The sequence below is a fragment of the Schistocerca piceifrons genome, chromosome X, assembly GCF_021461385.2.
Source record: "Schistocerca piceifrons isolate TAMUIC-IGC-003096 chromosome X, iqSchPice1.1, whole genome shotgun sequence".
Lineage (NCBI taxonomy): Eukaryota > Metazoa > Arthropoda > Insecta > Orthoptera > Acrididae > Schistocerca > Schistocerca piceifrons.
In genome coordinates, this window is record NC_060149.1 from 716,868,357 (window position 1) to 716,990,834 (window position 122,478).

Genomic DNA, 122,478 nt, shown 5'->3' on the forward strand with positions numbered 1-122,478 from the left:
AAAAAAACCTAAAGGACACAAAAACGAATGTCATATACGAAACAAACCCAAACGACACCTCCCCTGCCCTACCCAAAAAATAGAAAATAAATACCCACTGCCATCCACTCCTATGTAATTTAAAAGCCAAGATCTATACATTTTCGCTGTTACCTTCATGAACCGCTGAGAGATACAGGAATTCTGAGGAGAACCCTTACTCCAGCAGTACGCATCAGGATGAGCCTGCAGAACAAAACAGCCGTTTTATCCCTCCCTATAACAGATTTCACGTCCCCTCAATATCCCTCAATACCTTGTGTGCAGGCCCCAGTCTCATAGTCTTTAAATTCAAGCCTGGTCTTTGGTCTTATGTCAAAGCGGTAGGTGGATCAGAACAAAATGTCCAGGCACTCTGTGACCAAAATGGTACTGAAACACAGGATGACACACTAAAGGCCGAAATACTAAACGTCATTTTCCAAAGATGTTTCATAGAGGAAGACAGCACTGTAGTTCCTTCTCTAGATTGTCGCACAGATGACAAAATGGTAGAGATCGAAACAGATGACAGAGGTATAGAAAAACAATTAAAATCTCTCAAAAGAGGAAAGGCGGCGGGACCTGATGGGATACCAGTTGGATTTTACACAGAGTACGCGAAGGAACTTGGCCCCTTCTTGCAGCGGTGTACCGTAGGTCTCTAGAAGAGCGTAGCGTTCCAAAGGACTGGAAAAGGGCACAGGTCATCCCCGTTTTCAAGAAGGGACGTCGAACAGATATGCAGAACTGTAGACCTAAATCTCTAACATCGATCAGTTGTAGAATTTTGGAACACATATTACGTTCGAGTATAATGACTTTTCTGGAGACTAGAAATCTACTCTGTAGGAATCAGTAAAAGACGATCGTGTGAAAACCACTCGCGCTATTCGTCCACGAGACTCAGGGGGCCATAGACACGGGTTCCCAGGTAGACGTCGTGTTTCTTGACTTCCGCAAGGCGTTCGGTACAGTTCCCTACAGTCGTTTAATGAACAAAGTAAGAGCATATGGACTATCAGACCAATTGTTTGATTGGATTGAAGAGTTCCTAGGTAACAGAACGCAGCATGTCATTCTCAATGAAGAGAAGTTCCGAAGTAAGAGTGATTTCAGGTGTGCCGCAGGGGAGTGTCGTAGGACCGTTCCTATTCACAATATATATAAATGACCTTGTGGATAACATCGGAAGTTCACTGAGGCTTTTTGCGCATGATGCTGTAGTATATCGAGAGGTTGTAACAATGGAAAATTGTACTGAAATGCAGGAGGATCTGCAACGAATTGGCGCATGGTGCAGGGAATGGCAATTGAATCTCAATGTAGAGAAGCTACAACATAGCAGGTCAGTAACTGGAAGCAGTTAATTCCATAAATTATCTGGGAGTAGGCATTAGGAGTTCAAATGGCTCTGAGCACTATGGGACTTAACTTCTGAGATCGTCAGTCCGCTAGAACTTAGAACTACTTAAACCTAACTAACCTAAGGACATCACACACATCCATGCTCGAGGCAGTATTCGAACCTGCGACCGTTGCGGTCGCGCTGGTCCAGACTGTAGCGCTTAGAACCGCTCGGCCACATCGGCCGGCGGCATTAGGAGTGAATTAAAATGGAATGATCATATAAAGTTGATCGTCGATAAAGCAGATGCCAGACTGAGATTCATTGGAAGAATCCTAAGGAAATGCAATCCGAAAACAAAGGAAGTAGGTTACAGTACACTTGTTCGCCCACTGCTTGAATATTGCTCACCGATGTGGGATCCGTACGAGGAGGGGTTGATAGAGGAAATAGAGAAGATCCAACGGAGAGCAGCGCGCTTCGTTACAGGATCATTTAGTAATCGCGAAAGCGTTACGGAGATGATAGATAAACTCCAGTGGAAGACTCTACAGGAGCGACGCTCAGTAGCTCGGTACGGGCTTTTGTTGAAGTTTCGAGAACATACCTTTACCGAGGAGTCAAGCAGTATATTGCTTCCTCCTACGTATATCTCGCGAAGAGACCATGAGGATAAAATCAGACAAATTGGAGCCCACACAGGGGCATACCGTCAATCTTTCTTTCCACGAAAAATACGAGACTGCAATAGAAGGGAGAACCGATAGAGGTACTCAAAGTACCCTCCGCCACACACCGTCAGGTGGCTTGCGGAGTGTGGATGTAGATGAAGATGTAGAAGTCGTTGTAACCTTTTCTGTGCAAACCCCTCCCCCTCCCCCCCCCCCCCCCTAACCATTAAGAAGCGAACCCATCTGACCTTTCCGTGTCGATTCTGATCAGCGGTGTGTCTGAAATGTTTTTCTCGTCCACCTATAAGAAAACGGCATGATAGGCCAAACTGAATGGGGGGCAGCAACCGGTATGGCGCCTGCCGAGCCCGAGGGTGATTGTCGCAGGGCGCCACTCTTTTGCACCAAATACAGCGGGAGGCTATAGGCACTTTTGGGTCAAATTTCTAACTTCTGCGTCGCAATGGGCGAAAATTACGGGGTTTCAAAAATGTGACCCTCTAATTATGTTGTGCAGTGTATATATGATTTAGAGTTTCACGTAAATTGTAATCACTGTTTCCTCTAGTTACGAGAACAACCAAAGATAATTTTTAATATCCTGACGAATAGAAGCTGCAGCTCATTAACAAATGACGTCATCTATCACGTCACTGCTTAAAGCCGACGTGTGATACCGAATGCCAAAGTTGACCTATGACTTGTTCCATCTACTTCCGAAGTGAATGTCACTTACTGAGATGTCTGGCCCGGGAGTAGCTTCGGGCCACCTTGTAAAACGATCCAGTACTGTAGCTAGATAGCGGTGACCATCAGATTAGCAAAACAGCCCTACTATGACCACATGTATGTGTGAAAATCTTGCCCTCTGTGTTAGAAAATGCGCAATTGTTGAGAAGGCATATCAGCCAACTTCACTGCGGTGGCGATTGAAACAGCCCATTTGTGCAAACATTGCTCGACTTTATGCAATGCCGCTTCACTCGGTGAAGGCCAGGGTACCTTCCCACTGCTGGTTGTATGCTTACCTGAGTGCAGTGCAGTAAGCGGTTTTCGCTGACTTTCCAACCCTGGAATGTGTCGCCGCAGTTATTTAACACTCCCAACAATCTGTGCAATCCTCTGCAGTTTGTCGGCAAAGGTGTGTCTTTCATTGCTGCCAAACGTCAAGGAAGCAGTGACAGGCTAGCTGGTGAGACTACATACCTCAAAAACTGGACCTCTTGTTTGTCAAAAAACACTCACTGCAGTATTAATGAAAATACCATATAACTATAGACGCTGAAAAAGCTGCCGCAGGTGAATCACATGCTCCTCAACTGTAGGTGAAAATATGATATCATCCATGTAACACAACAGGAAAGGCAACCCACACGACACTTCATGCATAAAATGCTGCCATGCCCGTGCGGCGTTTCTCAGTCCAAAACGCATACATTTATACTGGAAATCCCAAAAGGCATAATTACAGCAATTTTCTGAACACTCTCTGACACTACGAGAATTTGCAAAAATGACTTTGCACAATAGACCACACTAAACATATGAACATTAACGATGACACAGTTAAGGGGGGGAGGGGGGGCGGGATTAGCCGAGCGGTCTTAGGCGCTGCAGTCATGGACTGTCTCAAGAGCAAGTTTTGAAATTCTGATTGCAAGCTGAGATATGGGGCAAAGAGCTTGGTATTTTGCATGAATTTAAAATTGCACTTGTGGAATTATAATTAAAAAATTATGAAAATTCTCCTATTTGACCTATTCCAGAAACCTCATGAGAGAAGCTTACAACATATAAAGAGATGAAACAGAGAAATTTTTGTAGAAATCTCTCGAATATTTTTTGAGAAAAAGGGACATACATTATTTTTGAAAATAAAACTTCAAATTTCATTAAAAAAGTTGAATATATATAATCAAAGGATTTTATAGATAAATGTGTTACTTTCATGTAAAGCGTGGTACAAAATTTCATTACCATATCTCCAAAACTGTGGATTTGGTGCATTTTTGAAATAGTGTGTGTTTTTCATCAACGTAAGGTACAGGGTAACTATCGGGACTCGTGTGGACCTTGAGTGCCCTGTAATCCCTATATAATCGCTAGAAGCCTTCTCTTTTACACACCTTGTGTAGTGGGGATGTCCAACGACTATCTGGTTTAGTCACAATACCTGCTTTCAACAGCTCTTCGAACCCCGCTTGCGCTGCTGGGAGCTTGTGAGAGGGAAGCCTACCCAGATGGGCTGCGACGGGTTGGTCAGATGTTGTGCAGATACGGTGCAGTGTCGAGTGGCGACACTTTCCGTCAGTGGCGGCCGGATGGGTGAACGCTGGAAATTATTGAAGTATGCGGCCCAAACCGTTTCCGTCATTTTCACTACTGGCCATTAAAATTGCTACACCACGAAGATGACGTACTACAGACGCGAAATTTAACCGACAGGAAGAAGATGCTGTGATATGCAAATGATAAGATTTTCAGAGCATTCACACAAGGTTGGCGCCGGTGGCGACACCTACAACGTGCTGACATGACGAAACTTTCCAACCGATTTCTCATACACAAACAGCACTTGACCGGCGTTGGCTCGTGAAACATTGTTGTCATGCCTCGTGTAAGGAGGAGAAATGCGTACCATCACGTTTCCGACTTTGATAAAGGTCGGATTTAGCCTATCGCGATTGCGGTTTGTCGTATCGCGACATTGCTGCTCGCGTTGGTCGAGATCCAAAGACTGTTAGCAGAATATGGAATAGGTGAGTTCAGGACGGTAATACGGAACGCCGTGCTGGATCCCTACGGCCTCGTATCACTAGCAGTCGAGATGACAGGCATCTTATCCGCATGGCTGTAACGGATCGTGCAGCCACGTCTCGATCCCTGAGTCAACAGATGGGGACGTTTGCAAGACAACAACCATCTGCACCAACAGTTCGACGACGTTTGCAGCAGCATGGACTATCAGCTCGGAGACCATGGCTGCGGTTACCCTTGATGTTGCATCACAGGCAGGAGCGCCTGCGATTGTGTACTCAACGACGAACCTGGGTGCACGAATGGCAAAACGTCATTTTTTCGGATGAATCCAGGTTCTGTTTACAGCATCATGATGGTCGCATCCGTGTTTGGCGACATCGCGGTGAACGCACATTGGAAGCGTGTATTCGTCATCGTCATACTGGCGTATCACCCGGCGTGATGGCATGGGGTGCCATTGGTTACACGTCTCGGCCACCTCTTGTTCGCATTGACGGCACTTTGAACAGTGGACGTTACATTCTATATGTGTTACGACCCGTGGCTCTACCCTTCATTCGATCCCTGCGAAACCCTACATTTCAGCAGGATAATGCACGACCGCATGTTGCAGGTCCTGTACGGGCGTTTCTGGATACAGAAAATGTTCGACTGCTGCCCTGGCCAGCACATTCTCCAGATCTCTACCAACTCAAAACGTCTGATCAATGGTAGGCGAGCAACTGGCTCGTCACAATACGCCAGTCACTATTCTTGATGAACTGTGGTATCGTTTTGAAGCTGCATGGGCAGCTGTGCCTGTACACGCCATCCAAGCTCTGTCTGACTCAATGCCTAGGCATATCAAGGCCGTTATTACGGCCAGAGGTGGTTGTTCTGGGTACTGATTTCTCAGGATGTATGCACCCAAATTGCGTGAAAATGTAATCACATGTCAGTTCTAGTATAATACATTTGTCCAATGAATACCCGTTTATCATGTGCATTTCTTCTTGGTGTAGCAATTTTAACTGCCAGTAGCGTACTTTATTAACTGTTTCTGTCGGCCAGAAAACTTTCGGATCGGCGGTTAGCATCATGTGAGACATACCTGGGTGGTTCCACACTGTTGTACGCGCACAATGGACTCTTCATTTAGCAGCATAGATGAGACGGTCGACAGATTGTCACTGCGGCTCACCGTGTTTAAACGACAGTTGACTAAATCCGGCGATAGATGAAAATGAGACAAAAAATCCGCACCGAGTATAGGGTCGGCGACACTGGCGACAATAATACCCAAGTAGGCTCAAACTGAAGATCCAAATACAATGCTATTCTCGGTTCACCATAACTTTCAATGCACGAATCGCTTACTGCCCTAAATATATGCTGTGTCGGTGTGGCAGGTACAACACTCAACCATTTGCGGTAAACACTTATTTCAGACCTTCAATCTACAACGAAATTTTTACCGGAGCTGCGATCCTACACGGTGTCACGCCGACAGCGAAGCGTTTGCACGCTGCCTTTTATCGTTCAGTTGCGAACGCACACATTGTTGATGTCGAACGTTGGTGTCCTCTAATGTCCATCTACGGCATTTGGGTAACAGCAGCGAGTGGTGCAATGGCGAATCCCATCTCCAAAACCCCTGTGATACCAGGACCATTGCTGGCCGGAGTGGCCGTGCGGTTCTAGGCACTACAGTCTGGAACCGAGCGACCGCTACGGTCGCAGGTTCGAATCCTGCCTCGGGCATGGATGTGTGTGATATCCTTAGGTTAGTTAGGTTTAATTAGTTCTAAGTTCTAGGCGACTGATGACCTCAAAAGGTAAGTCGCATAGTGCTCAGAGCATTTGAACCATTTGAACCAGGACCATTGATAGTAGTGATACCAGATCTACGCCGATCATTTTTCCAGCGCCCTGTCCGCTGATCAGGAGTACGCTTAGAGCGCGTCGGAATTTGTGCTCCTGTGCCGATAGCTTCAAGTTCAGGCACGCAATTTGGTCTTCTAACTGCTCCACTCTTTGCTCCTGCACTGGCGCATCTGCTCTCGTCAGACGCGTTTCGGTACTTTTTTTAAGTGGCGGCGCTTGCTGCTTCAACGCTCTTTCCGCGACCGTTGGCAGTCTTACTCTCAATTTAGTTGTTCGCTACTGCATCAGCGTTCTCTGCCAACATCTGAAACGACAGATCTCGACGTGATGCCACGACTGTGTGAGTACGAACAGGTAACTTACGAAGCCATAACACGCATAGCAACTGTTCAAGCACCGTATCATGGCCAGCTAAAGCGCGTGAAGTTCGCAACATTTGAGATGGAGAGATGTTGTCTAACTGCTCGTCGTTACAAGCTTTCCGTAGCTGAAGCTCTGGTTGACAATGTATAGCGTCGTACGAGCGCCTCCTTTAGTAACATACGAGGTCTGTCTAAGAAATTCCGGAACGTTCGTAATTTCCTGCCAATGGCGTGCTGGAGCGAAATGCTGTTAGTATCCCAGCACACGCCTTTGTTTAATGTGTAACTGCCGGAAGTTTCATTGTTATATGTCTGGTCGTCTTTGTTCAGTGCTGTATTGAATAGAACGTTGTGTCCCACAGTTTGCGAATTTCGATATGGCAAAGTTAGAGGAGCAACGAATTTTTTCATGTGCATACAGAGGCGTCCTTCTTCAGGAGTCACAGACTGAAAAATGAAACGAAGGGAGAGGACAGAATGTAGTAGGTGTTATGAGATGCTTCGGTCAAAAACAAAAATCGCTGCCAACAAAAATACTGATCCCATACCTCTTGGCAGCATAGTTTTATTCACTGGCTCTACCTACAGATCAAATAAAAATCCAAAAACTCCAAGTGAATTTAAAGAGGGGGGGGGTGCAGAAACCGTACCTCCCCCCCCCCCTCCCCTCAGAATTTGAAGTGGGAGGGCGACTGCCCCTACATCTACATCTACATCTGTATGGATGCTCTGCAAATCACTTTAAGTGCCTGGCAGAGAGTTCATCAAACCACCTTCACAATTCTCTATTATTCCAATTTCGTATAGCGCGCGGAAAGAATGAACACCTGTATCTTTCCGTACGAGCTCTGATTTCCCTTATTTTATCATGGTGATCGTTTCTTCCTATGTAGGTCGGTGTCGACAAAATATTTTCGTATTCGGAGGAGAAAATTGGCGATTGGAAGTTCGTGAGAAGATTCCGTCGCAACGAAAAACGTCTTTGTTTTAATTATGTCCACCCCAAATCCTGTACCATTTCAGTGACACTCTCTCCCATATTTCGGGATAATACAAAATGTGCTGCCCTTCTTTGAACTTTTTCGATGTACTCCGTCAATTCTATCTGGTAAGGATCCCATACCGCGCAGCAGTATTCTGAAAGAGGACGGACAAGCGTAGTGTAGGCAGTCTCCTTAGTAGATCTATTACATGTTCTAAGTGTCCTGCCAATAAAACGCAGTCTTTGGTTAGCCTTCCCCACAACATTTTCTGTGTGTTCCTTCCAATTTAAGTTGTTCGTAATTGTAATTTCTAGGTATTTAGTTGAATTTACCGGCTTTAGATTTGAGCGATTTATCGTGTAACCGAAGTTTAACGGATTCCTTTTAACATTCATATGGATGACCTCACACTTTTCGTAATTTAGGGTCAACTGCCAGTTTTCGCAACATTCAGATATCTTTCTAAATCATTTTGCAATTTGTTTTGATCTTCTGATGACTTAATTAGTCGATAAATGACAGCATCATCTGCAAACAACCTCAGACGGCTGCTCAGATTGTCTCCCAAATCGTTTATATAGATAAGGAACAACAAAGGGCCTATAACATTACCTTGGGGAACGCCAGAAATCACTTCTATTTCACTCGATGACTTTCCGTCAGTTACTACGAACTGTGACCTCTCTGACATGAAATCACGAATCCAGTCAAATAACTGAGACGATATTCCATAAGTACGCAATTTCGCTACAAACCGCTTGTGTGGTACAGTGTCAAAAGACTTCCGGAAATCCAGAAATATGGAATCAATCTGAAATCCCTTCTCAATAGCTCTCAACACTTCATGTGAATAAAGAGCTAGTTGTGTTTCACAAGAACGATGTTTTCTAAATTCATGTTGACTGTGTGTCAATAGACCCCTACTGACCCCCCCCCCCCGTTTCCCCCGGTTGATACGCTGTTGCTGGTGATGACACGTGGATCTACGGTTATGATGTTGGACCAAGGTTCAGTCTTCACAGTTGGGTCGGGAAAGGTTCTCCGAGACAAAAAAAAAGCTCGTCAGGTCAGATCATAAGACAAAACCATGCTAGGAGTTTTCTTTGACTTTGAAAGGTTAGTTTATCATGAAGTAGTGCAACAGTGACAAACTGTTAATCGATGTTACTATCGGGACGTGTTGCGACGCCTGCGAAAAAATGTGAAAAGGAAATGGCCTGAAATGTGGCGAGACGATTTATGGCTCTTGCATCACGACAACGCACCCGCACATTCATCCCTGTTGACTCGTGACTATTGCAAAATGGTTCAAATGGCGTTGAGCACATTGGGGCTTAACATCGGAGGTTCAAATGGTTCAAATGGCTCTGAGCACTATGCGACATAACTTCTGAGGTCATCAGCCGCCTAGAACTTAGAACTAATTAAACTTAACTAACCTAAGGACATCACACACATCCATGCCCGAGGCAGGATTCGAACCTGCGACCATAGCAGTCGCGCCGTTCCGGACTGAAGCGCCTAGAACCGCTCGGTCACCGCTGCCGGCGACTATTGCATAAAAAACAAAATCACTGCGCTGCCTCATCGTTCGTACTCTCGAGACCTGGTCCCTGCGAACTTGTTTTATATCCACAGTTGAATACCCGTTGAAAGGACGAAGAAAACGACAGACGAGATAAAAGAAAATTCGCAGAAGGCACTACATGCAATCCAGCAAGTGGCGTACCAAGTGGGAAGTGGAAACGGCGTTGGGATTCGTTGTATCGATTGTGGAGGAGAGGATTTCGAAGGGGACCACGCACAATAAGTAAAAGATAAGCGTAGAAAAATCCTGTGGACAAAGTACTGCTATTTTTTGAACAGACCTCGTATAGCAACGTTGCGTCTTCTAACACTGCTCCTTCTAAAAGTGCAGCCGCGATTATGTGCTCGTCGTCGTCGTTGTTCCGCTCTCAGTGTTGTTGAAAGATGCATTCTATGTGCGTGAACCACGTCGGTGGGCTATTAGACCAGAATAGCGTAAGTTTGACATGACCAAAACGTCTAGCCGATTTATGTTGGTTTGTGCAGTAACAGTAGAAGAAATGTCACTTAACAGTAGAAGAAATGTTTTCGTTGATTACTTTATAGATAATGCTGGCAAAGTACCGTGGCAAGGCAAATGTATCCAAGTCTGGTCGGTAACAATTGTAGCGAACACTGAGTCAAATTATTCCCGAACTTGAAAGACTATTCAGGTTATTTCTATATTAAAATGTGTGCAATTACGAATTTTGAGGTTGCGACACAATAATGCATTGGTTACACTGAACCGGATGAAGTTAACAGAATTTATTTTAAACCGTTGTTGTTAGCTGAAGAATTGTTCATTCAGAGCTAGGAAGCAAAGTAGTTCTGCTTAACGCTATTTTAAGCTTCAAATGGCCACATTCGGGCAAAAACGCCACCTTTAGAACTCAAACAGAATTTTGTCTCCTCAATCGGTTTCGCAGCAAAAAACTTTACACACACTTGAAACCATGCCATTTTCTTCTTGATCCTATCACGACACTCCTTGCGAGACATGTTCCATATTTTAGAGTATTTTTTTCATCGTTTCAGTGAACAATTTCACGCCCAAACCGTCTGCATCCATGCTGCTTGGATTGCGAACACGTGTGCACTGACCCAACCACATATAAAGGGTGCTGGCGATCCGCTGTGATGCAGCAGTGGGTTGGGGAGCATAATTCACTCGCCCATATTAAATCGCTCGCGTGCATCGAGCTTTAAGCAGTTCGAGTGCGAGTGGTATGAAAGAAGCTATTTTGTATAGGACGATTTTAGATTCAGCTGCTGTCACCAGCAGAAAACGAGTATGTAATGCAGTAAGTGAAAGACTTTCCATTTTTCAGTAGCATTTATTTTCAATGCGTGTATATAGTCTTCCAATGATATTACAATGTAGCGTGCGCCCTGCGCAAACATCACTGAAATTCGTAATTCCCGCCAAAGTTCTGTTCGTGTCGTGAATGCGGAGCTGTGTTTGTAAGTTTGGGACAAGAAGGCAGTCACGTTTGACGGTGGGTATATTTATTTTTGTAAGTTTATGCTGTATACTAACATTGTTGCGGTACAAAAAAAGTATAGCATGGCACCCTGCCTAAATATGAGACATACCCTGAAGTGTTCCACATTTGACTTCAGAAAAGGTTATGTGACTTATGGCAAAATTCAGCTTCTAATCCTGATCCTGCTAAAGCCACTTCACATATCGGTACGTTCATAAGACCTGAACGCACGAAGGTTTGTCACAAAGTAATGCCCCTTATTTATTACCTCGTAAAATACTGGAAACTGTGTAAGGAATATAGTCCAACACTGTGGTAAGAAATCCGCTTCCTCTGCACTCGACGACATGGTTCGTCTACAGGTGGCAGCACGAAGCATTGGTATTTGAGGAAAGGACGCAACTGATGATCGCTAACGACAAGGTGCTGTGATAGAATACTTGAAGGCCGAAAGTGAAATACATATTCAGATCCGTGCAAATCTGAAGACTACATTTTCGCATGTTGTGCAAAATTTTCTCACAATTGGACTCTGGGTTATGTTGCAGTAGGGAAGTGCCATTGGCTGAGTTGAAGGGCAATTCAATGCTCTGGTAAGTGCCACACATCCAGGTGCGGTATGTGAGGAAAAAAAAAAAAAAAAAAAAAATAGAAATGCTGGACCAGGAATAATGTCTAGGTCCAAAAGCTCAGGGAAAAGATTTAAGAAAAGTAGCCACAGTCATATACAAACAGAGAGAGAGAGAGAGAGAGAGAGAGAGATAATTACTTTGTTGCAAGTGAACAATTGCAATATTAGAAATAAAATCATAATTTAGAGAATTTTTTTAATATTGAGAATGTATCTGAACATTCAAGAAGAATGGAGTAACCTTCTAAAGAAGGCAGGTGCGGACAGGTGTGAATATTACCACCACCAGTTTATTAGGACTGTTTCATGTTTGGAAAATGTTAACAAGAATTTTTTACAGAAGACTGGTGAGACTGATAGAACTGAACACCAGGAAAGATCAGTTTGGATTCCAAAGAAATCTAGGAACATATGAGAAGATTTCATTGCTTGAAAAAGACAAATTCACATTTGTAGTATTTCTAGATTTAGAGAACTGTTGACTGCAATTCCTTCTTCGAAATTATGAAGGTAGCAGTGTTAAAGATTGGAAGCAAAAGTTTATCCACAGAAACCAGACTGCAGTTATAGCAGTTGAGGGACATGAAGGTGGAGCAGTATCATACTAGTAGTTAAGAAGGAAGTAAGACAAGTTTATAGATCATCCCTCATGTTAGTCAATCTGTTGCTGTGATTATGCCATAAAGGAAATCATACAGAATTTGAAAAGGAATTAGTTCATGGAAAAGAAAAAAATCTTTGAGTTTTGTTGATAACATAATCCTGTTAGAAGATGGCAAATCACTTTGAAGATTAGTTGAATGGAATGGATAATGTTTTGAAAATTTGTTATGAAATGAACATCAGCAGAAGTAAAACAAGGATAATGGCCTGTAGTCAGATAAAATCAGGCAGTGCTTAGGGGATTAAATTAGGAAATGAGCTAGTGAAAGTAATAGGCAAGTTTTGCCATTTCACAGAAAAGTAGTGTTGATAGCAGAAGTAAGGGGGATGTACAATGCATACTGACAACGGCAAGAAAAGTATTTCTGAAAAAGAGTAATATTTTAACTTGTAATAGACTGGTAATTTTAGTATAATGAAGTGCTTAATAAAAGAATGTTTTGTGTGTAGCCTTTTACAGAAGTGAATTGTGGTTGGTAAACTGTACTGATGAGAAGCAGCTAGAAGCTTTAGAAATGTGGTCCTACAAGGGAATGCTGAAGATTGGATGGGTAGATCAGATAACTAATGGATAGGTACTGATTTGAATCAGTGAGAAAAGAAATTTGTGACTCAACTTGATGGAAAAAAGGAATCGGGTGATAGGTCATGTCCTGAGGCATCAAGGAATAGGGAAATATAGGGTGGGGGGGGGGGGGGGAGTAAAATTTGTAGAGGAAGATAAGGCTGAAGTCAACAGGTTCAGATGCATTAAGGTTGCAGTGGTTAGGTAGAGAGAAGAGGCTTGCACAGGATGGGCTATCATGGAGAGCTCCACCAAACCTCTCATCAGACTGAACATTGGTTGGCAGAAAAAGGAGCAGACATTTGTGTTCCTTGAAAGTATTATAGGGCAGAGAAAGAATGATGGTGCTGGAATTTTTGTTAAACAGGGAGTGAACATGTCAAAAATTGGCTGTTTCACTACAATACATTATTCAGAGCAAGATGGAGAACTTTATTGTGTAAGACTGTTAGACAATAACATAATAGTCAGTTTGTATAGGTCTCCAGTGGTGATGTAAATGCATTTCTTGATTCAGTTGACTAGAGGTGCTATATGTGGTACTTCCAGTGTTGAAATGCCAAAGATAAATGAGCAGATCATAAGTACTATTTTGAACATTTTAAGATCCTTAAATTTATGTTGTACAAACAATGATGCCTGTATTAATAATGTTATTAACCTCTCACTGTTATTTTTAAAAAAAGGATGTCCCTACAATTCCTGTAACAGATGTACCATATGACACAGTTAATCCAGGAAGACAGGAAGATTAATAGCCTGTTCTTGTATAACGTGGGGATTATACCATGCCCAGTACACACAGTTATGGCAGTTGATGGTTCCATTCAGTTTAAATGTCACCTCATCATACCAAACAGTGACATCATTCAGCTGTTCATTATTGCATATTTGTTCACAAAATTTGAGGTGCCTATCTGGATAATCCTCATTCGTGGTATGAAGCAACCTGCAAATGTACAGTTTCCACTTTGCTTGCTTTAAAATGCAGTGAACACTTGATTTTGTTACACCTGATTCATGTACAATTTACTATATTGACTTCATTGAGGATGTTGTGGAAACTTGTACCATTGCATCCACTCCTCTTTCATCTCAAATTTGTCACATAATTTCATTATTCTTACATGTGATGACAGTGCAGTATCAAACTCAGCTCACTTGTTTCATGTTTTCAGTTTTCCAGTAACACTTTAAAATCTACTTTCTTTGCTCCAAGAACAAGTTACTAGTCCCTTGTTATGTATGTGTAGTATTGGTAACTGAAAATAAAAGAAAAACAAATTAATGACTTCACTCACTAGTTCATGAGAGCACCATATAATTACAATTGTATCAGTTTTTCATTAATACCTCCTCAGTTATTAAAGTCCAAACAGTGTAAACCCCTTTGTGGGACACCTTGTACATATTCACCTATTATATTATTTACTTTATCAGTGGTGACACACTCTTAAGAAATTTGAAATTTTGCTATGCTGTAACTGTCTACTACATTATTCTGTACTTTATGAAGTATGGCAGTACCTTTTAAGATTTTTGGAATATTTAACAATTTTCCTGTGATGCCCTTACATACATTATTTGATTTCAAGTGATTGCTACAATTGCTAACCCCGCAACATCATGTTCCACATGCTGGACAAAAATCACATACCTTATTATGACCTTTATTGATGACAGAGCCTGTCTCATATCGGAATGATCAATGGCACTAAAGTACCATGAGTCTTGGTTCCTGATCCAAAGAAAAAGTGTTCAGTCCTGCTGGACTTTTTTGGAGAAGGGATGAACATACAGTTTGGTGGATATTGTCATCCTTCTGAAGAAACTAAAGATATTTCTACACCAAGTTCACTCTTAAAAATCTCTGATGTTTTCATATGAATGTACAAGACTATGCACGAGTGTGCAAAGCACTGCTGACGTTTCAAAACTTAGATGGGAATGCCACTAAAAGTAGGTTATCACAGTCAAGATTTTGAAGATAAGAAACTGAAAAAAATTCCATATACAGACATAACTGGGGAACAGATGCGGAACTTCTATGTGCCATTGACCGAATATCGATGAAGATTGTTGAAATGGACAGAGACCATATTGAAAACTAAACAGTTATTCAGTTCACAAAGGTTGTGACGATATGATGTGTAAATGTCTCTTTGTTTACTTGTGAATTAAACTCTTTCTGTCCCTACATCTAGGAGTGATGCCCAGACAGTGGTATAATTTTAACCCTCCTCTACTACAGTGGTTTCAGATCACACATATACTACTGTAGGGTTGGATCTGACCAAGGAGGGGGGGGGGGATAAGTAAAGAAGTGTTTGTACTTTATCGATGTAAGCGGGTCAATGGTTTCCCCACGACTGATGAGGAGGTGCCCTTGGATGACAGCATGGAGTGTCCTCTAGGTTAGCCGTGGCATGAAATATAACATTGAACTGGGCCACATACGACTTACCATAATAGAGGAGGGTTAAGTTTCCTTACCAAGGGCAGCAGCTGCTACAAAGGGTGGACCCATGGTGGATAGTGAAACATTCTTCACTGTTTTCTGTTTTTATGCTACAGTGATAACTTGAGAAAATACTCATCTATTTACTTTTTCTGTCAAAATGAAGCATTTTTCAAAGGCAAAAGTTCTTTTTCATCTGAACAGCCTTGTCATTTGAGAGACCCTTATGGCCTATGTATGGCACATAAACTAATTAAGACACACTTACTACTGTTTTCTGAGCTTAAGTAGCACGTTATGCTAAAGCATTTCATGTTGTATCAGAAAATTAAATATTTAGGAAATGTCCTGTCAACAGTGTCTTACTATCTCTAATGGGTACCTTATTCTTGTCGTTTTTATTTGTCTGCAGAGCTTAGGATTGCTCCACTATCATTGATATAGGTGCAAGAGATACTGTCTCATCAGCTTTTCTGTATTCACTTTTACTACAGTATTTCGATAACTTATTTTTCTAATTTTTGTCCTTTAACCAATAAAGACCTAGGATTCTGTAACTTGATTCCTGTGGAACAGATACTGGTGTATCATAGTTACAGTGGGACAGGATATCCACCGTTATGGACAGTATGGTGGCTTGTGGAGTATGTAGATGTAGATGTATTTAAGAAACTGTGAGATGAGTTTTTCCCAATTCTTCACTTAGTGACAAGCAGAACCACCCCCAGCCAGTCCTCTACTACCTCTACGACTGCCTTTCTTTAGGTGAGATTCAAAATTTTATCTCTTGAGAAACACCAGTAACAACATTCCTTTTTGTACCGTAATCAGATCTTTTCCAGAACACAGTAAAGTGATGGTTTGTTGTAAGGCTCAATGTCCTTCTTTAAACTGTCATCACCCTTTTGACTGGCTTGATCCTATCCTCCATCTGTTCTTATCTTGTATCAATCTTTTCAGTCTGTACAAGTATTACAGGCAGTGCTGTACTGAGGGGTCGGTGAGCTAGGCCCTCGCCAAGGGTGAAGCCACAGAGAAGATGCAAAAACTAACCAAAAAACTGAAAAGAAAGACAATTCAAGAATTTTCCAGGAAAGGTATGAGAGTTCTCCTACCACTTGTGTTCCTCTCTTTTGTATTCTAAGATCCACAGTGTCAAGAGTGTGCCAGAAATACCACATTTCAGGTACTATCTCTCACCGTGGACAACACAGTGGTTGACCACCTTCACTTAATGGCCAAGAGCAGCAGCATTTGCATAGAGTTGTCACTGGTAACAGACATGTAACACTGTGTGAAGTAACTACAGAAATCAATGGGGGATGTATGACAAACATATCTGTTAGGACCATGTGGTGGAATTTGGCATTAGTGGGCTGTAGCAGCAGATGACCAATGCAAGTGCCTTTGCTCAGAGCAAGAGATTGCCTGCCCTGCCTTTCCTGGGCTTGTGACCATATTGGTTGGGCCCTAGACGACTGGAAAACTGTGGCCTGGTCAGATGAGTACCAATTACAGTTGGTAAGAACTGATAGTAGAGTTCAAGTGTGGCACAGACCTCAGTTGTCAACAAGGCACTGTTGGTGCCATAATGCTGTGGGCTGTGTTTACATGTAAAGGGCTGGGTCCTGTGGTCCAACTGAACCAACTATTGACTTGAAATGGTCATGTTCAGCTACTTGGAGAACATTTGCAGCCATCATGAACTTCATGTTTCCAAACAATATGGAATCATGGATGACAGTGTGCCATGTCACCTGGCCACATTCTGTACGATATGAGCAAATGATTTGGCCACCCAGATCACCTGATGTGAATCCCTTTGAACATTTATGGAACATAATCAAGAGATCAGTTCATGCACAAAATCCTGCACTGGCAACACTTTCACAGTTATGTATGCCTGTAGAGGTATCATGGCTTAATATTTCTGCAGGGGACTTCCAATGACTTGTTGAGTCCATGCCATGTTGAGCTGCTGCACTACTCCAGGAAAAAGGAGGTCCCACATGATATTAGGAGGTATCCCATGACTTTTGTCACAGTGTATTTCCTGTCGGTTTTTTCCTGTGGACAACATTTCATTGCCATTAAACACTGAGCTGCAGAAACTCTATCTTAATTCTGTATCAATATTCAATGTCAGTGTGGCCCTTTTATTGATGAAAGGTTTTGTTGCTGCAAAAATGTCCTCCTGTAGTCTGCCACATTTCTTATTTTACGAATTGTGCTTTCTAATATCATTTCACTTTTTTAAAATTATACAGGGTGGCTCATATTTTTTGACTATGAAGGTTGCCAGTGCAATCCACACTAAACCATAAACTAAAAGTGTCATTACAACTTATTGCCAGGAACACTCAGAAACAGAAGGAGACAGTCATAAAGTTATTGCATTCTTCATACTCATAGATTACATTTCACACTTACAGGATGTTCAAAGCACCTGCAGGAGGTACTCAAAGTGCCCATGATTGTATTCAGAACACAGCTTTGCCCTTCTACACCATAACTCGGAGCACGTTGGAAAATCTGTGGTGTACCCTGAACCGTATTTCCAGCCATCACCATTGCATTCCACAGATGTTGTTTTGTATTGTGCCATTGGGAGAACACAAACTTATTTATGTCCCCCCACAACTGAAAGTCACAATGTATGAGATCAGAAGATCATGGCAGCCATACAACAGGTCTGTGACATCCAGTTCGTCTTCCTTCATAATTTTCATTCCAATAGTGACTGACAACGTGCTGATGATGTGCAGGGACTTTGTCATGAAGCAGACACATGTTCTATCATGTTGCAGCAGAACATCCTCCAGTGGATTAGGAAGAATGATCTGAAGAAACTGCAAGTAGTTGACACCTTGTAGTCATCTAGGTAGTTGAAATAGTCTAAGTAGGATATCACCAGTGATTCCTGTCTAAAAACGATGATGAAAAACTGATGCTAGGTACAGACATCCAAGATGGCATGTGGATTTTCTTCAACCTAAACATGGTAATTGTGTTGACTGAAAATGCAATTTCTGGTAATTCTTGCTTTGTCATTGCCAATTCTCTGCTGAGAAATTGTTGATATGTGGTGTGTTAGTTCAGCAGTGAATCACTGAATATTCTACAGCATTGTAAATCAGAATCGGGGTTCAGCTTCTGTAGTGGTTGCACGTGGGAGGGATACAGTAACTGTTCATATACTGTTTTCACACAGACTACTGTGACAGTTGATGATGGGCAGCTGATCTCCAAGTATACTATTTGGTGTGTATTCCACAAAATGCAGAATTGCCTCCTCTACTGCAACTGTCCTATGAAGTCACAGAGTACTGGCATTGAGCATCACTGATGTATAGCAACCTGTTTCCCTGAGACAATGAATTAGTGACACAAATGTTCAGGAACTGGGATGTCATCTCCCAGGAAAACATAGAGCATACAGGCAGCAGCAGCAGAATTCTGATGTTCCTGAACCATAACTGTCAAATCATAATTTCCGTACTAACTGACTGAATGCTTGTAGTGCACACGAGCATGCTGCAGTGATTTGCCTTGCATTAGTGCATACAGTACTGACAATGTTCCCATATCACATAGTGTGTGTCTGACAATAAGTTATAATGCCAGTATTAGTTTTTTTGTGTGATTCCACTAGTTTCTTTTGTAGTCAATGATTATGGTTCACCATCTGTGTGTGTTCCTCAACTTTCATTTCTCACAGATCACTAATCTGCTTTCTTCTTTATGCTTAGCACAATTTTTGTAGCCTGCTGATTCCAATGTAAATTTATTTTAAGATTCACTTACTTTTGGCCAGAAAGCTATACCTCTGCAAACCTTAGTACTGGTATCTGTTTGTCCTGGTGTTTTATTCCTGTTTGGGAATTCCTTTAAATTTCATTAATCCTTCTTTGTAGTAAAGCAGTCACCAGTCTGAAGATTGCTTTGAATGCCACAGTGCTTTTCTAGGCACAATCCTGTTGAAGGTGGTTTGCCGTTGCGACCTTTAAACAGACTTACCTAGCCAATTATAGGGGAAGCTACAGTTTAACATGGATTTCAAACTATGGTGCAACTTAGCATTTCTCACATCAACAAACATTGCCAGAAGTGATAAGTGACAGATAAATATCTTAGGATTGACTGGGGATCGAACATGATACCTGTGGGTTTGTAGTTTGGTGCTCACCAAGCTACTCTACTTCTTTTTTATCAGGGTAATTTTGTCTTAAATCATACAAAATGTGTCAATTCATGATCATGAATTTCTCTGGAAAAAATTTGTGTTAGACTTCTGAATCATATATGTTAAGAAATAAAATATTTTCATTTTATCTTGGTTTTTGTAAATGGTACTGTCCTTTAAAAAATGTATATTTTGTAAATAACACTTAAAACAGCAGAGAACTAAAAAATATATAACTAATAAACCAAAGGAACTGGAGACCTGGCAGGTGTTTTGCTGTAAAGCACTGTCTTTATATGTTGAAATTTAGTTGACATGCACACACTTATGGGCTTTCTTTTAAGTTACAAATTTAGGAAGAAAATGCAAAAAATTTAATTTTTTTCTACTTAAAATATTTTTTCTAGTATGGAAAGTCACAGCGTACTAACTTCCTTGTTGTATTACCATATACAGCTGATATAATTATAAAAAATATCTTCTCTGCTCTAGCTATCTTTATTATGTAAATATTTATTACTAAAAATTTAAAGAATCACATTTTTATGAATTATTTACTCGAAAACTTATGAAAACTGCACAATATATAACTTGGTTAATAAGTTAGTAGTTGGAAGAGCGCCACTGCTGCAATTGGATTACGTGTCTCTGGTAGTTAAGGAATTCTCTGTGCTAATAAAGTACTTTGTCAGGGAACCTGCAGCAGCAGCCGATACTCCCATGTAAATCTGTCTGTGGTGTGTTCAGTTCTTCGTAGTTTCCAAGCCCCCCCTCCCCCTCCCTGCCCCCCTCCTTGCATCTCTGTTAGACTTAATTTTCACAGGATGAATAATTGTGATTTCCAGATTTGCATCTTAACTCCATGAAATTCTGAAGTTTCTTGGTTTTCTTTCTGTATTACCACTCATTGGTGAAGACTAAATTTCACTATGTAATTACAGAAAACCTGTGCCTGTCTTGTCATGTAAAGTAACAGAACTATGAGCCCAATAATAGTCAAATAATAGTCACCTAGTCACCACCTAAATGAAACATCAGCAGTCAAAGATGGTTACATTGTACCTTATATTCAACAGTTAATTTCAAAACACAAATGATATTGGTGCACCATTTCAAGCTATGGGACAAGTAACAGAGTTGGAGTTTCTGCAACACAAAAATATACCGGTTTTGGTAGGGTCATGCCGATAAGATGGCTGAATTTTGGAAAAGAATATCATATTCTGACTCACTTATTTGCAAAGTTAAATCTGCACGTTTGCACACTTTCTTGTAACTATTATATCGTGGAGAGGAAGCTGGTTAACATGTCTGTTTTCTAACAACCAATGAAGAACGACAAGCTGTCGTGGTTGTCCAGCTTGTTGCTCAATACCTGGATCTGAGAACTGCTGCTAGAAGCTAAAAAAATTCAGGTTAGAGAATTTGATAAGATTCTAAATAGTGACAAATGTGGTGAAAATCAATTAAAAGTACAATGTCTAAAACTGAACACCACATGAACACAGCAGACAGGATTCAAAATACAATATTGACCTAAAGAAGATCATCAAAAGCAATAATACAGATAAAAATAATCGAGAATAACTGTTGATAAAAGCCATTATAAAACAAGAAGATGTATACATTTAAAAAGGGGCCATATACTGTGGCTGGGTAAACAACAAGAATGGGTGACCCAACTACTCTGTAATATGCCAAAATCTTCCTCCTAATATTTTGGGAAGGTGCGGGCAGTCATTTAAAATAGTGCGCAGGCCCTGTGGAAGACACATACTAGCCCACTGATCACAAAATAAAACACACACAAATAAAATATGGTGAATAGACACACGTCTTCCACTCATTTGACACACCGGTGGGTTCTCCTGTTATAGGAAAAAATCATGTGTCAATGGTTAATGTCCCACTATTCACTACATGAAGACTACTTTTGCTGGCCTTGGCTGAATGGAGGCAAGCCACGGTCACATTGTGGATTTCACTGATCACAGCTTATTGCCCCTCACTTCCATCCATTGACCCTGCCACCATCAAGTGGCCCTCCTGGCCACGTATGTAGTGACTGCTCACAAAGGCAATGAATAAGTGAAAGCAGGAGAGCTGGCAGTTATATCAGCAATTTCATTCCCCCAAATTCCTACATGCCTTGGTGTGCTGGTACCCTGCTTTTGCCAAAGAAGGCGAGTGGACTGTCTGCGCTGAGCACATCTGCCCAGTGGCAAGAGGGGCAGTTTTGGGAATCAGAGCAGGTGAGGAATTTCTTGTGATGAGGTCATCCCATCCACTCTAATGTTCTCTGTGTAGGAAACACTTCTGTGTAGTGGACAGAAAATTTCTTTTCAAGTCCTGTCCTGAGGACATGTTTGAAGAACACGACTGGGCAGTCAGTAAAGCCGCTGCTTCGGCCCATCAGCATAAACACAAATAAGATCTCATTGTCAGTTATAGATCTTGTAAAATTTATATTTAAATATGTAATTTGTGGTACAGACCTTCCTGTCGTCCCCCCCCCCCCCCCAATTAGTTCCAAAATTACACTGAGACACTTTAATAGCCAAAGGGATTCTTTTACCCCAGTTCTGGCTTTGGATCTTCATTCCATCAACCTGAAGAACCTCAAGGTTCTCTTCCTCACACAAATCCCAAATGACTTCATGTCTGCAAACAGTTGTCAAATAAATGTTCCAGTGGTTGTCAGACACTGGAAACAGATTATGGCAATTTTGGAGCAGACAAGGACCTATATGCTTTGCTGCACCACAAGCAGAAGCTGTCGTGTGAACAGTTGGGGCTCACCAGCTTCAGGACACATGCTAGTAATTGGACTTGATATAAGCCACAATTTACGAGCTAATTCTCTCAGGGTGCATTGCATCAACTATTTTGAGGTACAGATGTCTTCTGATCCATAAATCTAGCATCCACATTGTACTTGAGTTTGCACAAAGGTTTAATAGACTTGGAGCATGGTGTGTTTGGCCTTCTCCCCAAGGCCTATGATGTATTTTTCACAACTCCACATTTTTGACTGTGCAGCCATTTTCAGGTGTCTTGTGGGTTACAGACAACAATTATGTTGATCATACACTGTTAAAATGCAGTTGGGGCTGGACTTTAAAATTAACTACATGGTATCAAGTGTTTTAGAATGAATGACCAACATAAATTTTGACAGTAACTCAAATTTGTCCATTTGACGCGTTATGCTTGACACTTGAGAATGGCTACACAGCCACAAAACTGGAAAGACTAAACAGGAGGATATTCAAGTCCACATTATAACAGCCTTTGTGGCAGATTATTTCATTATATAAATTTATTTTGCCTGTGGACCCTGTTACAACAAAAATATTTAAAAAATTACAATATGATGTTGCCTTATTAGTATCTAAAAATTATTTCTGGTAGAAAGGACCATTTGCTTTCTCTGAAAACTGTCTTGAGCAACTTGTTCCACAACTTGTATGCACTGAAAATATTTTAGACATTGTAGATCCAAACAGGTCTGACCTTATTTACTGTGTCAGTACAGAGACAGGGATTAGTGATCGAGGTATCATAGCTGTGATGGTTACTAAAGTTAATAAATCCCTCGAGAAGGCTAACAGATTTTTCACACAGGAAACAGCAGATAAAATGTTGTTAGCATCCTGTTTAGACAATGAATTGACATAATTTAGTTTCAGTATGACAGCTATAGAGGCATTATTGACAAAGCTACAAAGCTTAAACTAACTATAAATCATGAGAGGTATGTGTGGTTTAATAACAAAATTTGGAAAATGCTGAGAAAACTGAGAATGTTGCACCCTCAGTTCAAAAAAGATTGCTGAAATGTTTATGTTCGAAAGTTAGAAGAAATTTGTGTGTCTGTAAAAACATCAATGTGCCAAATGAGCAACAACTTTCACTGTCATACTTTAGCAAAAGATTTTGCAGAGAATCCTGGAAAATTCATGGTCTACATAAAATCTCTAACTGAGGTCACTCGTGGGCCAGTCTAGTGTGGCAGTAGAAGACAGCAGAAGGAAAGCCTGAAGTTTTGAATTTTGCATTTAAAAAATTATTCAAACAGAGGAGACATATCATCATTCAACTGCCATACAAGCTCCCATATGCAGCACATAGAAATAGGCATCCCTAGCATTGAGAAGCAATTGAAAGAGTTGAAAAAATAGTAGTTGCCAGGTCTGGATGAATCCTAATTTGGTTTTACGTAGAGTACACTTCAGCATTGGCCTCTTACCTGACTTGCATTTATCCTCCTGTGTATAAGATGGGTAAAACACAGACATAAAAAAATTATGGACCAGTATCCTTAATGTCAGTTTGCTGCAGAATTCTTCAGAATAAATATGAGGGTTGAATGAAGAGTAATGCTTCCACCTTCGTTAATTGGGTTTGGATGGGAATATTTTAATAAATCAAATGCAGAAATAATTCTTAGAATGTTATCTTTAATTACCAATATTCACTTTTCCACATAATCACCAGCCAATTGGATACATTTCTGCCAACGATGAACAAGTTTTCTGAAGCCAGATTGTCTTCCATTATCGGAAACAGATGGAAGTCAGACAGTGCTAAATCTGGACTGTATGGCAGATGCTGTACAGTGGTGAAATTCAGTCCCTAAAGTTCTGCTGTGGTGGCACGTGAAGTGTGTGGTTTGGCATTGTCATGCTGCAGGAAAACATTTCCCTTTTCCTTTCAGATCCTTGTTAGCTATCATTTCAGAGTTTGCAGCATTGTGATGTGACACACTGAATTTATTGTTGTTCCATGATCGAGAAAATCAACATGGATAACACCATCTGTGTCCCAGAACACTGTGACCATGATTTTTCCAGCTGAGGGCTGTGTCTTGAATTTATTTTCCTGGTGTGAGTCTTTGTGTCAATATTCCATAGACTGACATTTTGTCTCTGGGTTGTAATGATGTACCCCCATTTCGTCTCGTCACAATTGAATGGAAAAAGGCGTCACCTTCATTCTCGTAACGCGAGAGGAGTTCCTGGTAAATTTCAAGTCTGTGCACTTTCATTTCAGGAGTCAGCATCCAGGGTACCCATAGTGCACAAATCTTCCAATAGCCAAGGAAAACAATAATGTGACCCACACGTTCTTGTGAAATGCCAATTGTGCTTGCAATTTATCTCTGAGTGAGACGACGATCGTCCTGAATCAATCTGTCAACATTTTGCTTGTGAAACTCAGGAGTTGCTGTCACAGGACATCCAACTCTTTGTTTGCCATGCAGGTCAGATGTTCCCGCCTCAACATCTTTAAACTTACTCGCCCAGTGACGCACAGTACTCACATCAACACAATCACCATAAACTGCTATCATTTTATGATGAATCTCCTTCGGGGTGACACCTTCTGCTGTCAAGAATTCAATGACTGCACATTGCTTAAATCACATTGACCAACTGTCTCTGCAGGGTTCCATTCTTTACACTATAACAACACAAATGTTAAATGCTAAGGCTTCCTGCCATATGGAGCTGTAGAGAAGAGGCTACGGAACAATCCATTACCTGCCGCATACCCATGTTCCCAACTGTTGAAGAGTTACGAAGGTGGAGGTGATACTTTTCAGTCAGCCCTCGTATAATAAATTTCCTTGAGACAGAAAAGATTCTGTTCAAAAACCAGCACGGATTTGGAAAGCGTCACTCATACAAAACTCAGCTTGTCCTTTTACCTCATGGTATCCTGCGAACCATAGATGAAGGACAACAGGCAGTTTCCATATTCTTAACGTTCAGGAAAGCATTTGACACAGTGCCCCATGGAAGTGTATAGGACTGCTCTTGTTCTTTATGTACATAAACGATCTGACATGTAGGATAAGAAGCAATCTGTGATTGTTTGTTCATGATACCGTAGTGTACTGGAAAGTGGCGACTGTAGGAGGATACAGGATGATGTGGACAGTTTCTATTTGGTGTGATATATGGCAGCTTGCTCTAAACATGGAAAATGTAACTTAATGTAGATGTGTAGGGGAAACAATTCTGTAATATTAGAATGCAGCATTAGTGGTGTGCTGCTTGACAGTCATATTATATAAACATCTATGCCTAACATTGAAAAGTCGTATGAAATGGAAGGAGCACATAAGTTCAGTTGTAGGGAAGACAAATGGTTGACTTCAGTTTATTGCGAGAACTCTACGAAAATATAGCTCGTATCTAAAGGAGACTATGTGCAGAACATTTATGTGACCCTTTCTTGATTAATGTCCAAATGTTTGGAATCACCACCAAGTCAGATTAAAGGAAGATGAAGCAGTTCAGAGGCATGCTGCTAGATTTGTTACTGGTAGGTTTGATCAACATGACAGCATTACAGAAATGCTCCGTGAACTCAGATGGTAATCCCTGGAGGGAAAAAGACGTTCCTTTTGCAAAACACTATTGAGAAAGTTTAGAGAACCAGCATTTGCAACAGACTGCATTGCGATTCTAACACCACCAATGCATATCTCACATAAGGACTGCAAAGACAAAATAAAAGAAGTATACAGAGAGGTTTTCGTCCCTTACTTCATTTGTGAGTGCAACAGGGAAGGGAATGAGTACCAGGGGTACAGTGTACCTCCACAATGCACCACATGGTGGCTTGTGGATGGGGAGATTTACACAAAAATCCCAATTGTGGAACTACAGCAGAATGTTATGGATCCAAGCAATATAGGCTTTATCCAGATCAAGGAATACACTTACAAGCTTTGTTTGCATGGGGTAGCTTGTTGAATTGTCAGTTACAGCTGAGCAAGGTGACTGACAGTGGAGTGGTAACCTATAAACCCACACATAAATTGACTTACTAGTAACTGGGTTTCAAGAATCCACAGTAGGCATCATGTGCTCCTAACCATTTCTAGCGAGACAGGTGCTACAGTAACTGCCTGAGTAAGTACAGTCCTGTCCTTGTTTTAATAGTGGTAGTACAATGGCTTCATTCCACGAATCAGAAAACATTCGTGTCAACCATATTTCAGTAAAAAGCTGAGGGAGGATTTCCGTCAACCACTGATTTAACTGTTTTAACATACTTTATCAGGTCGGGTCAGAAGCAGTGTAACAAGCTACAGATAACTGGCAGTTTGAGTTATTTACACTGGCAAGGAAACATTTTTTAGACCTGGCACAGAGATGGCATTAATGTCAATTAAATTTTGTTTTTTGTTATGTTGGTACTAGCATAATAATGCAAGATGAAAGTAAACTTGATCTTTCACATAGTTCTGTTTATATGGATTTTTGAAGCAGTCATCGTGTCTCTTTACTTATTCATATAAATAAATGGGAACAGCGCAGTCAGTTTCTTGTTTTGTTTTGTAGAGTTTGTCACAAAGGAAAATTCACTCAAATTCAAGAAATAGGTAGCAATATTCAAATATGACTATAATTCTCTAGAAGATGATTCACATGTAGTATATCCCAAAAATGGAATCACAGGTAAAATCATCATAAATGTGCACTGTACAGCATTAGACAGTATGCAAATAAAAGTGTATAAAATATTTAATGCCATAGGAATATGAAAAAAAGGAATGCAATCCAGTTCACATTAATTAATTACAGGAGTGCTTTTTGTGACAAAGATACCACATTTTTCGAACACTGAGCAAACCCAAACACAGAAATGGATTTCTCAACCATCTTTGAAACATTGTAAAAACAATACAACTGACGCTGTGTACAGATTTGTGAATGTACATAAGGCTCGGTCCACTAGTTGGTACTACAAATGAAACAGCAACGGCCACAATGTGTATATGCGGGTGTCTTTCATGGAGGTGGCTTCATCTTTTCAAATTAATGCAGTATTTTTTGGAAGGCAAAAGAATTGTCCTAATTTTTATGTTGCAAAAACATAAAGCAATAAATGGTGAAAAACTGCATGTTACAGCAGAATTATGCAGGGCTGATCGTAATATGTTATTGGATTCTGTTTCGGAAGTGAATGCAGTAACAGAGAAATTATTTCAAAGCTCAATGATCATGTCAAGAAGCCCATTCTTCCACCAAATGGACTACAAATTGTAACCACTGTTGGGAACTGAAGCAAGCCAATGACAAACCAAGTTCAGTTGAAATGTTGAATTTTGGGAGAATATTTCAAGCATCCAGATTTTGTTACTCCATTTTTGAGCATTTGAAGCCTTTTCAGTACATACTGAATGACAGAAAGATGTTGGCAGTTAGATTTTGTAGAAGGGTGTGTTTACGTGAAGAATCAGGAGGAAGAGATAAAGATTTGCTTTAAAGGCATTAGCATGAAAGAAGAGACAGGAGTTGTGATTATGCAGTTTCCAGGTAAAGATGACATGAAACTGTGGGATGATGTGAATGAATGAAGCTGCTGCAGATATTCAAGTGAAATTAGATAAACTAACCAAACTTGCCAAGCTCAAAATAAAGGGTTGAACCATTTATTGCACTTCCACCAAGATGTATTTTCTTCCTAGCCTGTACTGACGACAGGATGTGTTTAAAGATTAAAAATAAAATGTCATGAAGCATTTTATGTGAAATCTTATGATGTACCATCAGCCGAGAAGCCTGCTTTTGACAAAGAGTTTCAAAGAATGCTAGATATGGCAATTATTGAGTGATCAGTGTGCGAGTATGGCCATTTCATGCATTCAGGAATGAAGCAAAATGGAACTGTGAGAATTTTATTAGATGCCATAGCAATCGCCAGGATCATTCTTCTGCAAAGTAATCAACCCATTAATTTAGAGGAGCTACTACAGTGATTTAATAGTGTCATGTATTTGAGCTGTTTAGATCTCACAAGCGATTACTGGCAACTTTTATTGCACCCGAAAAGCTGAAAATACAGAGATTTTTGTATAACGGGCCGAGCTATTAATTTAAGAGAAACCCATTTGGTTTGACTGTATCATTTGCCATTTTTATGAGAGCACTTGATCAGGTATTAGAGCCAGAACTACTTAAGTCTTTTACAATGTACGTTGATGATATTTTAATTGCTCCAGCATTGTGGGAGGGCATCTTGACAGAATATATTGTGTTCTCAATGTGTGTAAGAGAACTGGAATCACTGTCAACTTGGCAAAGTCCAAGTTTGGAAAAAAACAAATACGATTTCTCGGACATGTGATTGCACAAAAAGGAATTATTCTCACCCACAGATGGTGAATACAGTATCAACACAATAAAAAATTTGGAAGTGTATGCAGAATTTGTTGGATTCTACCATCGCTTCTTTGCTGGACTTTCTTCGTCGCAACGAGCTTTATTTCCTACATTTGAGATCTTTCAATGTGTGCGCAGTGTATATTACTAAGGTCTTTCAAAAAGAAACAAGTCAGAGGCTGTAAAATGAAAAACCTCTGTACGGATCACAATGCTATTGCCTACAGAAGAAGATGCGGTGCCTATAAGAACGCTGAGGCCCAAAACTTGCCCCTAGAGGGACATGGGTACACAGCCATGTGACATCAGAATGAGCATGTGCACCCATCAACCATCCACTGCACTCAGTCAAGCTGTAAACAGAGAAATGGAGGCTTCAAAAGAAGAGCAAAGGTATGTAGTGCATTTCCTGACAGTGGAAGGAGTGTGTGAAACAGAAATTCATCAAAGAATGTCACAGGTGTACAAAGAGCACTACCCATCCACTGCAGGAGTCAAGGAATGGCACAAGTAGTTCAAGGAAGGTGGGGACGTCATTGGCCGATGACACAATCTGGACCACCACCATCACATTACCCGTACCATTGCCCAGCATGTGGATGCCCTCAGTATTGAAGACCAGTGAGTTACAGTCGCAGACATTGCCCCAGAGTTCCGATTGGTCATTGGAATTGCAACGAACATTCAGTGCTCTTCGTACACTTACGCCATTCTTTGACGAATTTCCGTTCCTCCCACTCCTTCCCCTGTGAAGAAACACACAACACCCTGTTGGTCTGCTTTTGGGGCCCCTATTTCACTATCTTCAGCATTACTGAGTGCAGTGTACGGTCAGCACGTGCACATGCTCACTCTGTCATCACATGGGTGTGCACCCATGTCCCTCTAGTGGTGAGGTGGTCTCAGCACTCTTATTGGGACCAAACCTTCTTCTGTGAAGCAGTGGCATTTTGATCTGTTCAGTAGTTTTTATTTTACAGTCTCCAGCTCATTTCTTTTTGTTTGACCCTAATGTGTTCATTTCCATGTGAATAGTCTGGCTGGGGTAGCTTCATAAAATATAAAAAAATAAAAGTGTTGTGACATATAGGCCACGGGTAATCAACCTTTTTTTTTACCTGTCCGCTTTTGTATCTGTGTTGCTAGTAAAATTTTCTAGCAGCTGATCGGTTCCACAGTACCATAATGGTGATTTTTAAAGAAGGAAAGTAACTTTGCCTTATAAAATTTATAAAGCAGAGCCACAGCAAGTTAAAATATGTAATAATTACTTACCAAATACATTGTCAAGACTTTATGAAAGCCTAATGAAAAGCTTTTAAAATCCCTGTTGCCTAATGAAAGCTGGAACACCACTAGTGGGTGGCAGTGCCAAGACTGACTACCACTCTTCTTGTATAAGAATGTGTGCCAAGAGTTAAGATTAGTGATAGCCTTGTGGCAGGTGTGCACCACATGTGTGTTTCATTTATATGTATCGAATATTGTCTACACCTGTCAGCTTTAAGGTATACTTATGTTCTGTGGTTGACTCATCACTACCTCCTGCACTCAAAGAGCCTCACTTATATGTTGCTGGAGTGCAAGCATCGGGACGGCCGCAGGCCATCCCCACTGCCTGCACAGCAAGAGTACTCCTGCATTTACGCCTCACCCGAAGTTGTTTACATCCATGATGCCATGCTGTTGCCAGAGCACAGTTCAAAGGTGCTACCAAATACCCTCTGTACCTCGAGAATGGGCACATATCACAGTGCTACACCAGCCCCCTGCTGCTTTGCACCTTCTTACCCTCAATGATCACTGGAGTTTTTGTGGTGATGTGTGAGTTACACCCAAAATATCTGTGGTTCACTAAAAGCAGAACTCAGTGTGATTAGTGTTTTCTCAGTGTGTTGAACAAGTGCTCTATATAAAGTTGTAAATTGTAAAATATTTTGTAGGCTTTTACTCCTTGTGTGTGTTTTTTTCCCCTATTTCATGTGAACAAGTACTTTTAATGTGAGATAATTTTAGGATGTTTATGCTAATATTGTTCAAACGATACATTTTTTTAATACTTGTAGAAAAGTTCGCAGATCCTACATGATTATTTTTCAGTTTTCATACATTTAATCAGGTTACAGAGAATTTTTCTGTTTGTATGATCACAATTATTTAGACTTGCACCTAAGATTAAGTGTTTTGATAGTCTATTAGGGTATGTTTACAATCTTTTGTGAGATTACAATTATAGTATATCTATTGTAAACAGTTTCAAACAGCCCATTTTTCATAGGATGTACTCAAGTTCGCAGTTAACCGTGTCCTTACCATTGATAACAAGTTAAGGACGTACTCAAGTTCGCAGTTAATGTTGTCCTTACCATTGATAACAAGTTAATCATTTTCTTTATGCTACAGTAAAGTGCTGTGCTAAGTTTTGGCAGTTCTTTTCATCTACATTTTACTCTATCCTTCAGTAATTTTATTATTTGGTAATTGTTATTATTGCTGTCGTTATTAGTACGCAAGATTTGGTTGTGGATAAGGCTTTGCTGACATTCTATGATGCAGTGCTGTTAATACTGGACACATTCACCCTTACACAATGGTAGATTATGCTTAGGTACATTACGAACATACTGCAGTGCTTACTGCTAGTATTGGACACATCCATCCATACACTAAAATTGACTGACACTCATGAAAAGGACTGATGCAAATGATAATTTTTCCACAATCCACCACAAAAGAAGTATTTCTGTAAATGCCACAGCGAATACTGTCACTTGCTCGCTTGGATTGAATAAACCTACATTAGGCAAGCAACATACACTGGTGCGTAAAACTTAAGGGTGAAAGTAGCCTTAACTGCTACTGTGTAGCAGAGAAGTTAATTGAAGGAAATAGCAATGAAACAAACAGAAATGACACTTTTATTCAAAGACAATAATTACACTGAAGTTACTGCAAGTCATGTGGTCCCCTGTACATTGCAAAATATGTAAATATGTGGTTCTTAACAGAGTATGTGTTCACCATGGATGGCAGTGCATGCTCTGCAGTGTGCTCCCATGCTGGCCACAGGGTTGGTAAGGAGTTCTTGTGGTAGGGCGTTTCAATTCTGCACCAGCACAGTTCACACCTGTGAGATTGTCATCAGTACATGTGGAAGTGCTGCATTACATCTCCCCAACGTAACCCACATGTGCTTGATGGGATTTGAGGCTAGGCACTAACTGAGACGCGTATAGTGCATGTGGCATGGCACAGTGCACGTTTTTGTAACTTCACAGCATCAAATGGGACCGTGCAAATTGTGTCACAACATGACAGGGACGAGACATGTGCCTGCGCCAGATCTCACAGCATTGTGGTTGTGGCACAGTTTCTCGCACCACGCCTCACACGAGCATCACAGGAGGGGTGATGCGGGGAGTGGGAAGGCAGTCCTGTCATATTCTCACTTCGGCATAGCGCATATGGGCAGTGGAATTACTGCCCGTCTGAAAAATCAGCCTTACAGTATACTGAGTTTTTGAGTAGTGTTATGTTCTTCGCCATTTAAGCGCTCCGTATCTTTCCGTTAGTTCAGAATAGTTTTCAGTTACATTTATCTGTATACTTTTTTGTTTTGTTTATTCTTTTGTCAAGAACAATGCACAGTTCAATAACTGGTGAGCCATTAACCACCGGAAGTATATCTTCTGCCTCCACAATATTTTCAGATCGTAAGAAGGGACAGAAGGTTTATCGTGAGGGTAGTAAATAAGGAAGTAAGGACTATTATAAAATCATGTGATCAAGAAGCAAGGCAGGAAAGTAGAACAAGGTTATTTACTTGCTGCCTATTACGCTGACGTATCCTAGGGACTGTTACAAAAAGACATAATTTCCATAGGTATGACCCCTTTGTGCTCCTGGTAAAAAATGTCCGAGATATGAAGTACATAAGTTTCACTATCATTATGTGGATATGAGTCTAATAAGAGACATTACACCACGTAAATGTGGACATCACATTTCCACTGCAAGCTAGAAACAGTCGACAAGCCCCCACAGGCTACACAAATGAAGCAGTGGTCAGTATTATTCCACAAGTATGAGTATCCTGAAAGTGTGTGGTGATTTGATGTATTTATTTTGTTGAAATATATTGCTGACAAAGGCAGATCTACTTTCATGACAATGTTTTTCTAACGACGCGAACTCTTCTTCTCACAAAGCACACTTGGCTAGCTTCCCCATTCCTGCTACACGCATTATTCTCAGCTGCTGATGATACACTGACCATTGTGTTGTGCCATGTATCAATCATTTACTTTTATCAACAACTACTATTTTATTCGCGAATCATGCATTGTTAGTTTGGCGAGGCATAGGTGAGTAACCAGCATCAGGCATGTCGGTGTACGCTTGTCATTACTTTAATACTGCTCAGATGAAGAAAAGGAATAAAACCCTTTGGTAAGGTTCCATTCCAGTTGCTCAGTGTTAAAAATACAATGGGTTATGGGATTCAACCAAAATTCCAACCGAATTGGCGATTTATTTTTGTGTGAATTGTTAACCTTTTCTCATTCAAAGCAGCATCACAATTTACGAGTAACGGACACGTTTCTCTTATTGACAGGTTTGAGAGTACTTCTTTTACCAAAACACACTATAATTTGCACAAACTCATCTTTGCAGCAGCTATTGTGACAGGATTCTGAAACAGAGTGTCTCATTAAACAAGTAATTGGCGACCAGAGTGCCCAATAGCTTATGAAAAACATCATTGTGTCAGTTTGTGGTAACGTAAGAGAAGAAATATCATGTTTATTTTCAGACTAGGAAACTCTCGTCTCACTAGCTGTCGATAACTCTTAAAGAATTACAGTCACTGGAATGAAAAAAATAAAATAGAAATTACAACTTCTGATATATCATCATAGGTAAAAAAGTTCAGTGTCTTTATGAACTGGCAGAGTACTCTCTTCCTTGTGTGCCATTATTAGCCAAAATCTCAAGCAGTTTAGGAGATACGAGGAATGTAAGATTATTTCATTCCCATGGGAGTGAGGTCGGGAGTGAATGCGCTACATAGGATCCATTTTCTTGATATCGGAGGCAGATAGAGACCTCCTCCCAAATCTAAACAAAAATTCAATATGGTAGCTAAATTTCATACACAGCAACATATGGTGTAATACGCACTGAATGCAAAATCATAGCAACCCCAGTTTTTCATTGCAAACTTTTTGAGTTTTATATGAAGACAGTAACTGTTCTCGAAAGAACAGATACTGTTGATGACCGTGCAGCTTTTCCCTGGAACACATTTTCAGCTGTCCACATCGAAGTATATCAACAACACCTGTCGGCAGCTGAGGGTTTCAGGTAATCATCATTTATTCCAGGGAAAAGCTGCATGGTCATCAACAGTATCTGTTCTTTCGAGAACAGTTACTGTCTTCATATATATAGTTAAAGGCTACCCAGCCATTGACCTTCGTCTGTGCGAATGTGCACAGGTTGCCCAAACTCTTACAGGGATCGCCAAAGCGTGCGCAAGTAATGAGTGGATGGGCAAATGTCAATAAGGTACATTACATATGTAGAATTGTGGACAGTTGGGAATGTGAGTCTCACGGGGAGCGTGCAAGGGATAAGTCCCTGCAGTTGCGCTATTCATCTGTGTCCTCGGTGGCTCAGATGGATATAGCGTCTGCATGTAAGCAGGAGATCCCGGGTTCGAGTCCCGGTCGGGGCACACATTTTCAGCTGTCCAGATCGAAGTATATCAACAACACCTGTCGGCAGCTGAGGGTTTCAGGTAGTCATCATTTTTTGAGTTTTGCATCGTATCTTGCTAAAATGTGTATATCACAATAAGCATGACCATGACCATTAGTGAGATGATGGGCACATCGCCACGAAGCTAACATATAACGCTACAAGTAAGGCAAAAATCAAATATTTTCAGTGAATAGTTTCTGTAAAATCATTTGAGAAAGATAACAGGGTGCACGCGCTTTGGTTGTGTCAGCGCAGTGTCGCCAATCGGCACGTGCGTGTGTGTGTCGCAATATGCGTTGGACCAGTGTGACATGCGGAACGTGCGCGGCACACTGTAGTGTCGTGTCACATCACACATGCTATACGCGTCTCAATTTGCGCTTAGCCTTAGTCAGAGGAACGGGCAGGCCAGTCCATTTGCCGAATATCCTCAGGTTCCAAGAGCCCCTTCAATTGTTTTGTTCAATGCGCCATGCACTGTTGTCCATAAAAAAGAAGTTAGGCTTAAATGCAACCCCGAGAAGATATGCATCGGGAAGTAGTACAGTATCACAATAACAATGACAAATGAGTGTACCATGTTCAAGGATTTGGAGGTCAGTACACCCCTCCAACATTATGCCTCCCTACACCGTACCACCTAGACCATCAAAATGATCATGTTTGACAATGCTGGATGTACCTTCACACGGTGAGAGGGGGAACATGTAATTCACCGAGGAGCATTGTCAAACACCATCATTTTTGAGGTCCAGGTGTTATGGTGTGGGGAAGCGTTACATTGCATGTGAGTGCTGTCTTTCAAATCTTTGAAGATGGGACGCTCACCATTCAACAGTATTGTGATGCTGTACTCCTTCCTGATGTGCATCTTTTTAGGGGTGCATTTGGCCTTGACTTCATTTTTATGGATGAAAGTGCATGACCACATCAAATAGCAGCTCTTGAAAAGGGAGGATATTTGGTGAATAGGCTGGCCTGCCCTTTTCACTGACTTATTTCCCACAGAGCATGTATGGGATGCATTGGGGAGACCTATTGCTGCACATCCACATGTACTAGTGACCATCCAGCAATTGTCAACCGTGCTGGTGGAGGAATGGAACTTGTTACCAACCTTACGTTTAGCATGGAAGCATGCTACAGAGCATGCATTGCTGTGTATGGTCATCAAACACCCTCTTATCAACCAATGTTCTACCTTTTGTAATATCCAGGGGACCATAATAAATCATCATTTCACTTCCTCTCATTACGCATTTCTTTCAGTTACTTTCATTACATACTGGAGCAGTTCTTTCTATGTATAGTTCATGTTTCATTGAGTTATGTTAGTTGGGAATGATATCGTCTGAAAGTAATTTGCATCCTAAATTTTGCACACCAGTGTATTATAGAAATGCCACAATGTTAATGTTAACTGAACTTTATTAAAATTTTGTTATCTTTCTTGGACAGTTTGGGAGTTTTCGATCATGGCATTGTTTGGACTTTGGTGCCTTGGATTTTTCATTCACATGAGGAAGCTAAGGACAAAAATTTTAAGAATTCTGTGTATGATGCCATTCTAGCATCTCAACCCATGTAAGAACAAATACAGCCTCTGTGAAGCGCAACACAGTACATGGCTAAGTATCTCTGGGCTCAACGAGTTTTATGGTTCTCTGTTTTTGAGTACATGATGCAGTGGTAATTTAAAAGGAGTCTATAATTGTGGTTGGGCACACACACTTGGTCGGGGAAAAAAAAAAAAAAAAAAAAGGGGGGGGGGGGGCCAAGTAGTGTTCTGAATTTGATATGTCACATGTTGGAAGGAATATTGAACAGTAGTTTGCGAGTAGCAAATGTCCTGCAAGAATGAAGCATTCATGGAAATGGAAGTTTTGTTAAAATCGAGTGACATGATTTTGTTTACTATAATTCAATAAAACCTCTCAACAAAGGACATAATTAACAAACAGTAGCCTCTCCATCCATTGTGCTTAACCCTCGGGTGGGCGCACCTGTGTATAAAGTGCACCACCCAAAAATAAAATTATTTTGCACGGTTCCATTGTTGTTTCATAACTGCAAACCCATACCTATTCCTTCATTATGTACCTCAGGTAACACAGCGATAAATTGTGTTGTCATACGTCCAAGTGAGCAGCAGTAATATAAAATACAAAGTGAGCTAGGTGAGAAAAAAATTTACGATCCGTGCAAAAAAAAAAAAAAAAAATAACCCAATTATGAACTAGCAACATAATCCCACATTGAGGCAGTTGTCTACTAGGTAATTGGTGATTGAATAAGCAACTGGCTGGGATCTGATGCAACTACACTGCTTAATGCTGCTGTCCTTGGCAACAGAGTGTTATAGTGAAAATTTATTTAATTATTGTTTAATAAAACAGTGGTTTAGCTAATATTATGCAAGCTTATTTTCTCATTGTTTAAATAAAGTAAGATTAAACTGTGATTTTGATCATACATGACTTACCTTGGTAACATAAAGAAAGCTATTCTGTACATGTGTACAAAGTGCACCGCACACCTGCTTGTGTTATGAAAAATGGCACGCCCACTCGAGGCTTAATAATGAAATTCACATCAACAAGCATCAAATAATACTAATAATGAAACATTCCATTATCAACCATGAGATGAATAATTACCATCAAATTGAGCAGTGAAGAGGAACCTTACAGCTGCTATCACGATTCATTACTGCTTATGTTCCTTCATTTGTGCCCTGATCATTATTCTCTCCAGGAACATTCAATAGGCCATTAACACTTCGAAGACCAGCCACTTTTGTTCAAAGTGTTACTGGCACATATGTAATTAATATGTCTTAAAGAGTAATACACACTAAAAAAAGACCAAGCTTCAAGATTTATTTTTCATATTTACTTCAGTTATTTGATACATCAAAAATTTAAAATGATGGTGACAAAGTATAATTATCCTTCCAAAAAAGTGCAAGATCTTTCGCTTACAAAATTTCTTGGTCACTCAACAAATGCGACCTATTTGTAGCAGAAATACAGCAAACTGTGAAACCTAATGAGTCACACATGAAATTATGTCAATGCAATTACATATTGCCTTGTCAACCATTCACTAATATTTCTTTCGAAATGATCCTAGAAACTGACAACAGTATGCAGTGCCTGTCAAAGGACATGTAGTGAGACATCCGTACAGTGTTCTCATATGAAATGCATCCACTTGAACTCAGCGTTGTGGCTCGAATTATGCAAGGACTTGGTTGCCAAAGTGTTAACACGTGATGCTTGTCTTGTGCATAACCTCTCCACTTCCAGCTGCTCCAACTGCCACTGTTCACCACTTGACTGTGAAATGGTGTAGATTAGAGTCCCAGTTGTGTCTTACAGTGCATTGTATCAGCTCTCAGTGATTCCTGATGATGTCTCCTTCTCCGACACAGCTGCCTACCATTGTGTAAACCTGCTCAGGCTGAACAGCCATTCAAGCACACGTTTTGTGGAGGAACCACCACCAGAATTAGAAATAATTTTTCACAGTAGGCAGTTTACACGTTTGTAAAACATATGTTGTCTCATAATTGTTTGTATCTCCTCTACCAATCTTGAGACTTTGTGTATTATTTCATGTGTTGAGAGTGATGTGATTTATTCTAATAGTAATTAAATTCATTATTCACAGCTTGCATGGATAATGGTAGCAATATACCCTTCAGATATGTAAATAATTTAAGGTGTGCAGGTAACAACTCACTCTATAGCTTTGAAAAAGGATTTAGCTTTACTTCTTAAATTATTTCCATTCCACCAAGCCTGACCGTCTCTCTCTCTCTCTCTCTCTCTCTCTCTCTCTCTCTCTCTCTCTCTCTCTAACACACACACACACACACACACACACACACACACACACACACACACACACACAGAGAGAGAGAGAGAGAGAGAGAGAGAGTTGTGGATCTGGTACTACATATAATTTTGAGTTGTCACCAGTAGTACAGCAACTATTGCTATTGTTGCCAATGCAGAACTGTCTGTATAGATATTGTGTATGTTAACCAAATTCCATTATCTCTGTTGGTCCATCATGGCCAGGGGTCCTACTCTACATCTTTCCATCATTTTGCTGATCAGTTCAGTACGCGAGTGCACCGAACGGTCTCGTTTTTGAAACAGAGCCCCAACATTATTCAGTAAGCATTTCAAAAGCAATGCCGAATGGTCCTAGTGAACCGAAATGCCATTTATCCTTGCACCAACCAATGAAAAGCAATCTGCCTCAGATCCGCGCATGCACATAGCAGCACAAACTCGAAGTGGCCAGCAGCTGACACAGGCGTGCCATTCTTCACAGTACCAAAAAGTGTGGTTAGAGTATGTAATACTGTTCAAATTTCGCTGACCACAGGCTTCCACGAATACAGGATAACTACAGAATATTGACCATGTTCTGGAAACTGTCATAAATGTCACATTATGTCATTTTATTGTCATTCACATCAACGTCTGTTTTGGCTTTTACGTTTCGGAATATGAGTTAGGAATGGAGTGTAGTACCACAATGTTCAAATACATCTGTAGAAACACACAAAAAATGTCATTTTTTTCTGTTTTTCATTGTTCCTTAGTTGCCTCAAAATTCATAGAGGTATGTTCTGTCTATGCAACTAATTGAAGGCAGTTTGTTTATTGCCATACACGTTTTGCTTCCTTTATTCGTGATGATGCTTCACAAATAAAAGAAGCGAAACGTGTATGGAAATAAACTACCTTCAATTAGTTGCATAGACAGAACACATCTCCACGAACCCAAAAAATTGTTTAAGAGAGTGTCAACGAATAAGAAGATGCACAGAATGTGGTTGTAGCTCGCCTCCTACAGAACCAAATGATGAAGTAGCGTACTTCCCTAAATGACACATCAACGATTTGGTTCACAAAAACAAAATTTAAAAAATCGCCTTTTCGAGAGTGTGTGGCGAGTGCAGCTATAGAAGTTTGTTGTAGTTTATAACATGCATCTGATGAATCAAAATGTTTCATATATGGTGGTATAGTCTGAAAATACTGTGGTGGGAACTTTCATCTCTGTCTACTGTTGTTAAGGATTCGATCGCAGATAAATACTTGTGACAAGCTAGAGTATAAAGATGATTACTGCTAGTTTCATTCACAGTAATTTACTTTGTGCTCTTAGATTCCTGTCTGGCCACATTCTCGAAAATCGCTACGTATTCTGAAGGAAAAAAAGAAAAAAGGTGAATTATTTGTGACAAGTAGTAGCATAAATGTCACTGTCAGTTGTTTCACACACAGTAATTTCATTTCTTAAACGTTTGGAAGTCACGAAATGGGGGATACTAGTTAAAGAGAAAGCATGCTCATACGTGTAAATTGCAACGAATATTTCAGAAAAATGCTTAACTTTGATGATTAATGAAGTCTGAGAAGGTGTTGCAAACACGTAGAGCAAAAAAAATTTTCACATGCATTAGTATACGAACCTACGCCCTGTGCCACGGCAGTTCACGTCTTACCAACTTCGCTACTATGACTCGCATACTGTCGGCGCTTCATGTTATGTAATTCCATTCAAGAGAAATTCAGGTTGACTTCATTGTAGAATGATGTGGGCATAAGCTGTAAATGCAGAAAATTTTGGAAGGTTTCCTCTATCAGACTTCACAAAATTCCTTTGCATTGTTACTTAAAAGTTTTAAACGTGTTTTGAAAGTTAACAAGTAAACCATTTGCAGAAAAGGGTACGCGAAGTCACTTGTAATTTCAGCTAACACTCATGTAATATACGTAAGCAGATCCGATGTCTTGATATTTAATGATCTTTAAACTCTTAATTGCATAAAAGTAACAGGTATTTTGAGAGGATATTGACCGAAAACTTTTTCTTTTTGACACTGTAATCATTCACAGTAACAATGTAACCTAACCATATTTCTAACAAAGGAAATAGTCTTCTCAACTCACTTTCCAACCAGACTCATGCTGTGGTGATTCTTTAGTAACACAATCACTAAATCCAATGCTAATGCCGCTGAATGTCTTTAAAATAACAAATTATAGGTGTAAATAAACCACAAAACTGAACAACAGGGCCATACCAAAATCTTAAACCTCTCGGTACAGTTATGTTGAAAAATCGGTGGGAGGACCATTAGGTAACAACTCTCAGAAGCTTACTGAATAGGAAATTCGAATAAAAAACGGAAAATGACGCCTCTACCGAGAGTAATCTACTGCACCAATCGGTATGAACAATATAGAATAGGGCCCCAGGCCCCATATACTTTTATCCATATAAGCGGACTTATCGTATAGTGCCATAAAAAGATGCTGTAACATCTTCGTATAAGCATTTGTAAAACAATCTGAATTCACAATACCCATTGTTTTATGGAGCTATTCAATACGTTCGTTTATTTGGATAAAAGTGGATAGGGCCTGAAGATAGCAAAATGAATTGCTGAAACTGGTTGCTTTCAGAATAAAATAAAATATCTTAAAGTATACAGCTGTTGGTGAAGTTTATTGAGATTGAAAATTCCATTATAGTGCCCAAAATCCAACAGTTTCATGTATGATGTTCTCGGTGGACAATACAAATCAGATCAGTAGTATATATCTGACTAATGCCTGGGAGATTTATGCTCCGTCTACTCCTCGAGCTATCTTTCTTAGACACTTAGCAAGGTGATTATTTTCATTTTCAGAGCTCCTAAGAGCTGTAGTAGCAGCAGCAGCAGAGTTAGCTTTATTTCAAAAATAGGTTCCATGAACCTTGCTTGACTTTCAAAGTAGTCCAGCAGCTAACAAACTGAACAACCCATTCTCCTTCACAACTAGGACATCACTGCTTGTATAAGCACATACATCAAACAACCCAAATTCCAATACATAAGTTTTGTTCATTGTCACATTGGAAACAGTCAAAAAAATTTTCACATATAAAGAACATTTCAAATTAACACTGATCACCACCCATCTTCACTCCTTAGACTAACAACACCATCATTAAACTGGATCATGTATAAATTCAACTTGGTATTTTAACCAAAAAAACATAATTTTCCTTAATTTGTATAACAATTGCTATATTACAATGCACATATTATAAATTAACATGATCTATATATAAAAAATACTGTAAATATTTTGACTCTATAACCTATTTAATAAAGCTTCTTCCAATGATTAAACAAATAATTTCAAACTCAATAAATATAAATTTTTCACAATTTTGCTAAATATCTCCATAAATCTTCAAAATGTAAATTTAACTTAATCAAATTTAAGTAATAAATAGCATTTACAGATTTATAGTTTTTTACATGCAAATTTCAGTTAGTCCCAGTCATCATCATTGTAATCTGCACTTCCCGATGCCGCATCAGGTATTGCTTCTGGAGGTGGGATCATTGCAGAAACCCTACTCATCACACCTGCAGCTGGGGAATCTGTTTTTGCTCCAGATATTCCCTAAACAAAAAACATACATTCAAGATTAAATTCATAAGACAATGGCAACAACAAGAACCCCTCGTTGCTTCTTCTTCAAACAGTTTACATAAATGACCTTTAATTTTTTTTTTTTTTTTTGGAAACTTAATAGAAGAGTGAGTGAACTGTCAAAAAATTCTCAAAAACATCGCTGAAATCAAGCTAATTTTTTTCATTTATGACAGTGTGGAATTGGCTAGGATAGAGGTAATCCAGTATTTATATTCTGTTTTGATAAAACCACTTTCTCTTCTACTGTTCATTTTTATGCCAATGATTGTCAGCTGGTAAAATATCAATGACTAGACACTGTAGCATACTATATGACACAAACTTTCATGTAGTCATCTCTGTGAATTCTATAGTTGTTCTGTAGATATGCTTGGCACCATGAGCATATACATTATCTGACTACGCAATGCAGTTTGGTTAGAAGTATTAATTTCCAAACTTTTTTCCATTGTGGCGCATCACTTCATTTTTCTTTTTTCACATTATTTCTTGTTTTAATTTGTTTGACCTTTGGCTATATTTCTTAACAGTAAACACAGCAACTAGGATCATTACACTGGACTTTGTATTTCATCACTAGTGAGACACTTCCCAAGCACCTAGCAACACACGATGTATCTGTGGACATCTCAATAAAGTGGCAATTTTATCAATGCAGATACTTTTCAAGAATCAAGATTTGTGGCACTGTTCCCAGTGTACCAAGAACCATTGGAACCACTTTCACCAGTTTATACCAGCATAATTCTGCTGTAGTTTGATTTTTCACGTCCTTGTATCTGCTAAGTTTTCCAGTTGTTTCTCGTCGATTCTTCATTCACCTCGGATGGGAATGTCAATAACCCAGCCTTTCTTTTTCTCCACAATTTTGATCAATGGCATACTGTGTTCCAGCATTCTGTCTGTCTGTCTGTCTGTCTCAAGTCCCACAGTAGTTTTGCATGTTTGTTATTGACAACTGTTTCTGGCTTATTGTTCCACCAATTCTTTGCCATTGGCAGATGGTAATTTTGGCAGAATTTCAAGCGGATCATTTGTGCCGCAGCATAGTTCTGCTTGTAATCAGTCTGAGCAGTTTTTTGCAACAGCTCAAGCTGTGGTCATTTCCTCAGCCTCTTTGGAGAGGCTGCACTTTTGGTCTTCTGCTTATTTCTCAATTCTGGCTTTGATAGGATGACTTCTGATGGCTTGTTCTTGAATAGCAAAAACCAGTACTTCAGTTTCCTTCTTTAAGGTTCTGTTAGTCTGCCAGTAACATGTCTTTTCATTATCTGTTTTGCCTTTGATCTTCTCCAAATGCTACCCACACAATACTTCATTGTGCAAGCTGTGAGCCTAGTACTGTTTCAGTTTTCAAATACTGATTTTATTTTTATTTTTTATTTTTATTTTATTTTTATTTTTTTGTACTTTAACAAGTTTTCTGTCATTGACTTCATTCAGAAGCAGTTCTTGGCTATCTTTGGTGCATTGGCATGAATTTTCAGGGGAAAAATGCGATTTAAAAATCATGATACACAATATTTAGTTTATTACTCAAGACATTGTATCTTTTATTTTGTTATCTTATACTTACACCTATGTTTAGCCCTTTGACAGTTATTATTCTCTGCCTAACACTATTTGGAGTAACAATGTCGTGCAAATAAGTTATACTACAATATTGTTACATTCCATCCTGGATTTTCCATTGTTTGAAGTTATACTATTTCATTCACAGTATTGAGTTTGGACTTTCACTTTATGCACATTGTCATTTTGTTAAAACAATAATTCCTACTCCAAAAAGAAATTGGTTCACTTTTCTAAAGTTAATGAATAGAAAACTCTAGAAAAACACTGTGTAATGTCATGACTAATTACTGAAATTAAAATCAGTTCAGTAGAAAATAATGTTTAACATGATTGGTTGTACCAAGTAATACAACATCAGCATTTACTCTTTGTAAATGGTTGTAATTAAAATAATTAAGCACCAATTTGCATATTATAATATTCATTGTTAAAGGTTCTCGTAATGTGGAATTTGACACTCAGTCTCTACATTTTGCAAAAGATTTGTTGTTTAAAAAATGTCTTTGTGCTCTGCTGACCTCTGTATCACATGTGAAATGTTATATATTAACCTTTTTTCACTGTAATTAACATATAACGTAAATTATAATAATGCTTAAGGCTGTTGACATTGTTACAATACACTGCCTCACAAAAACAGTGTAACTGGTCCTTGATATACTGGCTTTGGCACGAAGTTGACATCTGAGCTGGTCTCTGACATTTTCTGGTGGGGACAGATGTAGGGATCTTGCATAGGAATACCTCAACATCACACAGACAGTTCACCGAGACACATTCCGTGTGTAATGGGTCCTGCGCTGTTGAGAAGTGGCACCAAGTAAGTTACTCTCGCACGAGAGGTAACACGTGAGGATGCGGAATATCTGCGGCGTTATGCACTGCTTGGCCGTCAGACTTTCTTGAATCACTACCAGCCGTGACCTGAGTCATACCTGATGGACCCCCAACACCACCATCTACATACATACTCTGCAAGCCACTGTATGATGTGTGGCAGATGGTACGCTGTACAACTATCAGTCATTACCTTTCCTGTTCCATTTACAAACAGAGCAAGGGAAGAAAGACAGACTGTATGCCTCCATATGAGCTGTAATCTCTCTAATCTTATCTTCACGTTCCTTAAGGGAAATGTCCACTGGCGGCAATAGAATCATTCTGCAGTCAGCCTCGAATACAGGTTTTCTAAATTTTCTCAACAGCACTCTGTGACAAGAACATTGTCTTCCCTCCAGCAATTCCTGTTCGAGCTCCCAAAGCATCTTTGTAACATTTGCGTGGTGTTCGAATCTACCTGTAACAAGTCTGGCAGCCTGCCTCTGAATTGCTTAGATGTCTTCCTTCAATCCAACCTGGTGTAGATCCCAAACACTAACAGTATTCAACAATGGATCGCACTAATGTCCAATATGTGGTCTCCTTTACAAATGAATCACACTTTCCTAAGATTCTCCCGATAAACCAAAGTCAACACCTTGCCTTCCCTACTACAATCCCTACAGGCTCATTCCATTTCATATTGCTTTGCAACATTATGCCTAGATATTTAATCGACATGAATGTGTCGAGCAGCATACTACCAATGCTGCACTCTAACATTATGGTTTTTGTCCCCCCTACTCATCTGCATTAACTTACATTTTTCTACAGATACCTTCCCATAAACCTCAGCATCATCAGTAAAACAGCCACAGACTACTGCTTACCCTGTCTGCCAGATCATTTATGTATACAGAAAATAACAGCAGTCCTACAACATTTCTCTGGGTCATTCCTGACAATACCCTTGTCTCCAGTGAACACTTGCCATCAAGGGCAATATACTGGGTTCTGCTACTTAAGAAGTCTTTGAGCCACTCACATACCTGGGAACCCATTCTTTATGCTTGTACCTTCATTAACCGCCAGCAGTGTGGCACTATGTCAAATGCTTTACAAAAATCTAAGACTATGGAATCCGCCTGTTGCCCTTCATCCATGGTTCGCCAGATCTTGTGTGAGAAAAGGGCAAACAGTTTCGCGCAAGCAATGCTTTCTAAAACCTTGTGGACAGTAGCTTTTCCCTCTCAAGGAAATTTAATATATTAGAACTGAGAATATGTTAAAGGATTCTGCAGCAAACCTATGTAAAGGTATTGGTCTACAATTTTGCAGGTCTGTTCTTTTGCCCTTATTATATATGTTAGTCACCTGCACTTTTTCCCTGTTACTTGGCACACTGCACTTGGTGATAGATTCACAATAAATGCAAGCTAAGTAAGGGACCAGTGCTGTAGAGTACTCTTTGTAAAACCAAACTGGGATTCCACCAGGACCTGATGACTCATTTGCTTTCAACTTTCAGTTATTTCTCTATACCAGTGACGGTTATTCTCCATATAGGAGTCTGTGTGATGGTCAAATGCAGACTGTTTGTATGATTTCTTAAATGAAAAAATTTAAAACTTACTGCCACACCAGACTAGTCAACAAATGACTGGACGAAAACCTTACTCCCACTTAGCAATTTTTCATAGGACCAGAATTTTCTCGGGTTCTCGGCAAGATTTACTGCTAAGGTATGATGGTGGTGGTCATAAGCTTCACGCATTGATCTTTTTACAGACTTACAGACTTCTATCAACCTCTGCCTGTCATTTGCGAGTTTCCCTTTGAATTGAGAGTGAAACAGCATTTTCTCCCTCAGCATTTTTCGAATTTTGTTGTTAAACCACAGTGGATCTTTTCCGTTCTTAATCCACTTACTCGGCACATACTTCTCCAGTGTATGATTTATGATCTATTTAAACTTTGGCCATAATTCCTGTACGTACATTGTACTGGAATTAAATGATGTCAATTCACTGCCTAATTGATATGTTAACAACAGTCTGTCTACCTTTCTAGCAGAAATACTCTCCTAGCCTTCTTGATTGATGTATTACCTTTAGTAACCAATGTCACTATGATGACATCATGGTCACTAGTCCCTTTACCTATACTGACACCAATTAGGTCAGGTCTGTTTGTAGCTACATAAGTCTGAAGTATTTACATTGCGTGTGGGCTGTTGAACTGGCTGCTCATGATAGCTTTCGGAAAACTGTGTTGAAAATAACTTTGCAAGACTTGTCTATCTGTATCCCCTGCAATGAACCCATAGACGTCCCAGTCTATACTTGGTAGGCTAAAGTCACCTCCAACTAAAGCCTGCGTCACCACCTAGGATGGCCCTTCTGTGCATAGAGGAGGGGGGATAAGAACTGTGCATACGTGGCAGCAGAAAGTGGGCAAACAAGCTCACGTTGTCGAACTGTGCTGCTGCGGACAACAGTCAGGCTTGTTTGCCTACGGTACATTGTGTAACGTATATACATTGTATATATTACATGTTCAACTCTATGAAGGGAATAATAAATATTAAAACAAATTTCCATCAATTGTCATGAGAGAAATATTAATTAATCTTTTGACGATGTTGCGTCCACTGTTCCACAGATTTACTCTGCGTGACGTCAGGAGGCAAGAACAGCTGACACAGCTTTGTGAAGATGTGAAGTAGAATTGCTCTCAAAATGACAATTGTCTAATGACAAGGTCATTGAAACTGCTTGCAATAATTATCATTTATTGCAATTTTAACTGCATTGCAAGTAAAAATTTAATACACAACAAAATTATCTTCAAGAACAATCCGAAATCATTTTTTTTGCTTGACAACTGCTTCTTCTCAATAGAACTTTTAAAAATGTGTAGGTGTGTGTGTGCGGATGTGTTTAACTATAGTTACGTGTAATCACTGCATGTAAAAAAGAATTAGCGGTAGAAAAACTAATGTAAAATACTATCATAAAAATGGTCAGTAAGTTGTCATATTTTTCGCTGGTAATGGGCATTATGAGTGTAAACAAACGTTCGACATTACAGTGACAGACAGTATTTATGATCCATTGAACAAGCAAACAATTAACCAACAGCTGCGAATAACACAAGAGAATGCTGACTGATAACATCGAAAACCACCGATATCTCGACAAGTAACGGTTACGGTCATTTTAGAGCCTTATCCAGTTCATACCTCGAAAATGACAGAGGTTTACATGTGGAAATATCGGACTTCTGATGAATTTATCCAGCTGCATTCTCGTTTGTTGTTAGAGCATACAGCATGGTGGGAGAAACTTAACTCCTCCTTGGGCAATATGTTGAACATTATAGTCTGCATAATTAAAAAGATACGAAGTCTTAATCAAAAAGGCTAGGAAGTTCTCATTATTATGTATGCAACTGATATGTCGACAAACACATTTTTTAAACCACAAATCTTTAAAACTAAGAAATATTATTACTTTGTTCCAAAGTCTACATCGTAACACCGTCACTTCTATTGGAGGATTTCCGGACAATCTGATTGTAAACTTACGATGATAGGTTCAAGGCTTATATCCATCATCACTGTCAAGTTTCTTCTTTCTGAAGCTTTTCAGCATGGCGCACAGACTGTGCCCACGCTACAGTTGGTATGTTGTCTGTTGCCTCATGCACAAGCAATTCAGTATATGTTATCTTGAATGTTTGGTTTATTTCTCCCACATAGCCTTAAAACTCTTTGTCCATATTAATTCTATGGGACTACGCTGGCAGTGACGTGGGTAAATGCAAAACTGTGTGACCCCCATTCACATATAAAGAACTGAAGTTTTTACATTCTGTCACATGACTTGTATAAATTAACGAGCTGCAGGATATTGGTATGAGTCTGGACTGCACTGTGCTTAATATTTTTATCTTCAAGCCGTGGAAAATATCTCATTTTCTAGTGTTTGTACTTTGTGTTTTCTCTGTAATAGTTGAATTATAACTGGCAATGACCAACTTCAAAGCAAGGTAGCAAGGTGTGACAAGAATTGTGAATCACCTCACAAAATTGACAGTGTTCATTTCTGAATGGTAGTCACTGTTTTTCTTACATGTAAACACAAGAGTATATTCAGAAACGAAAGCAGAACAAGAGTCAGCATGCAGAATAATTATCCGAGAACTTATTCCTATGAGAACTTTAAAACCGTCAGTACCATCACTCATTTCCCAGCAGATCTTCCTGGAATGATTCTACTGACCCATGTTTCATCAAGGTAATACACTCTTGAACCATCTCCTCCTCCTGTATCATTAATCTTTATATAGGATATGGTTCGTGTTGCACCTATGCCATCTCTTTGAACTAAAAACTATATAGGATATAGTTCGTGCTGCACCTATGCCATCTCTTTGAACTAAAAACTCTCTTCTCTACATATCTGGAACCAATGTCTTTTAATATTCTTTACATTGACGAAGTGCTTACCACTGAAGCCTGCTTAACTGTAACACATTTTTGTGATGTCGAGCATTCATCATTCACATGGAGTGCTTTAAAACATCGTTTTTAAAACTATCCATTTATGTTCCAGGTTCCTTGTGATTTTTATGCTTTTCAGGCGATATGAAACCAATTTTTTCTACGGTTGCTACAGCTTTGACACTTTCGTTTACAGTTCTCTTGCTGACACCACATGGTTCAGGAGTCTGTTCTTAAGTTTTCAAATATTGACAGTAGGAGACCTGCTTTCAAATTCACGTTTGAAAAGTTATAAATGTGGTAAATAATCCCCTTCGCCTACTTGTGAAGCACTTCACATTTATTGCCGCCACCTGGCTTTCTTTTTAATTGCACTTAAACATTTACAGATACACATACACAGCTATATTGCTGCAAGGGAAAAAAAGGAAACAAAAACAAAATTACAGTTGAATGAATAATTCAGTTATCATGTAGTACAGCAACAGTGCAACATGTAGAAGTGAGATTCTCATTCTCTGGCTGTAACTCTCCGCTAGCCGCTCGGAAAGAGAATGAATATTATTGGCTGCCAGTGGCTAGTGGAGGGGGATGTGCAGAACTGCTGAAAATTGGGCCACCTTCTTACATGACGCGAACAATAATATTGCATTATCTGGGTATTTCTGCACTACTGACGGTAGACTCTCTGTCAACGATTCCAAAATCATCAGAGCGGTATTGGGGCCCATTAAAACCATCCAGCAATTAACTTGATTTCATCTAGACCTGTTACACGCTACCAGATAACTTCACTGACATACTTGGATTCAACCTCAGTAGAGAGAATATTTTTGTCAACTCCAACGAACATACCCACTACTATGGCATCTAATCTGTCTTTGAGATATATATTCTTTGAGTCGATAAATATCTCAGGGCTTTCTGCCTCAGGTTTCAGCCAGCTTTCTGTTCGTAGAATAATCTGACCATGAGATGTTCTCTGGAGGGCACTAAATCTGGGTGATATGAATAATTTGACAATTTACTGATTACATTTTGACAGCCAAAGTGCCTGTGCCCTGAACACTGTCTGCTTTCACTATCTGTGGGTTGTTTGGAGAGAGTTCATCAGGGAATGTCAACCTACTGCCTACGTTAGCTTTGGCAGCTGGTTTCTGAATTTGATGCTTCAAAATGGAGTGCAAGATTTTGTTACAATGCAGATCAGACGAATTTAAATAAAATGAGGACATAATACATTTTTCACAGAATTCAACTTTTCATTTAAAAAATTACCAACCATGACTTGCATGTTAGAAATCAACATATTCCAAAGATAGAACCTGGGCAATTTTTATTAATCAAATATGGAAAAAAACAATTCTCGACAACAGCTTACACTAGAGAAGCATAAATTATGTGCTAATAATAGCAATGTTAATTGCCACAGGATTTTTGCAGAACTTTAAGCAAACAATATATAAAAATTGAAAAAAAGATATAAATAATTTTATCCTCACGAGATTATTAAGAACTGGAATGTTACACTGTCAAATTATCCAGCTCATTTTGTGTCCAACACACGATGCCTACAGTGTATCTGATGATAGGTATGGCCCTGGTATAAATTGCCTTGATGGTATTGCTGCTATTCAGTTTGCTTTTCAAAATTTTTCTGACCCTTTCGGTGTACTCTTTTCTGATCAGATGTTTTACATGCACCTACTTAATGATGCACAACTTCAAAATGCCTAGGTATTTGTAGACTTCTGGCTGGTTCCACTTCACAGTTTGCCTATTTGGTATTTTGATGTCTTCACTTTCTGAGATTTTGCCCTAATGTAATGTCAGTGTGGTGCACTTATCTAAGGTGAGTTCCTTGCTAATGTCACTGCTGAAGATTCTAATTGTATTTGTCACCACTGGATTTCAGTTTCATATTTTCTACAGACCTTCAGGTCTTCCATGTACAGTACATGGGATAATTTCTTACTGTTTGACAGCCCAGGTTTCTTTACTGTAAGACAGTTGACAGTGGGATCAAGGCGATGATAAACAGCAGTAGAGCCAACAAGCCCACTGAAAACTGTCTAGTTCGCAACTTTCATTTCTGACAAATAGTTCTGTCTTCCAGTGCTGCATTAATTTTTCTGCGAACTCCTGTGTTTTTTGAAGACCCTGATGTTATCCAGGCACTTCCCAATCCCAATAATTATTATTATTATTACTTCTTTCTTGTCTCAGACATTATGTCTGGTTAAAAATGGAAGATGACGCGGACCTTGATCAAGCGTGACTTCCTTTTAACTGTACGGTATATGTTACATTGCATTTAGGAACTTTCGGGTAATTGAACAAGTGTCAATAATTACAGATTTCTGTAGTTGTATATATAAGTTTGGATGTAGCTGCATTGCATTGATGTACTGGTGGATATTGTGTGGTATGACTCCTGTAGTTGATAGTATAATTGGTATAATGTCAACTTTATCCTGATGCCACATGTCCTTGGCTTCCTCAGCCAGTTGGATGTATTTTTCAATTTTTTCTCCTGTTTTCTTTTGTATATTTGTTGTAGTGGGTATGGATATTTTGATTAGTTGTGTTAATTTCTTCTTTTTATTGGTGAGTATGATGTCAGGTTTGTTATGTGGTGTTGTTTTATCTGTTAGAATGGTTCTGTTCCAGTATAATTTGTATTCATCGTTCTCCAGTACATTTTGTGGTGCATACTTGTATGTGGGAACATGTTGTTTTATAAGTTTATGTTGTAAGGCAAGCTGTTGATGTATTATTTTTGCTACATTGTCATGTCTTCTGGGGTATTCTGTATTTGCTAGTATTGTACATCCACTTGTGATGTGATCTACTGTTTCTATTTGCTGTTTGCAAAGTCTGCATTTATCTGTTGTGGTATTGGGGTCTTTAATAATATGCTTGCTGTCATATCTGGTGTATATTGTTTGATCCTGTATTGCAATCATGAATCCTTCCGTCTCACTGTACATATTGCCTTTTCTTAGCCATGTGTTGGATGCGTCTTGATCGATGTGTGGCTGTGTTAGATGATACTGGTGCTTGCCATGTAGTGTTTTCTTTTTCCAATTTACTTTCTTCGTATCTGTTGATGTTATGTGATCTAAAGGGTTGTAGAAGTGGTTATGAAATTGCAGTGGTGTAGCCGATGTATTTATATGAGTGATTGCTTTGTGTATTTTGCTAGTTTCTGCTCGTGCTATAAAGAATTTTCTTGAATTGTCTACCTGTCCATAATGTAGGTTTTTTATGTCGATAACTCCCCTTCCTCCTTCCTTTCTGCTTAATGTGAATCTTTCAGTTGCTGAATGTATGTGATGTATTCTATATTTGTGGCATTGTGATCGTGTAAGTGTATTGAGTGCTTCTAGGTCTGTGTTACTCCATTTCACTACTCCAAATGAGTAGGTCAATATTGGTATAGCATAAGTATTTATAGCTTTTGTCTTGTTTCTTGCTGTCAATTCTGTTTTCAGTATTTTTGTTAGTCTTTGTCTATATTTTTCTTTTAGTTCTTCTTTAATATTTGTATTATCTATTCCTATTTTTTGTCTGTATCCTAGATATTTATAGGCATCTGTTTTTTCCATCGCTTCTATGGAGTCACTGTGGTTATTCAATATGTAATCTTCTTGTTTAGTGTGTTTTCCCTTGACTATGCTATTTTTCTTACATTTGTCTGTTCCAAAAGCCATATTTATATCATTGCTGAATACTTCTGTTATCTTTAGTAATTGGTTGAGTTGTTGATTGGTTGCTGCCAGTAGTTTTAGATCATCCATGTATAGCAAATGTGTGATTTTGTGTGGGTATGTTCCAATAATATTGTATCCATAATTTGTATTATTTAGCATGTTGGATAGTGGGTTCAGAGCAAGGCAGAACCAGAAAGGACTTAATGAGTCTCCTTGGTATATTCCACGCTTAATCTGTATTGGCTGTGATGTGATATTATTTGAATTTGTTTGGATATTAAGTGTGGTTTACCAATTTTTCATTACTATGTTTAGGAACTGTATCAATTTAGGATCTACTTTGTATATTTCCAATATTTGTAGTAACCATGAGTGGGGTACACTATCAAAAGCTTTTTGGTAATCAATGTATGCATAGTGTAGCGACCTTTGTTTAGTTTTAGCTTGATATGTCACCTCTGCATCTATTATCAGTTGCTCTTTACATCCTCATGCTCCTTTGCAACAGCCTTTTTGTTCTTCATTTATAATTTTGTTCTGTGTTGTATGTGTCATTAATTTCTGTGTAATGACTGAAGTTAATATTTTGTATATTGTTGGTAGGAATGTTATGGGGCAATATTTAGCTGGGTTTTCTGTGTCTGCTTGATCTTTAGGTTTCAGATAAGTTATTCCATGTGTAAGTGTATCAGGGAATGTGTATGGGTCTGCAATGTAACTGTTAAATAATTTAGTTAGATGTGAATGTGTTGAGGTGAACTTCTTTAGACAGAAATTTGCTATTTTATCTTTTCCAGGGGCTTTCCAATTGTGAGTAGAATTAATTGCTTGGGTGACTTCATGTTGCAAAATTATCACTTCAGGCATTTGTGGTATCATCTTGTACGTATCTGTTTCTGCTTGTATCCACCGTGCATGCCTGTTATGTTGTACCGGGTTTGACCATATGTTGCTCCAGAAGTGTTCCATGTCTGTTATGTTTGGTGGATTGTCTATTTTAATGTGTGTGTTATCTATTGTCTGGTAAAATTTCTTTTGGTTTGTGTTGAATGTTTGGTTTTGTTTCCTTCTATTTTCACTTTTTTTGTATCTTCTAAGTTGTTTGGCCAATGCTTGTAATTTCTGCTTCTTTTCATCTAATTGCTCTATCACTTCTCGTTGTGAGATTTTACCTAACCTTTTTCGTTTTTTTTCTGACATTTCATTTCTTATAAATTGTGTTAGCTATCCGATGTCTTTTCTCAGTTTTTCTATTCTGATCTGTAGCCTGTGTTGCCATGCTGGTTTTGTGGGTTTCTTCTGTGTGTTGGTTGGTTCTGATCTCTGCCTAGTGTGTATACTTAGTGTAGTGAGTGCTCCTATATAAACCAGTAGTTGTAACTCTTCCATAGTTGTGTTTTCATTTATTTTGTTGTGTATGATTGTGTTGATAGTTTTTATTGTTGTTTCGACTTGTGGGTTATTTGGCGGTCTATGCAAGAATGGTCTAATGTCTGTATTTGTGACTTTGTATTCTATATATGTCAGCTGAAATTTTTCTTCTATATCTAACATGTGTGTCACTTCGTGTTCTTATTATTATTATTATTATTATTATTATTATTATTATTATTATTATTATTATTATTATTATTTACAGCCATTCCAATTAGAAACGGTTTCCTTATTATGTTATGTAAATTTTATTTTTATTAAATCAATTCAACTTTGGATTCTTGGTGAAACCTTGTATAGTATATTAACTAAATGAAACACTTTTTTAATGTTGTTTCACAAATTTTATTATTACTGAACGACCTAGGTTTCAAGTTATATGCCCATTTTCTAGTACACAACTGATCCCAAAAATGGGAACAAAACAAAGATAAACATGTCAACTTCTTAATATATTGATAATTGACTTAAACTAGAAAAATTATCTGTGTTAACAATTTTGATGCAGTTACATATGTATTATTTTTTTTTTAAATCCATTAAGCAGCATATACAAAAACTATGGATAAACATATGAATGTCATCTATGTGTGGGAATGTTCCACTAGGCATCTCCAGAAGTTCTTGGAAAAGGTGAATCAGTGACATACTACATAAGCATCAGTATGTAGCTACAGGATTCCACTGTTAATTTCCTAGACATCAACTTAAAAATAGAAAATAGCAGCCATAAATTCAATATTTACTAGAAAGACTTCTTTACTGACACATTCATGCCAGCTTCCTTTCAACATACAACATGCAGCATTCCACCACATTATTCACTGTATCCTTTCAACCACCATGTCCCAAGAAGACTATGGACAAGAACCAAATACAATAAAAATAATAATTTTGAATCCAACATTATTGGCAAAATTCTCAATTAAAAAAATGAAGAAGTGAAAAAGATCCCTACTGCACCCAGTGAACAATGTAGAGAGACTGAAAAGGAAATAGTGTAGTTTACCTTTTATAGGTAAAATTTCAAAAAGGATATGCAACATTTTGAAGACAAAGGGTTTCTTTTTGTTTTTCTCTGTTTCACAGACATTAGGCAGAAATGTCTTCAGTTCAAAAAATAAATAACCAGCCATCATAAAAAATGTGGTTTAATATCCCCAGCAGCAGACATTGTGATGGAGGCAGATGAGCTGGCATGAGTAGAGCAGCAGAGTAGTAGTCCAGAAGCCTATTACGCAGGTCCCTTGTGTCGCATATTATGGGCAGACACCCTGATGCAAGTGTTTACTTGTGGGCGGCAGTAAGCGGAGCGCGCCAGTGCTCATGCTGAGCTCAACTACCACAGACCTCAGCTTGTACTTCATGCCAAGCGATGGTGTCCTGTGCTTAGTTGTTAGCCAGTAATATGCAAAGTTAATGCCATGCATGTGTATACATGGCTTCTAATAGATTGACTCCCATTGTTTCTTTCCTCTTTTCCCTAATTGGGTTCTGTTTCCCGGTTGCTATCGAGTCACTGTCAGCCAGTGAGTAAACTTGCTAACAGTGTAGACTAGCAGTACTGTTACACCTGTGCGAACACTAAAGTGGTGATGAAGGACATCCTTACTCATGTGACTCTTTTCTTCTCTCTCCCTCCCCCTCCCCCCTTTTCATAGTGTTAATTTTGGACTACAATGGGTTTGGCATTTCTGCAATGCTTGCAAAACAGTCATGCCTACAGAAGAACAAGGAGCAGCAACAGCAGCAGTGGCGGTGGCTGCAGCAAAAGGAGCAGATGCAGATGCTGATCAACCACAATGCGGACTTGCTCCATGCCCCTGCCTTTACCAGCAGGTTCCCACTGGGCAGTTTCTCTGTCCCCAATGCTGTTTGCTGGTTTCAATGAGTCTACAGAAAGGTGGGAGAATCACCTGCACCAGTTCTTGCTGCGCTACCAGGTAAGGAGTATCATCAATCCAGTTGACCGCCTTGTTGTTGTCCAGCAGTGCAGGTTCACACGGAGTTATCGACTGAGAAACTCACCTTTGACAAGTTTTGTCAGTTGCTCAAGCAGTATTTCAGTCATCAAACCCATGTGGTGGCGGCACGGTGGCAGTTTAACCAAGACTGCAAGAAGCTCGGCAATTGTATGCAGCCTGGATTGCTGATTTTCAGGGCCTCTCAGCCAAGTGTCATTTTGAGTGCCCCAAATGTGCTACCTCTTATCAGACTCCCTAATTTGGGACATGATTAATCATTTAGCTCCTGATCACAAGGTTCAGACTTGGGCATGGCTACGTCTGATCCGTCTTTAACTAAAGTTGCCCAAATTGCAAAACCGCATGAGCTTATGGCGGCAGCAAGCGACATCCTTTCTGATAATTGCAGGTGTCTCAATTAGGTTAGCATGGTAAACAGCCCCTGGTGTCCTGCAAGATATCCTTGGCGGCCAAGCCTCCCACCAAGTCACTGTGTTGTCACCTTTGATGGTTCCGGTGCAGCGGCATCGTTAGGCTGCCCATCTTCACTCACATCAAGCTCAGTGGGATCAAGTCACTCGCAGTGTTGTAATTCCTGCCCAGTGCGGATTTTCGGTCCTCAGTGTCATTATTCTTTTGGGCGAGCCAGCGGTCCTGCCCAGATTGTCATTTGTTACCTGTTCGGCATTCCATTGTGCATAACAATAGCATGTGGTGAGTTCAACCTAATTCAATCATCCGAATTCAAAGAATGTCGGGTTTTATGCACAATTTGCAAGTTATCATTTGTGTTCAATTTGGGCAAGCCCTTCTCTTCTTTTTAAGGCGCTGTAAGTGTCAGACTTCTTCATTTTAAAGATCACTCTATTGGACACTGATAATTTGTAAACATCCCATAGTGTTTTATTTGGTTTCTGTACCAGGTGGTCTGACATTTTATCTGTAACTATTATATTGATATCACCTGAAAAATAATTTTTCTCTGTGTATAATTGTGTTTGTTGAGTCATTGATTGTATTAAAACAGCATGGGTACTAATACACTAAGCTCAGGAACTACTCTGTCGGTATATTTGGGACTTTAGATGCAGACTCTTATATTTAAACACACTATGCTTCCCACATACAATCTGAGATCTCAGCAGCTATCCACGTAACTCCCAATGCCTTCAGCTTTGTAAATATGTAATAAGATGTGGTCAACCATGTCAGCAGCCTCAAACAGACCTACAATTATACCAACTGCATAAGCAACCTTGTCTATAGCCTAAAGTACAATTTGTTTGCATCCAAATTTCTGAAATCAAATTCTCCTTTACCAATTTTTTTCAAATTTAATTCATTAGCCTCACTTACAACCTAATTTTATTATTTTTGTGTATGGTGACAGCTTGGAAATTGTGCTGTAATTTTCTGTTTCTTTGGCTTCACTTTTTTGTGCATTCTTGTACAATTTAGATAGCTGACTGAAAGTGCTCTTTTTTACATCTATCAAAGGAAGTTTTCCTGATTTATCCTTTTGACATTACAGTACAGAAAAAAAAGATTATTTACGAAGTAATTTCTACTTTCTCGGGAGTACTTTAATGTATTCTGCTCCTCAATATGTTACTGTTTTTCTTTTGAGACAGTAATATCCTCACATCATACTTTACCATAAGCTATTTGACATCCACTGCTTGGGCAAGACCTCCACCAGACTTCTCAATGCATTAAGGCCTTCAGCTATACATGTAAATGAACAAAACTTAGCTAGAAAAAAAGAAAAAAATCTCTAACATTGAAGTAAATACAAACCTTTCTTCGCATTGCTAATTTTGCATGCAGGTCTGCCATGAAATCGCCACCACCACCAACATCAGGCAGCTTGCTGCCAGCACCACCACTGCTGCTCACACCAGTCTGCTTCTCTTCCTACAAAAAAACTCAGTGTCATCGTTTCTAGAAAACAGTTCACAAGATCTCACATCAACATTAGTATTTTTTATTGGCAAGGAGGATTAACACATTTCTTTCACAGTGAACACAAAAGTTCCACTTCCTTGAAAATAAACTAACATGAAATTATTTATTGTTGACACGGAGATAGTAGAGCCATGATTATGAATCAGAGATTTAAAAGAGAATGACACACATTAATTTACTACCAGGACCAATCTTAATTATTGTACTTGTCTGTCTGTAAAACAAATCAAAAATGAAAATAGATGAACTTAAAACAAAAAAAAAAACAAACATTAAGTTCCCTGGGAACTGCAACAATTGTTTTTTTGTTCTAGAATTCATGCTATGAGATGAAATTCAGGTAATTATGAAGGGAAAGTGTTCCAAAATAACTGCATGACTGACTCACGTGAATTTTGGTCAGATATCAACAACAATAATCATGTAGCAGGACTGGAAATTAAAAAACGTCCTGACGAAGTTAACTGAGAACTGCTATTTTTGTGTGTATCCCATTGCTCACTGAAATACAAGCATATTAGTGTGTGGACCCCTCCAGACACAGTATCTGATATCACATAATTCTTGCATCATTGTTGTGATTTAATAGACAGTATCTTTTTGGATCATCATCTCTTGTAATACAGTGGGACAGTTCAGAATTCAATGGCGGGGGTGAGCTATGTGAAGGTAGTTGCTGTCACAGTTTCAGTACAGCAGCAGCAGCATCACAACTGGGGTTTTAGTGTGTGTACCTCTGATGGTATACAAAAAGAAAGAAGACACTGGGAACATTTTACTGTTGTTCATACACCACCACTGTGGGCCGTACATTGGGAACATTTTACTGTTGTTCATACACCACCACTGTGGGCCGTACATTGGCTACATTCACGAAATTATAGTGTTTCTGTTACTCTCCGATTACAAGAGTGTTATTTTATTTGATTACTGGTTAAATTTAGTAATCAGATCTAATTAAAAACACAACTCTCTTCTGATCATAGACTGATACAAACACTACAATTTAAATCATCTGGGTCACTTCACTGTGAACATGTCATACTTCATCAAGATTAAATTCCTTTTCTCAGCTCAGGTAAATGAAGGAGCATATTGTAAACAGTCTCCTGTAAACTGACCAGTACAGCACTATCCTCCATTGCCAGTCTGTCCCAAGCTAAGGAGAAAAAGACCAAACAGTGCTGATTGATGTACCAAGGTGTCAGAAAGAAATTGCAATGCAAACACCTGAAGATTTTGAACAGTGCAAGATCCTGTTTTGGCTTTGAGAATGTGTGGAAACAGCATGGAAAAACATGCAGCAAGACTGCAGCTGGCAAAATGATCGTTATAAACTTAACAGAACTGAACAATGTAACATGAAAGTATGTGAGCCAAATTGTTAACGTAACGTTGCCCGCCGACAACACTTCCACAATAGACTAGGTACTGTGCTGGTGTCCAACCATTCAGATGAGAGGTGGTTGGGGCTTTGAAAAACAGTAATGGACTTTGTGCCACATCAGGTTTCCTTAACAAGACAGCCTAGACTTAAGTAAAATCTGGTAGTTAAAAAAGAACTGCTGATGTTTATTATTATTATTATAATATTATTATTATTATTATTATTGCTATTCAAATCCCTAGTCATACAAGTGGATTGACTAACATGATATTTATGGTAGTTGGTCATAGTTTTATAATAGGAACTCTCCAGGCATTTGCCTGAAATAATTTATGGAAACCACAAAAAACCTAAACCAGAATGGCTGGATGAAGATTGGAGCCTCCATCCACCCAAATACAAGTCCAATCTGCTTAAAAAGCAAAACCACATTCGGTTAACCCAGGGCCGGCCAGAAATTCTGCACGCGTGCGGTGCTCTTGCACATGTGCAACTTCCGGGCCACAGCGTGCACGCCGCAGCCGTCAGCGTTCATGTAGTGCATGTTTCTACGCACAGATGTCGCTCCTCTGTTACACAAAGTGTGTTATCGACACCTCGTATGTATATCACAACCTGGGCTGTATCTGCAAGATCTGTTGCTTCATCGATCGCAACAGAGAAAGCAACAAAGTATTTAGCCTTATTTATTAGCTGCCTGTGCAGATCGCTGGCCATAGCACTGATACGTTTTGTCACTGTTTGTTTGGATAGACTGATTTCTTGAAACCTGATAACGTTTGTGGGACACAAGTTCTGCAGCATCAATCAGACACCCTTTGACAAACTCCCCTTCGGAAAAGGGTTTCCCAGATTGTGCAATTCGTAATGCGATTTTAAAACTTGCTCGCAGTGAAGATTTAGTGTGGTTGTCATTCTGGAAAATTGAAAACAGTACAGTGTACAGCGTACAGACATAAATGTAACACAAGAAACTAAGAGTTCAAGAAGTATCAGTTACTTTGAGGTACAGTAAAATCGAGTTGATGTGTCTCATCCATTTTCTGAAGGACATTTAATTTTGCTTGCCGTTCTTCACTGTTGAGTACACTACACTCGTCTTTGTGATATTTATTGTAATGTCTTTCAATTGAAAACTTACGCTGGACACCTATTATTCGGCGGCACAGCAAACACTGTGAGTTTTCACCAACGGCTACAAAAAAGAATTGCAGTTCCCAGTCATTTTTAAACGACTGAGAACGTAGATCTCCTGTCCTTTGCTTTTTCACAGTACCTGCCATTTCTCAGTACTTCTCTGTTAAGGTTACGGTTACCAGGGGTAAAAGAGACTGGGTATGTTGCGCTCTTGCTTGTACCACATAAACAAGGCAGGGGAGCCGCCACCGTTCATTTAGGACACATGTCTAATAACAGATGTCGCTGTCGCTTGCTGTCGCACACGTGCGCACATGTGCAGCACTTCCGCACGTCTGCACACTGTGCAGCATTTGGCCGGCCCTGGGTTAACCCATGTTTTGTGTGGAAGTTATTTAAGAATATAATAAGTCAGTGCTACACTGTTCATTCTTTCATTTACAATGGATGTGTACAACTGCTTTAGGTTATGGGTTTTGAGGAGACTAAACATTTAAGATCATCAGTATCCTATTCACCCCCAGGATGAAATCAGTAAACCCCATCTGCCTGCGTCTAGTGTTATTTCTGTGCGAGTGTGAGTAAGGCCTGTAAATGCTTGCAAAACGCGTATACGAGGCGCGATATAGGTTCCAGCCAGATTTTCACCTAGTGGGGAAAATCACATCCAGTCTGGCCAGCACACCAGCCCTCATCGGTAATCTGTAGGATGGATTCAAACTGGAGTCAGCGTGCCTCCCTGACCCAGAAACAAGGACTAAGATGCATGGTTATCCTGCCAGGTAGAGATACACAGGTGGAAATTTTAAATCATCCAATAAGTAATTGGTCTCTCTAATGCATGAAAGAAGTCTTGTGTCTTTAACACATGAAAGAAGTCTGGTTTACAGTAGTTTGTAGATGTTATGAAATAATGACACATTAAATCTATTGGTATTGAGCAGTAATAATATGATCTTCATAAGAAGATATGGAAATTGCAGGGTGTAAACAGAAGGTTTGAATCCATGGGCCAGAAGAAGAAGGTAGGAGCAGATACAGTTTGTAGTGGATTTTTCTGAAAACCCAAAGTGGACAACATGGACAATATTCAAATATAATGGCCTTTATGGCCATAACTGAGCACCTAAAGTCAGGTCACATTTGAGCATAAGTCTTGTAGTGCAGAAATAAACAGACTGCTCCCTGTGGCCCATGGCTGTGACATTTTGATTTTGCCTCTGAGCTTCACATCCTTTGGATGCTGCTGCAGTGTGCCTTAATTTTAAGAGTTCCAAACCCTCCCTGAACCTTTGAAACTGAGAGCAATTCACTGCAAACACATTTCACCGAGGTTAAATTTGTGAGGTAGAATGATTAAAAGTTACATGTACCATCCTTTTCACAAGGTAGCTAAATATATCCTCATGTAATGAATACTGAACTGGGTTTTAACTGTAAATAAAGTATCACCAATGACTGTTACAAACATGGTGCCACACGAAACAGATTTTCAGGTGCATCATATAGCTTGAACACAGTACATCAGTTTCTTAGACTCTCGGAGTCAGGTGGACCACACACTTAAGCAACTTTAACTCACAGATACTGAAGACAACATTAAAATACAAATAAGAGCAATGGCATCAAGATGGAGCAAAGACTATTTTTATTTCCATACTTAAGAAAGTCTCCAGTCAACCATCATATCATCTCATTTCCTGTCTTAACATGATGCACTCCTTTCCAGGTGAAGTTTCAGAATCCACAAACAATGCAAAATCCAGCACCCACATGGAAAAAGGATAGTTGCACTCTTCACTTGTGCTGGATCTGAAGTACCAATTGCCCCACTTCCCCCCCCCCCCCCCCCCCTCACCCCCCACCCTTGCTGCCCCAAGTTTTTGGTGGTGATGACTGATGAAACATAGCCTGTCATTGTCAGCAGATACTCCTGAATCATTTTATGTTTACTGGTGGCCTCCCATGTCTCCCACAAACCATACTGATTGCTGCTCCTCTTTTCATGCACCTGAAAGGTACATATACTTGCCCAGAAACTGATTTTCACTTACTTAAGCTGATTGTAGAAATTCATGATAAGTTCATCAGTAATATGTTGGATCAAACTTTTAATGTTAACTCTCTTATGTAGCTCTTTTCCAGGCTACCATACTCCATATTGCCCTTGCTATGATTTACTGTGAGAAGTCTGTATATTCCTTCAGGCAATGGTATGATTGCATTCATAATCAACTGCATTAAATAATCCACAAAAAATAATCATACATAATACTGATAATGTAATTCCAACACAAATATAATATTTTTCGTAGGCACCTCAATGAACACCTCAACTTCTCAAGGTAATTATATGCTATTTTTGCAGAGCCAAATGGTCACCAATAATGACAGCCAAGTACAACTGAGGAACTTAAACTATTTGTATCTTCTTATCTGGCAGTATTATTAATCCCCAAGAATTTTTACAGTAAAAGCTGCAGAAGAATTATATAACCACACTTCAGTTACATTATGTTACACAAAAACTTACATTCTTTTTCTTCTTGGCTTCAATCTTCCTGTCTTTAACAGACCTGAGATTTTTTGAGCCTCCAGCTTTTCGGATAGCTTCCATCAAGTTAGCTCTGACATCAGTACCAGAGTCACCTTTGGGAGGTGGACGCTGGAAAAACATATTTCAAGTGCATTTCTATTGTCACCTTTAACTACACTGCTGGCCATCCAAAATGCAGCACCAAGAACCACCCTAGATATCACTGCCAAATTGATTTGGGAGCTTACACGTTGTACAAAGAGCACATGATCGAAAATACAGCCCCATGTGAAATCAGGAAGATGATGAAATCAGTATTGAGCGTTGCCGCCATTGCTGGCTGTAACCACTGCTACAGGCCTCAGCACTGAATCGAAGAGGCTCTGGATGTGTTGTTGGGGTATAGTAGTCCAGTCTGCTTCCACATATTACCAAAGCTGATCCAGTGTAGCAGTGGGTGGTGTATCTCAGACCAGTCATTCCGCAATTGTCGACCAGACTAGGCGAGAGTCTGGGAGAACAGGGAGGCCAAGGCAACAGTGCAATCCAGTGGGTAAGGAAGAAGTCTTTAACACTGTGTACCACATGTGATCACACATTATCCCGATGCAATGTGGCCGTCGGCAGCCTCCAAAGGTATGGGAGGACAATGGCTCCAACACTTCAGAGATGTAAGGCTGGCTGGTTAGCATACTGGCAACGCTAGGGTGGTGCGGGAGTGGAATCCAATAGCATAACACCAGGTGCAGAGCCAGTATGGCAATGCATAAGCCAGCAGTTCAACAGTCTCTCACCACGGTGTCTTCAGGCTAATCCAACCATTGTGGTGGTGCAGGCAGAATCAGATTTGTCAGTAAAAACAATGTCATTCCATTTGGTTGTCCATGTCTGTCATTCATAGTACCACTGCTGGCACAAATGCCTATGGTGTTGGCTCAGTGGTAAATGCAGCAATGGACACCTTACGGACAGAACGCTCTGCTGCAAACAACGTCAAATGGCAGGCACATGTGCTGCTTGTTGCGCAATACACCAAATTTGTTATGGTACAGTTCGTGATGTGGCAGAACAATCCATCACTGTCATGCACACAATGTGCCTGTAATCACAAGCAGTGGTGCAATGAGGTGAGTGCATTCAGTCCTCTCGGCCGATAGAGGTACTCAAGGTACCCTCCGCCACACACCGTCAGGTGGCTTGCGGAGTATGGGTGTAGATGTAGATGAACCAATCTGCATCACAGTTGCTCGATTCCATCTGATGTGCGCACCGATTTCTCTAATCTGCAGGCCCTATATGCAACTATTCTTCCTCAGTCAAACTCTGAAATGAGCTCAAAAGACACTTACTGTCTTCTACGAGGCATCCTGGAGCTGCTTCCAGTATGTCAACATGGTTCTCTCTTCCCCTTTTATTTAGTGCTTGCTGGTGTCGCTACTGGCACCCGTGATATGCGCCTCTGCAGAAATGCTAATCATGTGCATCTCTTATCACCCCAAATTTCACCTGATTTGGGTACTTCCTTCAGGATGTTACATTTTGGGTGGCCAACAGTGTATGTACAGTTTAGCACTGGAATACAAGCTAACACAAAATCAAAAGCAACAAAGCTACAAGAATGTAAATAAGACCTTAACAGATAAACTCAAATGGAAAAAAGTAAGTACAGAAATAAGCATTGACTACACAAATACCAGCAAAATGAAAAGTATAGTGTAACATACTAACTTAGTGAAAGTTTGACAAAGTATTTGGTAAGTAATTATTGTATTACACTTTAACTTGCTATAAATAAATTTTATAAAGTGATGTTACTTCCCTGCTTTATTAATCACCATTACTATGGAACTGGTGGGCAGTTAGAAAATTTTACTACCAACAGAGATACAAAAGTGGATGGCAGGTGTAAAAAGATCGACAAAACCTCATTTAATGTGTTCTTTATATAATGTGTTAACCTTCTCCTGTTCTTGCAGTTTTGAGGTACACGTTGCAGTCTGCATTTTGTTACTGCACCCATAGCAAAATGGTATTCCAATTCAGCACCTTCTAATTATATAGAAGGGGGCTTATGGGCGCTGAACGTCGAGGTCATCAGTGCTAATTATATAGAAAACATTGTTTGAAAGTAAACCATTAGTGGACAATTGAGCTGTTTCAATGAAGTCTCAACTTTTAGTTTATTCATAATTGTATTATGTTTTGTGAGGAGCTAATTATGTGGAGATCTACCGTTTTAAATGGAGCTGCATGTGTAAATAACCATTACCAATGCAAAGCTTTGAACACTGAACTGTTTATTATTTCACATGCATGAGTGTGTGGTGTGTTTTTGTGCATGAGAGTGGTGGTGTGCTTATAACATGTCCAAGTTGATATATATTTGTAAATGCTCATATAACCTGTAAAACTTTCAAATGCTAATTAAAGCATGTTAACACTGTATGACATATCCATAAATTATTAACATGGTAGCATTGAGTTGTAGGAATGTGTGAAGTTCACAGCTTGAAAAGTTACCGCAGTGCACTAAAGGACCTTATGAAATTTGCACAAATATTATCATAAAACTAAAGGTACTGGAATGTGATGCCATTGCAGAATAGGCTGCAGCATATTACTGGAAACTGGAAGGACTGAATAACCAGAAGAACTAAATAAGCTTGACAAGTCAAATTACAATATAAAAGCACAAAAAGGTAGCAGAATGAAAACATATTCCACTCCACTGTGGCTGGGTGCTACAGCAACCAGTTTTGAATTATTCCAGAATAAAAATAGTCTTGGTTGCAATGTGACATTTCACCCAATTGGGGCATCATCAGACTGTGTAAAAGTAGTTGGATATGTAACCCATCTGTCACAAAACTAAATAAAATGGAAAACTGATGCAATAGTAACTGGGTATGTAATCTACCCATCATAAAAGTATATAAAATGCAAGGTGGACCTTGAGCACACCAGCTGACTCACCATAGCAGTACAAAGTGGGGCCACACTTACAAAATGAACGCAGTACAAGTCGCACACAGCACAATGTTCATTTGATGTGCATGCCAAATAGACATTGTGCTGTTTGTGACTCTTAACGCATTCATTTTGTAAGTGTGGCCCAGATACATAGCTGTTTACTGCATTTCATTAGTGTAGTTATGTAGAGAAATAAATTTTTAATGATGTTGCATTTGGTGTGCCATTTTGATATTTACCATGTTTATCATAGCATATTAGAGCAGTACAATTTTATTTTATTTTATTTTATGAAGATAGGGGTGTTTTGAGATATTGAAGGTGAAAGACTAAGCTCATGAGCTTGAATGTGAAAATTCATATAAACTCACTATGTTGCATATTACTGTCAAGTTCTGCTCACTAGTTTTCCTGTTATACAAGTTTCATTGCCGTATTATGGATCAGAATCAGAATTATAGTCATTTGTGTTGAAAGACACGTATGTACATTTTACACAATTCCTACACTTTGCAGGCCTGTAACTTTCTTCATAAATTTCATACAGCTCTGAAAATTGGTAATTTTGTATCTCTTATCTGGATCACTGAATTTGAAAGAAATCTAAGTGGCTCAGGTTGAGTGCTGTACTTAATTGACATTGGATCCTGTCTATAAATTCCTGAAGAGAAATGGAATGTGTGAAGATCGATTACGGGTTTCCTGCTTTATGTACTGAAGCAAAGTATCACTGTGACAGTTTACAGTCACAACAACAGTGTTCCAGTCAACCTGGGTAAGTAATCAGTTTATATTTGTGCAAATCTATGGAAAATGAGTCTTTGGATATTGGAGATACTTCATCCCTTTTGTGTGTGATTATGCACTATTTTACCTAAGTATTTTATGTGGCTATGAATTTGATAAAAGGAAAATTTTTGTGTTTTATGAAAGCCAACAGTAAAGGGTTGGATATTATAAATCTCTACTAACATCTTAAAATAGACATACTGAAGATTTAAAAAGAACAGTTCTTAAACTTGGTCGAACAATGTTCTTCTCACCTAATTTGCCAGAATATTAATGGTCAGAAGCTGCCAAGAGGTTGTGAGTTGGCAGAAAAAGATAGTGAAAAATTTTTATGGCCCAATCAAGTCATAGTAACTGGAAATTATCAGTGTAAGACGACAATGAACACTAGATGCAGAATTCTACAGAGACTTTCGACAGAGGCACCAGCAGTGTTTTAGGCAGTCTAAAATCATTCATTTTGTTTCTTGTCAAATGAGATGTTGATGGATAAATTTATCATTATAAAGGCCAATTAGTTGTACAGTCCTGCAGTAAACATGGAGGAATTAGCTATCATGAAACATTCATCAGTCACTCACTCTATATTACATAATATAAAGTGTCAATTGTTGTAGCTAATGAATGTTTCAAGTTAGCACAATCTGAAATAGTCATAATTTTTAAATGGTCTGCTGAAGCAAGAAATGTGTATGGGATTTCCAGGTGGTATCAGTAAGGTAAGAAAACTCTCCAATAGTCTTTATGGCTTTAAACAGTCTCCAAGGTATTGGAATGATCAGTTCCAGTTGATTGTGACATCAAATTTTTACTGGTGATAGAGGTTGTTGATGGCGAAACTGTTTATGTAACCAAGAGGCCATCAACAACAACTTTAAGTATACTGCAAATGGAATGCAAGATTACAGCAGAAGTTTATGGATTTTTGTTAAATACATTGATCGAACATGATGATGATGGTTCAGGTTTCATCCATCAGTAGTCTTAAGCAGAAGGTATATTCCACTGACCTAATGTAGAAGCAGCAGATTCTATCTCAACACTAATTGAGAAACATGTTAATAGACAAATTAACAGATGCAGCATTTCAAGTTTATCATCAAGAAGCAGTGGGATGGTCAGTGTAATTGGCACTAATGACATATACTGGCATATACTTTGCTATAGACTATATGCCAAAATTTCTGAGGGGGAAAAGAATCACAAAATATAAGCACTGCCTAATGGTTAAATAGCCTTTAAAATACATCCCGTGCCAATAGTCACTTGGAGTAAGGTTCAGAGCAGCTGATCTGTCAGATTAGATGCTTATGTCCTCAATGAGCAGTGCAAGGCTTTGATCACCGATACATTCATTCTTTGGTCTTAGGACGTGTTTGTAGGCTTTGTGTATTTCTATTAAAAATATGTCACTATAACTAGTAAAACTTTCAGATGCTAATAATGCGTATAAATGCTACATGAATCATTAACATTGTTAATACTGAGCACTTCATTTTGATGGATCCCACACACAAGATCTTCCTGAACCAGAAAACACAATACAGTACTGCCTATGTTGGAAGTGAGATGCACCTTTTCTCATTTTTCAGACCATGATGCACAGATTTTAACATAAAAAGGCTTTTGTGCTCAAACAAATGTCACATATAACTATGAACTATGTAGGAAAGTTATTCCAATGGCAATAGAGTGTTGTTTAGAACTCATCAGGGAACAAGAGTGGTAGGATGTTTATAGTGCAGATAACATAGAAGACAAATATAATTCTTTCCTTAACACATTTCTCATGCTCTTTGAGTGTTGCTTTCCATTAGAATGTTCCAAATGGGGTACCAGCACTAAAAGGCAGCGTGGGTGGCTGACTAGTGGGATAAGGATATTATGTAGAACAAAGCAGGAATTATATCAAAATGTTAGAAGTGGACACAATCCAGCTACAGTTGCCCATTACAAACAGTATTGTAAGGTGCTTAAAGATGTTATTAGGAAGGCAAAGAGTATGTGGTGCAAAAATAGAATAGCTAATTCACAGGATAAAATTAAAACCATATGGTCAGTTATGTGATAAATCAGATATGTGTACAGTATTTAACAACCATTTTCTGAGCATTGCTGGTGAATTAAATAAAAATTTACTGCAAGGAATCATATAACTCTCTTGGAAAATGCCTTGATGTCTGAAATATTTCTCTGTGATATAGACAAGGGGGAGTTTGAGTCAATAATTAAATCACTGAAGACTAAGGACTCTCGGGGATATGATGGAGTGTATAGCAGAATATTCAAGTACTGTACTGCACATGTTAGTCCAGTACTTAGCCATATTTGTAATTTTTCCTTTAATCATTCAGGAAACTGACAATTGCTTAAGTACTCAGTAGTAAAGCCACCTCATAAAAAGGGAGAAAGGGATAATGTAGACAATTTTAGACCTATTTCTATGCCATCAGTGTTTGCTAAAGTCATTGAAAAGGCTGTGCATGTAAGGATAACTTATCATTTTATATCACATAATTTGCTACCAAATGCACAGTTCGGCTTAAGAAGTGGTTTAACAACTGAAAATGCTATATTCTCTTTTCTCTGTGAGGTACTGGATGGGTTAAACAAAAGGTTTCAAACACTAGGCATATTTTTTGATTTAACTATGGTGTTTGATTGTGTTGATCACAAAATATTGCTCCAGAAGTTGGACCATTACAGAATACGGGAGTAGCTCACATTGGTTCACCTCTTACTTTAACAACAGACAGCAAAAGGTCATTATTCACAGTGTTGAGAATGGCTGTGATGTGGGGTAAGGTCAAATGGGGGGTGCCCCAAGCATCAGTATTGGGGCCACTCCTGTTCCTTATTGATACAAAAGATATGCCCTCTAGTATCATGGGTAACTCTAAAATATTTCTGTTTGCTGATGACACTAGCTTGGTAGTAAAGGATGTTGTGTGCAACATTGGCTCAATTTCAAACAGTGCAGTTCATGACAAGTTCATGGCTTGTAGAAAATAAACTAATGCTGAATCACAGTAAGACTCAGTTTTCACAGTTTTTAACACACAATTCAACAAAACCCGACGTTTTAATTTCACAGAATGCCCATCTGATTAGTGAAACAGAACCGTCGTGGAAAGCCCACCTTCAGGATCTTGTTCAAAGACTTAATGCTGCCATTTTTACTATTCTTACGGTATCTGAAGTAAGTGATCATTCGACGCAAAAATTAGTCCACTTTGCTTATTTTCATTTGCTTATGTCGTATGGTATTATAATTTGGGATAACACTTTCCATCCTGAAAGGATATTTTTGGCTCAGAAACAGGCGGTTCAGGCAATACGTGGTGCAAGTTCACAAACCTCTTGTTGACCCCTGTTCACTAGTCTGGGTATTTTGACATCAGCCTCTCAATATATTATATTCTTTATGGTCGTTTCTTGTTAACAATATCAGCTTATTCCCAAGAATAAGCAGCTTTCACTCAGTTAATACTCGGCAGAAATCCAACCTGCATTTGGATCGGACTCCCTTAACTCTTTAGCAGAAAGGTGTGCAGTATACTGGTGCATTCATTTTCAATAATCTACCACAATAATTCAAAAATCTCACTTTCAAATTGAAACTGAAGAGTTTCCTCAAGGGTCACTCCTATTCTATTGAGGAGTTCATTGAAAAATTGAGCTGATTCTTCTGTTATATTGTTGACTGCATTTACTAAAACTTATGGCTTGAATTTTTTTTGGGTTCATAAAGATTTTATTTTTATCTGTTATTGCTTTTACACTATGTGATCAAAGTATCCAGACACCTGGCTGAAAATGACACTTCGTGGCGTCCCACATTGGTAATGCTGGAATTCAATATGGCATTGGCCCACCCTTAGCCTTGATGACAGCTTCCACTCTTGCAGGTACAAATTCAATCAGGTGCTGGAAGGTTTCTTGGGGAATGGCAGCCCATTCTTCACGGAGTGCTGCACTGAGGAGAGGTATTGATGTCAGTCGGTGAGGCCTTGCATGAAGTCGGAGTTCCAAAACATTCTATATGATTCAGGTCAGGACTCTGTGCAGGCCAGTTCATCACAAGGATGTTACTGTCGTGTAACCACTCTGCCACAGGCCGTGCATTATGAACAGGTGCTTGATCGTGTTGAAAGATGCAATCAACATCCCCGAATTGCTCTTCTACAGCGGTAAGCAAGAAGGTGCTTAAACATCAGTGTGGGCCTGTGGTGCGCTAGTGCCATACGAAACAACAAAGGGTGCAAGCCCTCTCCATGAAAAACACGACCACACCACAACACCACCGCCTCTGAATTTTACTGTTGGCACTACACACGCTGGCAGATGACATTCGCTGTACCCACACCATGCCGTCAGATCACAACATTGTGTTCTGTGATTCGTCACTCCACACAACGTTTTTCCACTGCTCAGTCGTGCAATGTTTACACTCCTTACTACAAGTGAGGCGTCATTTGGCATTTACCAGAGTGATGTGTGGCTTATGAGCAGCCGGTATACCATGAAATCCAAGTTTTCTCACCTCACGCATAACTGTCATAGTACTTGCAGTGGATCCTAATGCAATTTGGAATTCCTGTGTGATGGCCTGGATAGATGTCTCCCTATTACACATTATGACCCTCTTCAACTGTTGGCGGTCTCTGTGAGTCAACACATGAGGTTGGCCTGTACGATTTTGTGCTGTACATATCACTTCATGTTTCCACTTCACTTTCACATCAGAAACAGTGGACCTAGGGATGTTTAGGAGTGTGGAAATCTCACTTACAGACGTTTGACACAAGTGACACCCAATCAACTGACCATGTTCAAAGTCCGTGAGTTCTGCCAAGGGTCCCATTCTGCTCTCTCACAATGTCTAATGACTGCTGAGGTCGCTGATATGGAGTACCTGGCAGTAGGTGCATCTAATATAAAAAACTTATGTTTTTGGGGGTGTCCGAATACTTTTGATCACATAGTGTATGTTGAAATTTCATGTATGGACACGTTTCACGACCTTGGAGATTTGCTCCTCAATTTGGTCATACGTAACTTGATGTGTAAATAAATAAATTAACTATTAGTATTGCATAATCATTTGTCTGGTACATCAGCCAGACTGGATATAGAAGGGAGGGAGGAAGGAAGCGTTTGATGTGCCATTGACAATGAGGTCATTAGGGATGAGAGAGGCTTGAATTGAGTTGTGCCTACACACACACACACACACACACACACACACACACATTCTCAGTACAATACTGTACCAGTTGCAGTACCCTACAAGTACAAGTCTAAATCTACATACCTCCTTAACAGAGTCAACATCAGTAGGAGCGGTGGTGTTGTGTTCACCTGGAAGTAACGCAGGTGGAGGTGGAGGGGGTGGTGGTGGAGGAGGTGGGGGTGGAGGTGGAGGCGGTGGAGGAGAAGCAGTAGCTGGAGGCAGAGTGGCTGGTGAGGATGAAAATAGGGGAGGCCCTGCTGGCGGAACTTCAGGCACTGCCATAACTGCCGAAGGTACTGCTGGCAGCTCCGGGAGAGACATTGACGAAACAGGTGTTTCTGACAGCAGACCAGGCAGGTCTGGCATGGCTGGAGTTGTAGTAACTGATGGTGCGATCGTAGGCTCTGAATCCGTACTGTAGCGGAGGTCATCGGCAACTCCTAACACACACAAATGTCGTATATAGTGGAGAGTGAGAAACAATGTTCTGCTTATTATAAAAGCTGTATGAGTAAGGTACACTTGGAGATGGCCACCACTCCTCCTCATTTTCCCAACAGCTAAGTGATAACTAGAAATTATGTGAAGCGAACCTCAAAGCATTTTTTAAACCACACATCTGTTCATAATGAGAAATGCTACACCAACATCTGTTGCTCTTCCGGCTTTACAGATTTTATTATTTTGATTTGCTCCTCTAATGTGGGTTATGTAAAACACAAAATTTCAGTTTCAAGAAAATTACTGCATGTTATTCGTAGCAAATTAGTGTTACTGCAAAATCAATGTCAGGAATTTAGGCATTACATATGTACATCTATATTCTTCAAATCATTGTAAATTGGATGGCATAATATTTTTGTTTCATAATTATACATTCTTCCCATTTCGTTAATGGATGTATCGTGAGAAAAACTGCTTTTGTTCCACTGTAAAAGTTTTAATTTATACAGTCTTACTGTATCTTCACATTGTCTAAGAGGAGATTGTAAAACAACTACAAGATTATTTAAATTCCTCAATGACAACTGTTTCTTGGAATGTTCTACAGAGATGTTTTTACAATACTTCTTTTTCTGTCTTAGAGTACCTCTTACGACAGTAGATAAGTTTAGTAGGCATCAATTTCTCTATTCATTAACTTTGAAATTTTATGATGGGAAAACAAGATCAACTGTATCTACATGTAAGAAACAGGACATGCTCAGACTGAATATCAATGGGATAGGAAATAGGTAGAAGCCTGTACAGACAATAGAGTTACCTGCATCCACAAGTACCTTATACCTATTTGCATCTGCAAGTCTTATCCTTGTCTGCATATACTGTATTAAAAGTCTGTCAACCATTTTGACCTGTTCAGAATGCCACTGCTCTGATGGTAGGATTGCCCCTGGTCTAAATTTTGATCTGCTGATGTCGCGCCTAATAATTTGCATTTCACTGACTGAGAACATAGAGCCTAATCGTGATCACAATTTAATACAACATATTTTATCATATTTATTTTTGTGATACATTACAGAAATTATAAGTTTCTGGGGTAATTAATGACACAAATTCTGTGAAATATTCTGCGAAACATTTTCGTAACACTGAAAAGAAAAATGAAGTCACGTCGTCGTTGTCACTGCATATTGTTTAAAGCTAGTCAATGGTTCATTTAACAAATGTACATTAATTCACCAAGTTTCTAAACAAAAATTTAAACATCCTAAACCTATCAACATGCTAAGCACTGTGTTGTATACTTGTAATTGTATTTAAGAGGAATTTTGATAGATTCACTGATTTTATACTACACATTATTTGTAACGTATGTTAGAGACGAACAGGAGTCAGATCATGAATCAAAGACAATGTATGTAAACCATACACTTCATTTCTGTCTTGGATCCTTTAAACTGCACCTCATGGTAAAATACTTAAATGAAAAAGAAATTAACCTGGTAAGTCAGGAAGATCAAGCGGAACATCTATTTGTGGGACCTCTCCAAGATCTGGTGAATAGAAGTAGTTCTCCCCTGTATCATGCTCTAGCTGCTCCCGCTGAGATATTGACAGTGGAGCAGCTTCCATATGGTGTTCGTCTTCATCCAAAATTTGCCGAGACTTTGTTAGAGCACCAAGAGGATCCAGCATGACATAACGCTTGTACCTGAAAAATACAACTAGTCTTCATATTTTTCCTTTGATTTTCTTTGTTTCCGCATTGGTTTTAATGGCAAAAGCAAAACAAGAGAAAGAATCAAATGATGGAAACAGATTTAAACTTATTTAAATCAATTGCTTGCTGCACCTTCAACAGAACAGGCTCTGCTAACGGTATACTACACCTCCCACATTGCTGGCAAGGGGTTCTACACAACGCTGATGACTACTTTGAAGGACAGTAACAGGTGAAAACATTTAACTCTTTTGTATCGGTTGTGAATAATTAGTTGCCACTATTTCAGTTTCAAACCTCATAGATGTCTTAACGCTGTAGTAGGTATCATTGGCTCTTCCAATCTAGTGAGCTGCAAAATGTTCTCTATGCTTTTATAAATCTGTCACTGATCAGTTCTAGCCCATGTTTTATTGCTTACTTCTTTGTAGTCGGTGTTTGTTTCCTGTATGAACTGACTCTCAGTCTCATAGTGTTTCTGTTGCAGATTCACGTTCTGCATTGGAGAATCTTCTTTTATTTCTGTAGGCAATGCAGTGTATTCCTCAGGATGTGTGCTGTTGCATTCTAAGTACAACTGCCCAATTTGTGTCACAAATTCCTAATTGCATGGTATTATATGTCACTTATACATCTGCCTCTGATCTTGCTTGTCTGTTACACTTCAGAGTTCTGAGTTTTCACCAGAAACTTCTTTCCTGCTTTTTCGTAGGTGCATGATGCTCTGCTTTTGTCTGTGTTGCATGCTCTATGATACTTTATGCTCACTTTTTGCCAGAAATTTCTTGCTCTTTCAGTGTCCCCCCCCCTCCATGATGGTGATTTATGTTTCTTAAATAGACAGCACTTGATGGTGTCATTAGAGTCCTCATTGCTTTCTAGTGTTATGAAACGTCTACCCATAATCTGTTTTTAAAATCTGACTTGTTAGGAGGGTTTGATACAAGTGACATCCATCTGTGTTCCTTGTGCATTCTTTACACATATGTTTACATGGCTGACACACTGCCGCTTGTTTAATTTTATTGTAATTGTGGTGTCACCGCCAGACACCACACTTGCTAGGTGGTAGCTTAAATCGGCCGCGGTACATTTAGTACATGTCAGACCCGCGTGTCGCCACTGTGTGATCGCAGACCTAGCGCCACCACAAGGCAGGTCTCGATATACGAACAAGCACTCGCCCCAGTTGTACGACGACATTGCTAGCGACAATACGGACGAAGCCTTCCTCTCATTTGCCGAGAGACAGTTAGAATAGCCTTCTGCTAAGTCCATGGCTACGACCTAGCAAGGCGCCATTAGCCTTACATAGTTTGAGAATTATAGTATAAATGTCTCAAGAAGAACGCTGTAGTCATCAACTAATAAAGTTAAGTATAAAGCAGCTACGTACTTTTCTTGCTACCATTCAATAGTTATCCTGTTCCAGAATTCACGCCCGTCGGCATGTGTGTATGCGTGCCTTTCTTTCGGCTACTTCAGTGTGACGTAACAGTCTTGTTACGTCACAACAGTAATCTTTTCTGATGTAGCCTTCTTCCCCACAATGTCCACAGATTATTACTTATTTATCACAATATTTTGCCAAATAACCAACGTCTTGGCAGTGAACGCACCACCTCGCTACTAGATAGTCTTTCACTGAAACTGAACGAAACCCAAGATATACCTTTTGTTGCTTCATGGGGGCTGTTGTAACCTGAGGGCTCGCTTCAAAAACTTGATGGACCACTTTTCTTCACCTTGGTTCTGTCCCGAATCATACTATATGGCCGCTTTCTAAGCTTTCTTTAGTCAGTTCATCTTCAAGGTTTTGCACTTATATTGTCTCTTTTAGTGTCTACATCTGTCTCCTCTGGGATGTCGCATAGTAATATTAAAGGTCTCTTTTTCTTAGGCTGTTCACAAATCAGTGTCTCTTGCACCTTTCTGTTCTTCATTATCTTTTCTGTGCCACTTCATGTAGCAGTTTCCATCACGACTATAATATTGGTTTGTTTGATCTTCCTTATACAAATTTTCTCTTTGGTGGAGTTTATTAAGGTCATTACTTTTGTTGCATTGTTCACATTGTCACAATTTTAGCTGCAGAAGCTGTTTTGGTTATGCCTCTACAAGGTGGCATTGTTAGCACTGCAACTGCTTATGTTTTCAACCATTTTTGTGAATTTTTTTCTATAACTGTCTTTACTTTTTGTAGTTGTTCCAAGCTGCCAATTCATAAAACCTGCTCTACCGCCCATTGCGACATTTTATCCCGTAATTCCACTTGCCATTCACTTGCACTTGCCTGTGTCATCTTTTGTCCAGAAAATTCATTTTTGATAAATGTCATCAGTTCTTCATACCGCTGTTGTAAATTTACTGCTTCCCTAATTGTTGCAGTTTTCCCTTCAGCATTATCATTTAAATTAGCTGTGTGAATCAGAACCATTCCTTTCCGGGTAGCCATCCTGACTACATCTGTTAGCCCATTTGATGTCAAACATGCTGCACCACTGACTTATGTTGCTTTCCATTGAGTCACCATAAGCAGCACTGTACAGTGGGTGTCAGGTGTGGCTCACCTCATATTTTTTTTTTTTTTTTTTTTTTTTTTTTTTTTGTGGTTTTAGGGCGCAAAACTTCTATGGTCATTAGCGCCCAGCCCGTGACGTAGAAAACAGGAAAAAAAAACGAAATTTAAAAACAGCAGCAATGGGAACAAAGTCATAAAATTTGAGAAACTAAAGGCAGAAGGAATGCTTAAAAATCCACTATAGAAAGGGGTTGGTTGTCCCCCCAAAAAAAAGGCTTCAAATGACTGACGTCATTTCACTGTCACTAATAAACTGTAGAACGCGGTCAGCTGAGCGCGTGTCATCTGCTAAAATCGACGATAGATCAGGCGATAGCTGTAGACGGGAGCGTAACCGATTAAAATAGGGGCATTCAATTAAAAGGTGTCTGACCGTCCACGGCTGAGAGCAGTGGGGACAGAGTGGGGGAGGATCACCGCTTAAAAGATGTCGATGACTAAAAAGACAGTGCCCTATCCGGAGTCTAGCTGAAATTACCTCCTCCCGACGACGCGATCGGGAGGAAGAGGTCCATGCGCAAGGAAGGGCTTTCACTTCCCGCAATTTATTATGGGGAAGTGTTGACCAATGCGCATGCTCACCTCATATTGGTCATGGCTGATCGGTCATGGCTGATCGGGATGGCAGAGCAGCTAGCAGCAGCAGTGGGCACCTGACACAGCACTGTGGTCTGTGTGCCTTTCCTCAGCTGATGCAGAGCAAACGCCAATGCGAACTCTTCAAGCTGGCGGCAACCGATCCCACTTACAACTTTAAGTCACTCACCCTGCCTTCTTTCCACTTAATGTCTCTTCAAGAAAATGCACACTTGAATAATTGACATTTCACTACTTGCAAGTGCAGGAACCAGCTGCCAAAAGTGGCACATGCAACACGAAAAAACACCACATAAACGTGGAGCTAACAACATACAGCCGATCCTGCGGCCATCTTGCCACTGTCAAGTTAATTGTTGCAATTTTTACTGGCCACCCAGTTCCACCATGACAGTTTTAGAATCATTCAAAGAAAGTCTATGCTCAGTCTAGTTGTTTTTTGACCATTTTGAATGATCAAAAAACAACCAGAAGAGCACAAGGGCAATTGCAAAAGAGGAGAGATTTACAGATCAGCTCTTACAGAACATGCTTTGCAGCCAACAGACCAGAAGAGACAGGTGCTTCGGGTTCTGTTACCTGTACCATCACTTTTAAGTGCTACAAGTGTCTTTTGCGCTCTCCAACAGAGTGGATGTGTGGATGGGATCATTTTTAAACAAGATGGCACACCTCTGCACATTGCAAATACAGTTAAGAAGCTGCTGAAGTGCCATTTCGGAAATGCTAGAATTATTAGCTGCCATTTCCCTACAGCCTGGCCGTCTCTATCACCTGATCTTAATCTGTGTGACTTCTGGCTGTGAAGCTATCTGAAAGATTTTGTGTTCAGTGTTATAATTACAAACTTAGCTGCATTGAAGGCACACACTGCACAACACATTCTGAACGTGACCCCGGAAACAATTCAATCACTTATGGAACATGCTGTTTCTTGATTTCAACTTGTTGCAGAAAATGGTGGACAGCATATTGAACATGTTTTGCACCAGTCACACATACATTAATAATTCAATTTGATTTTGATTGATGCTTTTATGCTGTTTTTGGCCTCAGGACAATTAAAAACCGATTTTTCCCATCCAATGTGATATGACCTTGCCGTGGTGGACCAGCTTATGTAAAGACAGTACCACACATTTACTCTGTGTAATACAGTTTGTTTAGTGTCAAACGTACACCTTAGGCATTGTTGCATGATGCATTCGTCATTTGTGGTCGACTACACCTTGTCAAGGACCTGTTATAATGTTCCCATAAAAATGGTATTCCGTTTCTCATATAATTTCTGGTAATGCGATGAAACTACTGTTTTTTTCCCTGGTGTTCTACACTTACATTGACCCATGGATGGACTATCCTATATGATGGTCAGTCCCAGAAATATGTCTAGGTACTTGATATTATTCAATGTTTCCCTCTTAGATATTTACATCCTATTACCTACTCTCATATAAGAAGATGGAGTTTAGATGTTGTACATATTAGAACAGTGATGTAATTATAAAGTCGTTAGTATATTTGTGAATGGATGGCTTTCATATTCAAAAAATATTTGGAAACTTTTTCGTACTGGTGATTTAACCAGACATTCCCTGTTTACCATTTAATGACCTATACTTCTTGTTTCTATGACACTTCAATTATGATGTAATACTCCTCAAACATACACATACACTATATGATCAAAAGTATCCAGACACCTCCAAAAACATACGTTTTTCATATTCGGTGCATTGTGCTGCCACCTACTGCCAGGTACCCCATATGAGCGACCTCAGCAGTCATTAGACATCGTGAGAGAGCAGGATTACATCTGTACACGAGATTTCCACACTCTAAACATCCCTAGGTCCACTGTTTCCGATGTGAAAGTGAAGTGGAAACGTGAAGGGGCACATACACCACAAATGCGTACAGGCTGACCTCATGTGTTGACTGACAGAGATCGCCAACACTTGAAGAGGATTGTAATGTGTAATAGGCAAACATCTATCCAGACCATCACACAGGAATTCCAAACAGCATCAGGATCCACTGCAAGTACCACACAACATCAGGACCACTGCAAGTACTATACTACGACAGTTAGGCGGGAGGTGATAAAATTTTGATTTCATGGTTGAGTGGCTGCTCATAAGCCACACATCACGCTGGTGAAGTCCAAATGATGCCTTGCTTGTAGTAAGAAGTATAAACATTGGACGACTGAACAGTGGAAAAACGTTGTGTGGAGTGACGAATCATGGTACACAATGTGGCAATCCGATGGCAAGGTGTGGGTGGGTATATCCCCGGTGAATGTCATCCGCCAGCATGTGTAGTGCCAACGGCAAAATTTGGAGTTGGTGGTGTTATGGTGTGGTCTTGTTTTACATGGAGGGGGCTCGCACCCCTTGTTGTTCTGCATGGCACCATCCCAGCAAAGGCCTACACTGATGTTTTAAGCACCTTCTTGTTTCCCACTGTTGAAGAGCAATTCGGGGATGGCAACTGTGTCTTTCAACACAACTGAGCACCCGTTCATAATGCACGGCCTGTGGTGGAGTGGTTACACAACAATAACATCCCTGTAATGGACTGGTCTGCTCAGAGTCCTGACCTGAATCCTACACAACACCTTTGGGATGTTTGGAACTCCGACTTCGTGCCAGTCCTCACCGACTGACATTGATACCTCTCCTCAGTGCAGCACTCCGTGAAGAATGGGCAGCCATTCCCCAAGAAACCTTCCAGCAACTGATTGAATGATTGCCTGCGAGAGCAGAGGCTGTCATCAAGGCTAAGGGTGGGCCAACACCAAATGGAATTCCAGCATTACCGATGGACGGCGCCACGAACTTGTAAGTCATTTTCAGCCAGGTGGCCAGATACTTTTGATCACATAGTGTATCTGGAGTTTATGTGGTATGTGATTTTTTTAATAGTTTTTATTGCTTGGCAACAATTCTACTCACATGATTTTCAAAGATTTCTCTGTTCATTGTTTTTAGACATTGCACCATACTCAATACAATGAAGTATTCCACATGTATATGAGGTAATTCCTAGGCTATTAGGTACTTGTATTAGTCTGACATTACTGATGTTACTTTGATATTCTGGTAACATGCAGATGTGAATTTGTGAATATATTGTACTATTAAAAAATGTTATATTATACATTAGCTATTTTCATAATGATCGATTGTAAATCATGTTTGTTTCTTGGATTGTAACATCTTCAATGGATACACTCTTTGGTGTGGTGTCATACATTTACTGTTGTTCTACAGGTATCCTTGATGCTCAGTCTCTGTACCTGAGTTGAATTAGTCACAGTAGTTCAATGGTAACTTTTGATGTGTATCATAATATGCCCTGGAGTATGGCATTCATCTATAGCATGATATATGAAATGTAAAAGTTGTATTAGTTTTTGCTTTGTAAGATGTTAGTACGTAACAAATATGGATTGTGTATTTTTTGTCAGTAACATATATTGTTCATTTCTGTTTATTTCGTATAGTCCCTGGATGATGGCTGAAAAACCAAAACTGGTCAGAGTAAATGTGTAAAATTCAGTAAAGCAAAGTTAACATGCATGTCATAAAATAGGTAGCAAGAGACCCGAGTTCGAATCCCAGTCTTTGTACAAATTTCATTTGTCACTTCATCTGCACATGTACAGGAGATACAAAATGACTTAGACAAAATTTCTAGTATGTGTGATGAATGGTAGCTGGCTCTAAATGTAGAAAAATTTAAGTTAATGCAGATAAGTAGGAAAAACAAATTCGTAATATTTGAAAACAGCATTAGTAGTGTGTTCCTTGACACAGTCAGGTCGCTTCAATATCTAGGTGCAATGTTGCAAAGCAATATGAAATAGAACAAACAAGTAAGCATTGTTCACGGGTGTCAGTCGCAAGTCCTCCTTCACCAGCACACTCTTGAGAATACAACCAAAGCGACATAGGCTACCTAGTGTTGTCTTTACCGACCATTTCAATGCACACTTCACTTGTGCAGGGTTGGGCGACAAGTCCTGCAAGCACTGGAGTGGTCATTGCGGATTTATTCTTTGACCACCGAGGTCATCCAATCTTACTCCGTTGGATTACCATTTGTGGGGTTGGCTTAAGAGTGGAGTCCACAAGTGCAGAGTTGACACAAAGGAGGAACTTCTTGCTCATATGTTACATGCATGTTCTCTGTTAAAGAACCATACAAGTGAGCTCAGATTAGCAACACAGCAGCTGTCTACAAGAGCTGCAAAATGCATTGCAGTTGACTGGGGACTTTTTGAACACCTTTTATGAGGAAACACACACAATTAAACAAAATATTAGAGCACAATGTTTCATTCACTATCACATACATTTGTCCCGTTCTGTACTGTTTTCACTAGTTTCATCAGAAATACTTAAGAACAGGACATAAGTTCGTATAACCTTTTTTGTTCAGAATTACTACTACTACTACTACTACTACTACTACCACTACCATCATCCCTCAAAGCATGTACCTTCCTTCCAGTTCACCCTATAGAATACTGGTACAGCCATTTCTTGAGTACTGCTCATGTGTTTGGGATCCCAATCAGGTCGGATTAAAAGAAGACATTGACCCAATTCAGAGGTGGGGTACTAGATTTGTTACTGGGTTCAAACAACACACAAGCATTACAGATATGCTTCGGGAACTCAATTCAGAATCCCTGGAGGGAAGGCAATGTTCTTTCCAAGGAAAGCTATTAAAAAAAAATTTAGAGAACTCGGGTTTGAAGCTGACTGCAGAATGATCCTGGTGCACCAACATACATTTTATGTAAGAACCACTAATATAAGATAAGAGGAATTAGGGCCCATACAGAGGCATATAGATAATCTTTTTCCCTTGCTCTATTTCCAAGTGGAACTGGAAGAGAAAGACTAGCAGTGGTACAACGTACCCTCCACTAAGCACCATACGGTGGCTTGTGGGTTATGTATGAATATAGATGTTGATATAGATACAGATGTAGATTTGTATTCCATTAACATCTCTGCTCCAAATTTGGAGTGCTGTATAACAAAGTACTTCCCAAATGTGTGTCCCTGACAGAACTTCTACAAGTTTTGCAGACCCCAAACATGCTCAATAGAAAGTCCGCAAAAACAAGAATGCCATTAAGAAATCAGTTCACATGAAGCACTGTTTTGCAACAACCTGAAGGTTTGTTTGAGAGTGACATTTACAGGAGGTTCTCTATGGACATAGTAAACATGAGACAGAGCTGAGTAAAGCTTCAATTACTGAACTAGGCACAATGACAGCAGCAGATGATGCACAGTCCAGACAGTTTAAATATCACAGGAAGATGGATACTGGACTGTGCACCATTCCACGAGAGACTTCATTCAGGGAGATTTATATATTCGGCTTTTACATGGCATCATATATTTCTTTGAAAATAACATCAGTATGACGTGAACCGAGTACATCAAAGTGAAAGTAAACGTGAGCTATGTGTAGTACCAGCTTACTTAGAATTTTTTTTTTCTTTTACATACATGAAGCACTCCACTGCTAAACAGTAAATTAAGAGAACTGGACTGACAACACAATGTAGTCTATTATGATGCATGTCTCTCAGTATCACTTACGGGTTTTCAGAAGTGTTGAATAGGAGTAGGGAGCTAATAGAGTCCACATCACTAGGGAGACTCCCCAGTCCTTCTTCAGGGGCAATTTCCATATTTCTTCTTAACAGTTTACTGCTAACTTTTACATGAAAAAACTGCAATCTGTCCTGGAACAAAGATTTCGAACAGATTTATAACAATGAAATGCAAAGCAAAACTAGTAAAACTAGGCTGTCATCTCCTAGAAATGCCTGAAAATATTACACCCCCACCACCACATATGCTCTCTCTCTCTCTCTCTCTCTCTCTCTCTCTCTCTCTCTCTGTGTGTGTGTGTGTGTGTGTGTGTGTGTGTGTGTGTGTGTGTGTGTGTGAGCCCCAAGTTCACTGCTTGCTGAACAGTATCAAAGGCTTTTTAAAACTCAATAAACTTTGCATCACTATAAGCTCCACTATTTCCTGTCTCCTAAATCTTGTGAATGAACAAAGCAAGCTGCATTTCACACAATTGGTGCTTGCAGAATCCTTGTTAATTCCTACACAGGAGTTGTTTGGGCTCCAGGAAAGTCACAATATGCTGGCACAATATAATTCTGTAGGAAACTGACATCAGTGGGACAAGGCTATAGTTCTGTGCACAGGTCTTACTGATTGAAATGGCTGTAGCCTTCTCCAGTCGTGTGGCACACTTCATTGACCCAGTCACCTGTGGTAATCTGAATGCTAGAAGAGGTGCCATTTCCTTCATATATTCAATACAGAATCTAACGGACACCTCATCAGGTTCTCTGGCCTTTCCTGCACCATGCCATTTGAGCTGCTTTTCAATTCTGTGGTCCCTATTTCCATACCTGTTATTTTTGCATCTGTGTGATGGTCAAAGTTATGATATGTACTATGGTCTTCTTCAGTAAAGCAGGTTTGGAACACAGAATTTGTCATCTTCCATCTCAGTGCTATTATCATGAAAGAACCTGTAGACAGATGATCTTTTTGTTCCGGTGACTGATTTATGTAGGAACAAACCTTTTTAAGGGTTTTTAACAACTCAGAAGGTGAGATATTACTTTCAAATTCACTGAATGCTTCCTGTATGGTTGTCTTTACACTAGTTTTTGCTTTGTTCAGCCTTCTTCCCTTTTTTAATTGACTATACACCTATCTTTGTTTTTTTTTATTAACTTCCTAATATTATTGCTGAAATGTGATGAGTTGTTACCATCTCTCACTGTCTTCTTGACATCAATTTATTTGGCACGTAGCCTAGAATATGTATGAACTTCTGCCAGAGATTCTCTACATTCTTTTTCTCCCACCTGAATGTTTGCTGTCGAGTGCACAGATCTGTTCCAATCCTTTTTCTACTGCACTTGTTAATCAGAAGTATCCTTATGCCTTAAACTTTTTGTTTAATAGTAGTGACTGATTGTGTTGTTGCTGATCCACACATGGTTTGGCACTTTACTGCAGCTGATAAACAGTGGGATTTCCCTAACCTGATGTTTTTGTTTTTAAAAAAATCTGCATTGCACACATACTCTGCTACCTGACTAGCTGCTTACTGAGTGGATTGCATGTGTGACCTGGTAAGGGGGGACCGGTAGAAATCTGAACCCAAGGGAGAATCAAGTCTTATTCTATATCTTACACTTGTGGGCTATGTTGTTAAAAACCAGTGTGAAATGCCACTGTAGAATGTAATAAGATTTATTTGAATCTTCAAATCCCAGGAACTAAGGTAATCGGTGACAGCAATGGATATGGAGGTACATCATTATTAAATCTTATACTTTCTGGTAGTTCACCAAAGATCTTTTATACCCATGTATGTTGATTCTTTAAATTTAGCAAATATTTAGAGCCTACAGAGAAAATTTGAATCCCATGTTGCATGAATCACAATAAATGTGAAACAGATTTTCACTGCTACCTGCCAACATTTTAAGAACTAAAGGTACCATCACAAATATAAGCAGCCACAAAATTTAAATCTAGATATACATTTCTTTACTGAGGAACAGAGCAAGTTTAGACTTTATCGTAGACAATAAAATTAAAAAAATATTACAGGCAGACCAAATCTCTGATGGAATGGATAAACTTGATCTAAAAATAAACAAAATATATTACTGATGCAAATAAGTACAAGCATTAAATAACATATTAATTATACATCATGGTTTCTTAAGATACAGTGTAAAAATAGATGCAAAGTTAGAAGAAACAGACTCATCAGACAGGAAGTTGAAAATTTAGGTTATGAGAATTTATTTACTAATAGGGTGGTATACAAGACTGAATAAAGCAACAAGCTCAGCATCTTAGAAAATGAATCTCGTATTGGCATCTTGTGGAGTAGCAGTTAGCACCCTGACTGGCATGCTGCTGGTCACCAGTTCAAAACTTGCCACCAGCAAATATTTGTTATTTAGTTGTGTCATTTCTGGGAGGTCCTTGAAACTTCTTACATTTGCATATTCTGAAATATTCTATGTTTGTAGAAAATCAGCACTTTCCACACAGGAATTCAGTTCTATTCTGACTGTATGTTAGTGTAAACTTGCTTTCAGTGCTAAGTGTTGTGGTTCACTGATGACCATGCTTTTGGATTTGGACTAAACTGTGGTTACAACATGACATTATTTGATAGAGATGCCAGATACTTCAAAACATCTACATCAGTATGGCTGTAATTAGCCAAAGTAAAATTCATAGCCTACATTGACAAGAACGCGAATACAAGCACTTCATCATTCCAAGGGCCCATATATTCAGAGACCAATGGATTGCTGCAAGTCAGCTGCATAGCAGGCATCCATCAGTATTTCCCAGGGGGAGAGAGAGAGAGGTCAAAACCTGCCAAATGACGAAGGATTTGACTGAGTCCTCAGTCACCAAAGATGTGATGACATGATGTATTTGGTAATATGTGCTTTTACTTGTACAGCACGGCCCAGCAGTGGTTCAGGAACAATGAAAAGAAGCTAAACAGTTGGGACAAATTCCAAGCCGAATAAAAGAAAAAAAATCTGGTGATACTCCACAGTAGGTCACATAGTGGATTCAAATATGACAGAAGACATCAAAATCTCACACTTGAGGAAAGGTGTTGCAGATGGCACATACCAAGTTGTGCTGGTCAAGGATGTAGCAATAACAAAAGAATTGATCAAGTAGAGGAGAGGAGCACTCAAACAAGTTCCCCAGAAGATCAGAACTTACTGTTGTTCCACATCATTGACATCTGTTCATTGTAGAATCCAACATTTATACATATTTGGACTCTGCAAACCCCTGTGAAGTGCAGGGCAAACAGTACTTCCCACTGTACCACTTATTAGAGATTCTTGCTGCTTCATTCACATAAGGTTGGTTGGTTCTACACTCCTGGAAATATAAATAAGAACACCGTGAATTCATTGTCCCAGGAAGGGGAAACTTTATTGACACATTCCTGGGGTCAGATACATCACATGATCACACTGACTGAACCACAGGCACATAGACACAGGCAACAGAGCATGCACAATGTCGGCACTAGTACAGTGTATATCCACCTTTCGCAGCAATGCAGGCTGCTATTCTCCCATGGAGACGATCGTAGAGATGCTGGATGTAGTCCTGTGGAACGGCTTGCCATGCCATTTCCACCTGGCGCCTCAGTTGGACCAGCGTTCGTGCTGGACGTGCAGACCGCGTGAGACGACGCTTCATCCAGTCCCAAACATGCTCAATGGGGGACAGATCCGGAGATCTTGCTGGCCAGGGTAGTTGACTTACACCTTCTAGAGCACGTTGGGTGGCACGGGATACATGCAGACGTGCATTGTCCTGTTGGAACAGCAAGTTCCCTTGTCGGTCTAGGAATGGTAGAACGATGGGTTCGATGACGGTTTGGATGTACCGTGCACTATTCAGTGTCCCCTCGACGATCACCAGTGGTGTACGGCCAGTGTAGGAGATCGCTCCCCACACCATGATGCCGGGTGTTGGCCCTGTGTGCCTCGGTCGTATGCAGTCCTGATTGTGGCGCTCACCTGCACGGCGCCAAACACGCATACGACCATCATTGGCACCAAGGCAGAAGCGACTATCATCGCTGAAGAAGACACGTCTCCATTCGTCCCTCCATTCACGCCTGTCGCGACACCACTGCAGGCGGGCTGCACGATGTTGGGGCGTGAGCGGAAGACGGCCTAACGGTGTGCGGGACCGTAGCCCAGCTTCATGGAGACGGTTGCGAATGGTCCTCGCCGATACCCCAGGAGCAACAGTGTCCCTAATTTGCTGGGAAGTGGCGGTGCGGTCCCCTACGGCACTGCGTAGGATCCTACGGTCTTGGCGTGCATCCGTGCGTCGCTGCGGTCCGATCCCAGATCGACGGGAACGTGCACCTTCCGCCGACCACTGGCGACAACATCAATGTACTGTGGAGACCTCACGCCCCACGTGTTGAGCAATTCGGCGGTACGTCCACCCGGCCTCCCGCATGCCCACTATACGCCCTCGCTCAAAGTCCGTCAACTGCACATGCGGTTCACGTCCACGCTGTCGCGGCATGCTACCAGTGTTAAAGACTGCGATGGAGCTCCGTATGCCACGGCAAACTGGCTGACACTGACGGCGGCGGTGCACAAATGCTGCGCAGCTAGCGCCATTCGACGGCCAACACCGCGGTTCCTGATGTGTCCGCTGTGCCGTGCGTGTGATCATTGCTTGTACAGCCCTCTCGCAGTGTCCGGAGCAATTATGGTGGGTCTGACACACCGGTGTCAATGTGTTCTTTTTTCCATTTCCAGGAGTGTATTCATATAAGGAGTGCGGAAAGAAAGATGGATTCAGTGCCTCTGCACATGCCGTGAGTAGTCTAATCTTGGCTTTGCAGTCAACACAGGATCAATAGGTGGGGGTGGAGGGTGGTTGTATATTCACAGACACACACTTAATGCTGGTTCTCGAAACTTTGTAAGTATGCATCGTGGGATACTTGGTGTTTATCTTCAAGCATCTGCAAGTCAAGTTATTCAGTATTTGATTGACATCCGCCCATGGTTCAAACAAACCTGAGGCCATTTGCACTGCCTTTCTTTGTATTTCTTCAGTATTCCATGTTAGTCCAATTTGTTATGAGTCTCACACACTTCAGCAATTTTCTGTAAAGGGTCACAAAAGTGTTATGTGGGCAATTCCTTCATAGAATAACTGCATTTTCCCAATATCCTACCAATTAACCGAAGTCTGCCAACTACCTTTCCTACAAAGGCTGCCAAATATGTTGCCTACAAGTGTGCTTCTGTGATCATTCCATTTCATATCCCCAAAAATTGTGACCCCCAGGTATTTGAATGACATCACTCATGATTCATTGATATTGTTTCTGCATCTTATAAAGTGCAATATTCAACATTCCTCAACATTTAAAGCAAGTTTCCAATCTTTGTGCTACTTTGAAATCTTGTCAAGATATGACTAAATATTTGTGCAACTTTTTTCTGATAGTGACAACATTATGAAATGGATGGACTGCTACTCACCATAGAGAGATGTTAAGTCGCAGATAAGCACAACAAAAAGACTGCTAAACATGTGAGCTTTTAGCCGAAAGCTCACGTTTAGTAGTCTTTTCGTTGTCTGTCTGACTCAACATCATCTTTATATGATGAGTAGCAAGCTATCCTTTCCAAAATACTGTCATTATTCCATCCTGGCTTTTCCATTATTTCCTTTTTTCTGATAGTACTTTATTACAGATAACTGCATCATCTGCAGAAAGTCTGAGGTTACTATTAGTACTGTCTGCCAAGTCATAACTCTCCATTGCTCACACAGATGGCACTCGTCAGTTACGTGATTTTCCCACTCTACTTTGTCTGACTGGACTGGATGCAGTTTGTGCAATTTTCAGTACCTTTCCATTAACTCTCCATCCGTTAGCTTCAGCCATCAGTGGCTTTCTGTTATGCAGGGTTGCAGTGTTTATGAAACATTATTATGTCTTTGAGGACCTCTGTCATCCATGAGAGCACTACTGCTACAATCTAAAAGAAAGTAAATGTATGTTACTTCACTGCTTGCCTAGTTGCAATACAACTTTCACATGTGTAATTTTAGGCATATCTTAAAATAATTACAGTTAATTTGCTGTTTATCTAGATTACTTACCTACAACAAGGAAATATTCTCTACACTTTTAGTGTACGGAATAAATGTCAGAGGCTTTCCTAAAACCCATAGGGACAAGTTTAGTAGAGGTTCTGATGTATAGCTGGAGTGGTTCCACAAGCTGAGTGAAGAAGATTTGGCAGTGATATTGCTGACTCTAGGAACAAGGATTGTGTACATGAAAGTGGCAATGATTCAGGCACAGAACAGAAAGTATCAGAATATGATGAATATGAATCACAGGAAGAAGTAATCCAAGAGGACATATTTCTTTTAGGAAATGATGGAATAGCTGAATGGAGGAAAAGTAAATATCCTACCAATGTTAGAATAAGTTCTTTTAATATTATTATGTCTGTACCTGGATCCAGAAACAAAGCTCATATAACACAGACATAAATAGATATTAAAAAGTAATTTTTTGTATGAAAATTTAATGCCCATTATTGCAACATGTCCTAGTATTTACATCAATGAAGTTTGTAGTAACTTTTCTAGGGAAAGGAATGCCTAAAAGACAGATGTAAGAGAGATCAGAGCTTTCATTGGTTTGTAATATGAAATGAAATGATCGTAAGGCATTGGCCAGGAGGCCCTGTCCAGGGAAGTCTGGCTGCCCTGTTGCAAGTCTTATTTCATATGACGCCACATTGGGAAACTTGCGAGTCAATGAAGATGAAATGATGATGATAACACGACACCCAGTCCAAGGGTGGATAAAATCTCCAACCTGGCCGGGAATCGAACCCGGGCCCGCTGCATGGGAGGCAAGCACATTACAACTCAGCTAAGCACGCAGACGGTTTGTAATATATGTGTGGATGTCTGAAATGTTGTAGAGTTGTGGGATAACTCATTGGGCAATGGACTTTAATCATGCTACTTATGCACGAGTGAAAACTGATTCAGGTTGCACTTGAGATGTCTGAAGTTTGATAGCATTCTTGATAGATGTATTCACAGAGAGAATGACAAGTTGCCTGCTATCAAAGAGGAACTGGAGCTATTTATGCACGGTTACCAAAAATATTTTATCATCTAGTGTATACCTCACTGTATTTGTGTATGACGTGTATTATATTTAGATTTAAATAAAATACTTCTAAAATCATTTGTATAGACCGTTCAAACTGTCCAAATTCACTGCTAATGTTTTAGATGACACATTCCATTCACACGAGTGAGTGTGTCAGGAATTGTCGAGCGAGTGACAGAAGGTTAATAAACAATGTGAACAGCAAAAGCCCCAGCATATTTCTGTGGGACACCATAGAAGTTACCTCTACACCTGTCAATGACTCCATCCAAGATAACATGCAGTGTCCTCCTTAACACTAAATCCTCTATCCAGCCAGAAATTTCATTTGATACCACATATGTTTGTACTTTTGTTATTGAGTAGTACTCTTGGAATTTATTTGGTAAAGGAACATTTGAAAACGGAGATCAGCATTTCTACTTTTGTTTTGCTACACTCAATTTCAGTTCCTGTGTCATCCACAGATACCTGGAAATGCTAACATTAGTGTCACTGACAGCCTTTATGTATGATCAGAATTTTTTAGGTTCTTTATGAGCTATTCTAATAAGATTCTATCACAGTAGTCACTGAAGGTTTCACAAATTCACTTCTGACATTTAGACACGTTTTATTTAGCATTTTTCTATCTATATAGCTCTACGATTTGTTTTACAACTATTGCACAGTAATGAAAATGAAAGCTCTAAAACTAGCTGCAATAAGATAATTTGTTTTATATTTTACATGACAGACCTGTTTCGGCTTAACTGCCATTATCAAGTGATAAGATTATCTATACACAAATCGTGACTGTTTTATGTTTACATTTGTATTGGCAGTAACGTCTAGTTGGATGGCAGTTACGTCTAGTTGGAAGTGACAATCATATTCCATCTACAGTAAATTTTTTCTGTCAAGTTGTGATGAGTATATTTTTTGTAATTAAAAAAAATACATTTTTTGTAGATATGTTGACAGATCAATATTTTGACAGTTCTTTATTACAGATATGATGTTACATTTTGTTGTTTTTATTTTCCTTTGAATTTTGTCTATAGCCTCTGTATGATATGTTTTCCATATAACAATCTCGTTTCATATTTATTATGTCAATAATGTTTTCAAGATAGTATTTGTGTGTTCATTTAGAATGTGTGTTGATATTTTCTTGAGTGGAACAGGAAACTGTATCTATGCTTTATAGATCTAGAAAAGGCATATGACCGGGTTCCTAGGAGGAAGTTATTGTCTGTTCTACGAGATTATGGAATAGGAGGCAAACTGTTGCAAGCAATTAAAGGTCTTTACATAGATAGTCAGGCAGCAGTTAGAGTTGACGGTAAATTGAGTTCATAGTTCAGAGTAGTTTCAGGGGTATGACAAGACTGCAACCTGTGTCCACTGTTGTTCGTATTATTTATGGATCATATGTTGAAAACAATAGACTGGCTGGGTGAGATTAAAATATGTGAACACAAAATAAGCAGTCTCGCATATACGGATGACTTAGTTGTGATGGCAGATTCGATTGAAAGTTTGCAAAGTAGTATTTCAGAGCTAGATCAGAAATGTAAGGACTATGGTATGAACATTAGCATCTCCAAAACGAACGTAATGTCAGTGGGAAAGAGAGATAAACGGATTGAGTGCCAAATAGGAGGAACAAAGTTAGAACAGGTGGACGGTTTCAAGTACTTAGGGTTTCAAGTACTTAGGATGCATATTCTCACAGGATGGCAACATCGTGAATGAACTGGAAGCGAGGTGCAGCAAAGCTAATGCAGTGAGTGCTCAGCTATGATCTACTCTCTTCTGAGAAGGAAGTCAGTACCGAGACTAAGTTATCTGTGCACCATTCAATCTTTCAACCAACTTTGTTGTATGGGAGAAAAGGTGGGTGGATTCAGGTTACCTTATCAATAAGGTTGAGGTTACGGATATGAAAGTAGCTAGGATGATTGCAGGTACATCTATAGTAGATGGAAACAATGGCAGGAGGGTGTCCACAATGAGGAAATCAAAGAAAAACTGGGAATGAACTCTATAGATGTAGCAGTCAGGGCGAACAGGCTTAGATGGTGGGGTCATATGAGAAGCAAGGTTACCCAAGGGACTCATGGGTTCAGCAGTAGAGGGTAGGAGTAGTCAGGGTAGACCAAGGAGAAGGTACCTGGATTCAGTTAAGAATGATTTTGAAGTAATAGGCTTAACATCAGAAGAGGCACCAATGTTGGCACTGAATAGGGGATCATGGAGGAATTTTATAAGGGGGACTATGCTCCAGACTGAACGCTGAAAGGCATAATCAGTCTTAAATGATGATGATGATGAATATATAGGGTGACAATTATTGAATTATTGAACTATATGAAAAAAATGTAAATTAGTTACAAACTATAGTGTGCACACACTTAATTCAACATATAAACGTCATTACAGATATTCGGATTTAGGTCATGACATGTTCGACATGCCTGCCATCACTGACGATCATGTGGTGCAGACAAATAGTGAAATTCTGCACGACCCCCTAAAGTGTCGGAACATCGATTGCAGTCGATGACCTGAATGGCTGTTTTGAGCTCAGCAATGGTTTTGGGGTTATTGCTGTACACCTTGTATTTAATACAGCCCCACAAAAAGGCTATCTCATGTGTACAGATCTGGAGAATATGGCGGCCAATCAAGGCCCATGCCAGTGACCTCTGGGTGCCTCAGAGCCAGAATGCAGTCCGCAAAGTGCTCATCCACGGCATCAAACACTCTCCTGCTTCGATGGGGTCGAGTTCTGTCTTGCATGAACCACGTCTTGTGAAATCAGGGTCACTTTGGATAATGAGGATGAAATAATCTTACACTACCTTCACATACTGTTCAGTAGTCACCGTGCCATCATAGCATATTGCACCAATTATTCCGTGACTGGAAATTGCATACCACACAGTCACCCATTGAGGGTGAAGAGACTTCTCGATTGTGAAATGTGGATTCTCAGTCCCCCATATGCGCCAATTTTACTTATTGACAAACCCATCCAAATAAAAGTGGAATTGATTGATAAACCAAACCATGCACATACTTACTAATTCCCATCACACCCGGCCAACCATGCAGTTTGAACATCCTAGTATCTGAGGTGAAAGACCCAGTTATAAGGTTATGTCCTTCCTTGATCCTGAGTCTTGCTCAAAAAAATCTTAAATGCAGCTTCAATATCTATCTTTGTAGATTTGAGATTCTGTCTACTGCAACAAAAACATTACTTCCATTTTCCATTAATATATCCTTTCATTGTATGCTTAGATTTACCCCAAAAATCTCACCAGTATCAATTTTGAGTTCTAGTAAGCTTTCTGTGCCTTGTATAATGTCAGCTCCACTCTTTCTTTTTTTTTTTTTTTTTTTTTTTTTTTTTTTTAAAAAAACTTCAAACTCTGGCACTTTGTTGTGAATATCTTGGCAGTTGATCACTGTCATTTTAAAGTCACAACTATGGGAGCCATTTCTTTGGATCTGACACTAACACTTTGTGGTATCCTACAACTGTAGTTATTTGGACTGGATGGAGATTCCCTTAATCTACAAAAATCTTGTGTGTACCCCACTCACAATCAGTCACCAGTATTGCAGACTCTGATGTGTGGTGTATACCTGACCCATTTATGGCACCCTATGATTCATCAACCCTGTGGATACTATGTTGAGATAGTCACAGCCCAGCCAGGTATTCTGATGACTGACAGACCCCTAACCTTTTGTACTTGCCTCCCCCTGGCACAGATCACAGCAGACTTTTTAACACATAAGCCTTTGATTGAAGCCTTCCACTCAGCTCAGAACCAGATGCCACAATGATGACTATAGGTCTCCCAGCTTCATGGCGTCTCACCATCTAGGAAGTAAATATGCAGCCATGGTGTGTAACATAAACAACTAGCAGGAAGCAACCTCTGCTGCATGCCAATTAATATTTTGAAGAAATTCCCCCTTTCCCGCTCTGCCTGTTTCCCTACCAATCCAAGGACGATGGTCCATTAACAGTGGTTGGAAAAATTTCATCCAGTAATCCCACTTCTCCATAAGTGTCAGAAAACTCCCTTTTATAAGTAAAATCGACACTGATCTTTGACAGTGTTCAGCTATATGGGAACACCAGAAGATCCTGAATATGATCTCAGCAGAGGCCTCAATGTCAACTGTGTAAGAAGAAACTCCAGAGGAATATGACATAGTGTAACAGTCTAGAAGATTTTACATTTTATGGCAACAGCCACGAAAGACTGAATAATAGATATCTCCTCCTATTTTCTTTTCTTTCATCTTTTGATTTAATTGAATCTCAACTCCAGTTTGCTATGCATAAAAACTCACTTCATCTTTGAATACTTGCTACAAGCAACTTCTTCTTCATGTGTGTTATATGTTTTCGTCTCATTTTTCACACAGCCGCGAGTTACAAAATTAACTAATTATGTGTTATGTGGAGAATTTTATTTATTTCTTTATATTTCTATGGATCTGAGAGATCATGTGAGCCAAAGCTACTTGAATATGAAAAAAGTCGGTACACAATTCACACAATCTTCTTTCTTCTTCTCCCTAGCGTTCATACCACCTCGTATGGAGTCCAGGTTTACAGGATTTAGCAAATTTTGTTTTGTTATTTAACTTTGTGGCTCAATGCCTTTCCTGATTCGTTACTCGCCAATGTAACCTAAGGTTCCGTCTTGTGTCGTCTGCCTGTGAATAGTGTGAACTTTATTCTATGTGTTATTGCATTTTAACTGTATGAATATGGACTTCTCTGAGACAGAATTTGGGGACCAGCCCAGCATTTGCCTAAACAAGTGTGGGAAAGTGGCTAAAAGCACCATCAGACTGGCCAGTGTATCACCACATGGTCTTTAATCTGACACGCAGATTTGATCCAAGTCTGGTTCACCTCCATACCTTCCAAGCTAGATTGCTGTGCATTATACTATATGAGCAGGTCTCTACATAATTCACAGGATGATGTTTGGTTTAAAAATTAAAGACACTTAACTGTTTTTAAAAATTTGAAACAAAGGATTTGGGATAGTACAGTGAAACCTCTTTATAACGGTCCCCTATATAATGTTTTCCTCTATGTTACATCTGTTTTTTTCAGTCCCGGCTAAAAGCCCATACAAACAATGTTAAATTTTCCTCTTGACTGCTTTTCCTCTATATTACAATTTCCTCCATGTAATGCTTATATTTTTGGAACCCTGGTCAATTATTTACCTCTTTATAACATTTAAGTGACTGGATGTAGATGCATCGTTTTCCGTTCTGTGGATTCACAGTTTGCACCGGCTCGGAAAGCCCGCGCTCAGCGTGTTTAATGTGTCAGTGGCAGAACCTGGTCATGTGATATATGACACGCATTCTACTTGCGATCTTTTTAGCGCCATTTACTTTCACCCATCCACCTGCCGGGCCCCATGTTTTAATTACAAAAAACTAATCATTTGATACATGATCATTTGCAATGAATATCATATTACAGTGTTGTGAAAATTTAAAATGTCATCTATGGCACCATTTGTCAAAGCTGATTAGTGGTTCCGGATCTTCAGTAATGCCCTATAATTATTATTTGGAAGTCTTCCTCTTTATAGTGTTTTCCTCTATACAGTGTTCAGAATTTGTGGTCCCTTGGAAAACGTTATATAGAGGTTTCACTGTATACACTCTCTCATCAAAAGTTTTTGGACACTTAAAGTGGACTTTAATCCGTTGTCTTTATGACAGTTTGAACTCTGCTGGGTACACTTTCAGTCAGGTGTCTGGATGTCTGAGGAGCAATGGCACCCTATTCTTCCTCAGCAGCCAAAGCCAGAGAAGGTACTGATGTAGGACATTGGGGTCTGAAGCAAAGTCAACATTCTCATTCACCCCAAAGGTGTTTCATACGATTCAGGTCGTGACCCTGGGCAGGCCAGTCCTTTTCAGGAATGTTGCTGCCCACAAATTGTTGCCTCAAAGGATGTTGCTTTATGACAAGATGCACTGCCATGCTGATACAGTCATGGTCTCCAAACTATTCCTCTGCTGTGCACAGTACACAATGCTGTAAAATGTGTTCATATCTTTCTGCATTTAGGGTTTTTCAAGGGACATAAGGGGACCATACCATAACCAAGAAAAACACTACCATAACATAACAGCATTTCCACTGTACTGTTCTTCACTGTTGGCACTTACACGTGGTGGCAGGTAATGTTCTGCAGGCATTCACCAAACCCAAACCCTTCCACTGGATTACCACAGGGTGTAGCATGACTCATCATTGAATCACTCATTTCCAGTCATCCACTTTCCAGTGGTGCTGTTCTTTACACCGCTTCAAGCATCCCTGTGCTTTGACTACAGAAATGGGTGGCTTACAAGGAGCTGCTCAACAATTGTACCTGAGTCTTGTTCACTCTTTACTCCCTCTGCTGGACTACTGGTAGCACTTTGGAACTCGAGTGATTCCTTCTGGTGGTGATACAAGATATTTTACATCCACCCTCCATAATGTTCCACAGTCCCTGTCTGGTAGTACATAATGTCTGCTTCGACTTGGTTTACCTGTGGTTGTTCCTTTATGTTTCCAATTCACAATCACATCACTAAAAGTAGACTTGTGCAGCTTTAGAATGGTTGAAATGTCCCTGATGGATTTGCTACTCAGGTGGCAGACAACTAATGATGAAAATGATGATTAGTGTTTTAAGACACTTAACAATGAGGTCATTAACACCCTTGCATAAAATGAAAATGATAAGGGTGGTGAATATACATTAAAAGTAACTATAAATTTTAATTTTAATAGCAAGCTATACCAACAAATGAAAGTTTAAAATACAACACTGACATTTTGAAATCCATAAAAGCCCTGGCAACATGCTAACAAAACACTGCAGAATAACAAGATAGGATCAAGGCTAAACAACTAGTACAGATCTAGTGAACAGGGTCCAGGTTATTGTGACAAGGTGAATACTTAGAAATAATGGGTGAACAAACCACACTCTACACATTAAAATCTCACACCCAACAGTTTGGAAAGGAGTCCTGACGTCACATCAAACCTTAAAACACAAACCGCACTTGCTTCAGTATCAGTTAAAGGGCAGGTCCTGTGAAAGATCCACATCTACCCTCAGGTTGTCATATAAAACACACTCAATTACAATATGTCATTTTGACAGCTGTGTTTCACGTCTGACACTGGTGGCACCTTAGATTATGCCATGTGTCAATGAACAATGTCCCACTCTTCTTTGACTTGTCAGGGTCGGAAGTAAGTAGGCTATGTCACACTGAAAGTTTCAATGACTGCAGCTTATTGCTCCTCATTTACAGTCCCTGAGCCTTCCAGCAACACATGGTCTTCCAAGTCACATGTGTGGTAACAGATCGCAGGGGGACTGAACAGTGACCAGGTGATGGAAGGGACCAAGCATCCATGGCAGCCGCATCAGTAAATTTATTGCCCCCGAATCCCTATGTGCCCTGGACCTTGGAACCCAACAGTAAATTATTTCTTTTTTCTGCTATGAAAGAGAGAGAGAGAGAGAGAGAGAGAGAGAGAGAGAGAGAGAGAGAGAGACCTGGACTTCTTGTGCCACCCTATCTGCTGGGTATATCTGACCAATACCAAGATGAGCACTTTGTGAATCTGAGCAGGTGCCATCTCAACTGCTCCAGTACTTACAAGATAGGAAACAATTCTACATGAGTAAACTAAAAATTGATCCCAGAACCCTTTCTTAAGGACGAATTCAGGAAACAAGACAGAGAAGCTGACAAAGTCCCCCTGCTTAGACCCAGTGGTGTAAACACTAATAAAATCCAGGCGGCAATGTAAAAAGTAGTATCAAAATGTAATCTGGGGTACAATTCTTCCCGTACCCATTCAATTAAAAACATAACCTAGGCCTCTTTAGTAGCCAGGGGGATTCCCTCCTTCAGCCCTGGCTGTGGACTTCATGCAAAAAAGCAGCATCTACCTGTAATTACTTGAGGTTCTCTCAGCTCAGTCTACTGTTACTGCTTCTCTACTGACAACACAATACTCACCCCACCACCGTTTATACTGGCGGGTCTGCGTCTCATGACATCTAGTGGTCAATTCCACATTACACAGGGCTGTCCAGATGCTTTTTGGTCAGATAGTGCATAAAAATGAATGGCACATTACACTGTGCGGAACACTGATGAAAACAAAAGGACTGTGCCACATAGAAGCCTGTCAACTTAGATTTTAAAATCTGAGATTTATCCCTCAACTTTGAGTTTTGCACACCTCTCTACTCAATCATTAAGAAGCATTTTCAAAAATGCAAATAGTTTTTCTGTTGAGTGAATGTTTTAATTCCTTTTGAATGTGACTCTATTATTAACCAGAAATCTCACAAGACAGTATACTTAAAAGGATGGCAGAGTTAGAATACCAAGACACTCAAATAATGGTTCAAATGAAGTTTGGGAACAGACACCATAAATTTTCCTGACTACCGTTTTCTAATCTAAGTATATTTTTATGAACACAAAAAGTTACCCAAACTATAATACCATCAGAGAAAATGGAGCAGAAGTAAGCCAAGTAAATAAGCTTTCGTGTTTCGTTCTCAGTGAGAGTGGAGGCTATTCTTACAGTGAAAGATTGCAGTACTGAGTTTCTGCACAAGTTCCTGAATGCATTACATACAAGAAAGGCTTTTAACCTGTCTTCAATCCCACGATTTTTAATGTTTGACTTCACTGATTATTTGATCACCCTGTGGTAACATTTCATTTTTACAAGAATTCTACATCAGAAACTGTAAAAGCAGTGTTTTGTTGCTTTTAAGTAACAATCTCTTCTCTATAAGTGATGAGATGAACTTAACGATGAATCTGTCTGCCGAATTAGTAATGTCACATTCTACATATTTTACGAAGAAAATTTTTGTAATACTCCATTACGTTTAGCGGTAGATCACTGATATATATTACGAAAAGCAGTGGACCCCGCCCCTTCACTTTTTCTTTTTACAGCTTGCCAATCAGATTCAAATCTGATGCCTGTTTGATGACATTGAAAGAAATATTCTTCCTCCTTATTTGCTGGATATGCAATGAACCATTGTGGAGGTGTTTCCCTAATTCTTGAATGATCCATATAATGCAAATTTACAGCATAGGCTACATAATCAAATTATGTTGTAAAATCAAGAAATATACCTTCTATCCTTGAATAATCTTTTACAACTGCAAGCGCGACACACACAAAACAATAAATTGCATAGTCTGTTTCTGCTCCCTTCCTGAATACATCTTACAGTCTGACAAATTATGCATTCAGTATCAATTAAATTCAAAGAAAGCTATAACACTGGTTTCATTCAATATTCTGTCAGTTTTTATATTTACTTTCATCAAAGACAAGGGTGACAAACTGCTAACAAAAGCAAGGCAACCCCCAAGCCAGAACACTACTGGGGTTTCAGTGTACTCTTACTCAGGGACATTTTGCTGCTACGCCTTACATGTGGCTCTCCAGTTTATGTCTGAATGTCAGTTGACTGGCTGCATAAACAATTATTATCCGAGTCATTTCCATTAGATACCTACAGTCCATACAGTAAAACAAGAGGCCCAACAGATAAAGTGGCCCCTGTGTGGCTGCTTCGTGCATTTACCTTGACTGATCACGTAACGTGATTTTGGAATCAACTAAAAATACTATGGTGGTGCTGGCTATTGTTTTTTGTCACATGGCTTCAGTACTGCCAGCAGCTATTTGTACATCACAGTTGAAAGCTGGCAACATCAGTACTGCCAGTAGCCTGGTCTCTTCTTTCACGGTACAAAGTATAGTCCAGTCCACCCTGTGAGTGTCTCTACACAAACCTAACACCAACAGCCTGCACATGTCACTTTCTCCCATGTGTAGCACAAATCCCATGCCTAATCAAACATGGCTGATACAGCAATTACCACCTGCTACTGATACACACAAGACAATCACAATGCAGCAAAGCAAACTAGTAAAAGTTCACAAGTGCTAACGTACTGTTTGTCTCAAAGTCATTAATAGTTACTGTTTGTCTGAAAGTCATTAATAACTACTCACTAGAAAAATCACCCTGACACAATGATTAACATAATCGGTATTTTTGGTTTGTGGTAGAGAGATGTTAGTTGTTTTTGTTTAAACTCTTCACAGAAATTTTGTAAATAGAAGCTCTCAGCAATTTAGCTAGGGTTTGAGACAGATAATTTGTATTGTGAATTAAGCCATTTAATTTTAATTGCAAATGCCCCCACACTCGCATTACTTTAATTATTCTCTCCAACTGTGATTTGCTACAACTAAGTGAACCATACCATACTTAGAATCTACGGACCCTAGCTTGAATTTGTGATGCGGACCTTAGCAGGGGAAATTTTAAGTCAATTAACACATAAAATCATCATTTTAAAGACTTTTTAAATAAAAGGTTTATTGTTCAACTATCTAATATTTTAATATACAGTGATTTAATAAATTAACAGCATTTAAAAATTTACAGAATGAAATCATCATGGTATTCACCACGCTATTTAACATAGCCGTGAACAAATATATTGGTATCAGTATAATTATTACCACAAAATATATTTTTGTAAAATACATTCATATTTTTTAATACACATCCCTTTATGTGACTTTCGACTTTACCACAAGTGTTCATGGAGGTCACATGACTTCACTATGACATCACAAGTAACTATCTCTCACACAATGTATATATTAATGCATCTTTTATGTTTCCCACAACATCTCATTAACAAATAAAGTTATCTAAAAATGGTTTTACCAGCCTCAAGAACTCAAGAATCCACATCTGGTAACAGAAAGTAAAATAATAGTAGTAATAATAGTAAAAAATAGTAATAATAATAATAATAATTAGAAAATCTAATTTGTGAAACACAGACAGTATCTAAAGTTGAATTTATGGGACAAATATCTCAGCCCTTCAAAATAAACAGAAGTACATAACAAGGTGATAGCCTATCTTCAATTCTTTTTAATTGAGTTCTAGAAAGAACTGCAAGAATTATGAATGAAAAATTGAATGAATATAAGATTTGACCGATAAGGCTGGGAAGAGGAGTAAATTGTCTTACATTTGCACATGACTGCTACACTATCTGAAAATGTGACTTCTGTTGCAACACAAATTAATCTTTTACAAGAAATAGCCAGTAGGTACTGTAAAAATTTCTGCAGAAAAAAACAGATTTTTTACAAACATTAAAAATGTACCGAACTTTCTGAAAACAGATATTGGACAAATCGAAAGGGTTAAAAAATTTGGATATTTTGGAGACATAGTCCAAAAAGATGGTTTGGAAAATGCTGGTATTGACGAAATGATACATAAAATGGGATGGGCATATGGTACAGCTGAAGACCTTTACAACAAAAATGCCTATCTAAAGATCAAAAATAAGGCATCACAATACAATAACGAAGCCAGTCTGTCTATATGCAAGTGACCGTAAAGCATTAAACTATAATTTCAATAACATAGAAATATTAGAAAGGTGAATCATTCAAAAAACATTAGGCTCACAAAAAACTATGGACAGATGGAAATCATGTAGTACTGATGAAACTGATCGAAACTGAGAAAACATATACGAAGTAATAAGAAAAAGATGACTGGTATTTTCTGGACATTAATATTAAATGCAAGAGTGTGGATAACCTAAAAGATCTACAAATATTTGTGGGACAAGAAGTCAACAACACGATATCTCCACAAAATAAAAAGGGGTTTTGGAAAAAAAAAACCTAATATAAAAGCTGAAGAAACAACTGAAGAAGTGTTTAGGGAAAAAGTATTGAATGTGAAAGGATTCAAAGGTAGGAGAGTGAAGAAACTGGTCTGAAGTGGTCAGAAGAAACGAAGAGAAAACACAGTTAACATGTGAAAGAATACTGGAAGAAAAGAAGAGAACAATGAATTAAAATTGGCATGTGATCCATTGTTGGCTTATCCAAGAATAATAATAATAACAATAATAATTATTATTATTCCATGCTAAGTGGTTTTGATGTTCCCGCACAGCTGTCACTGATTTTGATGAAATTGTGTATGAACATTTGCACATGTACCCAATTAACACTGGCAAATTTTCACTATTACTAATTCAATACTTCTGGATATATAGTCATTTGTTTGACCCCATCAAAGGGATGGCATTTACTACTGAAACACCTGGTTTTTTGTTCTACCAGTTCTTTTCTTCTCCAGTTTCACCTGGCTATTAAAATGACAGATATTGAGAAGTACACAATCTTTTATGGAGGCTGTGAGACAGGGCACAAACTGGGTATGGCATTTTCTGTGAGTAAGGCTCTGGCTGCTAATGAATCTAGGTTTGAGGCTGTGAGCCACAGAATAGCAGTTTTAATAAAAAACATAGAGAGATGTAAAATATCATTTGTGAATTGCCATCCACCTACAACATAAAGTACATCCCACATTAAGGATGAATTCTATGCAGAACTGGGGGTATTCATATATGCCATCCAAAATAATTGTTAAGTCCTATTAGGAGACATGAATGCTACAGTTGGGAGAGAGAATGCATTCCAGTCAACAACTGGAAGACAGTGTCTTCATGAATGACAATGACATCATATTCAAAACCTTTGCAACATCCAAAGGTATATTCATAAGCAGCACACATTTCCAACGGAAGGATATACATAAAGGAACTTGGGTACCGCCAGATGGTAAAACAGTTAATCAGATAGACCACATTGCAACAGATATCAAAGCAAAGAACTGGATGAGGGACGTGAAGACAGCAAAGGGTGCAGAGTGTGGGAGTAATCATTTCCTTGTAAACAGCTGGCTAAAAATACAAACCAGACCTAAAGTTAGAAGCAACCTTACACAAGTTGTCCACTATCCTATCGATGCACTGAAAGACAACACAAAGAAAGAAGAATTTCAGTTCCAGCTCAGCAACTGCTTTCAAAATCTGCAGGAAGAGGTATCACAAGAGAACCAGATGAAATGTGGAAAGAAGTTAAGGATGCCATAAATGATGTAGCGAATGTAGTCATCAAGAAGCAGATCAGAGGCAAAAAAGATTTGGTTTGGGGATGAATGTATTAAGGCATTAGATAAGAGAAGAGAAGCCAAGGAGAGCTGGTAACAAGGGGCTGATTTTGCACAAGGCAAAGCACAGTTCGGAGAACTACTCAAGCAACCCTGAGAAGAGCAAAGAGAATGTACATTAAAGGACTGATAGATGAGGCTCAATAAGATTTCTTGAGGAAAGAAGTGCAAAAGATGTACCAGAAAGTAAAATTCTTCAAGAAGGGATATCAAAGCCGCCAAAAATTCATCAAAGACAATAATGGGAGCATACTCACTAGTGAGCTTGACATTGCTAAAAGGTGACAATAATACTTCAGGGAACTCCTCAACTGTGAGGAACCTAAAGACCTGTATGAACTTCAGTTTCCTGACATTGCAGATTTAGACTATCCTCCACCCACACTGAAGGAAATAAAGAATCAGATAATGATGCTAAAGAAGAACAAAAGCCCAGGAGAAGATGGAATCCAGGCAGAAATCATTCAAGCTGGAGGGGAGGGACTCCACAAAAAAATTCACCAATTAATCAAGGGGATCCGGATTCTGGAGGATATTCCAGATGATTGGAAGACAGCTGTCATATGCCCTATACACAAGAAAGGTGACAAAATGAATGGCACTAACTACAGAGGAATTGCCCTACTGAATGTCTGCTACAAGATCTTGTCCAACTGTATACTGGATAGAATGCAGCCATTTGCAGAAGAAGTGATTGGTGAATATCATGTCGACAACATCTTTGTGCTGCGACAACTCACCGAAGAGTTGTGAGAGTATGGCGAAGAACTTCACGTGTTCTTCATAGATTTTAAGAAAGCGTATGACTGCATCCACAGGGAGAGCCTGAGGACCTGCCTAACGGAGTTTGGAATGCCTAAGAAAGTCATTAGCCTAGTTGGAATTTGTCTCACTGATTCAAAAAATGAAGTGAAGCTCGGGAACCAACTCGCAGAGAGCTAAGGACAGGGCTGAGACAAGGAGATGGTGTGTCATCGGTATTGTTCAACTTGACACTTGAAAAGATAATGAGAGAAGTCTCTCGTAAAAGCTGTGAGGGTATACCAGTAGGGGGTGAGAAAATCACACATCTCATGTTTCCTGATGATGTGGCCCTGTTGTCCAGATCTAATGAGGAACTAATGAGGATGAGTGAAAACATGGAGGCGGAAGCAAGCAAAATTGTACTCCTTGTGAATAAATCAAAGATGGAATATCTGGTGATGAGCAGGACCCATGCTTATTCAGGAGACCCACTCCAGCCTTTGATAGTTGGAAACCGATCATACAAAAGGGTTTGTGAATTTAAATGTCTGGGTGTAATCTTTACAGAAGATGCAGCATGCGAAGCAGAAATCAAAGCGAGGATCCAAGCCGCCAGCCAATCATACTTTGGTCTCAGTCAGTTTGTTGCACTGCGTGGTCTCTCGAGGCATTTCAAACTCCAGCTGTATAAACAATGACTCAACTCGTAGTACTGTATGGTTGTGAAAGTTGGAGTGTCCGGAAAAAAGACTTGAACAATCTTCTTGTTTTTAATCAGAAAGTCTTAAGGAAAATCTTTGGTCTGGTACAAGATGAGATCACCGGAGAATGGAGGATCAGACATAATTGTGAACCAGACGAAATGTACAATAGACCAAACATTGTAGGACTGATGAGAACCAAATGCCTTGTATGGGCATTACATGTCAGTCAGATGGATAAATGCTGATGGCCTTTGAAAGCTATGGATTATACTCCCTATGGAAGACATCCACTAGGAAGACCAAAGAAGAGATGGAATCCCTGAGCACTTGCTGCAGATTTGAATAGAGAATGATTGGTGCCAGGAGCCACAAAACAGGAGGAGGGGGAACCTTGCAGCAGCGTGCGGTGCTCTGGGCCTACTCATGTAAAGTAAAGTAAAAGTAATTAAAATGACTCAAAAATGCCAGTTTCTCACATAATCGATTTTTCATTTTTCATTACTACTATTTCCAGTAATAAATGAAGACTTCAAAGAAATACTGAAAAGTTCTAATGAAGGTGAATAAGTAGGAGAGGACGATCAAAATGGGGTTGAGGCTGTGGCAGAAATCGGTCTCACTGTCTCCAGCAAAGATGGCAAATGTGGAGGAGAGGGGTGAAGTGACAGCGAGAGCAAAGAGTCACAAGTTGATAAGTTCCCTGCATAGTCGCTTTTCGATGGCATCAATTTTTCATCCACAAAACTAAGGATTCAGCTATTATCCCAAGTTTATAGCACAACAATAAAATTAAAGGTATATGTTTCAAATTTACCATCTCTTCCAAAGAACTCTGTGGATGTTTCCTCCTTATATGACATCATAAGTGCTTCCACCCACTTTTAATCTTTTAATGCAAATAGCGCATTCGTAAAATATTTCCAAACTAGGGATGATGCCATTTTGCAAATCAATCGATGTCCGAGGACGACAGCGAGAATTTGCCGTATAAACAAGGTGGGGGAAAATCTTTCACACTGCACTTTCACACATGCCATCAAACAGGCTACACCAGAGATGGCATTACTGTCTCTGCATTGCTGTACCGATTCTTATGTCGTGCATTTGTTGCTAGTTTCTAACTATAGGTGTAGATATTAAAATAATGCTGATCGATTTTCCCAATTTTTATAATAATCCAATACTTGAGAGCAACGAGAATTTTATGGATAAAGACCACTCACTTTTTAAAAAAGTTTTATTTAAAAACCGAAAATTTTAGTACAGCTGCTGTGGCAAATTGATATGCCGGTTCTTTTACTCTGTTATTAGTAAAAATGAAAAACCTGTTAAACAACTGAAGCACAACAAACACTGAAAAATACCACTTATTCAGAACTAAAGTTTTGGTATCACTTTTAACTGGTCTGTTTTTGCATCCCTACCCCATAGTGCAGCTACCAACAGTGCAACAATGAGTTTTCGGAAACTTTGAGACATTATATGCTCTGGCAATATTTTCTTGAAAGAAATAAAACTAAGCAATCTTGTACAACTTTTTGCACTTCCTTAAGTGAAATAACAAAAAATAAATAAGAGATTTCCTGAACAATTTTCATATGGATAATTAAAAAAACAAAAAACACACAGACGCTTGATAAAATGTAAATTTTACCTTTTTATATTTTTGGAAGTAATTGTGGGATAAACCTGAAACACACAGTGAGGTCATCAGTCCCATCAGACTATGGAAGGATGGGGAAGGAAGTCGGCCATGCCCTTTCAAAGAAACCATCCCAACATTTGCCTGAAGCGATTTAGGGAAATCACGAAAACCTAAATCAGGGTGACCGGACGTGGGTTTGAACCGTCGTCCTAACCACTGCGTCACCTTGCTCGGTAAAGTCAGATAAGGTCTCTTTTATGGCCTAGGCTTACTTTTGCTTCAAGATACTTTAATTTTTTTTTTTTTACAGGTTTCATTAATTTGATGTAGAAAGTCACGTGAAAAACTACAATGGCTGTCAGATGATGTCACTGATGGGATTGTTTGGGATGAAATTTTGATAAGGCAGAAACCAAAAACTTACACTTTTCAAATGTGATCACCTCAAACTATTAGAGCTATGAAAAAGAGAAAACTATATGTTTTATAGAATTCCTTATTCCATTTCATTTTTTATAAAAGAATTTTGTAGAGTTGAAAGCTGTAGAGGTGTTTAAAAAACAAAAAAAACAAAAATTATTCATTTCAAGTTTTTCTGACTCAAGCTCATTTCTTGGTCATGAAAACTTTTGATATTACCTTCCACAAAGAGTATTAATCAATTTTAGAACATAATAAAAGACATCAGATTTAAGTACCAAAAGAATATGGGCCCCATTTTCAATGCACCTCCACTTTTTTGTTTTTAGGGTCTTATATGCTCACTTTGCAAACCCAAATCTAGTTTTTAAGTGGTTTACAATATAGTCTTTCTAATGAAAAATGCTTTAAAAAGAGTTTGCAAAAGACTTTTTTGTAAAAGTGGTTAAAAAATAGCTGTTCTTAGAAAAATCATCAACTTTGTCCTCACCTTGTAAACTATTGGAAGGCACATGAAGATGAAATTTTATATTGTAAGATCTTGTATTGGTAAGTTATAACTTGCATGGTTTCAGGTTTATAATAATAATAATAATAATAATAATAATAATGCATCATGATTTGAATGAAATGAGGTACAGAAAAGTCAGCTTTCTGCAAAATTGAGCTCGCATCAAATTGTCAAAATTCTGTCAAGTCTCGTGTGATTTTTCCAACTGTAATATCACGATCCTGACCAGCCATAATTAGAATTTGATGTGAGCCTGCACGTGGTTTGAAAGGCAATATGAATTATCAGCTGTCCACTGAAAACATTGCAGCCAAATAACCCTATATAAAGCAATCACGTCTGTATCTTACAATTAAAAGTGGCCTTGCTTCATAGTATTAAAGCTAAGATTTTTTTTATTTTAATTTTTGTGTGGGCCCCTAGGTTGCAACCTATATAGCCTGCACATGAATGTGGCCCTTTCATGAATAATGAATAACCAATATAATTAACATAAATTATACCCTTGACCTAGTAACATAACAAATCTGATCACACTAATCCTTTGTCAATAGCTACACAGGGTTAGTCTTAGCTCCTCCCGAACAGGCCGTGAAGGCCCAATGGTACCGACCGGCCACCATGTCATCCTCAACCCATAGGCGTCGCTGGATGCAGATATGCAGGGGCATGTGGTCAATACACTGCTGTCCTGGCCGAATGTCAGTTTCCGAGACCGAAGCCACTACTTCTCAATCAAGTAGCTCCTTGGTTTACCTCACAAGGGCTGAGTGCACCCCACTTACCAACAGGACTTGGCAGACCGGATGGTCATCCATCCAAGTGCTAGCCCAGCCCAACAGCGCTTAACTTTGGTGATCTGACGGGAATCGGTGTTACCACTGCGGCAAGGCCGTTGGCTACACAGGGTTATTCTATCATTACAAATTTTCAAAATAAATTGCACTTACCTGCAACTCAGAAGCATCCGGATGCTGATGTTTAGATTTGATATTTATATCAGAATATTTAAATTCCAATGGTTTGGTTATGTTGAATATGGACTCATAATTTTTGTGAACATCTTTAGCTGGATACTTAGCACTGGAAAGGACCTGACAAAAAAAATAGGCAACTGCATTAAAATACGAACACGCAATACTAAGATGCATCAGGTAATAGATTGCTGATACTCTCTGAAATTCTGAAGATAGATTAGAAAATACACACACACACACACACACACACACACACACACACACACACACACACGAGAGAGAGAGAGAGAAGGGGGGGATAATAACCACTGCAATTCAGCAGACATTACATGAAAAGTGTGGAAGTGGTGTGATGATGCAACAAATAGGTGAGGTGTCACAATCTTCCACTGTTTCACTGAACATTACAAACACTGATGATAGAGTAAGGTTTCCCATTGTATTTTGCCGTAACAACAGCTCGATCTGCTGCTGTTGTACCTAATATATTCAAGTCCCAGTATAAAAGCACAGGTTGTCATCTAAGGGAGAAAAGCACATCTAGTAATAAGTATCCCTTTGAAAAGCACTGTATATGGCACACTGATGAAAAAGAGCATTATGAAACTGAGAACAGTACTTCAGTTAAGAAGACATCACACTTATATTGTGTGCACCACCTTTAGTGTTGATAATAGCCTCCATTCACCAAGGAATACTGTCCACAAGTTTCTTCAAGCATGCCATATCTATCTGGAGCTGCTCACTGATGATTAGATTCCACAGGGCCACCAAATTGTGGGGATGTCTAATATTATGTTTCACCACCTGTTCAAAATAGTCTCAGATATTTTCTGTGGTACTGAGATCAGTTGAATTTGCAGGTCAGTCGAGATGCAACAGGGTGCCCAAGTGTTCACCAAGTCGGTGAAGTATGTATGCAGCCCTGTGACAACAGGGCTGTTATCTTGGAAGACATGGGTGTCCCACACCATACTCATCACGGAGATGTAGAAAACCAAGCAAAGTTTTGTCACGGAGAATGTTGAAACTAATATCTTGGTTCTTGTTCATGGTCACTGAATGTCGGTTGGTTGGTTTAAAAGAGGGGGAAAGGGACCAAACTACGAGGTCATCGGTCCCTTGTTCCTAATAAAACAATGCCACAAGTGTGAGAATAAAACAGACGAGACATATAACAAAAAACTGAAAGAAAAGAAAGACCACAAGAACGAAGGAAAGGCAACGAATACTAAAAGGAACAAAAAGATGACAAGAAAACAACAGAGAGATGGAGGAAACAGTTAGAACAGAGTAAAACAAGGAAGCAGATTACAGTGGCTGGCCAACCACAAAAATAAAAAGGAAAAAACTTCCACCCTAAAAGCACTAGGTTGGAGGACACAGAGTGACAAAGGACATGCGCTAAAACTCAGATCGAATGATAAAACCCACCCTCATGAATGAAACATAAAACCAAATTTGCTGATGAGGCGTTGTCTGCTAAAATCAATGATACTGAGTGTGGCAACCGCAAATGAAGTCGCAGGGCAGCCAAAGAAGGACATAGCAAAAGAATATGGGCCACTGTCAACCGGGCGCCGACCGACACTGAGGTGGGTCTTCACGGCGCAGGAAGAAACCATGGGATGGCCAATACGGAGCCAGCAGAGAACCACGCAGTCCCTTCAAGATGCCCTCATCGAGGACTTCCACACATTCGTGATCCCCTTAATGGCTCGCAGTTTGTTGTGCACACTGAGATTTTGCCATTCCATCTCCCAAGGCTGAAAAACTTTGCAGCGTGATAATGAACGCAAGTCAGTTGCAGGGATGCCCATCTCCAGAAGTGGTTTCCATGTAACCTGTTTGGCCAGCCTGTCAGCAAGTTCATTTCCTGGGATTCCGATGTGACCAGGGGTCCATATGAACACCACTGAACGACTGGACCGTTCCAGGGCATAGACGGACTCCTGGATGGACGCTACCAAAGAATGGCGAGGGTAGCACTGGTCAATAGTTTTCAGACTGCTCAAGGAGTCAGTATATAAAAGAAAAGACTCCCCGGGGCATGAACGGAGATACTGAAGTGCATGAGAAATGGCCACCAGCTCTGCAGTGAATACACTGCAGCCATCGGGTAAGGAATGCTGTTCAATATGGCCCCCATGAACTTAGGCAAAGCCAACACGACCATCACCCATCGAGCCGTTGGTGTAAACCACTTTAGAGCCGCCGAACACATCAAGAATCGAGAGGAACTGACAGCGGAGAGCCTCAGGGTGCAGGGTTAATGGAGTCCTTCGGGCCACACAAACGGTCCAGACGAAGCTGTGGCCGAGGTGTACACCATGGAGGCGTACAGGAACGGACCGCGAGTAGAAGTGGTAAAGGGTAGGACTCAAGTCCAGAGAGAAGGGACTGCATGCGAACCGCAATTATTAGCCCCAACCTAGGTCACCAATGTGGGAGATAGACTGCTGCGGGCAGGAAAAGGAGATGGTAGTTAGGATGCTCAGGAGAACTACAAATGTGTGGTGCGTAACTGGCGAGTAGTAATGCATGTCTGATCTGCAATGGAGGGACCCCAGCCTCCACCAGTATGCTGGTCACCGGACTTGTGCTAAAAGCTCCTGTCGCTAGTCGAACCCACAGTGGTGCACAGGGTCGAGAAAATGCAATGCTGAGGGTGCTGCCGAACCATAAACCACACTCCCATAGTCCATTCGGGATTGGACAAGGCCTCTGTAGGGCGGCAGCAGTGTAGAGCGATCTGCACCCCAATTGGTGTTGCTCAGGCAATGGAGGGCATTGAGGTGTTACCAGCACTTCTGCTTAAGCTGACGAAGATGAAGAAGCCAAGTCAATCAAGCGTTGAAAACCATTCCTAAGAATCGGTATGTCTCCACTACAGTGAGTGGATCGTCATGAAGGTACAGTTCTGGGTCTGGATGAATGGTACAACGCCGACAGAAGTGCATGACACACAACTTTGCAGCTGAAAACTGGAAGCCGTGGGCTAGAGCGCATGACTGTGCCTTGTGGATGGCTCCCTATAGGCGACGCTCAGCAACACCAGTACTGGAGCAGCAGTATGAAATGTAGAAGTCATCTGCATACAGAGGTGAGACGGAGGGCCCGACAGCTGCTTCTAGACCATTAATGGCCACTAAAAATAGACAGACACTCAATACAAAGCCCTGCGGGACTCCATTCTCCTGGATATGGATGGAACTATAGGAGGCACCAACTTGGACATGGGAAGTATGAAGCGACAGGAAGTTTTGGATAAAAATCGGGAGCGGGACCCAGAGACCTCACTCATACAATGTGGCAAGGATATGTCGTCACCAGGTAGTGTCGTATGCTTTACGTAAGTCAAAAAAGACAGCAAGCAGTGTTGCCATCTGGAAAAGGCTGTTCGGATGGCAGAATCAATGAACACAAGATTATCAGCAGTAGAGCGACCCTGGCGGAAGCCACCCTGACATGGGGCCAGTAGGCCACGTGACTCCAGGACCCAACCTAACCACCGACATTCCACATATTCCAGCAGCTTACAAATAATATTGGTGAGGCTGATGGGCCAATAGCTATCCACATCAAGCGGGTTTTTACTGGGTTTGGGCACTGGAATTATGGTGTTCTCCCACCATTGCAGTGGAAAGACGCCACCGCACCAGATCCAGTTGAAGATGATGAGAGATGTTCAATAGCTATGACAGTAGAAAATTCTTGTTTTTGAGTCCAGAAAGCTCCATGCAACCGAAAGTGCAGATCATTTTGCCATTTTCATTGCGAAATTGCCGGCTTATTCATGTCTGGGGTAATAATAGAGGGCTGTTTGCCTGGGTTGTCTGTTAGCGTAGTGAAAGGTGTTTGCTACTGCATGGGAGGTAGACCATCAGCAAAGCAATTTTAAGAAATTCTCGCGCCCCCAATTCGTTTTATTGCTACCTTTATTCTGTACCGGCAACCTGTGGATGTCAATGTGAAGATCTTGTAGGATTTCATACTTGTTACTGCCTACTTTTTCCGCTTCTGTCAACAATTGAATTGAGTTACATGTGGCACTGAATGATTTTTAACTGAATTTTGTTATGAATCTTCACGCATTACTGAATTTGCACACTTTCATGGTAGGTCAGCAACGATATTCCAGTATGACTGGTCCGAACATTGACACAGACCGTTTCGCGGCCGAATGCGCATAATATTTTGCTAATTCATAATGATCTGGGGTACTTTGTCTTACTAAAACAGTTATCTTATCTTGAAAAGCTGAAATTCCTTTTTATTAGTACAGTTCATACCAATTACAGTTTCTTCTTTCATTTACTTTTTATATTTACGTGTTGTGTTTAACACAATAATCAGCATTAATATGGTCTTGCATGTGATGAATACAGTCTGACAAAGTTCGGATAGTTTGTCAAATTCACACTTATGTTGGTAGCACTTCGTTTCCTTGCCTGTTATGCTGTGTAGCAGACTTTAAAGCTGTGTGGATCAGCACAAGGAAAAGGCGAGGGGTCTCGCTTGTTTTGTGCACGACTGTGTACCTTGCCACTCTAAATTGGCGCGCAGCTCATCGTCAGACTGCAAAAGAATGTCCCTGTGAAATATGATACCCTGGACCATATTTAAGCTCTTACGGGGCGTGATGGTTACAGAAGCATCCCTCAGCTTGTCACAAGCGAGTAACGCCCATGACTCAGCAGAGGATGCTGTTTTGATCAAGACCGACCCTGACCGCATTTTGGATAAGCCCTCCACCTCCCAGAACTTGTCCTCTAAATTCTCAACAAGAAACTGAGGTGTCATCATCATGAAAGATTCCCCAGGTACTGGGGCAAATAAGATCCGCTGCCATACTTAGCCTGACATCCCTCCCTTTGTGTGGCCAGGGAGGGGAACGATTTGGGGTCATACTTCTGTGTGTTGACTTGAGCTCGTGAATGCTTAGGGACTGCTGGTGTTTCACCACCAGTAAGAGATGATGGACTATGCTTAATTGCGTGTCATCCACCCTGATGCCACCCGCTCCGACCAGGGGACCTCCCCACGGGCGCCACCCAGCTGCAGCAAAGGCCACCTGGCAGGATGGCCTTTGCTAGGAGTCCCAATGCCCCAGGGGGATGGGCATACATGGGTAGTTAACGGCGCAGGCATCAGCAGAGTGATCCCTGTGTGATCAGGGGCAGCCCCACCACAACGGATTGGCTACTGTGCTGGATATCAGGTGCAAAGAAGTCCATGGTCATCGTCGTTGCAGAAAGCGACACTGCATAGTGCATGGTGGAAAACGCACCCAGGAAGGTGTCCTCACCCAAGAGATGGAGAATGGGCGGGACTGCAATGCGATGATGAGAAAGTGGGCTCAAGTTCTCAATGCACGATCGGCACAATGCACCATGTAAGGTGCTCTTCCCCAGTTGGCTCGCACTTCAGGAAAATTTTGAAGAATGGAGGTCAAACCCTACAGGGAACCGTCACATAAAGGCCGAAACGTGTGAAACTCCTTTTAGTCACCTCGTACGACAGGCAGAAATACCTCGGACCTATTCTTACCCCGGGACCCGCAGGGGGATAACTGAATATGTGGCCCCAAGTCACAGAATGAAAAACACCTCCAAAACATCACAGACTTTCCTCTGGCCTGAACTAAATCCTCCACAACACCATGTATGTCCGCCAACAGTGCACTCTGTGCCTTGCATCATTTGGAAAAAAACAGAAGGGACAAAATCATAACTCTGGATTACACAATTTCCTCTAGTCAGTTACTGCCGAGTTTCTGTGTTGTTTGCCCCAATGAAGATGTGCTGCTTTTCTGGTGCAATGGTCTTTTGCAGGGTATCTAACTTCAAATATCCACAACATGCAGTTCCTTTCTCAATGTTCGTTCTGAAACTAGTTGGGAAAGACCTACATTCACTGATGGCAGCAATTCCTGTTGGGTTCGAAACCTATTGTAATTGACAAGGCATGACACACGTATCCAGTCCCTGTAGATCAGGATCTTTTAATGCCTACTGCCCTTATGCCTTGTTATGTGGCTGGGAGTGGTACAGTTTTCCTTGTACGTACATTGGACAGTTTGCATTGATACACAAACAAATCTAGCAACTTCATTCACAGTGTACCCAGGTGCACATCTAAACACTAGATCATTTCCACCATTCTGTCACATCTCCATGTTGACCAATCTCACTGCACTGATTCCACAAGACCAACTAGCACATACACACACTACTTCAGCCGGCTGCGGTGGTCTCGTGGTTCTAGGCGCGCAGTCCGGAACCGTGCGACTGCTGCGGTCGCAGGTTTGAATCCTGCCTCGGGCATGGATGTGTGTGATGTCCTTAGGTTAGTTAGGTTTAAGTAGTTCTAAGTTCTAGAGGACTGATGACCACAGCAGTTGAGTCCCATAGTGCTCAGAGCCATTTGAACCATTTGAACACCACTTCACTGATTATGATTTATGTCAATAATTAAGTGTTACATGACTATATGGCAGCAGTTTTACAAAATCTACAGTGCTAATCCAATTCCATCATGGTGGATAGCATCATCTGTCTTAAAGAATTTTGCTTTCCTGATCAGTAAACTGCACCACTTCAGTTAAAACTAAACTGAATAATTTGTAATTGTGAATACTAGTTAACACCAGTGCTGTAGACTGTTTCTGTCACTGCTTTCTCAATCATCACATACACTCCCAACTTCACTGGGCAGTATCCACGAAGCAAGGAAGTGGACTCACATTAAAAGATGACCCTGACATTAGGCAAAATTTTTGTCACTTACTCTGAAGGCACAAGGATCCTATGGTTATAACTTACTCAACCTTGAGTGCTACACAATATTACATGATTCACAATCACTTATGTGGCGAATCAATTGGGTAATTCCAGTAATGGTCTGTCTGACAATATCATCATGGGTAGTACGAAGTGCAAGACAATCTTATATGAGGCAGTGAAAAACAATATAGCATGTGATAAGGGGTTGTTGTCTAGTGGCTGGTTTCTTCAAACTCCCCAGTCCAGCGCTACTCCATGCTCAAGTTGTCTAAGCTTCTTTCTCTCTAAGAAAAGAAGCAAGTACTACTTTTAAACACGGGCACATAAATCCACACTGCAATGTAAACTTTGCTTTCTTCACATCATTTGCCTATTTAGAAAAATTGAACTGTGATTTGTTCTTCCAGATAAGTGACGATTTTGCAGTGGAGAGAAGAGTGGTAAAATAAATTTCAGATATCTTTGTAGGTCTGATATTCCCATGCTACAGTTATCTTCACTGATTTTCTATGGCTTTGACTGATTTCATTTATTCTTTGGTTCTTTTCATTACCTGCACCTCCTTTGATAAGAGTAGCTGTGATGAAAGGGTACATTAGGACACTCAATTTCCTGGAAAGATCTATGGTATAAACCTTATGGGCAAAAAACTTATATCAGTTATTTGATTTTGACAACTAGATGTGACACCAGGTGCACAAAAATGTATTCACTTAAAGGTCGCATGAAAGAACATGTCTTCTCACATACTTCAGCTACCATCATTTCAATGAATTAAAACCTGCATGTCTGACTGTAGTATCTATTTTGTGTGCATCTGGACTGCATCTCCCACAAGTTACTTTCCCCTTTCATATTAAAAAAATGTGACCAAACCCTTGACATTGATCCTCTTCAGAATGCTTTTTTCCTTACATAGCAAAAGCCTCCTGCCTCCCTGCACACACTCCTATCAGCCCCCCTTTCCACTCTACACCCTTCCCCCACACAACATTTTAAAATACACTTTTCCAAGACTACCACTTAGCCAAACTCCACACAGCTTCACACGTTTTTGTTACTTGTCCCAAACTCTTCATTCTACCAACGTGTTCTGTGAATTATTGTTGGGTTCCATATTGGTCTGCAGCAATAATCAAGCAAAATACATGGCTTCCCAGGCAGATTCCACACAACTCAGTAAGCTTAATGTAACTGATCTATGGGGTGTTGTCTATTGGAGATAAAATACTCTGTGTTAACAACTATTTCACTAGTTTTCAAGTTGTTCACCATAAGCTGCAGATATCTGCGTCGTCCCCAAACTCCAGCTCCTTGATCTCAGAAATACAATATATTCCACCCTTAGGTCACAAAATGGTAGTTGAGGCATTAATGGGATTTATAGGGTTTATGGGCTGTCAGCATAAACTAAACTACAAGCCCAACTCAGCCACTTCTGGCCAATGGGTTGGGGAATTTACGTTTGAAACCACTACAAAATAGACTCATAAATTAGAACAATTACACAGATGATCTAATACATGGCAACAGATTAAAACTTAGTCAATGGTAACTAACTCCTGCACATCAGTTGTGCCATAACAGGGATGAGAGTACCTTTTATAAACAAAAACAGAGACAACAAACACAAAATAGTTTAAATAATTCATAATTTTTAGTAGTTCACAATGTGGAAAACTGCTACTCACTTTAGTTGCTTTTTTACTTCCAGTCAGTTTGTTTACTTTAGCATTGGCCACAGCTGCTCTCTGCTTCAGCTCATTTAGTTTCATCTTGCTCTTCGATATCTTTGAGTCGATCCGTTGTAACATGTCACTCACAACATTATTCAAATAATCTAAGGCATCTGCAATTTGGATTATCATTTCTTCTTGACGAAGATCACAATGGACAGTTGGCATTTCATAGCTAACCAGCCCCATTTCTTCTTATTTATTTCTTCTTTTTCTTTGAGCTATAAGAAAAATGGTAAAATGATTAATTCTCCATAAAAGTGAAAAGAAATACTAAATATCAGTATGCCTGCTATTATTCAGGAGAGCTTGCCCACATCAAACTATCTAAATTAAAGTTTTAATAAATCATCACAGAGTTACTGCTACAATATAAACACTTGAAAAAGCTTCACACACACACACACACACACACACACACACACACACACACACACACACACACATTATTCGGTCTACAACTTTGCTTCTGCTGTTTTGCAATAGACGGCAGTAGCGGCAAATAGGATTCAGGTGGTTGGTCATAGGTGTAATACAATAAGCTTAGGCATCTGTAAACATAATGCCATAAAAATATTATTCAATTTGTGATTGCATTGTAAGGTTATTCTCGATTAAGTATGTTAACTTACATCCATTTGGCCATTTGCGGGAAGTTTTAATTTTCTGCTATAACAAGAAGAAATCTGTGGCTGTGGATCTTAAAATGCTGGGTAAGACGAATGGTGAGGGAACTATTAGTGGAAGAACATGCAGAGAATGTTTTCAACGTCTTAAGAACAGTGATTTTGATGTCTATGACCAGCACGGTGTGGGAAGACAGAACGTTTTCATGGCTACTGAAACAGATGAAGACAGCCACAGGACTTCATTATCAAAAGCAATTGATGCGTTTGAGCCCAGCACTGAAACACAAACGGCCACAATACAGTTATAGACATGTAAAGGTAATTTCGCAGCAGGTCAGTGCTCGACCCCATGTCACAAAACCCGTCAAAATATACATGGAAACATTGAATTGACAAGTCCTATCCCTCACGCCGTATTCTCCATACATTGCTGACTACCACCTTCTTCGATCAGTGGCATACAGTCTGGTTGACCAGCACTTCCGAACATATGAACAAGTGCAAAATTGAATCGATTCATGGATCCCCACAAAAGACACCCAGTTCTTCCGCCACGGGATTCGTATGCTATCCAAAAGATGGGAAAATGTAGTCACCAGAGATGGGCAATATCTGTAAACCATAAGTTGTAGGATCATCTCATCAGAACAGAAAGCTACAAATCATCAGGCTATGTCCTACACAAAGACAAATGAGAAACACCTCATCTCCTCTAAATGGGTAGGAAGAGGCACACCACTGTCAACTGGTTGGCTTTACTAGGAGGAGCTTATTGTACATCTCTCCTAGGCATACTTATTGTTACCCGTATACGACACTACACAGTGAGACAATAGAATGTAGGGGACAAAACACTGAGCCCCAAGTTTTTTGGTGCATGCTTTCTCAACTGCAATAACTGCTATTCTTTTCCCTGAATTAACATTTGTCCTGGAAGCCAGGAGAATTTATTACCCTCCTTCATGAGGCTTTGTGGATGGAAGAGGATGTCCTGCATTTCCTCTGTTATTTTAACTTCCAAGTATATGCATTGAATAGTTTGATGGGCACTCCTTAGGCAGAGCAGATGGGCAATATAATAGCCCAATGAAGCCTCTCATGTATTGTGGATACTATCAGGGGAAAACCATAGAGAAGCCAAGAATATGCTCATATAATACTTCACAAAACATCAAATTAAAAATATATGTAACAGAAACAAGCTTATTGTTCACAAATAAATTGTGAGACTGGTTTTAAAACAAAAGGAGAAACAGTTTGAACTCCAGAGGAGTAAAGTATTAGTAAGCCTAAATCATCATGAAAAACTGCCACCAGTTGGCAACAGTGGCTTTCTAGCCTCAGCCAAAAAACTTTGTACAATGCTGGTATTGTGGGCATATATTGCCAACACAATCCCTTCGGGTGAATACCATCGTTGCTATTTAGATAGGTAGGCCTCACTGCTCATTGCAGAGGGCACTCTTAATCTAGCCAGAATCACACACAAGCCTTCTAGAACTGGAGTAAACATGCGTCTGTGTTAACCATGACAACTTTAAATCAAGTATGAGACCCAGAAACATCATGTTAATTGTGTACCTCACTTGCAAATTTTTTATATTATAAATACAATGAGAAACCTGCCTCTTCAACCCACACCTCCAAGTTCTTAAATGAGAGCTACAACTGAAGTCGCATCTCCTTAGAAGTGGGGGAAAAATGTTACAGGGTAAAATATATATATAAATATTTTTACAGCAGAGAAAACTAAAATCAGTCACAACTGTTTCCTCCCAAGAATTCTTGTTTCTGGCAGTAAAATATTTCTATTCTCTGTAAAATCAGCTCACAAATTGCTATTTAAATTCAGGATGCATTAAAAATTGGTCTGTAATTTTAAAGCAGAAATTTCTTGTTCTTCATCTCATCTTCTTCACTTCAAGCATAAGGGCTTTCTTTTGTTTTGCCTGTTACAGTACCCAGTTTTTTGGGTACTATTAGTAATTGGGAGAATTCATATGGCCAGCTTATGGGGGTTGTGCAAGTATAGTTGGATGGTGGGGGCTCCTACTTTGCAGCCTTCCAACCTGTCCAATTTTCTTTTAAGGCAGTTGACATCACATCAGCTGAGAAGAGTGCTCCACCTACCATCTTCAAAGGATGCCATGGGTCTGATGATGGTCATGTGACATGGCCGAAACCGGTCACCTATGTTCTTGTAGCATACGTTGTGCGATTAAGACTGAATTTTAGAAAGAAAAAAAAATTTAAAGTTCTTTTAAGGGTTTACTCTCCTAGGAAGCTTGACTTTCCTATGCCCAAGAGTCCTACCTAAATTTCACTTATAGCTGGAGATGACAGGAAAAAGGACACAGTAAGGAGAGGTTTCATATAGGAGAAAGGGACCAATAGGCCATTGTGGGACACACTTTGTCTGGCTTGGGTGACCCTTTCAGTAGCTAAGCTACCATCGGTGTGGCCCTCAGGATCCAAAGCATACAAACCACCTCACCTACATGGACAGTGGTATGTTAAGGCTGTCCCCCCCCCCCCCCCCCCTGAGGAGTGGACAACTACAACAATTGAACAAACATGTATATTTACATGTCACATAATACTGTTTTGTTGTAGAATTGTTTTTGCGACACACACACACACACACACACACAACAACAACAACAACAACAACAACAACAACGGAGGAGGAGGAGGAGGAGGAGGAGGAGGAGGAAAGAGAGGTAACAGAAGAAAGCTTTAACTCTGCTGAAACATAAAAACATGCTCATGAGTCAGCCTTCCAGCTTACATATTTTTATTGTGAAAACCTTGAAGCCTATGTAGTCGCTTGCAATTAGTATAGGCAACTTAACAATAAACTAAATTGATGCTTCATAGACATCAAAGGCTAGAAGCACTAAATGTGGTTAACATCATTAAGCGCTTGGACACTGCACTTCGTGTGCAGTACCTGAAATGCTCAGGTTCTTATATCTGTTATTCTTGCTGCTATGCAGTAGTGCGTAACACTATTCATGATTAGCAATTTGAATGTCAATCGTTTATGCAACTTAGTGGCAAACACAGTTCATATGTTCGGGTAAATAACAGAACACTGACACTTCTTGCGACTGCAAATACTATGCCACACTTAAACGCAACGGGAAAGAATTACAATCAACGCAGAAGTAAACTACTTGCGTCCAAAGGAGTAACAGCAACAAATTTTCCAGTAATCCTTCTCATAAGTTTGCGGGGACATGTGGTACACGCTGTGCGCTAATGTTTAACGCGTATTTTTAATTTTGTACAGACTTTGTCGTGTATGTTTTAAAGCTGGTGTGTAGTTATCGGCACCTCGTACAATGGGATATTAAATGAACCTGGGACCAATAATTAACAAGTACAATTACCTTTCTATGCTGGCACTATTACATAATTAATGTATTGGCATCACGTTATGCTGTACATTAATGACGTTTGACAATCCGCAAACGTCAGGCGGAGCTGTTTCGCGAAAACTTATACCATACAATACATCAAAACAGACGATGACCGAACAGAACTCTGGGTACGCAAGTTTTTGTTGACATGTCAACTTCAAGCAATGTTCCACTTCACTTTGCTCCGTTCAAAGATACACAGACAAGGCAGTTCGGAATGTGTGAGTTATGTGATAATACTTTTATGCTGAGGAAGAATTTATGTGCATTCATTCGGCAACGCCACAGCATGAATGTAAAGTTAGGTCAATATAAAAGAAAACCGTATGTAAAATTTGTGACAAAACGTTTTAGCTGCACTAGATCTCCACATCAAAATTGATGTCATAGGGCAAAGACTGCAATTTATACCGTGGCCTCTTGTGTTGGCAATGACTGCTCTCAGTGTCATATCTGTATTTAAAAAAGTTGAAAAATTCCCATTTGATTGACAGTGAGAAATAGATGGACATCAAATAGTGTGCTTGATAGCTGAAACCTCTTGGCTGATGGTCCTCAACCAATAAGTGAAATGACCGAGTCATCATAAACTGGGTTGATGCGAACAGGATTAGGCAGAAACCTGATAGATACAGCCCCACAAAATGTCGAGCAAGTTACTTGCGTAAGTTAGAACGAACAGAGATAAGAAAGAGATACTAAAGAAAAATTCAGAACTGCAAATGACACTCGAGTGCACTAGATTTTCAGAGGTGAAAAATTAAGAAGAGAAGGAAACAATTATCTGAGTAGAGAGAACCGCTTACCTGAGCCTAAACTGACAATATTTGGTGAACTTTGACTGTGAACTACAAATAATGATTATATAATTGTTGAATTTAAAGCTAAGCACGAAACTGATTATGTATGTAAACTTGTATCTTGCCCAAAATAATACTGTGAGTTTGAAATAAGCTTTCTTCAAAAGATATGGAATGTCATAGGAAATTTTGTTTTCCTCAGTGTGCTGGATGTATTCATTGTTTCCAAATCAGACATTACAACGACCTTACCCAAGCCCAGAGGCCATGCAAAAAAAATGCCAAAAAGTTTATTATCTATCGATGTAAACCTTGATTTTTCAGCATTGAGTCAATCCATATGAAGTGGTCCAGTGATGGTTGCTTGACCATTTTTAAATATTTTAATTTTTTGATATGTGATTGCCCTATATTTGAGACGTTCAAAACAGTTTTTTAAAATAATTTGTCTTGTAACTTTACTGGATGGCGGCCATCTTTATTTGTAGGTGCGTGACAATTATTCAGTCTGGAGACATTAGCGAAAATTGGAATATCTCTGCACTCGTTTAAGTTACAACACAGCAACTGACATGATTGTTTTTATAAAAGTGTCCTCTACAAAACTGTCTATTACACAAAACATCCTAAATTCAAAATTAACCAGTCAAAATGATCTCCAAAGCTACATACCCAAATATTCAAAAATCCACTTTTTAGTGATTTATGAGAGTCTATTTTTTTCCTACAATTAGATATCGTACACTACTA

The 122,478-nt window shown here is 39.7% G+C and overlaps 1 protein-coding gene across 1 annotated transcript; it reads right to left on the minus strand.

The window, feature by feature from the left end:
* Positions 1–41,393: 41,393 nt before the first annotated feature.
* Positions 41,394–121,273, minus strand: LOC124723036 (WASH complex subunit 1-like). The gene is made up of 9 exons (XM_047248211.1): positions 120,899–121,273; positions 116,833–117,098; positions 108,330–108,473; positions 83,016–83,161; positions 73,990–74,201; positions 72,125–72,483; positions 63,049–63,180; positions 57,824–57,940; positions 41,394–41,984 (listed from the first exon to the last, which is right to left on the minus strand). Exons 2-9 carry the CDS (start codon positions 117,064–117,066, stop codon positions 41,850–41,852), a joined length of 1,479 nt encoding a protein of 492 aa, XP_047104167.1. The 5' UTR covers positions 117,067–117,098; positions 120,899–121,273; the 3' UTR covers positions 41,394–41,849.
* Positions 121,274–122,478: the final 1,205 nt, after the last annotated feature.

Coding starts and splice junctions, on each gene's coding strand:
- LOC124723036 (XM_047248211.1), bottom strand. CDS start 117,066: ATGGGGCTGGTTAGCTATGAAATGCCAACTGTCCATTGTGATCTTCGT. Junction 83,162..108,329: donor CGGATGCTTCTGAGTTGCAG/GTAAGTGCAATT, acceptor TCTTTGTTCCAG/GACAGATTGCAGTTTTTTCA. Junction 72,484..73,989: donor TGATCTTCCTGACTTACCAG/GTTAATTTCTTT, acceptor TGTGTGTGTTAG/GAGTTGCCGATGACCTCCGC.